This window comes from Hemiscyllium ocellatum, chromosome 10 (genome assembly GCF_020745735.1).
Source record: "Hemiscyllium ocellatum isolate sHemOce1 chromosome 10, sHemOce1.pat.X.cur, whole genome shotgun sequence".
In the NCBI taxonomy this organism is placed as follows: domain Eukaryota; kingdom Metazoa; phylum Chordata; class Chondrichthyes; order Orectolobiformes; family Hemiscylliidae; genus Hemiscyllium; species Hemiscyllium ocellatum.
In genome coordinates, this window is record NC_083410.1 from 21734213 (window position 1) to 21878391 (window position 144179).

Consider the following 144179-nt stretch of genomic DNA (forward strand, 5'->3'; position numbering starts at 1 on the left):
TTCAGCCATTAGCTGCTGCCCAAGTCCTTTCATGATGGCCACTCTTGCCCCGTTCCCTGGTGAATATCCTACATCTCCTCACGACCGCTTCCTTGATGTTTCGGTCTATCTCCCAGCAAGTCTAGCATGCTACCTCCACAAGCCTACACCATTTGCAAAGTCCAGCAGCACACAGTTAATGGGCAGTGAATCAGCCTTGTTGCCAGTTATGATGTTTGGGACTCATTATAAATTATAAAAAGACCACAACATATTCCTGTAGAAACTTCAATTGAAGAATGTGGTGCTGGAAAAGCACAGCTGGTCAGGCAGCATCTGAGAAGCAGGAAAATCAATGTTTCAAGCCTAAACCGTTCATCAAGAATGAGGTTTGTGCCCAAGGTGGTTGAGAGATAAATGGGAAGGGGGTGGGGCTGGGGAAAAGTAGCTAGGAATGCAATAGGTAGATGAAGGTGGGGATGAAGGTGATAGGTCAGAGAGTAGGGTGGAGTGGATAGGATGCCTTGGGACCATCCAACCATACAGATATGGATTTCACCAGCTTCCTCATTTCCCCTCCCCCACCTTATCCCAGATCCAACCTTCCAACTCAACACTGCCCTCTTGAACTGTCCTACCTCTCCAGCTTCCTGCCCACCTATCCGTTCCAACCTATCACCTTCACCCCAGTTTCATCTACCTATCACACTCCCAGCTACCTTCCATACCTGCCCCACCCCAGTCCCACCCCCCTCCCATTTAAGACTCAGCCCCCTTAGGCTACAAGCCTCATGCCTGATGATGGGTTTATGCTCAAAATGTCGATTCTCCTGCTCCTCAGATGCTTCCTGACCGGATGTGCTTTTCCAACATGACATTCTTCAACTCTGATGTCCAGCATCTCTGGTCCTCACTTTCTCCTTGTAGAAACTTGAACCATGCAGAGTTTATTTCATATCTTTACAGTTGCACGATCTAATCTAGACTGTTCCCAGCTGCCCCGTCTGGTTTACCTGACCCACTGTCTTAAAGGAGAGAGTGAGGACTGCAGATCAGAGCTGAAAATGTGTTGCTGGAAAAGCGCAGCAGCTCAGGCAGCATCCAAACAGCAGGAGAATCGACGTTTCGGGCATGAGTCATTCCTGAAGAAGGGCTCATGCCGGAAACGTCGATTCTCCTGCTCTTTGGATGCTGCCTGACCTGCTGTGCTTTTCCAGCAACACATTTTCAGCTCCACTCTCTTAAAGGTGCAGCATACACCCCAATGACACACACAAATAATATTTGCCTCAATTACTCTGTGGTACTGAATTGTCCATTTTTTACCACTCTTTGGGTAACACAATTTCTTCAGAATTCTCTATTTGACTAAAAGGTAACTATCTTACATTGATGGCTTCCAGTTTTGGTTTTCCTCACAAGGTGGAATACACTCTGTTTCTAATTTTTAAAGATCCTGTTCCCAGAGAAAAAGGAACAGATATTCTGAAAATTTGAGATAAGATAAACAGAATAAGAGAGAGTCAAATCCATCATGTAAAATATCAACACAAACTTTCGGACTGAATGGCCTGTTTCTGTAATTATGTTATTCTATTAAAAGGCAATCTTTAAACCTATGGAATGGGGGCCTCCAGTGGTAATGTCTTAACTCTTGGGCAATGCACTGGATGGGTGTGTCATAAGATGTATGAACAAGTTGGATTTAAAATATTTTGACACCTCTAGAATTAAGGGATTGTTGCGTTATCGAATCGAACATGTTTTACATGAGAAGTTTAAACTCTGAACCTCATCTAACTGATAAAATGGAAAGAAGCGACGTACCACTAAAAGCAGCTGCCGTGCGCCCACATTTAATGCTCTCAACCAACAACATTTGCGATTTACAGTCATCGTCAAGTGTAAATTATCCTCCAGTGTTTGCTTAGATTTTTTTGACGTGAAAAATAAAGTTTCACGCAAGCAGAAAACTGACAGGGCGGGTGAGAAGACTTGCTCCTGGCCGGGAGATGGCGCCTTCGTCGGAGACCATCTCTGATTGCATCGCTAAGTTGATGCGTCTTCTTGGCTTTTGTTTTTAACGGTCGCTGTTTGAACAGTTGGAAGGTTCCCGCGACTTGGGCCGCGCGAGGAGACCGTTGTGACTCCACACGGCGGCGGGATGAAGAATGTATCATAACGTCCAGTCAGAGCTGCTGGTGTATTTGGGTTAGAGGTGGGTGTTCAAGTCAAGACATTTAAACAGGGGGGTGGGGTTTAATTAGTTTGAGGAACGGTGGACTAGCTGCGTCTGTCCTTGTGGAGACCTGGCTGTTGAATAGGTCCTTCTGAAGATAATTTCTTCTTTGGTTTTAATTTTCTCACTCTTGAATTACGACACTGATGCTAAAAGGAGGTTTTTATTTTGTCTCCAGCAATGGCAGGACTCGATTTTACAGACCAGGATATTCGTGAGCAATTGGATTTGTTGGGCTATCGCAATGTCCCAGAGCATCAACTTCGAGAGTTCAGAAAAGGTAAGAAGCTGCCCCACGACCAGCTGTAGACACAGGAAATAGCTTCTCATGTGGGTTTTTTGTTTTGTTTAATACTGTCATCAGAACTTAACTGATGAATGGAGATTTCATTTTATTCCTTTCGTTCGTAATGATTGGGATTTTGCCACCGTACTTTGATCAAATGGACACTTTGAAGTATTGATGGATTGTTTCGAACTGTGACCATTCCTGTTCTGACCAGGATGAAGATGTAGAGGAAAGGAGGAACATCGCCGTCTGATTGCAGGATCCTAACATTAAATAGAGTGAAGGGTTTTGTGAAGGGTAAAAAGGGAGAAAGAGAGAAGGGGGAGTGGCCTTTTTGATAAGGGCTAGCATTACACCTGTGCTGAGGGAGGATATTCCTGGAAATACATCCAGGGAAGTTATTTGGGTGGAACTGAGAAATAAGAAAGGGATAATAATCGTATTGGGATTGTATTATAGACCCCCCAATAGTCTGAGGGAAATTGAGAAACAAACTTGTAAGGAGATCTTGGCTATCTGTAAGAATAATAGGGTGGTTATGGTGGGGGATTTTAACTTTCCAAACATATACTGGGACTGCCAATGTGTTAAGGGTTTAGATGGAGAGAAATTTGTTAAATGTGTACAAGACAATTTGCTGATTCAGTGTGTGAATGTACCTACTAGAGAAGGTGCAACACTCGACCTACTCTTGGGAAATAAGGCAGGGCAGGTGACTGAGGTGTCAGTGGGGGAGCAGTTTGGACCAGCGACCATAGTTCTGTTAGATTAAAAATAATGATGGAAAAGGATAGACCAGATCTAAAAGTTGAAGTTCTAAATTGGAGAAAGGCCAATTTTGACAGTATTAGGCAAGAACTTTTGAAAGCTGATTGGAGGCAGATGTTCGCAGGTAAAGGGATGGCTGGAAAATGGGAAGCCTTCAGAAATGAGATAACGAGAATCCAGAGAAAGTATATTTCTGGTAGAGTGAAAAGAAAGACTGGTAAGTATAGGGAATGCTGGACGACTAAAGAAATTGAGAGTTTGGTTAAGAAAAAGAAGGTAGCATATGTAAGGTATATACAGGATAGATCGAGTGAATCTTAGAGTATAAAGGAAGTAGGAATATACTTAAGAGGGAAATCAGGAGGGCCAAAAGGAGACATTAGATTAGATTACTTACAGTGTGGAAACAGGCCCTTCAGCCCAACAAGTCCACACCGACGCACAACCCACCCATACCCCTGACCTAACACTACGGGCAATTTAGCATGGCCAATTCACCTGACCTGCACATCTTTGGACTGTGGGAGGAAACCGGAGCACCCGGAGGAAACCCATGCAGACACAGGGAGAACGTGCAAACTCCACACAGTCAGTCGCCTGAGGCGGGAATTGAACCCAGGTCCCTGGCGCTGTGAGGCAATGTGATGGCTTTGGCAAACAGAATTAAGGAGAATCCAAAGAGCTTTTACAAATACATTAAGGACAAAAGGGAAACTAGGGAGGGAATAGAGCCCCTCAAAGATCAGCAAAGCGGCCTTTGTGTGGAGCCACAGAAAATGGGGAGATACTAAATGAGTATTTTGCATCAGTATTTACTGTGGAAAAGGAAAGGAAGATGTAGACTGTAGTGAAATAGATGGTGACATCTTGCAAAATGTCCAGATTACAGAGGAGGAAGTGCTGGATGTCTTGAAATGGGTAAAGGTGGATAAATCCCCAGGACCTGATCAGGTGTACCCAAGAACTCTATGGGAAACTGGCGAAGTGATTGCTGGGCCTCTTGCTAAGATATTTGTATCATTGATAGTCACAGGTGAGGTGCCGGAGGACTGGAGGTTGGCAAATGTGGTGCCACTGTTTAAGAAGGGTGGTAAGGACAGGCCAGGGAACTATAGACTGGTGAGCCTGACCTCGGTGGTGGGCAAGTTGTTGGAGGGAATCCTGAGGGACAGGATATACATGTATTTGGAAAGGCAAGGACTGATTAGGGATAGTCAGCATGGCTTTGTGTGTGGGAAATCATGTCTCACAAACTTGATTGAGTTTTTTGAAGAAGTAACAGAGTATTGATGAGGGCAGAGCAGTAGATGATCTATATGGGCTTCAGTAAGGCGTTCGACAAGGTTCCCATGGGAGACAGATTAGCAAGGTTAGACCTCACGAAATACAGGGAGAACTAGCTATTTGAATTCAGAACTGGCTCAAAAGGTAGAAGACAGAGGGTGGTGGTGGAGGGTTGTTTTTCAGACTGGAAACTTGTGACCAGTGGATTGCCACATGGCTTGGTGCTGGGTCCCTTACGTTTTGTCATTTACATAAATGATTTGGATGCGAGCATAAGAGGTACAGTTAGTAAGTTTGCAGATGACACCAAAATTGGAGGTGTAGTGGACAGCGAAGAGGATTACCTCAGATTACAACAGGATCTTGACCAGATGGACCAATGGGCTGAGAAGTGGCAGATGGAGTTTAATTCCGATAAATGCGAGGTGCTGCATTTGGGAAAGCAAATCTTAGCAGGGCTTATACACTTAATGGTAAGATCTGAGTGTTGCTGAACAGAGAGACTTTGGAATGCAGGTTCATAGCTCCTTGAAAGTGGAGTTGCAGATAGATAGGATAGTGAAGAAGGCGCTTGGTATGCTTTCCTTTATTGGTCAGAGTATTGAATACAGGAGTTGGGAGGTCATGTTGCGGCTGTACAGGACATTGGTTAGGCCACTGTTGGAATATTGCGTGCAATTCTGGTCTCCTTCCTGTCGGAAAGATGTTGTGAGACTTGAAAGGGTTCAGAAAAGATTTACAAGGCTGTTGCCAGGGTTGGAGGATTTGAGCTATAGGGAGAGGCTGAACAGGCTGGGGTTGTTTTCCCTGAAGCATTGGAGGCTGAGGGGTGACCTTATAGAAGTTTACAAAATTATGTGGGACATGGATAGGGTAAATAGGTAAAGTCTTTTCCCTGTGGTCGGGGAGTCCAGAACTGATGTTTAGGGTGAAAGGGGAAAGATATGAAAGAGTTCTAAGGGGCAACATTTTCACACACAGGATGGTATGTGTATGGAATGAGCTCCCAGAGGAAGTGGTGGAGGCTGGTACAATTGCAACATTTAAGAGGCATTTGGATGGGCATATGAATAGGAAGGGTTTGGAGGGATATGAGCTGGGTGCTGGCAGGTGGGACTAGATTGGGTTGGGATATCTGGTCGCCATGGATGGGTTAACTGAAGGGTCTGTTTCCGTGCTGTACATCCCTATGACTCTATAAGTTTTAATAGTTATGATTCAATGAAAAACTGAGTTGAGCACAAATTGATTGTTTCTCAATTTTCCTACATCACCCAACACTGGATCATCATCATCTATAATGCTGCGACATATCTTTTGTGAGCAGGGGTGCCCTGAGAAAAAAGCCTGCAATGCAAAGATGTGCCGGTTAGGTGAATTGGCAATGCCAAATTGCCCAGTGTTCAGGGATGTGTAGGTTAGGTGCATTAGTCAGAGGTAAATATAAGGTAGCGGCATGGATCTGGGTAGGTTTCTCTTCAGAGGGTCATTGTGGATTTGTTGGGCTAAATGGCCTGTTTCCACACTGTAGGGATTCCCTGGTCTAGTTTGAAAGTCAAGATTGTAATAATAATGATTTGGAGATGCCGGTGTTAGACTAGGCTGTACAAAGTTAAAAATCACTTAACACCAGGTTATAGTCCAACAGGATAATTTAGAAGCACTAGCTCTCGGAGCACTGCTCCTTCATCAGATGATAGTGAAGATTTGCCGCAATCACCTGATGAAGGAGCAGCGCTCTGTAAGCTAGTGCTTCCAAATAAACCCATTGGATAACCTAGTGTTGTGTGATTTTTAACATTGTACCCACAAAGTATTTGCTATTATTACAATCTGGTCTGCGTTGTTGCCACTCTCTAATTAAAATTTGTGCTAGATCTATATATGCATGCTGTGGTTCAGTTGATAGCATTCTTCTTTAAGTCATAAGGTTCTTGGTTCAAGATCCAGTCCAGACCTGTTGCACAAAACCCAGCTGACACTCCAGTGCACTATTGAGGAATTTGATTTGATTTATTGTCATGTGTACCTAAGTACAGTGAAAAGCTTTGTTTATGAGCAGTGCAGGCAGATTGTAGTAAGCAAGGACATACAGATCATAGGGTGAAAAAACTTGGACAGAGTAAGGCATATAGGTTACACTGCACAGGACATGCACAAGACAAGATCAACATTACAAGATCAGCGTTATTTGAAGTTAGTCCATTCACCAATTTAATAATGACAGAGAAGAAGCTGTTCTTGAACCTGCTGGTATGTGTGTGTAAGCTTCTGTATCTTCCCTCTGACAGAAGAGGTTGTAGGGCAGCGTTACAAGGATGGGATGGGTCTTTGATGTTGACAGCCTTTCTGTGGCCAGGAGACACTTAAATGGAGGTATGGGTGGGAGGTTGGCTTCCGTTATGGTCTGGGCTGTGCATGCAGCCTTCTGTAGCTTCTTACGGTGCTGGGCAGACCAGTTGCAGTACCAAGCCATTATGCACCCGGACAGTATGCTGTGTATAATGCATCTGTAAAAGTTTATGAGGGTCCATATGGACATGCCAAATTCCTGAGTCACCTGAGGAAGAAGAGGTAGTTGCATCTGCATGGGAAGTCTAGGACAGATTGTCAGTTATCATCTCTCTTAGAAATCTGATGCTCTCAACCTGCTCAACCTCCGCTCCATTAATGTAGATGGGGGCATGTTCCCCTCCTTTCTTTCTGAAGTCAGTGTTCAGTTCTTCAGTTTTGCTGACATTGAGACTGAGTTTATTACCTTGCAACATATCATCAAGCCCTCTATCTTCTTTCTGTATTCTGACTCATTATTGTTTGATGTCCGTCCTACCATGGTGGGGTCGTCAGCAAGTCTGTAAATGGAGTTTATTCAGAATTTGGCAACACATTTGTGGGTATACCAGGAGTACAGTATGGGAGCTGAGAATGCATCTTTGGAGGGGCTCCAGTGTGAAATATTATCACGGAGGAAGTGCAGTTGTCTATCTTCACTGATTGCACTCTATGGATCCAGTTACAAAGGGTGGAGCCGATAACTAGGTCTTGGATAGTCATTAAGGCACATGGCATGTGCTTTCTTGGGTACTGGGATAATGGTGGTCGTCTTGAAACAGGTGGGGACTTTGGCTTGTAGGATGGAGAGGTTGACCCATAGATTGCAATCAGCTGGTCTGCACAGGAATGTTGTCTTTCAGAAGACCCTGTAAACTGAAGCCTTCATCTGTCTGCTGAATTTAAAAGATTCTCAGTTCAAAAAGTAAGGGATTTATACTAGTGTCTGGGCCAATATTTATCTTTTTAATTAACCACATAAAACAGATTATCTAGTATTATCACATGGTTGTTTAAGGCAGTTTGCTGAGTGCACATTGTTTGCTGTCTTTCCTGTAGTGAAGTGGTGACTATACTTCAAAATGTCCATCTTGGATGTGGGTTTGTTGAGGCATTCAGTAATTGTGAAATATGCTACATAAATATAATTCCAACCTTTCTTGTTTCGCTAGGACTAAGTGCAATGACATGTTCCTTATGTTTTCAGATCTGGAGGAACTGATCAGACATGAGCGTTCAAAGAGTCAAAGCTCCGGTAAAGCCAGTGATACTGTGGAGTCATGTAGTACAACATCACCAAACTATGGTATTACTATTTATTTTCTGGACTTTTGTGATTAAACAGCCTGTCTTATTTATAGGTAATAAAAACAATTAAATTGTAAAGTTGAAAGTTTAAAGAGACAGAAACTGTTGTCACAGTGTGATTTATTAAACCTGAATTGATTTTTTCTATAGACCATCAAAAAATAGAAGGATTCTTTGAATTGTCAGATTCGATGGCTGAGGAAGTATGTAATTTAAAAAGTTTATTGCAAGAATTAGACTTCGTCTCGAAACGTTTGAAGGCACACGAGATATATTATATTTGGGCAGGATAGGTAAAAATGAAAAAGTGATGTTGCACAGATGATAAGGGATGGAATCAGGGAGGATCTCTAATCTGAAGAACAAGATATGGGATCTGTTTGGTAGAACTAAGAAACAAAAAGGGGCAGCAAACACTGAAGTTCTTTACGGGTCACCAAACAGTTGTGGTATTGTGGGGCATAGTATTAACTTGAGAGTAGAGAAGCATGCAGTGTGGGTGATACAGTAATTGGTGACTTCAATCTGCACATGGACTGGGTAAACTAATTAGCACATTGTCTTGGGAGGATGAGTTTCTGGGGTATGTTAGGGATAGTTTTCTAGACAAGTATGTTGAGGAATTGACTAGAGAACAGGTTATATTGCATTTAGGATTGTATAACAATCGAGGACTAATTTAATAATCTTCTGGTAAAGTAACCTTTTAATGGATGAGCGAATGTAATATGATAGAATTTTTACTTCCTTGTAAATTATCTAAATAAATCTGACGCCAGGATGTTAAATTTGAGCGCAGGAAACCATGTGAAGGGCAAAGTGCCAGTGATTGGGGCAAATCTATTAAAACGGTATGATAGTACACAGGAAATATCACATAGTTTGCAAGATTCCTTCAAGGCACAAGAAAAAACTAACCGTGGCTAACAAAAGAAAGTAAGGATTGTAACAGATCAAAAGAAAAAGTACATAAAGTTATCAGAAACAGTGGTAAACCTGAGGGTTGAGAGGATTTTAGAGTGCAGCAAAGCAGGGTCAATAAACTGAAAGGAAATGGAGAATAGAGTATTAATATGAACAAGCAAAAAAGATAGTGGAATGTTAAAACTTTTGTTTTTTTTTAAAAAATGAACATTTGGCTCAGGCGGATCAAGTCCTTTGCAGGCAGTGTCAGGAGAATTTAAATTGGGAATAGAGGCACGGTGGCACAGTGGTTAGCACTGCTGCCTCACAGCGCCTGAGACCCGGGTTCAATTCCCGACTCAGGCGACTGACTGTGTGGAGTTTGCACATTCTCCCCGTGTCTGCGTGGGTTTCCTCCGGGTGCTCCGGTTTCCTCCCACAGTCCAAAGATGTGCAGGTCAGGTGAATTGGCCATGCTAAATTGCCTGTAGTGTTAATGTAGGGGTATGGGTAGGTTGCGCTTGTTGGGCCGAAGGGCCTGTTTCCACACTGTAATTAATCTAATCTAATCTAATAGAGACACCACAGAAGCTAAATGATTACTTTGTCAACCTTCTCTTGAATAAGGTACAAGTAAGCTCCCACAAAAAGAGATCAAAGGGGCTAGAGATAATGAAGAATTAAAATATTCATAAATGATTTTGGAGAAATTAATGTGACAGAAGATCAATAAGTCAACAGAACCTGATATTGAACATCTTAGATATTGAAAGAGGTAGCTTTTGAGATGGTGGGTGCTTTGGTGATTATTTTACAAACTTCTATAGATTCTTAAATGGTTCCTACAGATTGCAAGGTAGTGAATATCGCCTAACAATTTGAGAGAAAGTGGGAACTACAGACCTTTTCAAAGTTGCACCAAAATAGGTAAAAAGCTAGAATCTGTGATAAAGAAAATAATAAATAATACTTTGATTTACTAACAAATGATAAAAGGAAGACTGCTATCAATTCTCTTCACTGAGGCTCTTTTGTTTTTGGTGTACCCACTGCCATCTGTTCAAAGTTGAATTGAAATTTGTCTGCAGGCCTGCATTTCTTTATTGCAGAAAGTGTGTTTCTGTTTTTTATTCTTATGATCCTAGAGAGGTGGTATAGGAATTAGGAAGTTATGTTGAGATTGTACAGGACAGTGGTGAGGCATTTTCTGGAGTGCTGTGTCCTGTTCTGGTTGCTCAGTTATAGGACGGATATTATTATGCTAAAAAGGGTTCAGAGGACACATACCAAGATGTTGCTGGGTATGGAAGGTTTGAGCTATAAAGAAAGGCTGGATAGGTTGGGACATTTTTAATTGGAGTTTAGGGTGTTGAGAGGTGACCTTCTAGATAGAGTTAATGGTAGGTGTCTTTTCCTGAGGATGGGAGAATTCGGATGAGGGGCTTATGCCTGAAAAGCTGATTCTCCTACTCCTCAGATGCTGCCTGACCTTTGCTTTTCCAGCACCACACTTGACTGCGGATGCTGGAAATCAGAGTCCTCACTTTCTCCTACTGATAAAGTACATATTGAGATAGCCCAGGGAATTCCTTGTGAATTCAACCTGTAAGCCTCTTTTGGTTCGTCCCGGAGATCGTACCTTTGGTAGTCTGGAATTAAAAAAAACTCTTACAGACATTTTAGTTTAATTTTAATCATTCCCTTCTTTTACTAATATCATTACTGTTACAACACAACACTGATACATATAAATCAGGCAAACTGGATTCTAATAACCCAGGAGAGTATGGCATCGTTCTTCCTTCAAGAGCTCTGGCAGGCTACCCTGTTGTACTATCACAAACAAACTATCTTTATACACAAGTTTACAAAGGCTGTACTGTCGCAAACACAAAAAGTTAACAGAAGTGCTGCCTGTATGGATTTTGCACATTCTCCCCATGTCTGCATGGGTTTTCTCCGGGTGCTCGGGTTTCCTCCCACAGTCCAAAAATGTGCAGGTTAGGTGAATTGGCCATACTAAATTGCCCCGAGTGTTAGCTGAAGGGGTAAATGTAGGGGAATGGGTCTGGGTGGGTTGCTCTTCAGAGGGTCGGTATGGACTTGTTGGGCTGAACGGCAAGTTTCCACATTGTAAGTAATCTTAAAAAAAATTTCTGAACTAGACAAATAATATGCAAAGACAATAATTCGGGACAGAGGTTAATTGATACAGAGTTTTGTTTCAAGTTCAGAATCAAACTTGGTTATTAATTTCACAAAGGAACAGCTGTGAATGTTATCACTCGGTGTTCTGTTTATACAGATTCACTGATATTAAGGCAAACATTCTTAATTGTCTTACCCTCCCTGCCTGTCAATTTTTTTTACTGTGCAGCAAATGTGTTCTATAATTCAAAATTATGCTTTAGTCTAAATGTTTAAGGACAAGTTTTAAGGCTTTAAACTTTCTCACTACCAAATCAAATACTTCTAAGTTGATGGATAACATAAAACTAAGTTGTAATGAGTGCTGTGAGGAAAATACAAAGAGGTTTCAAGAGGATTTGGACATACCTAATGAGTGGGCAAGAGCATGGCAGATGGAATGTAACATGGAAAATGTGAAACTATCCATTTTTTTCGTTCTTTAGGCACCTATTCCTTCTACAATTTCCTACCAATTAAAAAATACATCTGTGCTGTCCAAAGAGCCTGGGGTGTCCTTGTCAATTAGCCATTGAAAGCTAACGTGCATATCAGAAAATAACTAGGAAGGTTAATGGTATGTTAGCCTTTATTGAAAGAGTGTTTTGAGTACAGGAGTAGTGAAGTCTTTGTATAGGAATTTGGTTATACCATACCTGGAGTGCTGTGCGCAGTCTTGGTCTCCTTATCTCAGGAAGAATATTATTGCCATAGGGAGTGCAACAAAGATGTATTAGATTCATTTCTGGGGTGGTGGAACTGTCTTTTGCGGAAAGATTGATAAACTAGTCCTGTGTGGAGGAGAAAATGACATGGAAGTGAGCAGCCGTGATTGTATTGAATTGTAGAGGAGGTTTGATAGACTAAATGACCTGTTTCTCCTTCTATGTTCCTAAGAGATGAGAGCATGAAAAATCACCTTTGAAATTTTACATTTTTAATTATACTTTTGATTACTTTGGATTTTTATGAAAGTGATAGCTTTCCCAGATGAGAAATTTCTGGAAAAACTCAACAGGTCTGGCAGCAGAACCGAAGAAGGGTCTCTGGACTCAAAATGTTAAGTCTGCTTTCTCTCTACAGATGCTGGCAGACCTGCTGAGTTTTTCTGGCAATATCTCATTTAAGCGATTTCCAGTATCCAAAGTTCTTTGGATTTTGTTGCACATGACCTGAAGGACAATTCTGTTGGTCGGCTAGTTTTATTGCATGCCATATTTGCGGAGAGGATTACTGGATGTCGGATTTATTTACAAATTATTGTTATGGTGCTAGGTGATGGTACTATTGGACAAGCTAGATCCCAGTTGTTATGATCTCATAGGAAACCAGTAATATTTTAAATAAAAGCTCCCAGTTATTAACTGAGTTACGCCACAAGTTTTCATGCTTTAGACAAAATCTTCTGGTACAAAGTTACACAAAGCAGTAAGTACTACTAATTCTACACTATGTTCATGAATACATATTCTTTAAGCCTCAAAGTCTCACCAGGAAACTACTTGTTCACTTTTTTATTTTAACAATGGTTCCCCTATATTGTATGGGATACTGGGGGTTCTTTCACTTCTCTTGGGCCTAAACCAAGATATATGATAGCTCTCAGGAATGTCTGATTCCTTCTGAGTATTTCCACTTAAGGGGCAATGTTTCACGCAGAGGGTGGTGATTGTATGCGATGAGGAATTGGTGGAAGTTAGTACAATTACAACAGCTTTTCTTCTGAGTCAATATTAGTTTAAATTAACCAATAGAAAAATATATTAGTAAGTGAAATATCAATCAGTAATTTTGAGTATCATGGATTCTGGGATATGTAGCATCTGCAGCTGACATTATCAAATCAATGTAAAAGGTATGCTGAGATATAAGGATAAAGGTTCCTGAGAAAAGACCAAAACCAGTGGTGGATTTAGTTAATTATCTGTATGTTTTGTATCAATAAGTTGTTTTTTAATTGTATGTTAAATAACTTAATTTTTGTATTTCACAAACTATGAAAATTCTGTTATATCCCTGTGTACAAAATTGAATGAATTCATTTAAAATCCCTGTCAGAATAAGTTCTTGGAATCTATTCAAAAGCATTAAATAGTGAAGATTGATATAGTGCAGGATTCTGATTTAAAATATTTTTGATCTCAGTTTCATTTCAGTTTCACAGGTGAGAAATAGTTCCTTGCATCAAAATCTTGCAGCACCACAAAATCCAATTCGACATGAGTTCAGCTCAGAAAAAGAGAATCAGGTTGGTTGCTTTTTGTTTGCTAGTGCCACAATAGAGAGAACTGTACAGATGCAGAATGTAGCTCAATGTTTACAACAAAATTTAGGCTGATTTATGCATTGATCAGGCTATTTGAATATTAAGTTTATTAGAATACATTAAAAAATAAAAATTATAAATACAATCATGAGAGTAAATATAAGGCAATCTCTTGAGTAGTGACTGTGAACGTACCATTTTAATTTTCCTGAAAATGTAGCGTGATTAATTTTAAAAGATAATAAGTTGAAGACTTTCTGAATAGATGCTTGGCAATACAGTTCTTAAGAATTGGTGAAAATATTTAGAATCAAAAAGGGTGGTGCTGGAACACCACAGCAGGTTAGACAGCATCCGAGGAGTAGGAGAGTCGACGTTTCAGATATCAGGAATGAGATGCAATCAAATTTTTCATCTTGCATTTATCCGAACAGAATCACAAGAATAAAAAAATTTAAAGGGAGTAGCAAATTTTATATCACACAAGAAAGGGTGCTGAATGGTTGGTAAGTAGATTCTCAGTGGTTGAAGCGTTACCATGGAAAAAGCACTAGGGAACAATTATTTCCCATGTTTTTCTTAAATTATTTTAAAATTTATTTAAAACTAATAATTTGTAATTGTGTATTTCCCTAAGGCAAGCTCTCAATCAATGAGAGATTACTTGCCTAGTTTGTATTTGAACAAATGCTTGAGGAATAATTGTTCCTTGGTACATTCTCCATGGTAATTTCAACCATTCAAACCATTGCCAATGAGTCAGCATCCTTTTCTGTTTCATGCATTTTAATTTGTCATTCCCTTTCAATATTTGGTACTCTTTCAATTCTGTCCTAATTAGTGCAAGACAAAATGCTTTGACAGCATGTCCCGCTTTGTTTTCATCAATACTCAAGACTTCTACACCTATATTAAAAAATTTTCCAAACAAAAAGCACATGTATAAAGGGTACATGACAATGCAGCATTGACTTGTGAGGAAAGAACAGAGAAGCTAAACCAGATGGTCTGGATGGAACCCTGTTAAGCAACATTTTCATTGATGTATTTCCAACATTATGTATAATTATAGAATCCCTAAAGTGTGGAAACGGGCCATTCGGCTCATCAAGTCCACACCAAGTCCAGAGTAACCTACTCCGATCCATTCCCCTACCCTATTACTCTACATTTACCCCTGACTAATGCACCTAAGCTACACATCTCCGAAGACTATGGACAATTTTTAGCATGGCAAATTCACCTAACCTGCACATCTTTGGATTGTGGGAGAAAACCCATGCAGATAAGGGGAGAATGTGCAAATCCCACACAAACGGCAGAGCTAAACAACTCTATGACCAACCGATCAGAACAAAGCTTTTCAGTTCTGCCACATTCACAATTAAACAACTTACAGGAGGAGCAGGTTCCACAAATGGGGAAACCCAGAACATCTGTTCTTTTCAGAAAACAAAATCACAGCGGAATTTTGCTTCCATCTTCACCCAGAAGTGCTGAGTGGAGTATCCATTTCTGGCTTCTCATCATTACTGATACTATTCTTCTAATTCGATTAACTTTACTTGTTATCAAGATTTGGCTTGAGATGCTGGACGGTTTTTAAAAAATTTGTTCACGGAATGTGAATGTCACTTACTAGGCCAGCATTTATTCCCCATCTCTAATTACCCAATAGACAATTAAGCAGTGGATTTGGATTTGATGTCTCATGCAGGTCAGACCAAGTAAACGTGGCGGATTGCTTTGCCTTTTGAGGCATTAATGAACCACTTGGATTTTTGCATCAATTAAAGTGGTTGCCATTGGCTTATTTTTTTATTCTAGATTGTTATTGAATTCCAATCTTACCATCTGCCCTAGTTGATTCAAAACCATGTCTCTAGAACTTTAGCCTAGGGTCCTGATTTACTAATCTAATGACATTATCGCTGTGCTGCTGCCTCCCTTGCGATGAGCAGTAATAATGAACACTTGTGTTCCATGATTAGCCACAGTTCCAGCTAAGCTGTTGCAATGCAGTTATAAAGTTAGTATCTACTTGAAAATGTGGAAAATTACTAAGGTATGTCCAGCCACAAAAAGCATATAAAAATCCAATCTGGCCTGTCATTACTCCATTAGCTGACCCTTGATTATCAGAAAAATAATGAAAAGGTTTTTTAGTGACAGAGCTATGAAGTGACACTTCCTAAGTAATAACTTCTTCCCAGCTTAGGGTTCTGCGAATGCCATTCCGCACCTGATTGAGCTTTGGTCCAAATATAGAAGGAAAAACTGAATTCTATCAGATGCTGCCTTGATGTCTAGGGCAGTCATTCTCCTCTTATGTATGGAATGAAGGACCACTGCAAACTTAGACCATGGTTAACAAGGGGAAAATTCACACGAATCAAGAATTGGCTTGAGGTATTGGATGTTACCAAGGCTCTTCAAAAAATTTGTCCATGCAATGTGCATGTCACTTGTTAGAACAGCATTTAGTCCCCATTGTAAATTTCCCAGCAGAGTCATGCCTATTTGGAGTCATGTCTAGCAAAATGGATGATTGCACAATGTTCAGCACCTTTCACGACTCCTAAGATACTGAAGCAGTCCATGTTCAAATGCAGCAAGATCTGGACAATATCCACATGTGGGCTAACATTCATACCACACAAAAACCAGGCTGTGACCATCACGAGTAACAATCTAACTATTGCCTCGTGGCATTCAATGGTGTTACCATCACTGAATTCCCCAGTATCAACATCCTGGAAGTTTTCATTGACCAAAAATTCAATTGGACTCCCCATATAAGAGCAGGTCCGAGGCTGGGAATACTACAGTGAATGACTGCTCCTGACTCCTCAAAGCCTGTCCACCATCTACAAGGAACAAGTCAGGAGTGTGATGGAATATTCCCCATTTGCTTGAATGAATGCAGCCCCCAAAACACTCAAGAAGTTTGACACCATCTAGGACAAAGCAGCCCACTTTATTGGCAGTACATTCACAAGCATTCACTCCCTTCTCCACTTACGCACAGTAGTAGCAATGTGTACTATCTACAAAATGCACTGGAAAAATTCCCCAAAGATCCTCAGGTGGCACCTTCCAAACCCACAAACACTTCCACCTAAAAGGACAAGGGAAGCAAGTGGGCGGCACGGTGGCACAGTGGTTAGCACTGCTGTCTCACAGTGCCTGAGACCCGGGTTCAATTCCCGACTCAGGCGACTGACTATGTGGAGTTTGCACGTTCTCCCCGTGTCTGCGTGGGTTTCCTCCGGGTGCTCCGGTTTCCTCCCACAGTCCAAAGATGTGCGGGTCAGGTGAATTGGCCATGCTAAATTGCCTGTAGTGTTAGGTAAGGGGTAAATGTAGGGGTATGGGTGGGTTGCGCTTCGGTGGGTCAGTGTGGACTTGTTGGGCTGAAGGGCCTGTTTCCACACTGTATGTAATCTAATCTAATATGTGGGAACATCACCAACTTCAAGTTCCCCTCCAAGCCACTCACTGTCCTGACTTGGAAATATTTTGCTGTTCTTTCACTGTTGCTGGGTCAAAATCCTGTATTTCCCTCCCTATTGGCATTGTGGGTCAACCCAAAGCAGGTGGACAGCAGCGGTTCAAGAAGGCAGCTTACCACCATCTTCTAAAGGACAACTTGGCACAGGCAATAAATGCTGTCCAGCCAACAAAATTCCACATCCCAGAAATGATTTTTTTTTAGAAACTGGAAGATAATTATTAGAGGCCAATCAGTGAGTGCAAGATTGTTACTGCAGGGGTCTTAGGCATATCCAACTGCTTTATCAATGAGCTGAACTGGACCAAACATTCAAATACTGTGATTACAAAAGCAGTTCCGAGATTGGAAATTCTGAGAAGAGTAAATCCTTACCTGACTGGGAAATTCTTAGAAAAGTAACTCACCGGCTGACTCCCCAAAGCCTGTCTGACATCTACAAGGCACAAGCCAGGAATGTTACAGAATACACTCAAATTGCCTGGGTTAGTGTGTATAAAACAACATTCAAAACTATACTCCATATAAACAAATGGATGACTTGTTTGGCACTCCATCCACTGTATTAAACATTCCCAAGGATGCGTTGACATCAATATGTATTATATACTAGATGCACCACAAATAATTCAACAAGGCTTCCTTGGCAATACCTTCCAAATCAGCAGTGTCTACTGCTTAGAAGGCCTGTCACCTGCAAATTCTCCAACCTTGACTTGGAACTGTATTGCTGTCTCTTCAATGTTGCTGGATCAAAATCTTGAACACCTTCCTAACAGCACTTTGAAAGTACTTGCACCAGACTGTAACAGTTCAAGATGGAACCTCCTCACTAGCTTAAGAACAATTTGGTATGGGTAACAAATGTTGATCTTGCCACTGACGGCTACTTCCAGTGAAAGAATAAAAAAAAGTCTTACAGATGAGGGAATCCGTGATCAATGCTTCAAAATGTCTAGAAAGCAGGCAGAAGGTAGTCAAACTTAAAATTTAAATGGATATTATGAAGCAGTTATTAATTCAATGATAAATACTTCGAACATTCTACCAGGCAAATTACTAAAAATTAGAACATTGGGCCTGTAAAAATGCAATTCAATGAATAAAGTAGCCATGTATTTTTCCTGATTTCTGTTCTTAACTGTGGAAGTGTTTGAATTCTAATCATGAAAATAGTAAGTAACTGTCCTTCATGAAGTGGCAAACCTTTATTTTGTTCATCAATAATTTTGTTATATGGGAAAAGTTCAATAGTGGAAGAACAGCTATGAACCTTCCAACATCATCAAGAAGATTCAGGTTACATTCTGAGCCCTAGACTAATACTCCAGAGTTGCATATCTTGTAAATGAACTGGTGTATAAACAACCCTTTTTCATTGGAGTATTCTTCTTTTTCAATTGCAGTCATCACACAGGCGTGGGATTGGCACTTTTTATGGTTATCCTAAAGAATTTCATCCCTGTGATGCATATAGCAGATTCTCAGTAGCCGCAAATCCATTTAGATGTACGTCAGCGCCAACTAGGCTGATTCTTCAGAACATTCCAGATCAGGAGAGTTATGACAGTCAAGTGCAGTCTGAGATCAGCAGCACAAGCAGCCCTGAAGCACCCACTGAAAGCAAGAGAAAACCAGTTATCAGGAGAAAAGTTTTACGGTATGTTAAATGAAAACTAGCTTTTAACTGAATTGAAAATATGCTATTGATGAGATCAGATTAATGAAACCTGAATGTTTTGTTACCTTTGAGTCATAGAGATGAACAGCATGGAAACAGACCCTTCGGTCCAACCCATCCATGCCGACCAGATATCCCAACCCAATCTAGTCCCACCTGTCAGCACCCAGCCCATATCCCTCCAAACCCTTCCTATTCATATAACCATCCAAATGCCTTTTGAATGTTGCAATTATACCAGCCTCCTACACTTTCTCTGGCAGCTCATTCCATACACGTACCACCCTCTGTGTGAAAAAGTTGCCCCCTAGGTCTCTTTTATATCTTTTCCTCTCTCACCCTAAACCTATGCCCTCTAGTTCTGGATTCCCCAACCCCAGGGAATAGACCTTGCCTATTTATCCTATCCATGCCCCTCATAATTTTGTAAACCTCTATAAGGTCACCCCTCAGCCTCCGATGCTCCAGGGAAAACAGCCCCAGCCTGTTCAGCCTCTCCCTGTAGCTCAGCTCCTCCAACCCTGGCAACATCCTTGTAAATCTTTTCTGAATCCTTTCAAGTTTCACAACATCTTTCCGATAGGAAGGAGACCAGAATTGCACGCAATATTCCAACAGTGGCCTAACCAATGTCCTGTACAGCCGCAACATGACCTCCCAACTCCTGTACTCAATACTCTGACCAATAAAGGAAAGCATACCAAATGCCTTCTTCACTACCCTATCTACCTGCGACTCCACTTTCAAGGAGCTATGAACCTGCACTCCAAGGTCTCTTTGTTCAGCAACACTCTCTAGGACCTTACCATTAAGTGTATAAGCCCTGCTAAGATTTGCTTTCCCAAAATGCAGCACCTCGCATTTATCTGAATTAAACTCCATCTGCCACTTCTCAGCCCATTGGTCCATCTGGTCAAGATCCTGTTGTAATCTGAGGTAACCCTCTTCACTGTCCACTACACCTCCAATTTTGGTGGTCATCTGCAAACTTACTAACTGCGTATCTCTTATGCTCGCATCCAAATCATTTATGTAAATGACAAAAAGAAGAGGGCCCAGCACCGATCCTTGTGGCACTTCACTGGTCTCAGGCCTCCAGTCTGAAAAACAACCCTCCTCCACCACCCTCTGTCTTCTACCTTTTGAGCCTATTCTGTATCCAAATGGCTAGTTCTCACTGTATTCCATGAGATCTAACCCTGCTAATCAGTCTCCCATGGGGAACCTTGTCGAACGCCTTACTGAAATCTATATAGATCACATCTACTGCTCTGCCCTCATCAATCTTCTTTGTTACTTCATCAAAAAACTCAATCAAGTTTGTGAGACATGATTTCCCACGCACAAAGCCATGTTGACTATCCAGAATCAGTCCTTGCCTTTCCAAATACATTTACATCCTGTCCTTCAGGATTTTCTTTAACAGCTTGCCCATCACCGAGGTCAGGATCACTGGTCTATAGTTCCCTGGCTTGACCTTACCACCCTTCTTAAACAGTGGCACCACGTTTGCCAACCTCCAGTCTTCCGGCACCTCACCTGTGACTATTGATGATACAAATATCTCGGCAAGACGCCCAACAATCACTTCTCTAGCTTCCCACAGAGTTCTCAGGTACACCTGATCAGGTCCTGGGGATTTATCCACCTTTAACCGTTTCAAGACATCCAGCACCTCCTCCGCTGTAATCTGGACATTTTGCAAGATGTCACCATTTATTTCCCGACATTCTATATCTTCCATATCCTTTTCCACAGTAATTACTGATGCAAAATATTCATTTAATATCTCCCCCATTTTCTGTGACTCCACACAAAGGCCACCTTGCTGATCTTTGAGGGGCCCTATTCTCTCCCTCATTACCCTTTTGTCCTTAATATATTTGTAAAACCCCTTTGGATTCTCCTTAATTCTATTTGCCAAAGCTATCTCATGTCCCCGTTTTGCCCTCCTGATTTCCCTCTTAAGTATACTCCTACTTTCTTTATACTCTTCTAAGGATTCACTCGATCTATCCTATCTGTACCTAACAAATGCATCCTTCTTTTTCTAATCAAACCTTCAATTTCTTTAGTCATCCAGCATTCCCTATAGTTACCAGCCTTCCCTTTCACCCTGACAGGAATATACTTTCTCTGGATTCTTGTTATCTCATTTCTGAAGGCTTCCCATTTTCCAACCGTCCCTTTACCTGCGAACATCTGCCTCTAATCAGCTTTTGAAAGTTCTTGCCTAATACCGTCAAAACTGGCCTTTCTCAAATTTTAGATCTAGTCTATCCTTTTCCATCACTATTTTAAAACGAATAGAATTATGGTCACTGGCCCCAAAATGATCCCCCACTGACACCTCAGTCACCTGCCCTGCCTTATTTCCCAAGAGTAGGTCAAGTGTTGCACCTTCTCTAGTAGGTACATCCACATACTGAATCAGAAAATTGTCTTGTACACACTTAACAAATTCCTCTCCACCTATATCTTTAACACTATGGCAGTTCCAGTTGGTGTTTGGAAAGTTAAAATCCCCTACCATAACTACCCTATTATTCTTACAGATAGCTGAGATCTCCTTACAAGCTTGTTTCTCAATTTCCCTCTGACTATTGGGGGATCTATAATACACTCCCAATAAGGTGATCATCCCTTTCTTATTTCTCAGTTCCACCCAAGTAACTTCCCTGGATGTATTTCCGGGAATATCCTCCCTTGGCACAGCTGTAATGCTATCCCTTATCAAAAATGCCTCTCCCCCTCCTTTTTTGCCTCCCTTTCCATCCTTCCTGTAGCATTTGTATCCTGGAACATTCAGCTGCCAGTCCTGCTCATCCCTGAACCATGTTTCCGTGATTGCTACGATATCCCAGTCCCATGTTCCTAACCATGCCCTGAGTTCATCTGCCTTCCCTGTTTAGGCCCCTTGCATTAAAATAAATGCAGTTTAATTTATTAGTCCTACCTTGTCCCTGCCTGCCCTGACTGTTTGACTCACTTCTGTTCTCAGCTGTACACATCTCGGATTGATCTCTTTCCTCGCTATCTCCCTGGGACGGACGGACACACACACACACACACACACACACACACACACACACACACACACACTTAAATCCCCCCAAGCAGTTCTAGCGAATTACCCTGCCAGTATATTAGTCCCCTTCCAATGTAGGTGCAATCTGGCCTTCTTGTACAAGTCACGTCTACCCCAAAATAGATTCCAATGATCCAAAAATGTGAATCCTTCTCCCATACACCAGCTCCTCAGCCATGCATTCATCTGCTCTATCCTCCTATTCCTGCCCTCATTAGCTCATAGCACTGGGAGTAATCCAGATATTACTACCCTTGAGGACCACCTTTTTAAAATTCTCCCTTCAGAGTCTCAACCTTCTTTCTTCCAATGTCGTTGGTTCCAATGTGGACATTGACCTCCTGCTGGCCCCTCTCCCCTGTGAGAACATTCTGCACCCTCTCTGAGACATCCTTGATCCTGGCACCAGGGAAACAACACACCATTCTGCTTTTTCTCTGCTGGCCACAGAAACATCTGTCTGTACCTCGGACTACTGAATCCCCTAACACAATTGATGTCTTGGAAGCCGACGTACCCCTCGTTGCATTACAGCCAGTCTCAATAAACTTGGCTGTCTGTGCTATGTTCCCCTGAGAATGCAACACCCCCTATATTTTCCAAAACAGCATACCTGTTTGGAATGGGTATATCCACAAAAGACTCCTGCTCTAGCTGCCTACCTCTCTTGCCCTTCCTGGAGTTAACCCATCTATGTGACTGTATCTGAGACTTTCCCCCCTTTCTATAACTGCTATCCATCAATACTGTAGCTGTTGCAAATTTCTCATCACTCCTATTTGTCTCCAACCGATCCACTCGATCTGATAAGATCTGCATCCAACAGCAATTATGGCAGATATAATCCGCAGTAACCCTTAAACTCTCTTTAAACTCCCACATCTGACAAGAAGTACGTATCACTGCAAAGGCCATTTTTGCTCCTTCACAATCTACAGACCCAGGAAACAACACCGTCTTATTCCTCTACAAACACTGCCCCAGGTTAAATTAATAGCTATGGCTTATATTTTAAGTTTAATCAAGAGACTTATATCCAAAAATATATAATCAAGAAAGAATCCACTGTACCCACTACTGCAGCCTTTGTATTGGACAGACTTAAAACAACAATTAACTTATCTGATTCTGTGCTGTGAACTTCGCCCAACAGTTCCTCCAAGATTATTTGTGACTTTCACTGTTTGTTAATTTTCCCAGATGCACTCTGATGTCCAGCGATACACATTCAAACAGCAAAGGCGGTAACTGTGCAGACTTTCTCTCTCTTTCCTGCACTGTCCTCACCATGTGCTTCCTTTGTCTGCCCTTCTCCCTTTTAAACTGCTGTTGTTTTGACTTTTTTTTTGCAAGTTCCAAAACAATGCAACAGCATATAAAACAGTAATTGCTGTTCTGGAATTTGAGGAAGTCACCTTCAACACCTAAAATACCCCAAAAAAAGGAGCAGCTCTTACAGCCAGAAATTTTTCCCGTCCTCGATCTTAGATTATACAGAATTTGTCCTTAAGTGATTTCTTTTTTAATCACTAAATTAAATATTAGCTGTATTCCAGTAAAATTCAGGGTTCAGGGATTGGCAGTTTTAAAAATACATGTTTGTAGTAATAAAAGAAATTGAACAAAAGCATACCTTATTGGATACTGCAATCTGTGGAACTTTAGAACATCTCTACCTTTTAACTCTCCTCTCTATAAACACAAGGAAAAATTTTACTTAAGCCTTCAGCCAGTTATTTGACAATCGTTTCAGACTAGTGACATTGGTATCCTAGCTGGAGACAGCACCTGGGAATTAGACATCAGAAATTTCAATAGTGGAGCACCTGGAATGTGGGTTTGTGGATAGTACAAACTTTACCGTAGTTAGACTAGCTAGTTTGAGAGTAGAAATTATTTTGTTCAGAAATAGATTGTATCCAATTACCAGCTGTTTCAACTAAGATGAGGTGTTGAAATAATTTTTAGAATCCTGAATTTCTATGGTAACTTTGAAATGATCTTAAGTAGACCAATTTCATTTGTAGAATTTGAGTGCTAAACAATGTAGCATGTAGAATCTATTGAAACTACTGTGCATTTCTATGTCACAATATTCTGAATAAAATTAGAAGTTTCTAATGTTTTGTTTCTAGAGCGGAAATGTTTTAAACTCAGATTAAATAGCTGTGATAAAACTGTGAAAATTGTCAGGATGTTGATTTTATAAGCTGCAGATGAAATGGTCAAATGTGTTTTGTTAACATGGTTATGTATTTACCATAGTTTGACTTTAGCATTATTCTTATTTGAGGGGGAGGGATTTCTCCTCTTTGACTCTGTCCATGACCTTGGACTTGCAATAATTTGCAGGGTAGTAAGGCTTTTTCTGTATGGCTTGCTACAATCAACAAGCAGCCAGTGACTCTTCACAACTATACTACTGGAGTTGATTACAGAAACTCTTTTTGAAATCACATCAGTCACAACTGGAGCTGCTTAGAATTTCCAATATATCAGCATGCTTCAACTGTAGCAATAATTTATTTTTGCCACAGCCTGTTCAATATGACGTTACCACTGTGTTTTGGGCTTCAACTGTTTCCATAATTTGATTTAGATTTTGGGACAGTAAGCCACATAGTCCAATCTGCTGATGGACAAAGATGGGTAGCATTGTAAGCAGAATAGACGGAGCACAACATTGTAAAAAGATGCTGATACATTAACTAAATGAGCAAAGTGGTCATGTTTTTCAATCTGAGATCGTGTTCAGACTGTAACAGTGTACCCTCTAAATGAAGGCAAGGTAGAAACTGGAGGTCCACAGAGATTTGAGGAAGAGAAAGAGGTCTCCAACTATAAAAACCATTCAATTTTTATGACTAGGTGCAGAAAATGACTCCATTCTAATGGAATGCTGGCCTTTAAATCTAAAGGATTAAAATGCAAGAGAGTACAGGTTGTTCTGCTATAATGTGCATTTCATTAATGTGAATTCACTATAATGCAGTTGATGAATTGGGGTCACTGTACCTAAAGTCTGAACTTTTAAAGCATGTATTGGTTATCATGCGATTCCAGCCCCATTAGTTTATTTGGTGCTGCTATTACATGATTTTCTTAAACACCTGTTTGCACAAGAATGGAACTACCACATTCTAGCAGAACTGACTGTGCAAATCAATGCAGTAGCTGTACAAAGTCCCTGGTTACCACACCTGGAGTACTGTGAGCAGTTTTTAATGCCACACCTTAGGTAGGATATAATGGCATTTGAGAGAGTGCATTGAACATTTACCCGAATAATATCTGGACTCTAAGACATGTCCAGAATTTAAAAGGTAAGTGGTGATTTGATCAATATTGTTCAAGATAATAAGAGGAACGAAGAGTTTCTATCTGTACAATTTCCATTGGTTATGAGAATCTAGGACTAAGGACCATAACCAAAAATCAAAACCATACATTTTAAGTGTAAATTAGGCAGAAGTTTAGAACACTGATCTGTAAATGACAATTGATTTGTAATTGTAAGTTATGAAACTGAGATTGATTTAATACTCCTGTTATCAAGAATAATTGGGGATACGGGACAAAGGTGTGTATATATAGGGAGTAGGATGGCAGAGCAGCTGTGATCCTGTTGGATGCCTAAACAGGCTTGTATTTCTTCTGTAAATTTAAGCTATCTCAACTCCACTGTATAGCTCTTTATCATATGTGACTCTGGTCAAAAGCAAACATCATGCTCGACCAGACTGACTGTTTGGAATTCTGCTCCCCAGAAAGCAGTGGGGGCCAGTATTTGAGGCTGAGCTTGATTACAAATCAAGCAGTAACTAATTTCCCACTGGATTTAGTGAATTGGGTTTAGTGAATAGTTGACATACACACTCAAGAAAACCTCCACATCAAACTCTGTATATGACTACAGTATTTCAAATTATTCATTTATAGTTTAAATGAATGTAAAAGTTCTAAATATTGCTATGTCAAGATCCTTTAAACTGAATTTTCCTAGTATTTACTGTTTAGCAAGATATTTCACTGAAAAGCTATTATGGCAGTACTTTCCAAATTCTAGCATATCAAAATAGGTTACAATGCCTATTGGATTAGCATCAACAATTGTTTGGCAACAAACTCACCCTATTATCGGTCTATTGTTTTCAAAAATAAGTATTTCTTCTTAAAAGGAATTAAAACTGACCCTCAGATGAAGGCAGACAAGGGATCAGTGATCAACAAACAGCATGAGTAGCTGTCCCATAGCCACTGACCTAAAGAGTTCGGAAAATTGACACACACAAAAATAATTTGACTCAAGAAATATGATATAACAATAAGTGCTCAGGGCAGAGGAAGATTTTTCTTTAGTTCTGATCAAGCAGACTTGGTAAGCAGCAGTTCTTACTATGCAACTGGAACAGACTAGAATGTGAGGAGGACGATAAAGAGAAGAGTTCCCCAACAGCTTGACTAGAGAGTAGGATGCTGCTCTCACTGCTTCAATGAGACTGAAACATTCTGTCCTGACAATCTGTTAGTCCTTTGATATTAGTGAACCATCCCCACTTGTCACTGTAATTTCTTTAACTAACATATCACATTGAAACTGCTATTGTTTAACAAAATTAATAAACTATCAGAAAATTATTTGCAGATTGTCGACTGTCTATATTAGGTAACTGTGAGCATGAACTTCTAAAATCATCAATACCACATTACAGAAATGCTTAATGGTATTAAATTATATCTGCTGTTCTTCCCTTCTGTGCACAATGCCAGATTTGTGAATGATGCATCAATACATTGTACAACATGGAATTCAACTTCTTTCTCCCAGTTACTGCTAATTTGCCTAACCGTAAAAAAATGTTATTGCAAATCTGAAAAGTAGAAGAAATAAAACTGTAAATTTCTAGCTATTAACAGTAAATGCATCTAAATTTAAATATTTTAATTTGATATGAAGTTTACATTTCAAAAGGAAACAATGTAATGTTTTGGGGCTAATTTTCATTTCTTATTTTTGTATCCAGTAGTGCCAGTTTGTATTGCATTGCTTAGGTATGAAGATCACTGTGCTTTCATAAAATATTTGAAAAGTTTACTTCTCTATGTATTGCAGGAAGAAGAATGGACAAACGCATGTTTGTGATGAATCCGTCATCAGTGAGACTGACTCTGGTAAGTATAATGCACTAGTTATTTGTCACTTGTTGCGGTGCATTTTATAACCTCTTTCTTGTTTCTGAAGTATGGCACACTTCATTAGGAAGATTGGCTGAAATGAGATTTGTTTCTGTTCAGGCATTGGCTCTGCAGTGATTAAATATTGCTTAAAATCATTGTCTCCTAAGCCTCTTACCTTTATTCCCTTCCTGAAAGAGTTATTAAGCTTCTCCATCTGCTGACCAATAGACAGTGTTGTTCTTAAATTGTTAGTTGTTAAAGATGAGTGTAGAAAACTAGCAATCATGCATAAATCAATGAATGGTCACTCACTGATAAATGGCAGTGATTGAAAAAAGGAAACCATTTTCTTTTGGTTTGAAGCATCAGATCAAGACGACTGTAAAATCCACTTTGGATCAGAATGTTCCAGATTTTGGATGATGTTGAAGAAAAGAGCTTGTTAGACCATCTGACTGATACTGATATTTTGAATCAAAGAAAGGAGAATTCACAGGATCAGACCATTGATGATTTAACCAGTTCTTTCAACCAGAATCTTCTGTTTGCAATGGATAATGTAAGAAGTGATGGGTCATCTAATGCAGATATTGTCGGCCAGTATAGCAGTCTCAACAGAAACCAATCTTCTAACTATACATTAACAATGGATTTCAACAAACCACAAGATCTCTTGGTAAGAACTAAAGTTTAGAATAGGGCTTGCTCATTTGTTTGTTTTTTTTTCTGTTGATTTTTAATTTTCATTGAGTATACAGGAAAATTTATATGTTTGGTGATTTAGAATAATGTGTGCTTGCTTTGATTATTTTTAATGGAAAATTTTAACTGAGACAGGAATCTATGTTTCACAATCACACAGTCACTGGTTTGAACAATAATATATTCTTGCCCACTGTTTCATTTGAGATCATGTAACTTGGATGTTGGACCTGTGGTTTTTTATTCCCCCAAGTCAATGAAATAAATACTGTGTATTAATTATTGACAGTGAAGTCATATAGCATAATTATTGGGCCTAATAGGCTCAAAACATATAAGCATAAAGAAAGAACAGAATACTGTGTTGAATGATCAGCCATGACCATATTGAATAGTGCAGTAGGTTTGAAAGGCAGAATAGTCTATTCCTACTTCCATTTTCTATATTTCCATGACTGCTTCCAATTTTAGCTACCTAGTATCAGCGCCCCCCAGGTCACACATGAAGTGTTTAGACGCAGCGCTTTGCACACTCTACCACAGCTCCAATTTTCCAGGAATTAGTACATCTCTAAAAGTTAAAATTGCAAGGATAAAACATTGGCCATACTATAACTTGTTGAGTAACAAGTACTGCTGTTTAACATTTGTGATGATAACTGTGTATGTGCATAAGTTCTGTAAATGAGTTGGTATTGCCAAAGGACTGGCAGTTGAGATTCCTTTATTACAAAGAAAGAAAACAAAAACCTGGAATTGGCTTTAACATTAATGAAACAAAGCATATCAGAATTTGAACTAAAGGAAATGAAAGCCGACACCGGAAAGAGTAGGCATGTAGTCATATTTTCAAAAGGCCTTTGATAATGTCCCTCCCAATATTCTTAAAACAAAGTGGAGTCTGAGTGGACATTTGTAGTGGTTGAGAAATAACAAATTTGGGAGTAAAAGACTGTGTGTTTCTTCAAATTGAAGAAAGCAGTATTCCGCAAGAATCATTGCTTAGATCTGAGTTATTCATTATTTGTAATAAATTTTCACCAAGGAAGTCTGCTATCCTTACCTGGTCTGGGCCCATGTACGATTTCAGGTTCATAGTAATGTGGTTTCTTTTAACTGCACCAAATGGCTTTGGAAGCTACTCGATTCAAAGGCAATTACAGATAGGCAATGAATGTCAGCCAACAGTGCTCACATCAGTTTAAAAAAAACATTGAAAATAATTATACTTATTTTGGAATTAGGAATGAGTAATTCAATCAAATTTTGCAGATGATATCAAACTGAAGGAATAATAAGACTTAGAAGGAATACAATCATAAAATTGCAATAGTAAACTTTCAGACTGTTTAGTTATGTCCCAAATGTACATTCAACATTCATAACTGAAAGGCAGTGTAACTTAGCAGGAAAAGCAGAAACATTCCCCATACCTTTAGAAATTGAATTCAGCTGAATAGTAAAGGGATCCAGCACACGAATGATGAACAGCAGGACCCTGGGGAGCAAGGACGATCGTGGAGACCTTTGTATGTGTGTACACTGCTTCTTTAAGATATCAGGAGAAGTGGATAAAATGGTTAAGAAGGCATATGGGATAGTTTCTTGTGTTTGCCTAAACATAGAGTTTAACTGCAGGAAGGTTATACTGAATTTGTATAAAACATTGGTGAAATCGTAGCTAGAGTATCATGTGTAGTTCTAGAATTCACATTTATAGGACAGATATGATACCACTGGAAAGGCTGCTGAGGAAATTTACCAGTGTTGCCTGCGCTGGAGATTGAGGAGCATAGATAGTTTAGACAGGAAGAGATTTCTATCCTTGATGGAGTGATCAGTGACCAAGGTGCATAGATTTAAGGTAAGGGGATGTGAGGAAAACCTTTTTCGTCCAGAGGGTATTCGGAATCTGGAATTCACTGTCTATAAAGGTGGTAGAGGCAGATACTCTCATAACACTTAAGAATTGAAGTTTGTGAGAAGATTTGTAGCTCGGGTGCAAACGGATACCCACGCAATTTCATCAACAGATGCCTAAGGGAAAGACAACGGAACGAGGACATGCTGCAACCCAAAGGACTAGCCACACTACCATACATCAAGAGCATTTCTGAACTGACAGCCAGACTACTGCAACCATTAGGACTCCTAATAGCACACAACAACTCACCAGAATGAAGGACCCGATACCCAGCATGAGCAAAACCAATGTAGTGTACAAAATCCCATGCAAGGACTGCACAAAACACTACACAGGACAAACAGGAAGACAGCTAACGATCCGCATCCATGAACACCAACTAGCCACGAAACGACACGACCAGCTATCCTTCGTAGCCACACACGCAGATGACAAGCAACATGAGTTCAACTGGGACAACACTACTATTATAGGACAAGCCAAACAGAGAACAGCCAGGGAATTCCTAGAGGCATGGCACTCATCCACAGATTCAATCAATAAGCACATCGACCTGGACCCAATATACCAACCACTGCAACGGACAGCTGGAACGGACAACCAGAAGCGGCAGAGACAAACCATATAAATGCCGGTGGAAACAATATAGAAGTGCTTCACAGGAGGCTTCCAAGCACTGAGGATGTCACCTAGACAGGGGACGAAACATCTGCAAGACAAATTCCCAGCTCGGCGAACAGAACCACAACATTTAAGAATTGAGATGCCAAGACAAACAAGGCTATGGCCAAGTGCTAGAAAATATTTGTGACCATCTTTGACTTGAACAGACGTGATGGGCAAACAGATTTTTTTTCTGTGCTGTAAATTTCCATGACTCTGACATTTAAAAGCAGGGTCACAGGTCAGCAAACTAATTGAAATGCTAACAAAAATATAGGATTTATTTCTAAGGGAGTCGAATTCAGATTTTTTTTTTTCACATCTGTATAGGATCTTGGTCAAGCCATACTTAGCATTGTGCACCATTCTGGCCTCCATAAAAAGGACATAGAAGCAACAGACATTTCAGAAAGGGTTTACAAGATGGTGTCAGAACTAAGATTAAAGCTGTTGGAAACGATTGAAGGGGACTTTTATGTTCTTTAGTAAAAAGAAGTCTTGGAGGTGACTTGAGAGTGGTCTTTACATGAAGAATGAGTTGGATAGGGTAGAAATGGAGAGAATCCAAAACTAGGAGCCATCAATTCAACATTGAAGACCCCAGACAAAATCATAAACTCTCTTGAAATGAAAACTTCTGAATGGACAGTAGTCTTTTTGAGTATTAGTCTTGTATATAACTGCCTTTTGTTTCTGACATGCCAATGCATTTCTTCATGTCTGTTGATGTATAATAAAATATCATGATGTAAAAAGACATGCTGCAAATTTTCCTTTTTAAACATAACAGTGGAACAATGAGGCTCTATACGAAGGGTGAGAAGGGGAGGAAGTCAATTTGCTGCTTTGAGGAATTCATCAATTTATTTATTTTTAGGATGTAGACTGCCACTGAATTGAGTGACTTGATAAGCCATTTCAGAGGCAGCTAAGATTCAACTTCAATGTTGTGGTTTGCAGATAAAGTAGCAGATTTCCTTCTGAAAATCCCCTTCCTGAGCGATTTACTTCTAAGATTTGTTTATGGAATCTGGTTGTATATTGCTTAACCAGTAATTATTGCTAATCCCTATTTGTCCTAGTAAAGGTGCTGGTGAGCTGGAGCCTTGAATTGTTGCAATCCTTGTGGTGTAGAGACAACCACAGTGCTGCTTGGAAGGGAATTCCAGGATTTCTATCCAGGAACGGCAATACTGTTCCAATTCTGGATGGTGTATAACTTGGAATTAAACTTGCAGGTGGTGGTGTTAATATGCATTTGCTCCCTTTGTCCTAAGTTGGTAGAGGTCACTGGCTTGGAAGGTGCTATTGGAAGTATTGTAGGTGAAGCAGATATTAACTAACATAGAGTCGTAGTCATAGTGTCATACAGGATGGAAATAGACCCTTCAGAAAAGCCCTTCCGTACTGACCAGATTTCCCAAATTAAAGTAGTCCCATTTATGCATATTCCTATAAACTTTCCCTCAGACGCTGCCTGACTGGCTGTGCTTTTCCAGCACCACAATTTTTGACTTTGATCTTCAGCATCTGCAGTCCTCACTTTCTCCTATTCATGTGCCTGTCCAAATGCCTTTTAAATACTGTAACTATAACCATCTCTACCACCACCTCTGACAATTCATTCCACAGACCCAGCAGCCTCTGTGTGGAAAATGTTGTCCCTCCGGTCCCTTTTAAATCTTTACCGTCTCACCTTAAACCTCTGCCCTATAGCTTCAATTTCTCCTACCAAGGGGAAAATATCTATGCTGTTCACCTTATCTATGCCTCTCATGACCTTAAATCTCTATAAGGTCACTCCTAAACCTCCTACACTCCAGGGTGGTTAAAAAGTCTCTGCCTATCCAGCCTCTCCTAACTCAACCCTCCAAGTCTCGGTAACATTCTTGTGAATCTTTTCTGCACCCTTTCCAATTTAATACTATCCTTCATAAAGCGTGGCAATGAGAACTGTTTGCAGTACTTCAAAAGTGACGTATCCATTGTCCTATACAGCCACAACAGGACATACCAACTTTTTTTTTACTCAATGCTCTGATCAATGAAGGCAAGTGTGCAAAATGCTTCTTTGACCACCCTGTCTACCTATGACATCACTTTCAAGGAGCTATGTACTTGAAGTCCTAGGTGTCTCTGTTTGACAACACTCCTTAGGGCCCGATCATTAACTGTGTAACTCTTGCCCTGGTTTATCTTAACAAAATGCAATATCTCACATTTATCTAAATTAAAATCTCTCTGTCACTCAGCCCATTAGCCCAGCTAATCAAGATCCCTTTGTAGTTTTAGATAACCTTCGCTGTCCTCTATACTATTAATTTTGATCTTATCTGCATACTTACTAACCATGCTTCCTATATTCTTGTCCAGATTGTTTATATAAATGAGAACCGTGGACATAGCTCCGATCCTCGTGGAACATACAGTTGATTCTAATCATGAACTGAAGTACTGGAGAACATTTGCATTGCTATTTAATGTAACATCTTTATCAATGGTTTTGTAATCTTTTGTTAAACCTTTTTAAAAAGATGAAGTCAGTGAATTGGGACACAGATTCAGCAAATTTCAAACTTTCTGCAACGAAGCAGAGTCTGATACACAAACTGAAGAATTGGACAACAGACCTGATGCTGGAAGCATAACTGGAAGACGACCAAATTCTGCCCAGCCATTCTTCACAAGAGATCTGGTAACTAATCTGAACCATGTCCTGCCTTTGCTTGTTTTTTTGTACTAATTTGGGTCAGGGATGTTTCTTACTCTAGTATCTTTGTGCTTAACTTGTAGGTTGAAAACTACAGATTGAAATATTCAAATAGAATGAACAAGTGATCTCCAGTTGGGAAACATTCATGGAATTAAAGTTATGCATAACTGTTCTGTATAAAACGATTTGCTTTTTGGGATTTGGGTAACACTGGTCAGGGTATTGACCAATTTTGGTTGCCCTTGGGTGCATCGAGTCAAACTACAGATTGTACAGGAATTGTGATCCACAGCAGGCAACTTACCTAAAGGATTATTCCAATTGTATAAACAAGGGATTATATTAATTCCAAAATTTATTTCTGTCTCTGCAGTGGAACTGTAGGCTCAAAGGAAGGGAGGGTTATGATTGTGTTTCAAACCCACCAAAGTCATGTAAGTGTTAATGTTTTGTCATTGCTGTATCTTTTCCATAATTTAAGAAGCCATGAAATATTTTGTACAAGGATCTAATGTCCAGGGAAACTATGCTAATCACTATTTTAAAGTAAAGCATTACTAAAATAAAGAGGCCACATTAGATTTTGTTAAATTAAGTCATATAGTGCCATTTTCTTGATTCAGACTAAGACACAATGCACACTAAATTTGGCCCTATCATCCTATTGTAAATCTATGACCTATTAAGATAGTGCACAAGTTGTCGTAGCACTGTGTTTGTGTTTGTATTTGTATGCAAACAGAAGCATATAGGTTCACACCACACTCCAAGACTGAATATGGACTACAGCTGTTTCTGTTCAAACTGTCACAAAAGTCACATTTATATGAAATACAGAACATTCAACTAGAGAAAAACATGCCTGTTAGATTGAACCCAAAAGAAAAAGAATAGGAGAAAAACGATTTAGCCTCCTCGGGTCTGCCCTGCTGTACAATAAGCTCTGACTGTGACTTTGGCTCCACTTTTCTGTCTGTCGCACCGCACAATACCACCATAATGTTTTAGATCGAAATCTGTTTTGACTCAGCCTGAATGTAATCAACAATTTGTAATCAACAATCAACATTGTTCTCCGATGAAGAACATTCCAAATACTAACAATACTGAGAAAAGAAATTTCTGCTGATCCATCGTATTTTGAAACTGTGCTCCCATAGTTATACATTGCCTAAAATATTCTCTTTACCTACTGTAAAGTTTTCTTGTAATCTCATTTTAATAACATCAGCTCTCATTCTCCTGAATTCAAATGAGTATCATTCCAACCTTCTTAAGACTGTCTCTTCATCTCAGGAATTAGCCTACTTGAACCTTCTGTGAACCATCTTCAATGCAAATATATTCATAATTTAAAAGAAGACTAAAACTGTATACAGCACTCCAGATGTGCAACACCACTGTCCTGTACAGTTGTAACCAGGGTTCATTACTTTTATACTCTATTCCCCTTGCAAAGCCATGGAATGGGCACAAATGAGTAGATAACACTACTCAAATTGGAGGAGGATTTTCCAGTTCCTGGCCAAAATTATTCTGCTAAAGCCAGCTTAGCTTGCCATTGTTTACTGCCTTCATAAGCGACTACTTTTTAAAATGGATTATAAGTATAGGAGTATGATAGAGACATGACTTTATTCAATCTTAACTGTGCAGAATATACACTCTATGCTTTTTAAATGCTTGTCATTGCAGTTATTAGGCCAGTAATGGATCATCCTCACACAAGAAACATAAAGAAAAGTGACCCTGTAGCAAAGTAAGTGTGTTGGACTTCGTTAGTTATTTCCTTTTCTTTTAAAGCCTGCAATATAATTTGTACAAAAGATTCAAATGTACTTAACCTTGATACTTGTTATGTTTGACTTCGTCTGCCTTTCCACTATTCTCTGCAATTTTAGACTAACTTCCAGGACACATGATTTTCCTTTCTTTTTCATTCCCCTTCCCCACTCCACCCTTATGCTAGAGGTACCATTCCCTCTTGGATATTTTTGTTCTGCGTTTTTTTTTCTGTTCTTTCCTGACACTTCCCCTTGCATTGAAAGCATCTGTTCAGATTTTCTCAACTCATGCCTACGATTTCATATTGTTTTGTATATGAGCAAGGCAGTCTTCCAATTCCATGTTCAACAGACCAAGTGGCTACTTTTCTACATCCATTTAATTCACGTGTGATCCTGATCTGACTTATTTTGGTTTTCTCAACTTCTCCTCTACTCTTCTAAACTCTTGTTATTCAAACTTATGTCAGAATTTGGAACAGTAATGTCTTGATGGACACAGTGCTGCCATCTGGCCTGAGTTTTGTTTAACCTTTAACTATGATTTTTTAAAAGTTGATTTATTGCAGATGTGGGATGGAAGAGATCTTTCCAAGAATAGTTAGGTAAAAGAAATGTTGGCAAATATTTGCATTGACCAGACTTTTCAATTTTCTGCTGTTACTCATATTAGATTTAATTTCATTTTCACATTCTGCTTTTTGTTTTCACTTGGGATTTTTGTGCATCTTCACTATCGATTTCACGCTTTTGTTGTGTTAATGTCCTTCCATTTTCACATTAGTGCTTTCAATTTTGATTGAAAGAATGGCAATGTTTTCCTTTTCCACATGTTGACATGCCTACCATGTTCAGCATTTATCTGTTCCAAACATCCGGTGCCATTTAAATAGTAATCACGGCAAAATATTTCTGAAAACTGATAATCTTTATTTCCTGTCCCATATTTTATTGACTATTTCCAGTTTTCATCATGAACCCCAAACTCTATCCCTTTAGTTTTTCCTAAAATATACCTTAAAACGTGTCCTGATGAAATTAATTAAGCGGACTTGCTGTATTATAGCAAAATTTGAGCTTGTGAAGCTATTCGATGTAAATATTATTATTGATACTAACTTTAGAATCCTTTTGTGAAAAGAGACAAATTTTATCCCATCACACTTTAGATATTTTTACTTTATTGGAATTCCCTTGCCAACAGGACTTTTTAATTATCGTCAAAATTCAGCTACACTTTAGGTGTGTGTTTCAGCAAAGATTTAATTACATTAAAGTGCATCTTAACATTGACTCACTTGTTTCACTTCAACATCGTTAGGCAACACGTTTGCCACAAACTTCCTGTTGCGGTCTGCCTGTGCAAGTGTCCTTTCCTACAACACCTACACTGTCTCTTCTAGTGTTGTATTCCTGACTTTTCTCTCTACCCTCCCTTGGCATTGTTTCCAAACCTTACTTACCATGTTTTTTATTGTGGGGAGGGTACACCGGGTTACTACTTAAATGCTCTTATTTTGAATTTTTCTCAACCTATGCTCCATCCAGTGGTCGATATTGTTCAGCGCAAGTAGTCCTAGAGTCCGCACAACTTTTGCCCCCAGATGGAGCTAGTCAGTCTACAACAGTTTTTTTTAAAATGTCATATCTACATTATATTTTGTTTATATTTAGTGATGTTATTTCAGCTAAGAATGCATAGTACTACACATGTACAGTATGGTATTCTAGCTTGTGCATTTTATTTGGAGTGGGAAATATCTGAAGTCGTCAGTTCGGACTGACTTAACACTAATTTCTACTGTAACTGTATACTTACAAAGTCACAATTGTAAGGAACACAAACAACTAAATGAAATTGTATTTTCAATTTAAGGTATTTTGAATATAAGCAAAACTGGGAGACTTTCAAAGCTCCTGGAGAAAAAGATAGGAAAGAACTGCGATGGGGGATAAGGGTATGTACCTCTAATCCTTTACTGTCACACAGTCAAATTTAAAGGGACATTGTCAGGACTGAGTTGTTTCAAGTATATTTTGTTCTTCCCTAGGAGCAAATGCTTTATAATCACCAACTACGTCTGGTGAGTGGTCTCTTTTCTAGTTTCCCATTGATTCTCATTATCCCCTATCCCCAAACAGTAATATTAGCCGGGTTCTCTGAACCATTTTTGTAACACTTAATCTGAATTTACATTATTTTAAACTTCGTGGAAGCAGGTCATTCAGCCCATCAAGACCACACCAACCCTCCAAAGAGCATCACACCCAGACCCAATCCCTGTAACCCTACAATCCCCATGGCTAATGCGCTTAGCCTGTAGATCCCTGCTCACTGTGGGCAATTTAGCATGGCCAATCAACCTAATCTGCATATCTTTGGACTGTGGGAGGAAATACATCTGGAGGAAACCCACACAGACACTGGGAGAATGTGCAAACTCCCCATAATTGCCTGAGGATGGAATCGAACCTGGGTCCCTGGTGCTATGAGGCAGAAATTCTAGCCACAGTATCTCTTTTAAACATCAAGAAATTTTTAATATCTTGCAATTACAATGTAGTAAATGAATACCTTTTGTAGTTTATCTATTGTATCTTCACTAATTAGTGCCAAAAATTCCAATATGTTCTTTCCAGACATTTGTAACTCTTCAACTCCTTCACTGTTTTAATTGTAAATGTGAATTTGTTTGCTAAGATGCTCAAGTTTGGAAGTAGCTTGTGGCTTATCAATAGAATAACTATTTTCTCTGAATTCACCCACTGCAGAAACCTCGGCACAATTATGTTCCAAATGATTACATAATACCAACAGAGAAGAAACGGTCTGCATTGCGATGGCAAATTAGACATGAACTAGCAACTGGAACCATTCCACAGAAGTTTTTCTGTCCGTTATAGCTAGATTAACTTGGTACAATGTTTACATAAATCACGTTCTTTTGTAATTGACTAACAACATGAGTTGTGCAATGAAGTCATAGATTTTATTGGATCATAAAAATAAATGTCCTCTTTTTCTAAATTTGTTTTCTGCATCATTCCTAAGGGAAGTCTTTGTAAGGTAGTTTGAATGGATAGAGGGGTGTGAATCTGGTATTGTGCCATAGCAGCTTCTTCTCGAGAAAACTGACTGCATCCAGTGTAAGAACCAAGGTCTCGTACTTCAGCATACTGTGAACATTCAGGCCTGGAAAACAAAATTGGGCAGAGTTTCAGGAAGCCAATAAACAGTAAAATCCCAATATGGAACCAGCTTTCCATCAATCCTCAACACTGCTTCAATTATGTTTGTGATGGAAGATTAAAAACTACTATAAACTTTGCACAGTTGTCATTCATTCCAACAAATTTTATCACTATCCCTGTAGTCACTATACACTTTTCTTTCCAAGGAATCATTATTTATGTGCAAGTCTTGAAAAGCTATTTGATAGCAGGATTGCAGGAACCAACTGTAATTCACGGATTCAGACTGTGTCGATATGACTTAGCTACAAATTAGATAAATGAATTGGTCCAACAGAAGAACTTGCGACAATACTTTTATTTCTTTAGTCTATTGCTACTACAGAAATCTATCTTGTAGTCTAGCCAATCATGTATCTAATCACTGTGTGAGATAATGTTCAAATTAGTTGTTAGATGAACTGCCATTTCTAAACAGTTTCTTTGATTCAGTTTGATGTGATGTCATTTTGTATAAATGTTCTTGTGAAGCATCTCAGGACACTTAAACACTATTTACATAATGAAGCATTGTTAAATTCTGACTGCTACAGGTAGCTTTCCACTAACTCTGCCATCAATTCTAACTAGCATTTTATAGCTTTCCGTACAGGAGCACCCTTAAAAATGCAACTTAAAATGAACTATACAGCTGGCCGACTTTAAAATAATGAAATGTACATGCAAATGAGGAGCAGGAGTAGACCATTCAGCTCCTCAAGCCTGCTGTGCTAGTCAGTAATACCATGACTGACTGGAATGTGTCCTGAGTTCCACATTCCTAACTACCCCCATAACCTCCAATTCCCTTGATGTCAAGAATCTACCTCTCTCAGACTTTGAAAGTGTTAAATTCCTAATCTCTTAAGTTCTAAAACTCACTACCCTCTGAATGCATTTCTCAGCATCTGTCTTGAAATAGAAGCCTTATTTATTATAACTCTGTCTCCTGTTTCTAGCCTCTCTAACAAGGGGAACAGCTAATCTGTCACATTCTGTTGGAATCATCTTAAAGTCACCTCATTCTTTTTAAATTTCAATTTATGCATATCTAGCTTTTCCTAACAAGATAACCCACCACCCCTCCATGTCAGATATCATCAAGTGAATCTTCTCTGAATTGCCTCTAACATACATGTCTTAGATAAAAAGACCAAACTGTACACAGTACCCCAGTACCTAAATAGATAACCACCCCACTTTGCCAATAACCACCCTTGTGACAAATATTTAAGGATGGATTTTTAAGAGTCTTTGGAAATGGGTAGTTGTGAAGTTTTGAAGGCTTATAATCCTGGAGTAAGAATGAGTGGATGGAATGATAAAGAAATGTCATGTGATCATTCGACTGTTTGGGAAGTCAAGTAGCAAATGTGAATGCACCGATCAGCCTCCTGCTGGACTAGTTTGATTCCTTCACTTTCCAGCCTTCTGATTTCTGCCTCTAATTTTGCCCATAACAAAATAATACTGGGCAGGCCTTGCAGAATTGTTTCCTAGTCAACATGCAAGGTGACCTCTGCTCCCTTGACAGCCCCTAGACTTACCAGAAAAACTTCAGGTTTTTAACTTCACTCAAAAAGCCAATCTCTGAAATTTTCTCAACCGATTTTTCCCATCAGTAGTAATTGAGCCAGCTGCTGCTCGTCAAAGACGGAAATTGAGGTTGTACCCTTCATCTGTAAAAGGTTGCCTGGTACAAGTTCTCAACCTGAGGTCTTGCAAAAACTTAAGGGTTGAAGTTTGCTGTGCTGGTATTGGCCTCCTTGAGAGCCAGGTGACCATTTAGCCACACATTTGACTGGTTCTGATTTGGATGTTGCTAAGCAATTTAACTGTTCTAAACTAGATGCAAGTTGACTTTCCAGATTGTACACTCTCTGGGATACCAGCTTATGAGTTCTCTTACTCCCTTTACACCTAGTGAGACTCTCTTATCTCAAGTCTACATACAGTCAGCAACTACAATTGTTTGCTGATCCGGATTCTAAAGGAAGTTTTAACCATTCTTCCAAAGGAATACCCTATAACTCTTATGCTCCACTTGCCACATTTTCCAATGATAAAACTTGTTGTAGTTTCTGTTTCAAGTCCAGTTGGGCTTGCCACTCATCTTCACCTAGTCAAAAATCCTGATCTGGATTCCCATGGTTCTCGAATTGCTAAATAAAACCGATACAATCTCAATTACAGGCAGTTTGGGGGTTGTAATATTTCTTAACTTTTCAAACGTTTACACATTTAGTTTTCATATCTGGTGCCTCAGGGAGCATTAGGCTCCGAAAACAAAATCGGGTTGTCAGGAGAATTGCTTTTCATCTGCCCAATGTCATTATCCCAGGAAAGAATGACACATTTTTTTCCATGTACAGGGCCCAGTCTTCAATCACTGGATTAAACGAGTTAAACTTCCCAAATAACGGTATGATGCCAGAAATGCTTATGCCAACTTAAAGAAGACTGCTGTGAGCAAGTTTCTTCAGAACAGTGCTTTTCTCTTGTTGCCATGAAATAACTCTACAGAGGTTGGTGTCCTGTCACCAAATCATCCTTTATTCACATGAGGACAGTCCTTGACATCTATGCATCTCCCTTGCAGCCAACTCAGAGTGAACAGGATGTCTGACATTCTTATTCTGTTTTTTTTTGCCACACAGCAATTGTGCTTATTTTCCCCACAACACCCATATTGTGTCTGTATAAGTGCAGGAGTCATTAAAGACACCATGTGCAAAATAATATCATTCAACATTTCCACCACTAGGAAAAACACCCATGTGTGAGGGGCCAGGGATCCAGTAGAAAGCAAAGCCTGGTAGAAGCAATGCTTACGTGAAAGAAAAAGTGAAGGGAAGGATAGCATCAAATCAAAATAGAATTGAAGGGGGAAATTAAGCACTCCAACTTCACACATACACCCTCCCCGTGCCTATCTCTCCCTAAAGGCATTGAGAGTGTTGATGGACACTGCATGCTCTCTCTCCAAAGACACCTGGGCTCGATCATAACCATGAAGAGGGGCAAGCAGTTAGCTGAAATTATCCCTGCCTGGACCTGTTAATAGCCACATTGGCCAGGCCCAGGAGCAGACCCACAAGGAGATCCTCCAGCCTGCCCATTCCCTTCTTAAGGTAGACGTTCCTGGTCTTATCTGTCAGTCAGGGCTCCCTGATTGGACCAGATTAACAGCCCCAATCAGGGAACTCATATTCTATGAGGCCCAGCTGTCTGACTTCAATACATTTATTATAGATAGGTTAACTGAAAGGTGAGAATATATTCCTTATTCTAATAAATAATTGTTTAAGTGACAGACACATCTAATATTAATGTATAGACAGTTGCAATCTATTTGAAGGAATAAGATGGTGAAGGTGGTTGTTAATAGATGACGTTTGCTGATGTGAAATTATTTTTCTTTCACACTCTTTTAAACAATTCACACTGTGCAGGTTGAGAGGTTCCATGCACATCAAATTCTCTGATTTAAAAATGATCAATAGTCATTGAGGGAACCTGGAATAAAACATCACAGTCCAGCTCTATCTTGCCTACATCCGGATTCTACAGCTACTTTCTAATAAAGAAAGAGTCAGTGGCCAATGTTTGGGAATGAGAACTCCGGCTGATAATTTTTCTCCTCTCCCTAACCCAGAACTATAGAAATTAATTATGCTTTTGCTGAAGAGTTATTAAACCTGGAGCAGCTTGGATTTTGTTAAACAAAATGTGTACTAAGGTTTGGATATACATTCATCCAGCAGCTCAGTTGGCAAGTTGCACTTTGAAGGTTACATCACTGTGGCAAATGAATTTGAAGTTATTTGATACATTTAGATTTTTGATGTTTTCCTAATTTCAGATAAATAAGAAATGTAAATGAAAATCTTACCTATAACAGGCATTACAGTTATGGTTTTACAGTGTTTTGTTGCTGCTAAAATATTTTCTGGCATATCTTCGTTGCTGAAGAAGTGAATAAGAAATAAATCAATTTCACAATCTAAATATTCAAAGTATTCATACTTGGTAACCTAAATTACATTGGCATTAGTTAACACTTTCTCTCAGCAAAGTAATGTTTTCTCAATAATTAACATCCGCCCAATGAATGTGCAGAGTACCTGAATTCAAACATTCTTTTGAAAGATTCATGAACCTGTTTGGCTCATTAATCTTATAACCTAGTTACTTATAAATGAATAGCTTTATTGAACTCCATTTCACAACTTGTCATGGGTAGAATTGAAACTGAATCTTTATGGTAACAAGACAAGTACACTGCTACACTATCCAATACATAATCTAAATAGCATGATTCAAATAAAATGCATTTTAACTGGATTTGAAATTATTTACTTGGAAAACTGTTCTGAATTTTCTCGAGTTAAAAATATGTCATGATTTGCAATTAACCTGAACTAATTTGCCCAGAATGAGGCTAAAACTGGATCAAATTCCCATAATTGCACAATAAAACAATCTGATTCAGATCACTGGTGTATTTTAAATACAAAGTCTGCAAATGCAATATTGCATTTAAATAATCTATATTTCACAGTGGATTGAAAAGCTTGTACTATTTCTTTTTCAAACAGTCACCCTATGTTTACAAAAAATTTACAAATTACAGCACAGAACAAATACTTACACATCTACAATAAGAACAGAATCTCCCCAGTGTCGATAACGTGCCAAGTCAAGAAGATATTGAGGATCTGGGCTAGGCATCTCAAGGGAATCAATAATGTGAAGGTAATCCTAAAAGAAGGCATGAAAAGATGATACCAATAAGTTCAATACACAGGTGGTGTGAAAAACTAAGTGATTAGAATAATTAAACTCAATTTATATTCCATCAAGACATACCTTTACAATCAAACAGGGTGTCAAATAATTGTTTTAGTTTTCATAATTTAAGTGCCTCGCTTGGTTTGGGAAAAAAAAGCTGGAAAACAACATAATTTGCAGAATTCCTCACTATGATTATTGTTATAAGTCACCTTAGAGGCATATTTAGACTGAGGACACTGAAATGGAACATAAGTACCGATATGGTGAGTTCTGACAAAAGGTCACTGGACTCAATATAAATTCTGTTTTGCTCTCTATGATGCCATGTTGCTAGAGAAACCCACTGAGTTTCTCCATTACTTTATTTTTGCTTTCAATTCCCAGCATTCCCAGTTCTTTGGTTTAAGCTATGGCAATAGGGGCTAAGATTATGTTTGTTAGAAATTAATTTTTCTTTAAAACATAATTGCAAAACATTAATGGTCAAAGGAAATACATGCACCATGATCACAATACTATAAAAACACTTCTAACAGTACTGTGCTATCTTCACATTACAACACCGCATTTAGGTTCAGTAGCTCTGGAGTATGCTGCCTTCTTAATTAACCCAGCGATCTCAGCATACTCAATCTAGTCCCAATCTAACCCAATCTAGTCCCACCTGCTAAAATCTGGCCCATATCCCTCCAAACCCTTCCTATTCATATGTTTAGATCAGAGTGGTGCTGGAAAAGCACAACATGTTCATATACCCATCCAAATGCAGTTAGAAGAAAACTTCTAAGTCTTATACACCTGGCAATTATGAACACTGAAATAGAATCAAAATGCTGGAAATTCTTGGCCATGTGAATATTTCAAGTCACTGACAGTAACTCTTCAGTAGAACTAAAACATTAACTGTATTTCTCTCCACAAATGCCTTTGTATACTCCCAGCCTATTTTTTTCTCATTTTCAACACGTATTTTGCTTTCTTTTAAAAATTAATAATTTGGGGGATTCACGATGGCAGCAATCCAGTAGGTCTGCCCTGCTGAGCTCTGCACCAGAACCCAGTCAAAGTGGTGTACTCATCCTCTCTTTATTATCCATTGTGGTAGAAATTGTTAGTTTTTGACCCCCAGAATTGCTGTGTGTTGGTTTAAAATAGTTAGAAAAATGATTAAAGGGAAGGGAAAGCGAGGATTGCAGGGCAGTCCCATGCAACACTGGACATGCCCGCGGCCACAGCGTCAGCCTCTGTGAGCACTCCTAGAGACTTACCTATTGAGCACTGCCTGATCTTGGAGTTTGTGAAACTCCGAGAGAAGATCGATTCAGCGATGGAGGAGACCTGGACCAAGCTGGAACCAAAGTCAGTCACGCTGCAGAAGCATGACCAGGAGATCCAGCATCTCAGACAGCGAGTCATGGAGATTGAGCAACGGACTGCGGTGTCTGAAACCGCGGTAGAATCCTTGGCGGGTTGGGTTCAGGCCCTGGAACGGCAGGTATAGGCTTTGGAAGAGCAGGTCAACGACCTCAAAAATCAAAGCCGTTGGAAGAATGCCTGCCTGGTAGCACTGCCAGAACGGGAGGAAGAAGGTCAGCTTATCAGCTTCTTGGAGTTATGGCTCCGGCAGTTTTTGAAGTTGGAAGTCAAGGCAGGCCAAGTAGGCCCACCGCAGTGCGCAGGCCCGAATCAGACCAGTGCCCCGTCTGATCCTAATGCAACTCTTGCACCACAGAGATAAGCAAATGGTGCTGGAAGCGTCTAGAGCACTGGGGAAGGATCCACAGACTCTGATATACAAAGGATCGCGAATTATGCTTTTCCAGGACTTTACTGCGGTCGTGATTTGCAAGAGGAAGGCCTTTGATGAGGTTAAAAGGCGGCTGAGGGACTTGTATATCCAGTACTTCGTAAGATATCTGGCAATATTATGTTTCAGTCACAAAGAGTGTGTTTAATTTTGACTCACCGGAAAGGCAAAGGACCTCCTGGATACCTTAAAATAGACTGGCTGGCTCGAATAATATAGACAATAATATTTACTTTGTTTTTCTCTGTAGTTTGCCTGGTTCACCTGGTTGTCGTTTTTTAAAAATATATCTGGGGGTCCTCACTGTTTTTTTCTTTTTCTCTGTCTTCTCCCTTCTCTCTCCCCTCCTGTTATTCTTTGTTTTATTTTTTATCATCATTTCCTTTATGTTTCTCTCCCTTGATATGGGATTGGGGGCAGAGAGTATTATTAATTTTATTTCTTACAAGGTGTGCCTAGGGTTAAAGTATGGATAGGACAGGTTGATTACCCACTTTCAATCTTCTTGTTATAAGATTTTCTTATAACTTTTTCTTACTTTGTGTTGTCTGGGGCTGGGAATGGCTTCAGCTAGAAAGAGCCATGGAGGGGTTAGTGGGTAGTGTATGTACCCCCTGTGGGCAAGGGGGAAAGTCTTTTCATTTGTGTTATATGTTGGGCTGTAGAAGTTGTTGTTAGAAGTTTTGATTTGGTAGATTTAGATTGGATTAGATTATATTCCCTTACAGTGTGGAAACAGGCCCTTCAGCCCAGCAAGTCCACACCAACCCTCCGAAGAGTATTCCACCCAGACCCATTTCCCTCTGACTAATGCGCGTACCACTATGGGCAATTTAGCATGGCTAATTCACCTAACCTGCACATCTTTGGACTGTGGGAGGAAACCAGAGCATCCAGAGGAAACCCACAGTTGTGTTTTTAAATTTACACGAACTTTTTGCTGTTTTCACTCGGCGTGCTATGAGTGGGGTTCTTCATCCGGGAGGGTCACAGACTGTTTAGGATGGCTATAGCTAACTGTTTGTTTAAATGGTGCACCTGGAATGTTAAGGGGAGTCATTCACCAATTAAGAGAAAAAAAATACTTTCAAGCCTTAGAAAAGAGAGGATCGATGTAGCCTTGCTGCAATAAACACATCTAACCAATAAGGAGCACTTGAAATTACAGCAGGGAGGGGTCAGATGGGTGTTTTTCTCATCCTTTAATTCAAAAAAGTAGAGGAGTTGCTATACTCTTCCAGAAGAATCTCCCATTTCAACTGTTAGACCAAATTAAGGATGAATCTGGGTGGTTTATGGTTCTTAAAGCTTTAATACATGGAGAGAAGTATGGGACTTTGAGTGTATACTGCCCCCCAGCACATCCCCTCAAATTTTTAATGGTTGCGCTTCCCAGGTTGATGGCCCTTGGGACACATCATACAATTATTGGGGGAGACTTTAACCGACTTATTGACCCTGAAGTGGACAGGCTGCCCAGGGTTCTCGCGGGTATGTCCCTGCAATCCAGGCAGTTGGTGGACCTGAACAGGGAGTTGGGGTTGATGGATGTGTAGAAATGTTTTCACCCTGAGGGTAGATATTTCACCTTTTTCTCTAACTTGCATAAGTGCCATACTAGGATTGACATGTTTTATGCCCCATCAACCATTTTGAATTCAGTGCTGTCTTCCAGAATCGGGAACATAGCCATTTCTGATCATGCGGCAGTGTACATGGCAGTCAAGGCCGGTCGTAACAGGACAGGCTCATGGCACTGGCAATGGCACATGGATCCTTTCCTCTTGAAGGGTAGCAAGTTTATATAGCATTTTTCACGGGAACCTAAAATTTTTTGAGACATTAATTTGGGTACGACCAGTAATCCGTCGGTGCTCTGGGAGACTGCCAAGGCCTATGCAAGGGGTTTAATTATTTCTTACTCGGCGAACCAGAAGCAGCAGAGGGGAGAGCAGCAGCATTTGTTCGAGACTCGCCTGAAGGCAGCTGAGACAGCATACTTTGATAGACCAAGTTGCAGAAGATTACTGCCCTCAGGGCTACTTTGAATGCTGTACTCATCCAGACAGTAAAGAGGGAAATCTTTGTGAAACAGAGGTAATTCGTGTCTAGTGATAAACTGGGTAGATATCTAGCATATCTGGTCAGAAAGAAGAATGTCCCCAATCTGTCACATCCATTAAAACAGAGTGCTGGTACTCTTACTTGCGATGCCAAATTGATTAATGCAGCATTTAGCAAGTTCTACTCTGAGCTGTACCGGTTGGAGGGCTGTGAGGACAGATTGGCGAAGATGGGGCTCTTTTTTAAGACTTTGGACCTTCCAGGTGTAACTTCAGCGCAGGCATCTTTTTTGAATGCCCCTCTGACAATCTAAAGAGATAAAGGAGGTGGTGAGGCAGCTCCAGAGTAGTAAAGTATCCAGCCCAGAAAGACTTCAAAGTGAGTTTTACAAGGAGTTTATACACATGCTGGCCGGGCACTGTTGGATTTGTAACTACTAGTACAGTCAGGACCGTCTCCCATCCTCTCTGAGAGAAGCAAATACTTCTCTTATTCTCAAGAAAGGGAAAGCCCAGAAGACTATATTTTGTACAGGCCCATATTGTTACTGAACGTGGATTTTAAATTTCTGTCGAAAATGCTGGCATTGAGATTGGAGAGGGTTCTGCCCTTCATCGTAAAGGAGGACCAGACAGGTTTTATTAAGCATCGTAGGTCTACTAATAATATTATAAAAGTATTAAACATGATTCAGGTATGCCAGCAAGGGTCGATTCCAGGCTTGGTAGTTTCCTTAGATGCAGAGAAAACGTTTGACCGGGTGGAGTGGCTGTACCTCTTTCATGTACTGGAGCGTTTTTTTTTGCCAGCTGGGTGGCAGTGCTATATAGTGACCCGAAAGCAGTTCTCACTAATGGCATAAGGTCAATTTTAGTATGGGTAGAGGCAGCAGATAAGGGTACCCTCTCTCACCGCTATTATTTAGATCAGTGATTAAGCCGTTGGCAGAGTTCATCCGGAGGGACCCCAATATAATTGCCCTGGAGGTAGGATCAGACAGGCATAAGATCACCCTTTATACGAATGACATTCTTTTGTTTTTAACTGATCTAATAATATGTGTCCCGTTTAATACAAGTGAGTCATCTATTTGATTCGTTTTCAGGGTATAAAATTAATTTTATGCAGTCGGAGATCATGCCTGTGGGGGGCCTTACTAGAATATCCGATCTTGGGGATGGAACCCAATTCCCTTGCAGGTGATCACATAGAGGTTTCTTGTATTTAGACATTTTTATCACCCAACCCTTCAATCAATTATATAAAGCTAACTTTGTGCATAGCTAGAGAAGACAGGAACTTCGGTGCTGGGACAATCTTCCGATATCCTGGTTGGGGAGAGTTGCTCTGGTCAAAATGAATGTTCTTCCTCGTTTATTATATCCCATGTGAGTGCTCCCTTTGATGCTGCTTAGGCAAGTGCTATGGAAGCTTTACAGTTGGCTTGGATCTTTCATCTGCATCATAGGTGGCTTTTTATTAAGCTTGCCAAATTGCAGTTTCTGCAGGAGATGGAAGGTTCGGATTTCACAGATTTTAAGAACTATCAATTGAGTTCCCTACTATCCAAGTGATTGATTGGGCTTGCCAGGAACCGCGGTCAATCTGGCTGGACATCGAGGCCTCCCAGGGTAAATGCTCCCTCATCAATTTGTTGTTTATGGACAAGATGAGGACTATTATGGACCAGTGCAGGAATCTGATTGTCCTTAACAAGGTTAAAGCATGGAGAATGATGAGACAAGGTGAAGACAATTTACAAAAAAACTTCCCCTTTCACCCCCATAGTTAGGATTCCGGTTGGGATCAATGGACTCTGGCTTTAAACTCTGGGAATCTAGAGGAGTCTCCTGTTTGGGAGATTTATTTGACAGGGAGGTCATGATGTCTTTCAAGCAGTTGAGCCAGAATTATGAGTTACCTAAGAGGGATTTTGCTGCTTTCAGGTTAGGGACTTTATACAGAAAAAGACTACATTGATGGTTAGTCCCTATAAGTCGGATATAGAGAGGAGTGCACTTCGGTCCATGGTCGCTCTCTCAGTCAGTACCCTCTATCAAGTGTTAGGAGGTAATGTCTCGAAGGACATTGAGCAACTATGCGGGATCGGGACTCAAGAATTGGGGGTGAAGATCTTGGTAGGGGCGTGGGAGGATATTTGGGAGATCGCAAGGAAGATTTTGATTTGTAATAGGACGCAGGCTATGCAATTGAAGGTACTCCACAGGGCTCACTTAGCACGGAGTGGCTTGCGAAGTTTAAGACAGGTCAGTCCCAATGTGCCCCAAACATAAAACAGATGTTGGCACTCTTACTCACTGCTTGTGGTTATGCCACGAGCTCCGTAGGTACTGGGGTGCCAAAGCACGTGTTTTGGAAGGGGTTTTGGGAACTGAAGTCAAGATGGATCTGGTGTCCCCCTCTTGGGTTTGCCAAATCTCTCTTCTTTGGACACGCATGGAAAGAAACTGTTTAATATTCTTTCATTCTATACGAGGAAGAACATTGTAATGAGTTGGGTGTCAGAGAATCCCCCGGGACCCTCGGGGTCATGTAGATCAGTTATGGAGCACATCCCCCCGGACTTCCTTATGAGTATGGTGCACCAGAAAACTGAACTGTGTTATAGGATCTCGAGGCCCTTTCTGAATTATATAGACACAGACTTGTCGACTATATTGGTTAGGGCCTCTGTGTAGTCATGAGGGCTATGTCTGACAGTCGAGTGGCCCCGGGAAGAAGAATTCTGAACAAATACGGGTTTGCGTGCTGATGCTCCTGGTGATGGAGAGCTTTGATGGGATTGTGCCAAGTGCAGTAACTTAACTGAATGTAATTTAATTTACCTTGGTTCAACTTGGTTTAATTTAGTTTTTTAGTTATTTATTAAATTGTAGTTTTCTTACTTTTTTTCTCTCTCCTCAGTGATTTGTTGAGTAGAGTAGTAGTTTGTTTACTGTTATTGTCGTTATATTATAAGATTCTTATACTGTTTTGTAGTGATTTTGTAAAAAATTTAATTTTTTTCTCAATAAAAATATTTACAAAAAAAGAATAAATTGCCTTGGCTAGTTAGCCACCTAGTTGTCACAGCAAGAAAAAAAACCTAAGGTTTAGTTACACCAAAGAGTGAAATAAAGCAGATAAAAAGTTCACAACTGGTTTGGAAAGGGCAGACTAGTCCTTACCTGAGTTAACTTCATAGTGAGAGCCACTTTCAGTCCCATAACACGCACTTTCATGGGCAACATGTAATAGTAACTAGTTGGCCCTCGAGGACCATGGGCAACACCACCTGTTAAACAAAACAAATTTTCTGATACTCAATAATTTTTTTTAAAATCCAGATCTGTCCAGTTAATATGCGGCGTGTTCTCTTTCTAAACTGGTTTGCATAGATTATTTCACTGTAAATAGTTAGAAGTGGAAACCTTTCCCCATTGTTATTCCAAAGAACAGTGATTGTTTGCATTTTCTCTTGAACTGAAAATATCCTTACTGTGTTGTAAGAAGCACTAATCTTAATGTAGATATGGTCCATGATCATTGTTCATGTTCCCTAAATATAACAAAGGACTATCCCAACTTTTGTGAACAGTTTATTATCACACGTTTCAGAACTAGGCTTTTCCTAATCAATCAAAACAATTCCTATAACAATGGATTAGATGCCGCAGCAAGTTATTAAATTAAAAGGGTTATTGAAAAGATTTAAAGCAGTGCATCTATTGCAAAAGATTACGAATGTGGTCAGCTAGTCCAAATTCTTCATTGTCCCAGCCTGACTTTTGGAATACAAATTCATTTTGTTTTTAATCAAACAACGTTAGATTAAAATGTGCACTATTATAATGCAGAACATGTGGAGGATGGGCAAAGGAGAAAGAGTTTTACACTGCTGTTACATAGAATGAAAAAAAGGCCTACTTTATACATGGTTCTAACATAATTACACATAGAGAAACAGCAGAAATATGCCTCTAAAGAGAACCTGAAAATGTGTAATTAACAGAATTAATTAAATAAATATAAATGCTTTGATCAATAAATGATTACCTCCCCTCCATATTGGTGATCGGATACTGCCATGACGTGCCCTGCCACTTCCCTTCTGTCGCCACGGTTTCCTACCTCCACCTCGTACTTCAGCTCGAGACTTCACCTTGGCATAGCTCTACAAATTTAACAAAAGAATGGAATTAAAATGGATTTTCTATCAGTATTTTTGCAGACGTGATCAATGTGTTAAATTATGAGGACAGTTTCCCTAAAGCTAGCTTGCATTCCCTTGAGTTTAGAACCTACGTTCTTAAAATTATACAATGGTATGGAATGAATGGGAACAAGGAATCAATTCCCTTCAGGATGGTGAAAATACCCTATCAGCATCACCACCTAAAAGCCTGTAGATTTTAAGTCTCTAGAAATTTAAGACCATGACATATTTTTCTTAAATAATGGTATCAATAGATATAAAGCAAAGCAGTTAGTTACATTAAAATGCAGATAAGCTTTGATCTATTCAAAAGGCAGACAGCTTCAAGGGCTAAAATGGCCTACACCTGTTCCAAAAACACGGTCTTGAAAATGAAAATATTTGTGAAGTGAATGGCATGCATTTCAACAATAAATCAAATGTACTTACTATTCTTTTAAAGTTTTTCTGCCAAATTGCAACTTCATGTAGAATATCAATTCTGTTTAAAATAAAATAGTCAATTGATGGCATTTGCTTTCTGAAACAACTGTACGTATAATATTTTAAATCAATCATTATGATAGAGGAGGATCCCATTCAGCCCAATGTGTCTGTGCTGGCTTTTTAAATGGGCATCTGACCAAGTTACATTCTCCTGTCTACTTCCCGTAATCCTGTACACCGTTCCTTTTCAAATATCATTTCATTCCCTTTTGAGTGCCTTGCTTGAACCTGCTTCGACCACATTATCAAGGAATACATTACAGACCATAACCACGTGCTGCATGAAGACACTTTTCTCATCTCAATATTGCTTCTTTTATTACTACTTTAAATCGGACCCTCCATTCTGAATTCTTTCTTGATTAGGAATATTTTTACTTTGGCCAAACCTCTAATGATTTTGAACACTTCAATCAGATCTCCTTTCAGCCTTTTCTTCATGCCAAGCAGTCCAAATTTCTCCAGTGGGTCTTCATGACTGAAAGTCCTCCCGGGAAACATTCTCAAAAGCCCATACTCTCTCCAAAGCCATCAAAACATTCCTAAAGTGCAGCACCGAGAATTGGAAGCAATATTCCAGTGAGGCCAAAGTCGTGCTTCATGGAAGTTCAATGTAACTTTCTTGTTCTATGCTTCTATTAACCAAGTCAATTGGTCAACATTAAGTCAAATAATACAGTATCAATGTAGATAAATGTAAAAATTTAAGAAATGAACTTGAATGCACTACTTTGCATACAGCTAACAAGTGCAATGAAATCTTGGTCCATTTTTGATCCAGAGGGCAAAACAGACTATCTGACTGGTATATCAATTAGTCCAGACCATTACACCTTCCACTACCATGCCTACATTGTTTTCTAAAAACTGCACTGCAAAACTTTAAATAAAGATTTCTCTCGGGGCACCTCCCAAAGTTTAAATTTATATCACTAAGAAAGGTAACAGCTGCAGATGCATTGGTGTAGCATTACTTTGCAAATTCTCAAGTCACACATCATCTGAACTAGAACATATCATGTCACTGTTGTTCAAGGAGATACACTATCATCACCAAAGACCACTAGAGATGAGGAATAAATGCCTTTCTTGCCAGTAACATTCTTTTTCATTTTTTTCTGCAGCACAAGGCCTTTTCCATTCTATGGTCCCTTTAAGATTGCCACACATGCACACATCTTTAAGGGAAAACTAGGTGTGTAGTCTTTTAGTTTTTTCTGTGGTACATTCTGACTTGCTGCATGTATAGTAAAATCTAGATAAGATGAAGCATGAGACAAATCCTGCAAAATTCAAGTCAAACAGAGCTTTGTGTTATAAGTTGACAGCATTGTGATTTCACAGCTGACAACAAGTGGAGAGTTACAGTATCAGAGTCTCATATGGGAATGCTCGGAGTCTCTCTTTTCAACAGGGGATAAGTTGAAAAGAAAAGGTAAAGATACAAAAAGCATTTCTCAGTAAGGCTGATACTATACATTCCCCAATCGCAATCTATCTTTTCTTTTCTTTTAACCTTGAAATTTGTCTATTTTTTTCCCCTTTTAGGCACAATGTTCACACCAAGCAGGTTTCCCTTTTTAACAAAGCAGCAAATTGTCATTGCCAGTTTCCAACTTCAGTTAAACCACAGTAGCACAGATGAGGAGTGTGATGCAATGCTCCATTTTTGCCAGGTGAATGCAGCTCCAACAACTGTCAAGAGGTTTGACACCATCGGTAAAAAAACAGCACACTGATTAGCACCACATCCACAAACATCCACTTCCTTCACCACCGATGCTTGGCAGCAGCAGTGTGAATTATCTGCAAGATGCACTGCAGAAATTCGCCAAGGCTCCTAAGGCAATACCTACCAAACAAACAACCATTAACATCTAAAAGGACAATGGCAGCAGATACATGGGTACACCACAACCTCCAAGTGCCCCCAAGCCGCTCACCATCCTGCCTTGAAAATATATCACCATTCCTTCACTGTCATTGGGTCAAAATGATCAAACTCCTTCCCTATCAGCATCTATCTCCAGCATATGGACTACAGCAGTTCAAGAAAACACCTAACCATGAACTTCTATGGGGCAACTAGGGCCAAGCAATAAAATGCTAGCTCAGCCAGTGCCATCCATGTATCACAAGCAAATTTTTAAAAGTTAATATATACAAGAAAGGACTAATTTATGATCATAGGGCAACATGTTACAATCAAGTTTACTTTCAACATTCTAACTGTTCTACGGTGACCATATTCAGTACACTTATATTTTCACATTTATATATATACTTTTGCACACAGCCGAATATCATAGGGAAAGAAACACATGACACTGTTCCAAACTAATACATTGACAATTAATTTTTTCAGACGAAAACTGTAAAGGTAGTGGAACAATAGGAAACCAATTTTAAATTATCAAGTTATATAATATTTCAGTTCTGTTGTAATCTCAAAATGAAGTAATTGATTTATTTCTGTCACATGTACTGAGACACAGTGAAATGTGTTGTTTTGTGTGCTATACAGGCAGATCATAACATACAAAGTGCAACAGGTTTGCACAACAGAGTGCAGAATACAGTGTTACAGCCATAGAGTAAGTGCAGAGAGACAGAGATCAGAATGCATTACCTTGGAGGTACTGCAAAAACATCAGGGTGTAAATCAACGAAGCCTAGCTTGTCATCAGTATAGCCCCGCAGAGATTCCAGCCATGCCTGTCTGGGCTTCAGATGTGTAGGAACTGCTATCTCACACCTTCGGAAAACAGGCAATTCAGATTCAATTGATGGTGGTGGTCCTGAAATATATTAAACAGATTATGAATGCTGTCATCAAATAATGAATGAATCTTACTCATCCATTAATACAATGGTGGCAGTTAAAACAAAGATTCCATTGTCTAGCATCCATTCAAAATGTACATGTAAAAACACTCTACCTCAGATTGAACACAATGTAAATAAAGCTTATTATGTCTTTTAATCTTTGGCTGCAACCGATAACTGACCACTGAACTACTGACATCAAAATTCCTTAAAAATAAATGAATGGCTCCTGGTTTTGGTTAGTTTATCTCTTCAATTAGCCAACTTTCTTGGTCCTTTAGGATTAATAATTAAAATAATTTCTCCCTCACCTTTTGCTTTCAGTAGATCCGATTCTTTACCTTCATGAATCGTAACCTATAAATAATAGCTGTATTTACACCTTCCTGCTCAATCGAAAACAGGAGTGACAATTAAATTATAGATAGCAAAATATAATTTTTAGATGCTAAACAGTAACTATCAGCAGGAAATATCACAGGAAATGATCAAAACTTTGGCAGTTAATAACTTGTCTTTACAGAATACTGTCTAATTTCTTTAGCAGAGGATTGCTACAATGGAGGCAGTGTGACAACACAATAATGCACTGTATCGAACTAGGATAAATAGATGCAATGCCATTCCATTACATGTTTTCAACCTTCTGCCAACAAATTAAAAGGAGAAACTGGTGTTAGTATCTTTTCTTAGAAACCGAAGGTTAGATAAGGCCTTGTGCTTAAATACAAACAGAAATTGCTAGAAGAATTCAGCAAGTCTGACAGCATCTGTGGAGAGAAAGCAGTTAACATTTTGGGTTCTGTGACTCTTCTTCAGAATTCAACTTTGTTTTTTTTCTCTCGTGTTTAAATACTTAGAATCATAGAATCCTACAGTATGGAAGCAGGCCAGTCAGCCCTTTGAAACTCACTGACTCTCCAAACAACATCCAACCCAGACCTAGCCTTCCACCGAATCCCCATAAGCCCGTATTTCCCATGGCTAATCCACCTAACCTGCACATCTCTAGAATGTGGGGGGCAACTGAAGAACCTGTTGGAAATCTATGCAGACACAAAAGAAAGTACAAACCTGGCACAGACAGTCACCCAAAGTTGGAATCCAACCCTGGAACTGAGAGACAACAATGCTAACCACTGAGCCACCGTGTCACCCTGTAAACAAAATAATGCTGAATAGAGTACCTTTTTTCTCTACGTCAATAAAGTTTGCTTGGAGATTAGATGGCAATTCATATCCTCCAGATAGAGTTGAGACAAACTATTGCAAGAAGAAAAGAAAGCATTTTAATTAAAGCAAAAGTAGCACATAAAATATTGTCCTACTGGGCTCTGAAACATACAATTGATTAAAAATGTTTTGTTTCTTTTGGCTCATAAGATGTGAGATAAACAACAATCAAAACCTGAAACAATGTGACTGTAATTTTATTCATTTTTTTGATGCACTTTTCAACAGTCGTACTTCATAGACGTGCATAAAAGTAATAAAATTTAAGAGATTACCATATTTATCACATAGAAACATGAAGTCATACAGATTTATTTATAAACGTACACGCCCTATTTTAATTGTAACATCTGAAATTATTTTTGCCCTTAATGTATTTGTAGAATGCCTTTGGATTCTCCTTAACTCTATATGCCAAGCTACCTCATGTTCTTTTTTTGTTCTACTGATTTCATAAGAGGTACAGTTAGTAAGTTTGCAGATGACACCAAAATTGAAGGTGTAGTGGACAGTGAAGAGGGTTACCTCAGATTACAACAGGATCTGGACCAGATGGGTCAAAATGGGCTGAGAAGTGGCAGATGGAGTTTAATTCAGATAAATGCGAGGTGCTACATTTTGAGAAAGCAAATCTTAGCAGGAATTATACCCTTAATGGTAAGGTCCTAGGGAGTGTTGCTGAACAAAGAGACCTTGGAGTGCAGGTTCATAGCTCCTTGAAAGTGGAGTCGCAGGTAGATACGATAGTGAAGAAGGCGTTTGGTATGCTTTCCTTTATTGGTCAGAGAATTGAGTACAGGAGTTGGGAGGTCATGTGGCAGCTGTACAGGACATTGGTTCGGCCACTGTTGGAATATTGCGTGCAATTCTGGTCTCCTTCCTATCGGAAAGATGTTGTGAAACTTGAAAGGGTTCAGAAAAGATTTACAAGAATGTTGCCAGGGTTGGAGGATTTGAGCTATAGGAAGAGTCTGTACAGGCTAGGACTGTTTTCCCTGGAGCATTGGAGGCTAAGGAGACCTTATAGAGGTTTACAAAATTATGAGAGGCATGGATAGGATAAATAGACAAAGTTTTTTCCCTGGGGTTGAGGAGTCCAGAACTCGAGGGCATAGGTTTAGAGTGAGAGGGGAAAGATATAAAAGAGACCTAAGTGGGAAATTTTTTCACGCAGAGGGTAGTACGTGTATGGAATGAGCTGCCAGAGGATGTGGTGGAGGCTGGTACAATTGCAACATTTAAGAGGCATTTGGATGGGGATATGAATAGGAAGGGTTTGGAGGGATATGGGCCGGGTGCTGGCAGGTGGGACTAGATTGGGTTGGGATATCTGGTTGGCATGGACATGTTGGACATGCTGTACATCTCTATGACTCTAAGTATACTCCTACTGTCTTTAAGCTCTTCGAGGGATTCACCCATTCTCTGCTGTCTGTATGATGTGGAGGTGCAGGTGTTGGACTGGGATGACAAGGTTAAAACTCACACAGCACCAGGTTATAGTCCAACAGGTTTATTTGGAAGTACAAGTTTTTGGAGCGTTGCTCTTTCATCAAGACCTGGTTGGGCATGATCATAGGACACAAAATTTATAGCAAAAGATCATAATGATAACTTAATGCACTAAAGTCTGAGCTAAGAAGTCACTTCTTTTTAATATAATACCTTAAGTTATCCTGGGAATGTGACTTGAAAGAAGTTCTGGGACTGAGATATTAATAAATCAAAACCTGCAACCCATTTTAAAAGATGGAAGACTGTCATTTTTTATAAATGACCTGGATGAGGGCTTAGAAGGATGGGTTAGTAAATTTGCGGATGACACTAAGGTCGGTACAATGTCGATAGTGCCAAAGGATGTTGTAGGTTACAGAGGGACAGAGATAAGCTGCAGAGCTGGCAAATGGAGTTTAAAACAGAAAGGTGTGAGGTGATTCACTTTGGAAGGAGTAACAGGAAGGCAGAGTATTGGATGAATGATAAGACTCTTGGTAGTGTAGTTGAGCAGAGAGATCTCTGTGACCATGTACATAGATCCCTCAAAGTTGCCACCCAGGTTGATAGGACTGTTAAGAAGTAATACGGTGTGTTAGCTTTTATTAGTAGAGGGATCGAGTTTTGGAATCAGGAGATCATGCCGCAGCTGTACAAAACTCTGGTGCAGCCGCACTTGGAGTATCTGGTCAGAGAGTCATAGAGATGTACAGCTCAGAAATAGACCCTTCAGTCCAACTCATCCATGCCGACCAAATATCCCAACCCAATCTAGTCACACCTGCCAGCATTCGGCCCATATCCCTCGAAACCCTTCCTATTCATATACGCATCCAGATGCCTCTTAAATACTGCAGTTGTACTAGCCTCCACCACAGACCATTCCACACAAGCACAATCCTCTGTGTGAAAATGTTGACCCCCCCTCCAGTCTCTTTTATCGCTTTTCTGTCTCACCTTAAACCTATGCCTTCTAGTTCTGTACTTCCCCACCTCAGGGAAAAGACTTTGTCTATTTACCCTATCCACGCTCCTCATGATTTTATAAACATCTATAAGGTCACCCCTCAGCCTCCGACGCTCCAGGGAAAACATCCTTGGCCTATTCAACCTCTCCCTACAGCTCAAATCCTCCAACCTTGGCAACACCCTTGTCAATCTTTTCTGAACCCTTATAAGTTTCACAACATCCTTCCGATAGGAAGGAGACCAAAACTGCATGCAATATTCCAAAAGTGGCTCGACCAATGTCCTGTACAGCCGCAACATGACCTCCCAACTCCTGTACTCAATACTCTGACCAATAAATGAAAGCATATCAACTGCCTTCTTCACTATCCTATCTACCTGTGACTCCACTTTCAATGAGCTATGAACCTACACTCCAATGTCTCTTTGTTCAGCAACACTCCCTAGGACCTTAACATTAAGTGTATAAGTCCTGCTAAGATTTGCTTTCCCAAAATACAGCACCTCGCATTTATCAAAATTAAACTCCATCTGCCACTCTTCAGCCCATTGGCTCATCCGATCAAGATCCCACTGTAATCCAAGTTAACCTTCTTCGCTGTCCACTACATCTGCAATTTTGGTGTCATCTGCAAACTGACTAACTATACCTCTTATGCTCACATCCAAATCATTTATATAAAATGATGAAAAGTAGTGGACCCAGCACCAATTTTTGAGGCACTCCACTTGTCACAGGGCATCCATCTGAAAAACAACTCTCCACCATCAGCTTCTGTCTCCTACCTTTGAGCCAGTTCTGTATCCAAATGGCTAGTTCTCCCTGTATTCTATGAGATCTAACCTTGCTAACCAGTTTCCCATGGGGAACCTTGTCGAACACTTTACTGAAGTCCATATAGATCACATCCATCACTCTGCCCTCAATCCTCTTTGTTATTTCTTCAAAAAATCTCAATCACGTTCATGAGATATAATTTCCCACACGTACAAAGCCATGCTGACTATCTCTAATCAGTCCTTGCCTTTCCAAATACATTTACTTCCTGTCCCTCAAGATTCCCTCCAACAACTTGCCCACCTCCAAAGTCAGGCTCACTGGTCTGTAGTTCCCAGGCTTGTCCTTACCATCTTTCTGTCACTGCATTATAGGAAGGGATCTGGAAGCTTTAGAAAGGGTTCAGAGGAGATTTACTGACATGTTGCCTGGTATGGAGGGAAAGCCTTATGAGGAAAGGCTGAGAGACCTGAGGCTGTTTTCATTAAGAGAAGGTTGAGAAACGACTTAACTGAGACATATCAGAGGATTCGATCAGGTGGACAGTGAGAGCCATTTTCCTCGGATGGTGACGGCTAGCACGAGGTAGCATAGTTTCAAATTGAGGGGTGATAGATATAGGACAGATGTCAGAGGTAATTTATTTATTAAGACAGTGTAGGGTCATGGAATGCACTGCCTGCAACAGTTGTAGATTCGCCAAATTTATGTGCATTTAAATGATCATTGGATAGGCATATGGACAAGAATGGAATAGTGTAGGTTGGATTGGCTTCACAGGGCAGCACAACATCAAGGGCCAAAGGGTCTGTACTGTAACGTTCTATGTTCAACTTAACAGCAATCTAGGTTTTTTCAATAAATTGCATCAGTTGCATGTCACTATGATCTTTTGCAATAAATTCTGTGTACTATGATCATGCCCCACTAGCTACCTGATGAAGGAGTAGCGCTCTGAAAGTTTGTACTTCCAAATAAACCTGTAGGACTATAACCTTGTGTAATGTGATTTTTAACTTTAATCTTGACACATGCTTCCTTAGTCTAAACCATACCTCAATTTCTCTAGTCATCCAGTATTCCCTATACCTATCAGCCTTGCCCTTCACCCGAAGAAGCACATACTGCAATAGGATCGTGGCTGATCCAATATTTTTCCCATCTATTTTCCTGCCCTTTCCCACTAAACTTTGATTTCCCTACTGAAAGAATCAATCTCAATCTTAAATATACAACCAGACTCTGCCCCACGACTCTCTGTGGCAAGGAGTTCCAAAGACCCTCAACTGTCTAAGAAGAAATCCTCCTCATCCTCAGTCTTAAATTGACACCTCTTTATTCTGAAACTATGTCTGTAATTGCACTGATTTTCTTTCACAGTTCTAGTATTTTCTTTTCACATGTATGTATTGTGTGTATATATCTATGGATTGTACGTCTGACTTTTCTTTTCCCTGTCATCCAGACAGACTCCCATAACTACCCGGACTACACCATCTCCCACCCAATATTCTGCAAGAACTCCATCCCATTCTCCCAGTTCCTCCTCCGCGCAGCTGTTCGGATGAGGAGACATATCTCAGATGACCACCTACTTCGAACAAGCTTTTCCTCCCTCTGTCATCCAGACAGTCCCCCACTGCATCACCTCCATTCCCCGTTCCATTGCTCTAAACACCCCACCAACACAATAAAGACAGAGCCCCCCCCCCCTTGTCCTCATCTACTACCCCACCAGTCTCCACATCAAACGCATTAAACACTTCTGCCAACTCCAGCTAGACCCCACCACCAAGAACATCTTCCATTCCCCACTCCTCTTGACTTTCCGCAAGGACCATTCCCTTCGACAGTCCTTGGTTTGTACCACTCTCCCCACCAGTCCCCCCGAATCCATAGTTACCTTCCCCTTCAACTGGAAAAGATGCAAAACCTGCCGGTACACCACCCCTCCTCACCTCTATCATAGGGCCTCAAACAGTCCTTGCAGGTGAGAGTGAGTCACCTGCCTCTCTTCCAACCTAGTTTACTGCATCAGATGCTCCTGATGTGGTCTTCTCCACATCAGGGAGACTGAACATAAACTTAGGGAACAGTTCACAGGTCCTGCAAGGGCCAACTGGTCACTGTCAATTTTAATTCCCCTTACCACTTCCTTTCCAACATGACCATTCTTGGCCTCTTCCACTGCTACAAAGAATCACACCACAAATTGGAGGAACAACACCTCATCTTCCTCTTGGGCAGCCTACAGCCCGTAGGACTCAATATTGAGTTCTCCAATTTCAAGTAACCTCCCTTTCCATTCCCAACCCTTTCCCCTCTTCCTTGCCACCAACAGGATCATTCCGTCATTAACCAACCAGGTCGTACCGTCTGCCTGTCTTCACCTATCCACCCAGCCCACTTTATCTGCAGCCTCCCCTGCACCCACCCCAGTCCTGAAGAAGGGCTAACACCGGAAACGTCGACTTCTCCACCTCCTGGTGCTACCTGGCTTGCTGTATTCTTCCAGCCTCCGGCTTGTCTACCTTGGATTCCAGCATCTGCACTTTTTTTTGGTCTCTGACATTTCAATAGGCCGCCGTTGCAACCATCCAACCAAAGATGGTAAATTGAGAGGTCGACCTATTAAAAATAAAATCACCTAACTGGGTGGGATCTGGTTCATTCATTTTATTTAATGCAAAATACGGAGTAAGTTAAATGGATGAAGTGTCATTTAAAACAAAGCAGCAATCATTTAGACCTGCTTAAGATACTGCAGGCACGTTGGGGTTGGAATCAGGGGCAGGGCTGGCCGGGAGCTGTCTCCTTACCTTTTTCCGAAGATCCTTGCAACAAACGCGGGTAACCCGTGCGATCATCATCGTCCCATGTGCCAGCCCCTCTCGATCTCTTCAATGTCCGCCCATCACGGTGCTCACAAACTGGCCACTTGCACCGATCAGCTTTGACCGGAGGACAGCACACTTTTTGGGAGGGGGGGGAGGGAAAGGGCACCAAACCTCGCGAGATTGAGTGGACGAAATCCCATACTGGCAAATAGGCTCAGCGGACCCGGGCCTGAAGTCACCGCCGCCATTTTGGTAACGGGCAACACTGGCGTCACAGCGCTCGAGCAAGGACGACGGTTATGTTGGTAGCGCGTGCTTCCTCGCCAACCCAGATGGCAGCAGTTGCAGGGATCATGTGAAACGCGGTGATCTCTCAGGATAAAAAAAAGGAACTGTGTATAAATTTGAAGACGCTCAGCTGGTTAGAGTAGCACTTTTGGACAAAATACTGTACTACAGTTAAATAAAAGCAAATTTCTGCGGATGCTGGAATCTGAAACCCTTTGTCAAAGAGTAAGTTAGACTCGAAACGTCAGCTCTTTTCTCTCCTTACAGATGCTGTCAGACCTGCTGAGATTTTCCAGCATTTTCTCTTTTGGTTACTGTACTACAGTTTTCGTGTCGGTGACTTATGATCAGAACTGCGATTTTGCAGAATAAAAGACAAAAGCGTTTGTTGAGTTCCAATCCTTGAGTTCTCCTGACGTTTAGAATGAAAATATAAGATGAAATATTAATCTCCTGGGCCAATCCGATAGTAAATTTGTGGGCATTGGAAAATATTTAAGCGAGCATTAATATTTGATTGGTTATAGCTCAGAAGCAGAACATTCAGCCCATTGTTTCTGTGCCAGTTTCAAACGGTCGCCCTGTAATCCTGCATTTTTTCTCTTTAGATAATTGTTCGATTCTCTTTTGAAAACCACAAATGAATCGGACACTTACCATTTTCAAGTGCATCTTAAATCCTAACCACTCACTGCGTAGAAGCATTTTTTCCTCCTGTTACCGTTGCATCATCTTTGCTAGTACCTTAAATAACCTTAAACCTTCGTTTTCAACCATTCTGCCAACAGGAACAGTTTAACCCAATTTCTGTTCAGACACTTCATGATTTTGAACACATCAGTCATCGCTTTTCTTAATCTCTATTCTCCTCTAAGGAGAAGAGTCTGAACTTTTCCAATCTTCCCATGTGAGCGAAGCCTCCTCATTCTTGCAACCGTTCTCATTCTGAATTATCGAGGAGAAAGTGAGGTCTGCAGATGCTGGAGATCAGAGCTGAAAATGTGTTGCTGGAAAAGTGCAGCAGGTCAGGCAGCATCCAAGGAACAGGAAATTTGACGTTTCGGGCATAAGCCCTTCTTCAGAATTCCTGAAACGTCAAATTTCCAGATCCCTTTACTCCCTTTGGAAGTGTCCTTTATTTTAGGTGACTTCTCCTTGTTCTTTCTGCCACACTTTATTAAATTTGATCTGTCATGTTCTGTTAGGCTGCCTATGTGAATTAGTTATAAAAATATTAGAAGTAGGTTAAAAAGGCTATCTGAAAGGATGAGGTGTTTGGAGGAGGGAGGTCATCTGTTGATACTCTGGCAAAATGTTCATCCAGAGATGGTAACCCTGCTGTGACCGAGTGGAGTAAGTGATTAAATGATGGTGCACGGCAAAAATGGTGGGAATGGGGCATTGAAGAACCAAATAAGAGCATAAGACTTAAGAGTAGAAATTAGGCCATTCAACCCATTGAGTCTACTCCACCATTCAATCATGGCTGATAAGTTTCTCAACCCCATTCTCCCACTTTCTCCCTTTAAAAAAAAATGATCCTCTCGATGCTCAAGAACATATCTATCTCAATCTTAAACATACTCGATGACCTGGCCTCCACAGCCGTCTGTGACAATGAATTCCCAAGATTCACCACTCTGGCTGAAGACATTTCTCCTTATCTCCGTTCTAAAAGGTTTTCCCTTTACTCTAAGACTGTGCCCTCAGGTCTTAGTCTCTCCTACCAATGGAAACATCTTCCCAACATCTACTATGTCCATGCTATTCCGCATTCTGTAAGTTTCAATTAGATCCACCCTCATTGTTCTAGACTTGAAAGATTATAGACCCAGAGTCCTCAAACGTTCCTCATATGTTAAGCTTTCCTGGGACCATTCTCGTGAACCTACTCTGAATACACTCCAGGGCCAGTACACCCTTCCTGAGATATGGGACCCACAACTGCACACAATACTCCAAATGTGGTCTGATCAAAGCCTTATAGAACCTCAGAAGTACAACCCTACTTTTATTTGAATCTTCTGAAAATAAATGCCATTACTGCATTTGCCTCCCTAACTACTGACTCACCCTGCAAGTTTACATTGAGACAATCCTGGACTAGATCTCCCAAGTCTCTTTGCACTTCAGTCTTCTGAATTTTCTCCCCATTTAGAAAATAGTCCATGCTTCTATTCTGAAGAAATTGCATGACCTCACACTTTCCCATGTTGTACTCCAACTGCCACTTCTTTGCCCACTCTCCTTACCTGTCCAAATCCTTTTGCAGCCTCCCGGCTTCCTCAATGCTATCTGCCCTGCTACCTATCTTTGTATCATCTGCAAACCTAGCCAGAGTGCCCGCAGTTCTTCATCTAGATTGTTAAATGTGTAAAGTGAAAAGTTGTGGTTCCAACATAGCCTTGCCACCACTTCGAGAAGTGCCAGACAATGAGGTTTCTATCCATGCCAAAACCTTGTCTCTAACACCATGGGCCCTTACTTTACTCAGGAGCTTCCTTGTCAAAGGCCTTCTTGAAGTCCAGGTAGGTAACATGCACTGCTCTCCTTCATTTCACCTGCTTGTTACTTCCTCAAAGAATTCTAGCAAATTTGTCAGGCATGACATCCTCTTGATGAAACCATGTTGACCATACCCTATTCTACCATATACTTCCAAGTATTCAAAAATCATCCTTCACAATGGATTCTGAAATCTTACCCTTCACAATGATTTTCCAGTCCTCTGGGACCTTCTTTGATTCTAGCGATTCCTGAAAGATCACCATGAATGCCTCCACTATCTCTCCAGCTATCTCCCTTAGAACCCTGGGGTGTAGTCCATCTGTCCAAGTGATTTATCCACCTTCAGGCCATTCAGGCTTTCTAGCACCTTCTCCTTGGTGATGGCCACCATACTCAGCTCTGTCCCCTCACTTTCTTGAATTTTTGAGATTTTACTTGTGTCTTCCACCATGAAGACTGACATGAAGTAATTATTCAATTCCTCAGCCATTTCATTGTTCCCACTATTCTCTCCAATGTCATTTTCCAGCAGCCTAATGTCCACTTTTGCCTCTCTTTTGCCCATTATATATCAAAAGAAATTCTTACAGTATTCCTTTATATAACTGGCTAGCTTACCCTCATATTTAATCTTCTCCCTCCTTATTTTTTGTTGCCCTCTGTTGCTCTTTGTAAGGTTCCCAATCCTCTGGTTTCCCACTGCCCTTTGATACATTATATGTTTTTCTCTTTTGCTCTTTCCATGACTTCCCTACTCAGCCATGGTTGCATCATCCTCCCTCTACCATGCTGCTTCTTTTTCCTCAGGAGGAGTCTCTGCTGTGTATCCAGAATTACTCCCAGAAACTCCTGCTATTGCTATTCCACTGTCTTTACTGCTAGGCTCTTCTCCCAATCAATTCTACTCAGCTTCTCCTTTATGCCTCTATAGTTGCCTTTATTCAGCTGTAGTACCATTATGTCTGATTCTACCTCCTCCCACTCAAATTGCAGAGTAAATTCAATCATATTATGATCACTGCCTCCTAAGGGTTCCTTCACTTAAGCTCCATTATCAAGTCTGCCTCATTGCACAACAGTAAATCCAATATTGCCTGTTCTCAGTGGACTCCACCAAAAGATGCTCCAAAAAGCCATCTTGTAAACATTCCACTAATTCCTTTTCCTACATTCCCAATCCATCTGTTTATTGAAATTCCCCATGATCACTGTAACTTTGCCTTTCCTACACATCTTTTCTATCTTCTGACTACTGTTTGGAGGCCTGTACATATTTTTTGTTTATTCTTGCGGTTCCTCAATTCTACCCACAGAGATTCTACACTATCTAACCCTACTTTGTTTCTTATTATTGATTTAATTTCATTTCTTACTAATAAGGTAACACCACTCTCTATGCCCACCTGACTATTTTTGTGATAGGATGTATATCCTTAAATATTCAGCTGTCAATGCTGATCCCCTTGCAGCTACGTCTCGGTGATGCCCTCCACATCATACCTGCCAACTTTGATATGCGCCACAAGCTCATTTACTTTATTCCTTATATTGCATGCATTCAGATATAAAGCCTTCAGTCTTGTATTAACCATTCCTCATCTCATTGTCATTCGTTTGTCCAGTGCGCTTTAAGGTTTGATTGCTAACATTTTCCACACATTATGTCGTATTTGTGTCTGTGCTGGAGATTTTAATAACTTGTCCTGAGTTCTGTATTCTTATCTCTACCTTTAATTCAGTTTTCTAATTCCTTCTAAAACTGAATCCTTCCCCACCCCCATTTAGCGTAAAGTCCTGTTTACAGTCCTAGTTATGCAATTTGCTACGACTCTGGTCCCAGCACGGTTCAGCTGAAGACTGCTGTCCCATGAATTCAAACCCATTTCTCTCACACCAATTTTTGAGCCACAAGTTTACCTGCTTAATCTTAATGATAACATGCTTTGAGCACACTTCTGCCCTCTCTGTCCAGGCAACTCTTGGTTTTAAGCAGCTCTCCTAAATCTCCTCTCAACTTTGTCCACAGTTTCTCCAAACTATCTTCAAAACAACAGTCCTTCATTCCTGGAAATTATTCTCCTAATTCTGTTCTGCATCCTCACGGGAATTTACATGTCCCTTGTAAAATGTAACGTCCACAATTGAAAGCAGTACACTATAAAACAGTGGCTCGGCGTCAACTAAAAGATTAATCATAAATTACTTTGCATTTTGAAAGATATTTATAAAGCTTTTTATTTACTTCATATATCTCTAACTAATTTCTCAACTTGCCCAATCACATTTAATGATTCATGTTGTCTCAGGAAATAAGAATAATGTGGGGATTTAATTGTTAACCTTAATTGTTTTCACCTGACTGATTTTCCTACAAATTAGCTCCGCTGTGTAGTGCCTTGTAGAATGCATCCATTAATGTAACAGTACCTCTATTGTTTCTTAATTCCAACCAAATAGATCTGTTCCTAATCCCTCTAGAATGTCATTTTCTGAACCTACAGCTTTCTCCCAGTTAATTTCTGTTCTTTGTATTGTCTGAAGTCCTTGTGTACAGAAATGTTTAGTGCTCAGTCCTGCCTTTTTTCTTGAACCAAGTCTATTATTGCCACAACATGATAACTTCTGTATGGCTGTCTGCATCTGCAGCTCACCAATTTGTCATGATTTGGGTGCTTATATATATGCACTGTAATGTAATTCAACTATATTACAATCTTTTCTATTCTCATCCTACCTAGTACCTTACTATGTCTTATTCGACTGCTCTCTGTCTCTCACAATCCATTGCACCACTTGTTTTCCTTTTCTAATGCAGCATCCTAGTTTCCATCTAGCAAAGTTTGTTTAAATCTTCGTAAGCAGCACATGCAAACTGTTCCACGAGGACATTGACCCAGGTTCTGTTGAGGTGAATCTATTGGGACAGTATAGTTCCCATCACCCAATTTAACGTCCCTCTGCTTTCAGGTGACAGATGAATGCATGAATGAAAGGACATAGCAAAGGTTTTGTATAGACAGTACAGCAAGCTGCATGATTCACCATAAAACAAAGAATATGTAAATGATGGATCCTCAATTCAAATAATTGAATCTCTAGTATCAACATGTATAATGCAAAATGTAAACAATGAGAGAGAGGTGGGCCAAGGTTGCTCTTACTGATCAACTAACACAGGAAAATATATTGCAAAAAGATCATAAGAATATAGGAGATAAGAACAGGAGTACGCTGTTCAGCCCTCTCTGCCTTTCGACAAGGTTATGGCTGATCCAGCACTCCTTATCACCACTATCCTGCCTTTTCCTGATAACCCCAGATTCCTCTACAGATCAAACATGTACCTATCTCAGCCTTACTCTGTCCACACAGCTCTCTGGAGTGAGGAGTTCCAAGGACACTCAACTTTCTTAGAGAAAAGTTTCTCCTTATCTCAGTCCTAAATGGACATCCCTTTATTCTGAGACAATGCCCTCTTATCCAAGAGTCCGCCATGAGGGGAAGCATCCTTTCAACATTTACTCTGTCGAGCCCTTGAGGAATTCTAAATGCCTTCAATGAGATCACGTCTAGTTCTTCTAAACTCCAGCGAGTAGAGTCCCAACCTGTTTAGCCTTTGCTAACTCTTTCCATACAAAGGATCTGTCTGCAATGAAATTATATCCTTCCTTAAAGAAGGGGGCCAAAATTGCTCACAGTACTCCAAATGTGGTCTCCTTTAAAGATTCATTGTTAAGCTATGTGGAACTTAGCATTATTGCTAGAAAGAAACTGCAAAGTCCATTTATTATTTTCTAAATTGCACAGAACAACAACTTTGCATGATAATACATTTTGTCAATAATGTAAAACACAGTGAATTGATAGTAGGAAGCAACACCCCTCCAGTTTAATTTGTGTTGATCCGAGGTGAGGGAAAGGAGACAATATGTACCAGAATTTAATTACTCAGTTGCTTAACTTTTTGAATAAGAAAGGATTGGAAATATATTTTTCCACATGAACTGTTTAATCTAAGTCCAATGTTTGAATTAGGAGATTCACTAGAAAAATACAAGAGAAAATTTGCACGCTTAAATTTTCTTTTGAATAAAAGCAAGACCCAGAGAAACTCAATAGTTCTGACAAATCTGTGGAGAAAGGAATAGTTACCATTTTGAATCAAAGAGTTAGATTTTAAAGGACTGTCTTCAAGACAGAAACAGGGATGGAAAAGTTATAGGAAGATTGTTTCAGAACTTGGGGCTAGTTGACTGAAGGCATGACCATCAGTGATGGAGAAATTAAAATCCTTAACTCTCATAAGTCAGTAGGATGTACAATTTATCTTGTTGTTTACACACTGCCTTTCAAGTGTTATTAACTATACACTTCCAACAATTTTGTGGAAAAAACATCTGAAAATAAACATTTCTAAGCATGGCAAAAGCAAGTCCAACACAGCATGTCACAAAGTGCCAACATTAACTTTTAACTAAATCATTAACATTTTATTCTTTATTCAAATACTTAGTTTCTAGAATTTGCAAACTGTGTTTGACAGCTTATTGAGCAGCATAGCTGTTCCTTTCATTGTTGAAATTCAGAAGAATTCATGTAGAAATACAATAATTAATTTATAACACTGAAGATCTTAAAAACTTAAATTTTCATATGAATCTATATCATTCCTCGCACAAGTTTATAGGTAAGGAATGAAAGGAAGAAAAGCAGAAGACTAGTGGACAGAAGACGTGGAACTATTGTTTTGAAGCTTCTGAAGTTGCAGCATTTGAAATAGCTGGACAAAATAGTATTGGGAGATAATTTCAAAAGTCGAAGCAGAATATCTGAAATAATAACTTCTACTGCAATAATAGATAGAGCATGAATCAAGCAGTGGAGTCACTTGGGCAGAATGAGTGAGCAAGGATAAATCTGGAATAGGATTCTGATGAAGGTATTTAAAGTCTAGGATTTTGAATTCAATTTGGAGAAGGATTTTTCTCAAAGCTTAGCAAATGAGGGAATTTATATTTTGGATATTTGTCTGTTTGTTTTAGGTATGGAACCATAGCAGTTTTGCAACTGTGGTGTGGGAGTGACTTTTGGTTAAACAAATGTATCATTTAAACAACTGAATGTACCTAGCTTTGACAGATTAAATCCTGCCTTGGGATAGGCATGGATGTTAGCATGTCACACAGCAGTTTGATCACAGTGAACAGCAACCTGTCCAGAGAGGATGAAACAGCAAACCATTGCAACCTTTGTGCTGTTGGGAAGATCACGGTCAGAGAAGCCCATGGGGAAGCAGTGTTGGCACTGCAAAGCTGAAAAACACTGGGCTCCAGCAGCATGAAACTGGCATTGGCAAAGAAATGGCTATGTGGAATGGGATTCTGCTCAGGGCAGTTAGGAATTTGGGATCATGCCAGTGAATAGATGTTAGGTGCTAAAATGCTTCCTTGTGAGTCCTGTAGGCTGCACTCTCGGCTGAAGAGAGCAGGCAGTTATTTCGGCATTCTAAGTTGAGTCCTGTTACCTGACAATTATTTGCAGGCGAAGGAAGCAAGGCGGCCTCCAGGCAGCCTTTGAGGGAATCAGACTAGATCCTCAAAAGATAAAAGCTGAAATCCATTGTGTAGAAGTCAAAATTCGAAAAATATTTGAGACACATCTGGGAGGGTTACTGAGGAAATTCATGGAATTTTGGTATCTTGTTTTATTTTCAGTAATTAACCAGGATTTCTAATTTTGGCAACTTAAAAATAAAAACTAACCAGATCTTAACAAAATTTAGGGGTGATGTATGTTGAAAACGGATATGACTGCAGAGCATTAAGTAAGTTAAAATTTATGAAGGGAAGAGATAGAAGAACAGTGAGGAAATCATTGAGATTGTGAAGGCAATGATTATGGTTTTGGTTATGTTGAAAGGAAAACAGAACATAGTCAAACAGTATTCTGAAGGAAGAAGAATGTGAATTTGTTGACAGTGTGCATGCAGGTTAAAAACTACACTTCAGAGTTGAACAAAGTGCTGAGAACATGCACTACTACCAGAACGGACTAAAACAAAAACCGGCAACAAAACAGTAAACAGACAGTTTAAGGGTAGCTACTCTGAGTTGCAAAGAGTCAACAATGCTTTGTAAATAAATAGTTACTATACCACCATTGTTCTCAGAATACATTATTGATTTGGACTTGGGTATCAGAAGTACACTAAAATGTGCAGAGAAGACTAATTGAGAAGTATAGTTAAGAGGAAAATGTGACAAAGTACAAGATTTTAATAAACTTGCAAAATTGACATGTAACTGGCAAATCAATCTCAATATTGATAAATATAGGAAGATTGAAGAGAACCCATACTGATTGAATAATGAGTTGAAATGAGAAGCATCGTGGTCTTGGATCCTGACACGCCAATCACAATCCATGTTTTTAAAAATGCACACCAAACACAGATCAAGCAGGACTAAAAAGCAGAAAAGTTATATTAAACTTGTACTGACACTTGGTTAGACCTCACTTGGAGTACTTTATAAAATGAAGACTATAATTATTGAGTTACTCGGTAAGATCCAGAGAAAATTAACTAGGATGATACCACAGAGAAGATATACTTATCAAGACAGGGTGGACTCCTCTACAGAAAATAGAAGTTACCTGATAAAGGTCTGAGATTATGAAAGATTTTGATAAGATGGATTTAGAGAAAATGTTTCCATTTGTCAGGGAGTCCAGAACTCTAGAAGATAGTCATGTATAAATCTAATGAGGAACTCAGGAGATTTTCTTATAGATCCAGAGTGGAAAGAATGCAGAACACTCTACCTCAAGTTGAGGTGGAACTGAATAGCGTGTGTGCACTTAAAGTTAGAGAAACACACGAGGGAGAAAAGAATAGAATAATATTGCTGAAAAGGTTAAATGTAAAAAAAAGGACTGAAGGCAGCTGTATGAAGCATAGATAGCGTCATCAATCAGTTGGGCCAAAATGACAAGTTTCTGTACTGGTGACTTGATATAAATCAACATCAACAGATTCCATGTGATAAAGTAACAAGGGAAATGGAGTTGGAGCCAGTGCATGTTGCAGCTGTTGAGAGTTGATATTAATTCATCCAGGACACTACGCCAAACAATCAAAAAACTTAACAGTAATATAAAATTATAAATCCTTTATAAAATATAGTGCTATTATTTCATCCGAAGTTTAAAAGATATGACATAATTTCAAATTTTCTCTTTGGAAATTAAAACGATTCATGAAGCTACAAAATTGAGATATTTCAGAAGGTAAATGTTTAAAGCCGTTACACTTCTATCGAAAATGATTGTGGAATCATATTGTCAAATAACCAAGTGCTTTCAAGATAATATCTCGACCAGAATTAACAGTAGATGTAATTTCTTCTTCAGTTTTTCCTAAAGATGGATTAACTTCCACTAAATCAATGGCTGACAGCAGGCCTGTAAGTATAAATATATTGTATGCATTATGTTTGGAAACACCGTCTAACATTTAATACACTAACAAAGAGCCAAAACTTATTTACAGTCAAACCAGTATCTTTGTTACAATGGCGTTTTTAAATGCATGATATCTAGTTATTCTTTCACCAAAGACTAACAGAATTTAAAAAAATCATTTTGGACAAACTACATAAAACTGCCCACCTGTAAACAGATCTAGGAATTTAAACACAAATTCTGTCAAGTGTCTGGATTTGTAAGTTATTTCAAGTTGTGTAATATAAATGTCTAATCAGTGACTGCAATTATGCCCCACATAAGCTTCCTCAGATCTCTTTTCATTTAACATTATCAGCATATCATTCTGTTCCTTTCTCCCTCAAGTGTTTCTCCAACTTTCACTTAAATGCATATGTGCTATTCACTTCAACCACCACACGTTTTCTTAGTTTAAAAAGGCAAGATTATATCTGATGGGCCCAATATTCTTTGAAAATAAACAGACTGTGAAATTTCCACCTGGATCATCCAACACAGCAGAATTGATTTTCAGATACAAACAAATAAAAACAAACAAATTGCTGTGTTACGATTTCCACTGTCAAGTGAGTGCTTGCTATTGGCTGGCCATAAAACTGCAGCTTGAGATTTGAGTAGGATTAAAGGGCAGAAGCGCACAAATATCGGGTGCTGTTTTACTGAAGGCTTTGTCCTGGACTAGAGGTTATGCTAGGGCAGAGTGGAGGGAGAGGAGACCAAGACAATAGCATCTCCAATGGTAAGGATAATTATAATAATTTTGTATAGCTTGTCATCAGTTCCCCATGATAGCCCTCAGATGTGGTGGTGGCACAGGCAGATGACACGGGGGAAATGCAGTAGGGACCGAGACATACCATTTCTGCCATCCACCAGTAGTGTAAAGAATGGAGCTCCAGCAGCAATCTGGGTGAGGTGGGTGATGTTAATGAATGCAGGTCAGGTCCAGTTGTGAGGCACCCATAAGACTCACCACCCAACTTCTCCCTCATGGACTGCAGTGATTACACACAATTTAGAATAGTAAAGCATTCAGTTTAATTGCTGTAGACTTGAATTCTTTCCTGAAGTTAAACATGACTTGTGCCCTTTTCAGTTTACATTTAAGTACCCTGAACTATCCAGCATGAACCAAAGATAACGTTTCTTTGTTTCCTTTTTTGAACAGCTATCTCAGCTATCCAAATTCTGGTATACTTGTACCCACTAAACTGGTAATATACAAAATGTCACTGTTTCCCAGGTTTCTAAACTTGCACATTTCCCCAGTGTAGCCTGTACCACTGACAATATAAACATCTTACTTTTTGTTCCTTCCCCCCCCCCATACCTGTTTTATGGATTTCATTTGCCACGTAGATACCTTGTTCGTATGTGAGACCACCTTCTGCAGGGGTTCCTGTCGCAGGTGCCAAAACAGGATCGAATCCATCAATGTCAAAACTAAGATGGATTGGTTTCTTTACTCTAAAAAAGTTAAATAGTATGCCAGAGTGAGAACTTATTATAAGTGGGTTGAGACACAGTTAAAAACAAAAAGGACAAAATAATTATCGTAACAGCTATGAAGCACCTTAAGAATTGTTTATATTAAAGACTCTAGAAAATGCAAATTGCTATTGTGAGTTTTATAGACAGCAAATGAACTCAACATTGCTAAAATCCATACCTTGAATACAGATAATCGTTGATCATCTCCATGACTTTTTGAATTCCCATGTGATTTACATCGGTCATTGAGAAGAATTTAATTCCTAACTTCTTTATAATATCCCTGAAAGGATCAAGTCATAGTTAAAGCAATAAAAAAAAGAAAGTAAAAGAGAATGTCTGTTCTCAACATGAGGTATCCATGCTTGCTCAGATCTGAGAATTCACTGAAGCACAGTACAGAAAGAGGGTGCAGCTTAATTCTTGGATTTTTTTTGGTGCAGACGACTAGAAGTTACAACAAAGCTGTATAATGGACAATGAAGTCTCTCATAGAAAAATTAGTACGTTCACAGGCAGGGGCATCACCTTTACTCTCCCATGGCACAACATCGTCAACAGCAGAAGTTAGACAGGATTTATTTAGCAACAGCTCTCATTGCTGTATTGATGCTATAGAGGTCAGTGTACCCTGTTTAATCCCAACTGCAAATACAGCTGACCGGTTTATTCTTTTGTAACTTTTATTAAATAGGGAAAGTAGAGATTACAACTGATGGATGCTTTCACAAACCATCTAATGATCCCTCATTCAGTCATGACAAGAGTTTCATGCTAGTATAGGAATTATGAAAATAGTAGCTATCCTTCAGTCAGGTTTAGAATATTGTGTGGTACTAAAAATATTTAGCCTCTCTACCTTCATTCTTGCAGCAACCACTGCAATGACAGTTAGTTACTTGGCTGATAGTGAAAAGTGCATATGTTTACAAATGAGTTAAAATAAATTTCACCCTTGCCACTTTGTCCCATCAGAAGATTGTCTTTTCCCTTTACCTCCCACTATAACTAGGTTTTGTCCCAGGGTCTGCAGCCATGGTAGAAGGAATCTGCTCTGTAGTATAGATTGTTGGCCTTGGAGTTTTGAGCAGGCAAGTCCAGGGCATTTGTGATTAGAGGATACAGACATTCTGAGAGAGGATTCAGACCAGATGCACATTCACCCATCTTGGTCTGAACTTTCACAGGGTTGAGGATCACATGCAGAGTGCAGGTTGAGAATCCAACACCACTGGAGTTTCCTGAGAGGAGACTTCTAGAAAAGACCTCTTCTGGCACTGGCGCCACCTATGAAGAAAGGGGCACCTAGAGTGATATCATAGACTCCCTACAGCGTGGAAACAGGCCATTAGGCCCAACAAGTCCACACTGACCCTCCAAAGAATATCCCACCAGACCCATTTCCCTACCCTATTACTTTTACATTTTCCCTGATTAATGCACCTAATCTACACATCTCTGAGCACTATGAGCAATTTAGCATGGCCAATTCACCTAATCTGCACATCTTTGGACTGTGGGAGGAAACTGGAACACACAGCGGAAACCCACACAGACAGAAGGAGAATGTCAGTGTGGAGTTTGCACAGTCACCTAAGGGTGGAATTGAACCTGGGTTCCTGGTGCTGTGAGGCAACAGTGCTAACCACTGAACCACTGTGCCACCCCGTGGTCCTTTGTCCTTGGTGCTGAGCATTAATGTTTACAGTGGTAAAGTACAAGTCAATGCCCAAATCAAAAGGAACCAAATGTGCTGGACTCCTCTCTCAAAGAAGGTGCCAGCTTACTCATGGCATCCCTTAGCACAGTTCAAATGGCGCTTTGTCAATCTGTTTAGCAAGTGTCTCTGACAAACCTACCTGCTAACAGCGTGTCAGCTTATGCATCTTGATGAAGTTATTAATGGTCAATGCAAAGGCCATTAATACAATACTTCTCCAACTGGAGCTGAGCAGGTGCCTGGTCATTGACAGTCCTTTCAATGCCAGGGGCCTGTGGCATTTCTTCCTTGGCCATCAGCAGAGATGGTTTCAATCTACAATGCAGGAGGGCATGCCAGAAGCAGCAACCAGCATTCCTAAAAATAGTGTCAACCTGTTGAAGCTACAAAGACCAAAATTATTTGCAAAATAGCAAAATAGCAAGTGATAGAACTAAGTGATCCCACAAACAATGGATCACAGTCAACCACGAACAACAGCTCTGACGTCCTGACACATGTGTTGGTGAATGGTGGCAGATAATTAGACAACTCACTGGGTGAGGAGTCTTCACAAATACATCCATCCTCAAATGATTCACATCCGTGCAAAAGATAAGGTTTGAGTGAACGAAGCAATTTGGCCTCAACCAGTAGTGCCTAGCATCACAGATGCCAGTCATCAACCTATTAGATTCACTCCACATGATATCAATAAATGGTTGAAAGCAACTATGTACTGCATAGGCTTTGGGTCTGATAGCATTTCAGCAAAGGGATTGAGCTCCAGAACCTGCTGAAATCATAGCCAAGCTGTTAATACGTCTATAACACTGGCATGTAGTGGAATGTGCAAAATTGCCCACGTGTGTCCTGGACTCAAAAAGCAGGAGAAATCCAATCCGGCCAGTTACTGCCTATTCACTCATAAGAACATAAGACATAGGAGTGGACGTAAGGCCATTCGGCCCATCGAGTTCATTCTGCCATTCAATCATGGCTGATGGGCATTTCAACTCACTTACCATCATTCTCCCCGTAGCCCTTAATTCCTTGTGACATCAAGAATTTATCAATATAAAGTCTTCTCCTGATTGTCAGTAAAGTGGTGGAAAGTGTCATCAACAGTGCTACCATGCACTACCTGCCCAATGACATCCAGTTTGGATTCCACCAGGGCCACTCAGCTCCTGACCTAATTATAGCCTTGGTTCAAACATCCACAAAAGAGTTAAATTCCAAATGTGGGGAGAGTGTGAGTAAGCTTTGTAGTGATTTTAATGAGGTCAGCCAGATGGACCTCAAAGAATATGGGTTTCCTGATTTGACCAGGTTAACAGCCCCAATGAGGTAGTCCTGACTGACAGATATAAACAGGAGTGTCAGAGGTTCTGTTCACTGACAGCTGGCTTTGAAGAAGCTGGACCAGTGTCAAGAACTGTGCACGTATAAATAAGGGTGACTTGGTGATGGGAGACTGGCCTCCGTGGAGTTATTTCAGTGGTGACGAAAGTAAAAATATACACTTCTGAAGTTCTCTTGCAACTGTTGTCTTTGAGTTGGAGTAAGCATATCTGGTATTATGCTATTATTTGGGAAGCTTGACTTATTCAAACCTGCTATCAAAGACTGGGTTCAGTATGTGGAATAAATGCAATATTTTTCTGGACAAGTGACATTGGAACAAACGAAAAGCAAAGAGTAATTCTCCCAACAGCTTGTGGATCCACAGGATTTTCAGTTATTAGAAGTTTAACATTTCCTGAGGGACCAGATTAAGAGCTGACAGATTTAGTTAAGAAATATTAGGACCCTAAGGCTCCTCTAATTCTGAGATGCTATCGGTTTTACTCAGCAGCTCGAGAACCATGGGAATCTGTGTCTGGATTTTTGAGGAGGTTAAGATGACTTGCAGAGGCATGTGACTTTAGTTTAATCCATAATGAGATGCTGGAGCACTGTTTGGTATGTGGAGTTAATGATGTAATCATGCAAAAGGGCCTACTTGCTGAAGCCCAACTGGACTTCAAACAGGTAGTACAACTGGCTTTGTCATTAGAAAATGCAGTAAGTGGAGCATTGGAGTTACAGGGTATGCCGATGAGAGTGGACACCCTCACCAGTCTGACTGAGTTTGGGAACACCACTTGAGTGAAGGCAATTGCATAGCTTTTCTCTGGTCATATCTTGAGCAGTGAGACTCTAGGTCAGGCCACAGCAAAACTCCAAAACAAAGTCAATCTTCAGCCAAACAGTTAAAATTTTCTTCAGAATCCAAGCTGGCAAGCCATTGCAGTTGCTGCCATTACACAGATTCGAGACCGCAAAGGAGTCCCAGTCAGCTTGAATGGAGTAAGAGAACTTTTAGGTTGGTATCCAGGAGTGCACACACCCTGGAAAGCCGATCGAGCAACATCCAAATCAGAACCAAAAATAAACAGCTGTTAAATGGTCACCCACCTCTGATGGAGATTGATACCAGCACAGCTGTATCAATATTGTAGAACCAGTGTTTAACAAAATTTGCTGTGGATTCCAGCCTTAGGTTTGTATTAGACCTTAGCTGGACTGAGAACCTATACCAGGGGACCTTTACAGATGAAGGGTACAACTTTGGTTCCGATTTCTTATGAGAAGGTTTAATTACTACTTATTGTAGAAAAAAGCTTGGGTCCAAGCTGATGGGGTGAAATTGGTTGAGAAAGATTCACCTCAACTGGCTTAACATTTTTCAGTTAGGAAATGGCTGCCTGAGTGAAGTCCTAATTAAATAAGCAGAAGTTTTTCAGGAAGGTCTCAGGACTATAAGGAGAGCCAAGTTCATCTTGCATGTTGACCAGGAATCAATTCCACGATTCTGCAAGGCTCTCCCAATGCCATTTGTCTTATGTAGAGGCAGAAATTAGGAGGCTGAAAAGCAATGGCATCATCAGAAAAAATGTTTGCAGAATGGGCAGCACTAGTCGTACCAACTGTGAAGCCTAACGGGTTGGTTCACCTTTGTGGGGATTTTGAACAAATGGCAAACAGCTTCTCGCAGCTGTGTAAATATCCAACCCCTCGCTTAGAGGACTTATACGTAATGTGGGTGGGGAGTGGGAGGTGGGGCTGTCATTCACGAGGCTGGACTTGAAATTGCAGTTAGATGAGGATTCCCAGAAATATTCAAGAATATACAAGACTGCCATATAGGGTATCAGCCTGTGCCATTTTTCAGCAGATGGGGAACATTTTACAAGGTCTTCTCCAGGTCACCATTTATCTGGATGATGTCCTAATAATAGGGATGACCATAAAGAGCACTAAGAGAACTTGGACATAGGGCTTAGATGTTTCTCTAAGGCAGGCATAAGCCTTAGAATGGACAAATGTGTTCCAGGCATCCCAAGAGACTTACTTGGGCTACAGAGTTGACAAAACCAGGTTGCACCCATTGGAAAATAAGTGAGGACGATCAAAGTTACCAAAGCTCTCACGTGTACTGGAGTTTATGTATTTCCTTGGTTTGGTTCATACATAACCTGCCCTCTATCCTGACAACCTTATATCTACTATTGAAAAAGGGTCAGCCATGGAAATGGTCTTGAAGCCAAGAGGTAGCCTTTAGGGAAGTGAAGAAGTAGCTATCATCGTCTAAGGTATTGGCACACTATGATCCCAAGTAAGATCTGATGCTGACATGCGATGTCTTCCCATACAGTATCAGGGTAGCATTGGCTCTCAGATGGCCAAATGAAGAGGAATGTCTAATAACGTATGCTTCCCCAACTTTGACTGTTAGAGTGCAAATAAACCCAGATAGAGAAGGAAGGTTTAGCAGTCATTTTTGGCATGAGAATGTTCCATCAATACCTTTACGAACATAAACTTGTAATTATAATGGACCTCAAACCCCTGCTAAGGATATTCAAGGAGCACAAGGTTGAATTCAGCAGTGGACTCTCATTCTAAGTACATACAATTACAAGTTGGAACACTGTCTGGGTAGCCATTTAGCAAATGCGATTGTTTTGAGCCATGTCCCAGTTCCAGATCCAGTGGCGGTACCACCAGTGGTGTCAGAGTCTGTTCTGGTTTGAAACCTTCTGGGCTTCCTGCTGGTCACCACTGACAATCTCAGACTATGGACACAAAAAGATCCAGTCCTGGCAAAACTAAAACAGGTGGTGATGGAGGAAAAAAAATGGCCATCAAACCAGAACCAAAGCATTTCTGGACACGGCAAGACCAGATCACCATAGAGGACGGCATTTTATTCTGGGGAGCAAGTGATTATTCAGAGCAAAGGTGCTGCCAGATACTAACTGAACTCCACTAAAGTCATCCAGGGTTTCCAAAATGAAAATGTTGGTGAGACTTTGTCTGGTGGCCAGGATTGGATGGAGACATAGCCAATTTGGTGGGACAGTGGTCAGAGTGCCAATGAGGACAGCTTCCCCACATTCGTATAAATGGCCAGGTAAATCCTATACTCAGTTACATGTCAATTATGCCAGCTCCTTTATGGACTCAACATTCTTAGTCATTGTGGACACCCATTCAAAGTGGTTGGACATGCTCAGGTCATTTGTCAAAACTAGGATGATGATAGAAAAGCTGCAAGCATCATTTGCAACGCATAGGCTCCCAGAAGTCTTGGTCACAGACAATGAACAATTTACCAGCAGGGAATGAGAGTATTTTCAAAAGCCGAATGGAATTTGGCATACAAGGACAGCTCCATACCATCTATGGTCCAGCGGTCTGGTGGAAAGAGCAATCCAAAATTTGAAGGCAGGCTCAAAGAAACAGCCTACAGCCTCATTTGATTCCAAACTGTCCCGGTTCCTATTTAATTATCAAATCTCCTTTCATGGAACTACAGGGTTGGTTCCAGCAGTGTTGGTATTGGGGAAAAGGTTCCTGACCTAGTGAGTACTGTGAAACGGCATCAGGAATGCCAATACCGGATAGAAGAATCCTCTAAGCAAGAGACAGTGAACTTCAGTGGATGAAGTTTGGTGCTGAAACTACAGAAATAGCCCTGCCTTGGTAAGAAGCATAGTCAACGCAAGGTCAGGTCCCATAATTACAATGTTTGGGTAGGTGAGGCAGACTTGAACAAGGATATACGAAGGCTGCAAACTCCCGAATGAGGCAGCAGCAAAACATACCTGGTCCCTCAGAACAGCTGGAAAGGAAGTCAGAACCCATGCGTTTTCCCCCTCCATCTAGCAGTGAAGAAACCTCTAAGTCTGAGATGGATACAGTGAGTGCCATAGTTTCAATGTCTTTACCTCTTGAGGAACAGGATGAATTTCTTCCAAAATGCACTGAGCACAAGAGGAAGGCTATGGCCTGGTTGCCCATATCTGCGGCTGAACCAGAGGAACCAGACCTGTTGTGAAAACGGCCCAGGAGAGGCTACAAAAAAAAATGTTTACGTCCTTGGATTTTAGAATAGAAGGGATGTAGTGATCACAATGAGGTCAGACAGGTGGACCTCATAGAATATGAGTTCCCTGATTGAGGCAATTAACCTGGTCCAGTCAGGGAGTCCTGACAGACTGAAATAAACAGGAGGGTCAGAGATGCTGCCTGGCCTGCTGTGCTTTGACCAGCAACACATTTGCAGCACAGGTCAGAAGTTCTGTTCACTCAAAACTGGTTCTGAGGAAGCCAGACCAGTGTCAAGTACTATACAAGTGTAAATAAAAGGTGACTTGGTGATAGGATACCAGATTTTGTGGAGTTATTTTACTCTTGAAATCAAGGCCACAACTGACTTTGTGGACCATCAATAATCCCTAGAAAAATTGGAGTCAGTCGGAATTGGGAAAACTCTTCATTTACAGTTTAGAATTAGAGTCATACCTTGCACAAAAGAAGATGGTTGTGACTGTTGGGGGTCAGTTGTTCTCAGATTCAGGACATCTCTGCAGAAATTCCTCAGGGTAGTGTCACAGGCCTAACCATCTTCACTGTTTCACCAAAAACTTCCCCTTCAACATAGGGTCAGAAGTGGAGATGTTCACTGTTGATTGCACAACTTTCAGTACTCATTTACTTCATTCATGACTCCTCAGATACTGAGGCAGTGCATGTCCAAATGAAGCAAGACAAGGAGAATATCCAAGCTTAAGTTGGCAAGTGCCATTTTCACCAGACAGTGTCAGGCAATGATCATCTCTAATAAGATGAAATCTAACTATTTCCCCTTCCCATTCCTGGCATTACCACTGTTGAAACCTCCTTTTGGCAAGGGAACAACCTTGTGGTATTATGAATAGACTATTAATCCCAGGGCCCAGGTTCAAATCCAGGTCATGATGACCATGAAACCATTGCCGGTTGTCAGGAAAATTTATCTGGTTCACTAATGCTCCTGAAGGAAGGTAACTGCCGTACTAACAGTCTAGCATATATGTGACTCCAGACCCTAAGCAAATTGTTTGTCTCTTAACTGCCCTTTGGACAATGTGGTCAGGCAATAAATGCTGACCTAGCCAGCAACATCTATTTCTCGTGAATGAATCCCCTATCAACATCCTGGAGGGATGGTTTATCATTGACCAGAAACTGAATTAAGCTAGCCATGTAAAGTACTGTGGCTACAAGAAAGTCAGAGGAAGGAATTCTGCAAAAAGTAATTCACTTTCTCATTCATCAATGCCTCTTCACCATCTACAAAGGTCTGGTTGGATTATCTTCAGAGTGTTGGTGTGGACTTGATGGGCCGAATGGCCTGTTTCCAAACTTTAGGGATTCTGTGATTCTAAGTCAGGAGTGTGATGAAATGCCTGGATGAATGCAGCTCCAACGACAATCAGGAGGTTTGACACTATCCAGAACAAAGCAGCTTGCTTGATTGACACATCTCGCTTGATTGGCACCACATCCACAAACACTCCCTTCATCACAAACCCGCATCACCAATAGTGGATATAATCTATAAGATGCACAGCAGAAATGCACCAAAGCTATTTTTGCAGCATCTCCACACCTTCAACCACGACTGTCTAGAAGGACCAAAGGAGCAGATGCATGGGAACACCACTACCTATAAATTCCTTTGCAAGCCACTTACCATCCTGACTTGGACAAAAATGCTGCAGAGGTGAAATGAGAGGTACGATCCATAACAGCGATATATTTCCATGTTTGAACCAAGGCTTGAGTTGTAATGTAGATTGGCAAAGTCAAATTGGCAGAAGTACTTGTAATTCAAAGCATACTCATCAGGTTTCTAGAAGAATATTTTGTGGATCCATCCAATGATCAGGCTGATTTGAATCTGATGGTGTGTAATGAGACAAGTTTAATAAACGACCTCCAAGTAAATGAGCCCAGAGGAAACTGACCATAACATGGTAGAACTTAGCATTAAGTTTGAGAAACGTGAATCAGAAACAAACTGGACATATTTTTTAGGATAATTACAAAGGAATGAGGGCTGAATTGGCTGGGGTGGACTGGGAAAGTAGTTGATGAATAATGTTCAATTTTACAATGAACGTAAGATTCAGCAAGGACTTGACAGGACAGGTATATAGAGGTTGTTTCGCTTGTGGGGAAGTCTATAACCAGAAGGCATAATCTCAGAGAAAGGGGTCACCCAATTAGGACAGAGGTGAGGAGAAATTTCTTCTCTTGGAGTGTAGTGAAACTATGGAATTATTTACTGCAAGGCTGAGTTGTTCAGTATATTTAAAGCTGACATAAACAGATTTTTAATCGTAAGGAAATCAAGGGTTATGGAGAAAAGGTGGGAAAGTGGACTTGAGGATTATCCAATCAGCCATGATCTCTTTCCAATGGCTTCTTTCTGCTCCTTCAGCTTAGATTAGTGAACCCAGAAACTGAGTAGCCCTGGTAGCTACTCAGTGACCATTAAAGTAGTTAAACAATGCTTCAACTATGTGCACTGCTCTAAGTAATAGGTAGAACACATGTCAAAATTTGTCACTGGTTGCTATTTACATACAACTCTGCACAGTTGTTTCCACCAGAGATACGCCAAACAACTGAGGGGAAGCAAGGGGACAAACTAGCCAAAAGAGAAGCCTACATTTTCAGGAGGCACAGTGGTAGAAACAATCCTTGTCAAATGAATTATACAAGTGAGGGGCTGAGAGTTGGTCTGTAAGACCATAAGACATAGGAGCAGAAATTAGGCCATTCAACCCATTGAGTCTGTACTCCCATTCAATCATGGTTAATAAGTTTCTCAATTCCATTCTCCCACTTTCTCCCCATAAGCCTTGATACTCAAGAACGGGCAGCACAGTGGTTAGCACTGCTGCCTCACAGCGCCAGAGACCCAGATTCAATTCCCACCTCAGACAACTGTCTGTGTGGAGTTTGCACATTCTTCCAGTGTCTGCGTGGGTTTCCTCCGGGTGCTCCACTTTCCTCCCACAGTCCAAAAACAAAATGTGCAGGTTAGGTGAATTGGCCATGCTAAATTTCCCGTGTTGTTAGATGAGGGGTAAATGTAGCATAATGGGTTTGGGTGGGTTGCTCTTCCGAGGGTCGGTGTGGACTTGCTGGGCCGAAGGACCTGTTTCTACACTAAAGTAATCTATCTATCTCAGTCTTAAATGTACTCAGCTACCTGGCCTCCACAGCTTTCTGTGGCAATGAATTCCATAGATTCACCACTCTCTGGCTGAAGACATTTCTCCTTATCTCCAGTCTAAAAGGTCTTCCCTTTTACTCTAAGGCTGCACCTTCAGGTCCTAGTCTCTTCTACCAATGGAAGCATCTTTCCAACATCTGCTCTGTCCAGGCCATTCAGTATTCTGTATGTTTCAATTAGATTCCCCCTCATCCTTCTAAACACTATCGAGTCCTCAAACGTTCCTCATATGTTAAGTTATCCTGGGACCATTCTTGTGAACTTGCTTTGTTTATTCTGCAGAGCCGGTATGTTCTTCCTGAGATATGGGGCCCAACTGTGCCCAGTACTCCAAATGTGGTCTGACCAGAGCCTCAGAAGGACATCCCTGTTTTTATATTCAAGTCCTCTCAAAATAAATGCCATTATTGCATTTGCCTTCCTAACTACTGACTCAAGCTACAAGCTTACCTTGAGACAATCCTGATCTAGAAGTCCCAAGTCTCTTTGCGCTTCAGATTTCTAAATTTTATCCCCCATTTAGAAAATAGTCCATGCCTGTGTTCTTCCAAAATGCATGACCTCACACTTTCCTATGTTGTACTCTATCTGCCACTTCTTTGCCCACTCTCCTAAACTGTGGAAGTCCTTGCAACCGCTTCACTTCAATGCTACCTGTCCCTCTAACAAACTTTGTGCTGTCTGCAAACTTAGCCAGCCTGCCCTCAGTTCCTTCAGCTAGATCATTAATCCATAAAGTGAAAAGTTGTGGTCTCAGCACGAAGCCTTGCGAAACACTAAGCTGCCATTCTGAGAATGACTATTATCGCCACTCTCTGCTTTCTGCCAGACAGCCAAGCTTCTATCTATGCTAGCATCTTGCCTCTAACACCATGGACCCTTACCTCTCTCAGTAGCCTCCTGTGTGGCACCTTGTGAAAGGCCTTCTTGAAGACCAGGTAGATAACATTCATTGGCTCTCCTTAGTCTAACCCGTTTGCTACTTCCTCAGTCAGGCATGACTTCCCCTTGATGAAATCATGCTGACTTTGCTCTATTTTATCATACGCTTCCAACTATTCAAAAAATCTCATCCTTCACAATGGACTCCAGGATCTTACCCGCAACAGGTCTATAATTTTCTGTCTTTTTCTTACTCCCTTTTTAAAACTGGGACATCACATTAGCAATTTTCCAATCCGCTGGGACCGTCCTGGATTCTAGCAATTCCTGAAAGATCACCACTAATGTGTCCACTATCTCTTCAGCTAAGTCCCTTAGAATTCTGGGGTGTAGTCCATCTGGTCCAGTTTATTTATCTACCTTTAGGCCATTCAGTTTTGAAGCCTCTTCAGTTGCAGCAGAATAATCCATAGTAGGAGTTCAATCTATTTCCAGGAAACTTGACCTTGCTTTAGGAGGTGCATTTCTGCTTTAAAATAGATCTCAAAAGCGGAATGAATAATGACTTTGTCAATATAATTAACTTATTGATTCCAACTTCTAGCCTCATTTCAACATAATTGATAGGTAAACCTGCCCTGATGTCTTTTGAAAAAGTGACATATTGCTTACAATACCTTTTAAATGCAAAGTCATGGGCACTTCTGAAATAAATTTGTAACAATTCTCCAGAATCACCAGAAATTAATCCATTATATAAATTAAGGAAAATTATACTCATAGAAATTAAGATTTACTAAATGACAATTGCTTCTGTTGTTTGAATGAGAACATAAATTGGACAGATCTAAATTTTCAGCACGCCCCTCAATTAAAAAAAAAACTCACTTCTCACCAGGATCCACATCTCTCAGACCAACATAAACAATATCTTTCGCAGTTAAACATGGTTCCAGCCAACTGAATCCTGGGACACCTGCAATCTGAAGTGGAAGAGGTGGAGAGTGACATGAAGTGAGTTTAAGTAAAGTGACACTAGAAAACAGTAAGATAATTTGTTTAAAATGAGGTAACCTGAAGGTGTAAGAGGGTTGCATTTCAATTTTACCTCCTACTTGGCACATTGCAAACAATGAATGTGGAGCAAATTTGTTGAAACTATTCTTATATATTGAAGATGTTGTTTATTAATTCATCCTCAAGAGTTCCCAGCTCACATTCAAGAGCCAGATTAATATATTGGTCAATGTGGCCTATGCTTAGAGATAATTAAATATGGGGCTTCAGTTGAAACTGAAACACAATAAAACAGCAGCAGCCACATGAAGTGTTAATATTCTATGGCCCTATTTCATCTTGTAATTTTACTTCATTTTAGTCCTGATTTTAACATTTCTTGCCTGGCAGGAAAGGTGCCTAGACACATTGATCAAATCTACAAAATAACGTACTAAATATCTTGAACCTGTGCACATTTTTGACAGTTAGAGATGTCCTATTAGGTTTTTGTCAAATTTTTATGCTAGCTATTTACATCAGAAGAAATTATGTCCAGATTTATAATGGCGATTGCCTCATATTAATAACCCAATCTTTCTGTACTTACCAGTTATTTTATCAGCTAATCAATTTGTATTGCAAAAAAAATTACATGGAAATTTCTTCCTTCTCTGTACAATTAACTAGTCAAAAATGAGGACTGCAGATGCTGGAGATCAGTGTCAAGAGTGTGGTGCTGGAAAAGCACAGCAGGTCAGGCAGCATCCGAGGAGCAGGAGAATTAACGTTTTGGGCTGAAAACATCAATTCTCTTGCTCCTCAGATGCTGCCTGACCTCCAATGCTTTTCCAGCACCATACTCTTGACTCTGTACAATTAATTGCCTGACAGTGCATTAGCACATTTCTTGAAATTTCTAATATTAGACTGTCACAACTGAGTTTTTAGTGAGTAGAATGAAGATTACATTTTAATATTTAACAGTAATTGCCAATCAGATAGCATAGATGAATCATACACACAAATTGCCTGTTTCACAAGGGGAGATTCAAAATCCACAAAAATTCAAAATCCACAAAAATCCAAAATCCAGCACTGACTTTGTCCCAAGGGTGCCTGAGTTTTGACGCCAGACCTGCAATTAAATGAAAATGATAGAGGAATTCAGCAGATCTGGCAGCATCTGTAGATAGGGAGAAACGACATTAACATTTTGAGTCTGATATGAGCCTCTTCTCCTATATATTTATTTCAGATTACCAGCATCTGCTGTACTCCGCTTTTATTACTGTAATTAAATCTCCCTTGTTCCAGTTACTCTTGTCCTCAAACCCTGCTTCATCTGAAGCGTCCATTGGTCTCACGTCTCCATGAGTAAAGTTAAAGATTAATAGTCATTTCTGACACGTGGTAGTCTTTCAGTTCATGGAGTTCATTCCGATTTCCCTCAGAAATCCAGTCATCAGTCCTACTCCAGTACATATCCCTGCAGCCCTGTAAATGTATTATTTTTAAATGTCTTTTTCAAATCATTGATCGTTTCTGCCTTCACCACCCTTATAAGATCCAATTATTACTCACTGCAGATAAAAAAATCCTCTTTGTATTCTTTCTGTATCTCTTTCCCATAATCCTAAATATGTTTTCTTGTCCTTCTACCATGAGCAAAAGGGAAGAGTTATTTTCTTTGTTTCTCTTATCTAAACTTGCTACTGTAGAATAAAAGGTATTGTTCTGAAAAAGGCTCACTGGATACCAAACATTAACTCTGTATTCCCTTCATATATGCTGCCTGGTCCTTATCATTTCATAGAAGAGTACCCACCCCAGACCCATTCCACCTACTCTATATTTACCCCAGACTAATGCACCTAGCCTACAACTTCCTGAATACTATGGGCAATTTAGCACAGCCAATTCATCTTACCTGCACATCTTTGAATTGTGGGAGAAATCAAAGCACCCGAAAGAAACCCACACAGACACAGGAACTATGTGCAAACTCCACACAGACAGTCACCAGAGGCTGGAATTGAATCCAGGTCCCTGACTCTGTGAGGCAGCAGTGGTAACCGCTGAGCTACCATGCTGTCCATTTACCTTAAAATGTGGTGGCCAGACTGGACACAGTTTAGTTGGAGTCTAGCCAGAAATTTACAAGGGTTCAGCATAACTTTCCCACTTTTGCACTTAATGCTTCTACTTATGAATCCCAAGATCCCATCTGCTTTTTTAATAGACCTTTTTCTTTCTTTCTGACTATAAATTAAAATAGACATTGGACTGCTGTTGTGAAGATGTAGGTGTACTGTACCTTTAAGAAAGTTAAAGGCAGGTAAAGCTACCTGACAGCACCATGTGTTCTCAATAACAGTGTAACACTTAGTTGAAAGCTAGATTAGCTGGTTGCCTGAAAACTACAAAACAGATTTGAATTAGGCCAAATCAATTCAAATTATACCCCAAAAAAATACCAAACTCCAATCCAGTTTGAATTTAATATATTGACAATCTTAAAAGCCAGTGACACAATCCAATGCTTTGGGTGTTTCAGACTGGGGAAAATTGAACAGTTGGGAGGAGAAATGCCAAGTCACCAGCATGTAAAGACTGTCTGAAAAATAGTTCTCTTAAAAAGGTACCTTTATCGATCAGTAACCTGTAAAGCAGAATCCTCAAGAAAAAAAAGACAGGAATACAGAGAATAACTGAAAGCTGGCTGGTTTTGAGATAAGAAATTTTGTTTTGTAAATCCTAATTGGGGATTTTATTGGACCAGTATTGTAGAGGGGAAAAGTAAAAGATAGGTTAGAGGAAGGAGTTGTAAATAGTTGTAATCAATTATTTTCCATTAAACTTGAAGAAATAATGTTGTTAATTTTCACTTTAAAAATTTTAAAAATCTCTTTACTTTACTTTGGCCTCTTGAATTTTCACAGATTACTGCACAAATCTTTTATGTGTAGCTGCTTTAAATTAAGCAGAAGGGTTTGCCCCATGTTGTAACAGTTTGGGGGCTTGTTGTTAGGATTTGAACTGGTTTAGACAGGTTTGAATAGATTTGGGCATATGAAAAATCCCAGCAGATTTAAACATTTGCAGGTTAGTGTCCTAGATCTTTAAATAAAATGTATGTGAGATAATTGGTTTAATTTTGGTGATTTGTGGTTGATTAAATTAAAAGAGAAAGTATTGGCTCTTAAAATTGCTGAAGATGTTCTGGGATTTGAAGACGATTCTCAAATTTGCCAAGAACATTTAGAAGGAAAGAAAAAGGCCATACTTTTAGAATTAGCAAATAAGTTAGCTTTAGGTTTAACCGAGGACAAAAGTAAAGCTGAAATTGTAAGGGAAATACTCAAACACTTAGGTGTATCATAGAAATAGGCAAGTGCAGTAGAGATAGAAGGGTCCCAAGGCAGAAGATGAGGTGTTCTTCTTCCAGGCGTTGGGTTGTGAGGGAGTGGTGATGGAGGCAGACAGGACTAGCATGTCCTCAGCAAAGTGGGAGGGGAAATTGAAATGTTTGGCCATGGGACGGTGGGTTGATTGGTGTGGGTGTCCCAGAGTGTTCTCTGAAACGTTCTGCGAGAAGGCATCCAGTCTCCCCAATGTAGAGGAGACCGAATCGGCAGCAACCAATACAATGTGGAAGTGCAGATGGAATTTTGTGTGGATGTGGAAGGCTCCTTTGGGGCAGTGGATGGAGGTGAGGGGGGAAGATTCTTGCGGTGGTAAGGGTAAGGTGCCAGAGGGAAGGGTGGGTTGTTGGGGGTGCGTGGACTTGATCAGGTAGTCGCGGAGGGAACAGTCTTTGCGGAAAATGGATAGGGGTGGGGAGGGAAATATATCCCTGGTGGTGGGGTCCGTTTGAAGGTGGCAGAAATGTCAGTGGATGATGCAATTTATGCGGAAGTTGGTGGGGTGGAAGGTAAGGACCGGCAGTGGGGGTTGGAGAGGAATTCTGTCCTCCTACCTATCACCTTTAGCCCCACCCCATCCACCAATTGCACTCTCAGCTACTTTTTCCCTAGCCCCACACCCCTCCTAGTTATCTCTCCACCTCAGAGGCTCCAGTCTCATTCCTGATGAAGGGCTTTTGCCCGAAACATCGGTTTTCCTGTTCCTTGGATGCTGCCTGACCTGCTGTGCTTTTCCAGCACCACTCTAATCTTGGCTCTAATCTCCAGCATCTGCAATACCCACTTCCACCAGAGCTAGTGAGGTATTTGCCACTCTGTCAGATGAGGAGTCGAGAGATTAAGAAGAGGTTAAACAGACTATTTTAAATGCTTATGAATGGTACCAAAAGCATCTAGACAGCGATTCAAAACCACAAAAAAAGGAACCAGGTCAGACTTACGTTATGTTCGAAAGAATTAAAAACAGGTCATTTTGATAGATGGGTCCATGCTTTGAACACAGGTAGGACCTTTCAGGCTCTAAAACAGATTATTCTGCTAGAGGATCATAGAGATGGTAAGAATTCATGTGGAGAAATAGAAAGTTCAAGAAATGAGAAGGGCAGCAGAGTTATGTGGAGTACGTGTTGGTGCATAAGACAAGCTTCCAGCCAGAACTTTATCCTGTCAGGGATAGAAGTTGGGAGGAGAGATCCTACACTACAAAACCAAGAGTAGAGAGCACTAGTAAGAATTTACCATGAGATAAAAAAGCCAAAGAGAATGGGCAGAAGGAGAAAGGCCTCCGGTATTTTCACTGTAATGGAGTGGGACACAGTGAATTACAGTGCCAGTGGTTTCAGAAGGGCACTGGGAAAGAAAGTGTTTTCACTGCCAGAAGGTGAGACACGTAAAGACACAATGCTGGTCATTAAAGAAAGGCGCTGTGAGAAAAAGATGTGGTAAAAGCAGCTAAGCCAGTGGCATTAGTGAAGGTAATAAAAGGAGACTCCAAGAAGGGCCAAGGAGCTGCAAGAGAATGCACAGCGTAGGCCAGGGCAGGGTATGGAGTTAGTACCTGATCTCTACAAAGAACTTGCCTCTGTGGGTAACGTTTACTCAGAAAAACCAGATGGAGAAAGACAAGAAGTTATAATTTTGAGAGATACAGAATCTAACCATTCACTGATAGTAAGGCATGAGCGAATATGCACTCTTTCTGATCGGTAACCCGAGAGTGTGGTAACTTGTGGGATAGATGGACAAAAGATTAGCTTTCCTCTGTGTGAGATCAGGTTGGAGTGCCAACTCAAGACTGGGGAGTTTACAGTGGGAGTGATTGACAGAGCATCAATTCCAGGAATTCAGTTTGTTCTTGGGAGTGATTTGGCAAGATCCAAGGTGGGAGTGACACCCTTTGTTGTAGAGAAGCCCAAAGAAGACCAAGAAACTGAGGAGTTAAAACAGAAATATCCTGGTATTTGTTGTGGTTTTGTTTGCCGAGCTGGGAATTTATGTTGCACACGTTTCGTCCCCTGTCTGGGAGCCTCCTGTGAAGCGCTTCTGTGTTGTTTCCTCCAACATTTATAGTGGTTTGTCTCTGCCACTTCTGGTTGTCAGTTCCAGCTGTCTGCTGCAGTGGCGGTATATTGGGTCCAGGTCGATGTGTTTGTTGATAGAATCTGTGGAGGAGTGCCATGCCTCTAGGAATTCCCTGGCTGTTCTGTGTTTGGCTTGTCCTATAATAGTAGTGTTGTCCCAGTCGAACTCATGTTGCCTGTCATCTGCGTGTATGGCTACTAAGGATAGCTGGTCGTGTCGTTTCATGGCTAGTTGGTGTTCATGGATACGCATCGTTAGCTGTCTTCCTGTTTGTCCTGTGTAGTGATTTGTGCAGTCCTTGCATGGGATTTTGTACACTACGTACACTTGTATACACAAAAGAAGTTGCATCAAGACACTGTTCAAAAGGGTCACTTCACACTGCAACACACCAGAACTGCAAAAAGAAGAACACCACCACTATAATGCATTCGACAAAAACGGATACCCCTGCAATTTCATCAACAGATGCCTAAGGGAAAGCCAACGGAATGAAGACATGCCACAACCCAAAGGACTAGCCACGTTACCATACACCAAGAACATTTCAGAACTGACAGCCAGACTACTATGACCAGTAGGATTCATAATAGCACACAAACTAACAGCCACTCTCAGACAACAACTCACCAGGACAAAGGACCCAATACCCAGCATGAGCAAAACCAGAGTGGCATGGTGGCACAATGGTTAGCACTGCTGCCTCATGGTGCCGGAGACCTGGGTTCAATTCCCACCTCAGGCAACTTTCCCCTTGCACATTCTCCCCGTGTCTGTGTGGGTTTCCTCCAGGTGCTCCAGTTTCCTCCCACAGTCCAAAAATGCGCAAGTTAGGTGAATTGTACATGCTAAATTGCCCGTAGTGTTAAGTGAAAGGGTAAATTTAGGGGAATGGGTCTGGGTGGGTTGCCCTTTGGAGGGTTCGGTGTGGACTTGTTGGGCCGAAGAGCCTGTTTCCACACTGTAAGTAATCTAATCTAAACATCGACCTGGACCCAATATACCGGCCACTGCAGCGGACAGCTGGAACTGACAACCGGAAGCGGCAGAGACAAACCACTACAAATGCTGGAGGAAACAACACAGAAGCGCTTCACAGGAGGCTCCCAAGCACTGAGGGGACGAAACGTCTGCAACACAAATTTCCAACTTGGCAAACTGAACCACAGTGAGCACCCGAGCTACAAATCTTCTCACAAACTCTGAAATACTGGTCTTTTCCCAGATCGTGTGGTAACCAGATCCCACTCTCAGGAGTCATAGCATGAAGTGAAAAGTAAAGCGAAAAGTAAAAGCGAAGAGTTGAGGTTCAGTTAGCGGATACTCCGTTTGACATAATAGTGCAGGAAAATCCTGAACAGGCAGAGGGTCAGACAGAAGAACTGTTTACTCCTGAAAAACTAAGAAACTTGTAACAGCAAAACAAGACGATAAAAGATATATGGATGCGTACTCCAAAAAGTAGGCAAAGAATATTTCAGAGGGCTATTATCTGAAAAATAGAATCCTAAGACAGAAATGGAGACCATGGCAGGTTAGTGCAGAGGAGAAATGGGCAGAAGTGCACCACATTGTGTTGCCGGTAGTATATAGACAGGAGGTGTTATGGGTAGCACATGAACTACCTGTAGAAGGTCACCTATGAGTTTGAAAGATTCAGGCTAAGGTACAGAAACATTTTTATTGGCCTGGAATGCACAAGGATGTGGTTACCTTTTGCCGTACATGTCATACATGCCAAACGGTAGATAAGCAACAGGCAGAAATAAAACCAGTATCTACGTTACCAATTCCCGCATTTGAAGAACCTTTCACACACGTTACAATTGATTAAGCGGATCCCCTCCCAAAAACTAAAAGTGGGAACCAGTACTTGTTAACCATAATGGATTTGTCTACCAGATTTCTGGAGGCAATTCCATTATGGATTATCGAGACAAAAAAGGTGGTAGAGGAGTTGGTAGCTTTGTTCACATGGTATGGGTTACCCAGAGAGATTCAGTCGGACCAAGGGTCAAATTTTACTGCGAAGTTGTTGAAGGAGGTCATGGATAGCTTCAGTATACAGCACTTTGAATCCAGTGCATATCATCCTGAATCCCAGAGAGCTTTAGAAAGGTGGCATCAGACCTTGAAGACTGTGTTGAGACCATACTGTCAGGATTACCCGAATGGTTGGGATAAAGGTATCTCATTCATATTGTTTGCTATTAGAGGTGCCCCAAACGATTCTGCTCAGTTCATTCCCTTTGAGCTAATATTCGGTCATGAAGTGAAAGGCCCTTTGAAATTAATTAAAAATAAATTGACAGGACCAAAGCCTGAGATCTCACACTTAGATTATGTATCGGAGGTGAGGGAGAAATTAAATATAGAGTAGGTGTATTAGCTAACAGTACCTAAAGCGGGCACAGTGTAGAATGAAGCAGGTGGCAGATAAAAGCTCTAAGACTTGGATATTTTCCCAAGGGGATAACACGTTAGTACTGTTACCAGTGATATGAGATCCCTTCAAAACCAGATTTAGTTGTCCCTATCAAATTGAGAAAACGGTGAGTCAAGTGAACATGTTGAAACCGTATTATAGTAGAGAGAAAGAACTGGAGAAACAGGTATTAGTTACTGCCCCGCAGGTAAGGAATCAAATCCAGATGATGTGGATTTTGAGGTGCCTCAAAATAGTTTAAAAAATGAAGATGTCCTTGAGGAGTGGGATAGGTTAGTAAGCTATCTATTTCAGGAGCATATAATGCAGTTGAAAGATTTATTACTGTAGTCTAAGGACATATGTAAGAATCAGATGGGGAGGCTGAATATTATTATACATGAAGTAGACATAGGGAATACTGCACTGATAAAACAACATGCTTATTGGCTTAATCATTTCCAAGCCGGACAGGTCCACATGGAGGTGGAGGCCATGCTCGATGAGGACATCATCTAACCACGCCAGAGTGAGTGGAGTTTGCCGATCGTCTTCGTTCCCAAACCGGATGGACTTAATGATTCTGTGTAGATTATCAGAATGTCAACGCCATTCCAAAATCTGATTCATATCCAATTCCTAGCTTGGAAGACTCTATCGAGAAAGTCAGACAAGCCAGTTACATCACCAATGGAAGGTTTCTGGCAGGTACTTTTATCAGAGACAGCGAAAGAAATTTCTGCGTTTGTAACCCAAAAGGGGTTAGACTAGTTTGAAGTGATGCCATTGGAATGAAGAACGCACCTGTCACATTCCAAAGACTCATGAACAGAGTTGTGTCTGGGTTAACAAACTGTGCAGTCTATTTGGACAATGTAGTGATCTTTACTAAATCCTGGAAAGATCACATGGTACAGTTGGCAGAGCTCTTTGAACAACTACAAGAAGCAAAACTGGTGATAAACTTAAATAAAATGGAATTTGCGAAAGCAGAGGTGATGTTCTTGGGACATAACATCAGTCATGGAAGGCTGACCCTTCAGAATGCAAAGATGAAGGCCATCGAGGAATTTCCTTGACCAACCTTGGGGAAAAAAAAGGGAGGTGCTTCCATTCTTAGTACTCAACGGATTCTATCCGAACTTTGTTCCAAACGTTAGCAGTGTTGTGGCACCATTAACAGATTTGCTGCAGAACACAAAATTTCGATGGACAGAACCACGCCAGGAGGCACTCAACCATTTGAAAGCCATTTTAACCACCAAACCAGTTTTAGCTGCACCAAACGTTTAAACACCTTTTAATGTTGCCATCAATGCTAGTGACATAGGAGATGGGGCTGTACACCTACAGGAGTACGAGGATGGGATTGAACTGCCAGTTGGTTACATTTCAAAGAAAATCAACATCCACCAGTGAAATACTCCATAAACGAAAAAGAACTATCGAGTTTGGTACTGGCCTTACAACACTTTAATGTTTATGTCACAAACAATGTATCGGAGATGGTTGTGTACATTGATCACAATCTGCTTACATTCTTAGACTGCTTTATTGACAAGAATATGAGGCTATTTCATTGGAGTCTTATGTTACAGACTTTTAATTTAAAAATCATGCATGTTGTGGGTCGTAGGAATGTAATCGCAGATGCATTATTGCAGATTTAACGGATAAAATTTAGATGAGATTCACATATATATGGGAAGTAGTTATGGTGAACTTATCTTAAAGTTATCTGTATGTTAGGGTAATGTGTTTTAAAAAAAAAGAAATGAAGCCATCTTTTCATTATGATGGTTCATTTTTTCTTTTGGGGGGAGGTTGATATGAAGTTGTGGGCGTACTGTACCTTTAAAGAGAGTTAGAAGCTGGTTGAACTATCTGACAGCACCAAGTGTTCTCAATAAGGTAGCAATGTAGCACTTCGTTGAAAGCTAGATTAGCTGGTTGCCTGGAAACAACAAACCAGATTCGAATTAGGCCAATCAATTTAAAATATACCCCCAAAAATCAAACTCCAATCCAGTTTGAATTTCGTATGTTGACAATCTTTAAAGCTAATAATACTTTGGTGGTATAGGACTGGGGAAAATTGAACAGGTGGGACGAAAAATACCAAGCCACCTTGTAAAGACTACCCAAAAAAAGGTAGTCTCTTAAAGGTACCTTTATCAATCAGTAACCTGTGAAGCAGAATCCCCAAGAAGGTGGCAGGAATACAGAGAAGAACCAAAAGCTGCCTGGTTTTGAGATTAGAAGTTTTGTTTTGTAAATCTTAATTGGGGATTTTATCGGACCAGTATTGTAGAGGGGAAAGTAAAAGATAGGTTAAAGGAAGGAGTTGTTAATTAATTATTCTCTGCTATACTTTATTTAAAGTTGTTAATTTTTACTTTAAATAGTTCTTGTCCTTTCAAATTTTCACAGATGACTGCACTAGATAAATATTTTCTGTGTTGCTGGTTTAAATTAAGCAGGAGGGCTTACCCTGCGAAAAATGTGTTGCTGGAAAAGCGCAGCAGGTCAGGCAGCATCCAAGGAGCAGGAGAATCGATGTTTCGGGCATGAGCCCTTCTTCAGGAATGAGGAAAGTGTGCTGAGCAGGCTAAAATAAAAAGGTAGGGAGGAGGGACTTGGGGGAGGGGTGTTGGAAATGCGATAGGTGAGGGAGGAAGAGAGCTTCTTCAAGGAAGGCATCCTTGCAAGAGGATTCGCAGTAGGTTAAAATCTTCTAGGAGAAAGTGAGGACTGCAGATGCTGGAGATCAGACCTGAAAATGGGTTGCTGGAAAAGTGCAGCAGGTCAGGCAGCATCCAAGAAGCAGGATGCCTTCCTTGAAGAAGCTGTCTTCCTCCCTCACCTATCGCATTTCCAACGCCCCTCCCCCCTACCTTTTATTTTAGCCTGCTTGGCACACTTTCCCCATCCCTGAAGAAGGGCTCATGCCCGAAACATCGATTCTCCTGCTCCTTGGATGCTGCCTTACCTGCTGCGCTTTTCCAGCAACACATTTTCAGCTCTGATCTCCAGCATCTGCAGTCCTCACTTTCTCCTAGGTCATAACACTGCTATAAAACTGAAATACCAAGAAAGTTGTAACTTGAAAATCAAGTGTATTTATGAACTCTGCATCATAATGTCATTTTTTGAAGCAGTGAATGAGAAAATTCAAGTCTGAGTTGCACCAAGATTCTTTTGAGTCCTGCAAATTCTGACTAACAACAGCTGTTTGAGTTGTAGAGTATTAAAAAGCTATTCATGCTATGATGATGAAAAAATATCCAAAACCTGCAAGCTTAAATCATCCTTCTCTCGGTGTGGGTAAAAGATAGAAAACCTAGGAAGCATGAAAGAATAACAAAAAATCTAGACTAATCAAAAATCTGGACTTGTAATCTTCAGAATTTGTTTATCAATATTCTTTTTCAACCCATAGTACCTATATCAAATTATTTGCCTTTTATTGTCTTAATTATAAAGATGAAAATGTGTTGCAGGAAAGGCGCAGCAGGTCAGGCAACATCCAAGGAGCAGGAGAATCGACGTTTTGGGCATGAGCCGTCCTTCAGGAATTCCTGAAGGACGGCTCATGCCCGAAACGTCGATTCTCCTGCTCCTTGGATGCTGCCTGACCTACTGCGCCTTTCCACCAACACATTTTCAACTCTGACCTCCAGCATCTGCAGTCCTCACTTTCTCCTTAATTATAAAGATGTATTGTTGAGATTTTAGAAAGGGTATAGTTTAAAATTGTATAGTAATACATTAGAAATCCTTTCTTTTCTGCTTTTTTGAAAAAAAAGTGTTGCAATGAATAGTTCTTTACTTGTGACAAAACCTAGAATGAATTAGACTAGATTGATTTTGTCCAAAATAACTGTTAGTCGGACAAAACTGGTCATCTCATACGACCATTAACAAAAGAGCATAAGTAAACCATTCAGCCCATTGATCTGGTCAGATCTGATAATCCTCAACACTTGGTAGGCCAACTGACATTTTATATATTTTTAAATGGCTTGTGGAACAGTAGGGTATGATTTTGTTGCACTCCCCAGTTAAAATGTAACCCAAGATCTTTGAAGACAATGCAGGATTAAACGTAGAGTTAGTGTAAGTTGTAAAGGATAAAAGATACCAGATTTCTCATACAAATATATGATGGCATTGGAAATGGTTAAAATCATCCTGTAGTTGGAACAGATATCCCTGATGGTTTAACAGGAAATAACAATCAGATTGCTGGAATTGGCAAAATAAATGTTGCAAGCAAATAATTACCTGCTGAAAGTACCTAATAAGACACAGTAGTTGAAATATTGGCCAAGCATCTAGAACTGTAATACAGGAAACACAAAGGATGAGGTACAGAGAGTGACAAGTCATTTGAATTAGTAAGGATTTGATTACAGTTTCAGAAAAATAGTTTGAACATGAAAAAAATAATTGGGACAACTAGAGATAGAAAAAGAATTTTAAAGATAGGAGTGAGATTTTAAAATTGAACTTTTATTTCAAAAAGAAGACAAGAAGAAAGGAAAGTATTTCAGGAAAGAGAAAGAGAACAAAAGGAAAAAAGAGGAGACAGAGGTAGAGAATCCACTTAAAGTTATGTAGTTTAAAAATTCAGATGCCAATAAAAATCATAATGGGGAAAATCCTAGTCATAACCTAAAATCCAGTACAGCAACCTTTCACATTTGTACAGGCCCTACCAAACATTGAGGAAAAGAATATGGAAACATTATGTCATTCGACGAAACACTGAAACAGATGAAGTGGCCAAATGAAACCTGGATACTTTCATGCAAAGTGAATTGGCAGATAAAGTGCAGGAAATTTATGCTTTACTGTTTGAAGGTTTTATAGAGAGTATGACTAAAACTGCTTTTCTGGATCCGTATGAGTTAGTTACTGAAGCACGCAGACAAAATTTTTGAAATTTCACAAAATCGCCAGACAAACCTCCTAATTCAGAAGGATAAAGTAGAATAATTTTAATAAGTGGCAATGGGTTTATGAGTAAATAAAATGTGAAATTCTTAGAAATCATTGCCTTGGAAGAATTGTAAAACTCACTACCCTTTAGAATTAGAATCCATGTTGAAGACCAGAAAGTTGCAACTGTTGGTCAAGCAGTAGAAATGGCTGATAATTATGAACTCATCCATAAAATGAAAGTAAAACAAATAACTGTAGATGCAGGGTCCCCAAGTGGAAAATGAGATATTGTTCTTTCAGCTTGCACTGTGGTTCGCTGAAAATTGTAGCAGGCCTATGGGAGAAGTGTATGTATAGGAACACAGTGGCAGCCAACTGGAAGTTCAGGGTCATTTTAGCGAGAGAACATCGGCATTCTGCAAAGCAGTCACCTAGCCTATGTTTATTCTCCTCAATGTAGAGAAGACTACATTGTGAATTCAGTAGACTAGATTCAGTGAGATACAGAAGAATCACTTTCACCTGGAAGGTATTTCTGGGGCATTGGATGGTATTATTACACCTTCTACAATTGCATGGGAAGGTGTCCTCCTGGGAGGGTGAGAAGATGTTGCAAAAAGAGGAGTGTACCAGAGTGTCCGGAGGGAATGATCCTATTGGAATGCAAACAAGGGAGGGGAAGGGAATTTTTTTTCTCTCCTTGTCCAATCCCTCCCCACTTTATATCCATGATTCTTCTGACACTTTACGCTAGTTTCATAGTTTCCAGTTTGCAGGCAGCAACCACTTCCTCACCACCATAAACTTCTGTCCTGCCCTGCTATCCATAAATCTCTCTCCGGGGTCCATCTCCATCTATCCACTCACCTCTTTTCTGTTAGCCCCATAAACTCAGGAAGGAAAGAGACAGTAGGAGCATGAACGAAAGTCAACTAGCCACAGTAAAGAAAAGGCACCCGAGAATATCCCAAGAACCCCATTTCAAATCAGAAAACCCTGAGTGGAGATGAAAATTGAAGATAAGTCTTTCAATTGCAATAAAGTGGTTTCTCTCGGTTTAGTATGCTGGAAGTGGCATGGGAAGCCCACGGATTTTGTTAGGGCTCATAAAAGCAAGTGTTGTGAGAACCCAAAAAGAGCAAACTCATGAGAGTTCATAAATGGAAATCAAAGGAAAATACCACAGATCAAATTATGGCTTTAACTCATCCAGGAAACTGAAAGTTCAGAAGAGGAGAATAGAGATATATAAAGGAGAGAGAGATATATATATAAAACTCCTTTTTCTTCAAATGATCTATGTTATTAGACACAGAAGCTACTCAATCTCTTATACTGGAAAAGAAGAGTTTTCCTTCCAGAAAGTGCAAAACCAAGGTGTTAATAAATGGAGAATCTATTCCAATTCAATCATACAAAGTATAATTGGAGTGTGACTTTTCAGATCAGTGGGTGGATTCATTTGACTTAGTCCTAGATAATGATTTGACAGGAGTAAAAATTACAGCTTTACCTATAATCACAGAAATCCCAAATGAAGTTAAAGAAGTGGAACAGTTATAGGAACAAGTTCCAAATATTTTCCATTGTTTATGGCAGCCAAATCAATGGCTAAGCAAAGTCCTCATCAGGAAGTTAAAGTAATACCACAAGTAGATGTTGAAGAGCCAAAACCTTCTTTAAGGATGGGGATGATAAAGAAGAATTGAACATATCTTTTTTCATTTGAGGCTCAAAGTCAATCCAGAGTAAAATAGATTAATTCAAGAAGCTCACAGTGAAGTTGAAGCTGAAGGATTTTCAAACTGTTATTATTTCATAAATGGAACTCTGATGAGGAAGTAGAAATCCTTATAAATCTGCAGATATTGAATAAACACTTTGTTGCTAAATTGTGCTACCACCCAAATATCATAAGATATTGAGTAGTTGTGAGAATGAAATTCGTATGTCAGGTCATGTAGAAATGCAGAAACTCAAGCTTCATTAATCAGATACTTTACCTCAATGTCTCAGCAATTCTGTGAAATATGTTATACATGTCAGGATGTGGGAAAACCAATATGTAATCAAATCAACACCTTCAATACCCATACCAACTTTTTTGAAAAACCATCCATACAGTCGTTAGTGGATTGTGTAGGAGCAATACCAAAAACAAAAACTTGATTGAGTTTTCTGAGAATGTAGGAGAAAGTGAGGACTGCAAATGCTGGAGATCAGAGCTGAAAATATCCGCTGCACCTGATGTGGCCTCCTCTATATTGGGGAGACAGGCTGCCTATTGGGGAGAACACCTCTGGGACACCCGGACCAACCAACTCAACCACCCCGTGGCTCAACACTTCAACTCCCCCTCCCACTCCACCAAGGACATGCAGGTCCTTGGACTCCTCCATCGCCACTCCTCCAACATGACGGCTGGAAGAAGAGCACCTCATCTTCCACCTAGGAACCCTCCAACCACAAGGGATGAACTCAGATTTCTCCAGTTTCCTCATTTCCCCTGCCCCCACCTTGTCTCAGTCTAATCCCTCAAACTCAGCACCGCCTTCCTAACCTGCAATCTTCTTCCTGATCTCTCCGCCCCCACCCCCACTCCGGCCTATCACCCTCACCTTGACCTCCTTCCACCTATCTCATTTCCAACGCCCCTCCCCCAAGTCCCTCCTCCCTACCTTTTATCTTAGACTGCTGGACACACTTTCCTCATTCCTGAAGAAGGGCTTATGCCCGAAACGTCGACTCTCCTGCTCCTTGGATGCTGTCTGACCTGCGGCGCTTTTCCAGCAACACATTTTCAGCTTTTTTGAGAATGTAATGAAGTAGATAGAGGGCAGAGCGGTAGACATTGTCCAAATGGACTTTAGTAAAACCTTTGACAAGGTTCCGCATGATAGACTAATTGGTAACATTAGGTCACATGGAATTTAGGGACAGCTTGTAAATTGGATACAAAATTAGCTTGATGGTAGGAGACAGAGGATGATGTTGGAGGGTTGTTTTTCAGACTGGAGGCCTGTGACTAACAGTGTTCCGCAGGAATTGGTGCTGGGTCCACTGGTTGTTTGTCATTTATATATAATCAATTTGGATGAGATTTTAGGAGACATGGTTAGTAAGTTTGCAGATGACACCAAAAATTGGTAATATAGTGTTGTATTTTGATAAAACGATAAAGGGCAGGACTTATACAGTTAATGGTAATGTTGTCGAACCAAGAGACCTAGGCATTTAGGTACATAATTCTTTGAAAGTTGCGTCACAGGTAGACAGGGTGGTTAAGATTATATTCAGCATGCCTGCCTTCAGTGCTTAGACCATTGAGTTTACAGGTTGGGGCAGCATGTTGCAGTTATACAGGATGGTGGTGAGGCCATTGCTAGAATACTATGTAAAGATCTAGTTGTCATTCTCTCGGAATGGTATTATTAAATTGGAGAGAGTTCAGAAAAGACTTATCAGCATGTTGTCAGGACTGGAGGAGTTGAGTTATAAGGAGAGGCTGGGACTGTTTTCACTGAAGTGTAGGAGGTTGAGGGGTGACCTTATAGAGGTTTATAAGGCGCATAGATAAGGTGAATAACAAAGGTCGTTTAGCTAGGGTAGGAGTATTTAAAAGTAGGGGACATATTTTTAAGGTGAGAGGTGAAAGATTTAAAAAGGACCCGAGGGGCAAATTTTTTTTTAAAAAACACCAAGGGTGAATTGTGCGTGGAATGAACTGCCAGAGGAAGTGATCGTGCAGGTACAGTTACAACATTTAAAAGTCTTCGGACAGGTACATGAATAGGAAAGGTTTAGAGGTATATGGGCCAAACGGAGGTAAGTGGGACTAGTTTAGTTTGGGAAACTTGGTCAGCGGAGATGAGTTGGACTGAAGGATGCGTTTCCCTGATGTTTGACTCTATGACCCTGTAAAAACAAAATACCAGTATATCTTTGCAGTTATAGCTGTGACAAGCTAATTTCCAGAAGTGTAATTACAGCTAAGGTAATAGTGGGAAAATTAAATTCAAGTTTTCACTCATTGCGGACTACCAATTTAAACACAAGGAAACCAACTTTCTAGCTTTATGTCCTTGAAAGTTTTAGGACATAATAACTGATCAGTGTTGAAATACTGGAATATCTGTAAAAATATTTTCATATTTAGAGGAATGGGAAGCTCTAGTAAGTTATTTAACAAATTAAAGAAAATATTAAAGATACATTGTAATGTATTACGCTAGACAGAATTGTTGTGGATATAGGGGAATTTGTGCTGATAAAACAGCATTCTTATTAGTTAAGATCTGAACAATAAAGTTCTGGTGAAACAGAAAATAAGATCAAGAATAGACCATTTAGTACTTTGAACCTGCTCTGCCATTCAGAGAGATGGCTTATCATCCAACTCAGTATCCTGTTCCCACTTTTCCTCCATATTTTTTGATATCTTTCGCTCTAAGAACAATATTTTAACCTCAACCTCTTTCTGTGGCACAGGCTGACCACCACAAAGAAACTTCTCCTCGTCTCAAACCTGAATGGCCTTCTCAATGACCCCGAGTTCTGGAAGGTTCAGTACAGGCTAGAAAAACATGCTGCTGATACTGCTCAATGAGATTAGAGACAAAAAAAAAACTGCCGATGCTGGAATCCAAAATAGACAGGCAAGAGGCTGGAAGAACACAACAAGCCAGGCAGCATCAGGAGGTGGAGAAGTCAACATTTCGGGTGTAACCCTTCTTCAGGGCAAGTCTGTGCTTGCTGATCTCAGAACAGTACATCCAACATTGGATGTGATTCTGCTATTTGAAATCATTTGTTAAAATCACTGTGCGCTAAGAATTACACAGGAAACCGATGAAGATCATCAGTTGGGTTTGCAGTTCGATGCATTTGTGTGTGCTAGAAGCTACACGTAAATACACAGGATCCTGTTGTAAGTAAGTAAAAGGAATTTGTACACTTTTTCAAATATAAGGCAAGAGGCAATAAAAATGGAAACAAGCACTCTCTGCTGCACTCCCATGGCAACATCCTGACCAATTAGAATCTACCTAGTTGGTCTGAGAACTAAGATTGGCACGTCACAGTTCTTGCTGTAAACCCCATGCCAATGATTGGCCCACCCATTCAGCACCATCTTTTTATGCTGTATAAAATTATGTCCTTTTGTTCAAGTTGTTTTCCTGTGTCTGAGCTCTGAGTGCAAGACAAAAATCTTCAACTTCTTGTCTCCTCTTTAGCAATGCTGAAGTTCTGTTCTACCATGCAATCAATTAGATTTGACAAGTTTACTCAATTAGGCTTGTGCTAATTTACTTTAATTATATCAGACAACTGATTATGAAGTCCAAACCTTTACCCATCATCGATGTTAAACTAACCAGCCCATAAGTTGCCAGGATTGTGTTTTTACACCATTTTTTGAATAAGGGTGTCACATTTGCCCTTCTCCAGTCCTCTGGCACTTTCTCCATATGTTTTGTATAAGAAAAGCATTTTAAAGTTAATTTTAAATAAGAGCAAATTAAATCTGTGAAGGGAGATTAACCATCAACAAGGTTCAGAAATAGTGAACCTAAGAGCCAAAGATTACTCTGCTTATTCATGCATGTTTTACTGTCACAAAACTTTTACTATTGCTCTTGTATTCTGTTAAGTATAAAGTAAAAGTAACTATTTGTTGATGGTGTGTCAAGTGTGCTTTGTCAACTGAATTAGAATGTAATCTATTCATTGCCTTTAATCACAAAGCAATCAGCTAAAGGGATAATCAGGAAATATTGAGGTGGTATCAGAGAGCACCAGGCTCAGAAAGATAGTTTATCATATAGCATGAAAAATATACCAGTGTTTGGGGCCATTACTTGCAACTAAAGTTTTTAATACACAAATAATTAATTTCTGAGCAAGGATTGCATAAATTTAAACTAGATCATTATATGGATTTGAAACGTTTTCTTAAATAACCCATTTGTTACTATCAATTTTATTAACTACTGTAATGAGGAGAATTAATCATATCTATTGACACTAGTTGCAATTCATCAATACTTACTTTGGGTTATTTCCAGAAATAATAACATCGAAGCACAGGAGTATATAAGCAGACAATGGGAATAGCCATCAGTTACTAATATTCAGCATAATGGTAATAGATAGGAAAATCCAACACCAAATCATTAGATAGGACACACTGCATACGCACACACAAAAACAGGAGTAAGAAATCCCATGAGTTCACGTGCCCGCCAATTACTGACCATCATCCTGATAACCTTGGTCACGTTTTTTTAAAAATGAGGACTTAAGTGAGTTCATGCTAATTTCTCTTCCATAATGCAGTATCAAAGCCTGTGAAAAACATACAAATTATTGGCTGTTTTCTCAATACGTTCATCTCAATATTTAGTGGTTAAATTTGCTGCCATTTTTAAACAAAGTGCACAAAATCAAATGAAACACTTCTATCATGTTTTGCTAACACTGAGGGAATTGGTTTGTTGGTTGGATTGTTTGTTTACACAGCAGTGTGATGCTGACAGTGCGGGTTCAATTCCCATCACTGATTTGAGGCTACCACAAAGGACTTTCCTTCTCAACCTCTTCCCTCAGGTTAAATCACCACCAGTTGCTTCTTTGTCTAAAGAGAGAGCAGCCCCAATGGTCCATTAAAACTATGGCGACACAACACAACAACTAATATTGAACATGCATGAAGTTTAGTTTGATCAACGGGTGCTATCCCCCAAATATATTCATTGTTTTATTTATACATTTTCACACGTCGGAAAACTAGGTTATAAATAGTCTGCTGCATCGTGTTAGTGTGTAACATGCACACTGAATTATAAAAGTTTAATTACAGACAATCAAAAATGGTTTAATAAAAGCTTGATAATTACTTCAAATGTTTCCTCGTTGTATATAGTGATAGCTCCAGCATCTGCAGTCCTCACTTTCTCATTCTGGTAGAATAGTCAATTTGAGTTTCTACCCTGATTATGTTATTTGTTTTTGTTGACCATGGGAGACTGTAAAGCTTATGTCTATGCTAATTGTGACATTAAAGTACATGGTATATAAATTAGACAATAAGTCTTTCCCCTGATATGAATGCTTTGAATTCTATTACAAGGAATACTGTATGTAATTGTATTTGTGAAGATGACTCATATGGGCTCAAAACATTAACTCTTTCTCTCTAATTTGCTGCCATATCTGCTGAGTTTCTTCAGCTTTTTCTATTTTATTTCAGATTTCTAGTGTTCAGTGTTTTAGTTTTATTGATATAACATAGCATTTCATTGAATTTTAACTTCCAGCTTTCTCAGTGCAGTGATTCAGTATCAAGCCTAGCACCTTCCATAATATGCAATGTAGACATTTACACATGAAAGCCTGATATTATGCTTCTACAGAATTATTTTGAATCTTTAGCATGGCAGGATCCACACATTTGCTACACATGCATTTACATTATTTCAATAATGTGTAGAGGAGGACAAAGCATTTGACAATCTACTTGGATTTCAGTAAGACTCTTGATAGCTTCCTGGATGGAAGACTGATAATGAAGATAAGTACTTATGGAATCCAAGAAAACTTGGCAAATTTGATCCAGTATTGGCTGAGTGGCAGGGAGCAGAACATGATTGTCATGGTGTTTTTGTGACTAGAAATCTGTGTCCAGTAGGTTTCTGCAGGCATCAGTGTTGGGATCTTGCTGTTTGTGGTATGTACAGGGTACCCCGTATCCGCGGATGATACATTCCAAGATCTATCACAGATGCCCGATAGTAGCGAATCCTATCATACAAATGAGAAAGTTACCTCTCCAGCAGCCCCCGGAATTATTTCTGGAATGTTCCATGTAATATTTTCCAGCCGGGGTATGCCACGGATAACTGAAACCACGGAAACAGGGGTTCTACTGTATAAACTATTTAGACTTGATGTCAGATGATTAATCAGTATGTTTGTGAATGATATGAAAATTGATGGGGTGGTAAATAGTGAGGAGGATAGCATCAGATTACAGGATGGCATGGGCAGGCTGGTCAGATGAGTTGATCAATAGCAAGTGAAATTCAAATTGTGAGGTCATGTACTTGAATAGGACAAACAAGGCAAGGGAGTACATGATGAACGGTAGGACCCTTGGGAGCAAAGATCAGACTGGTGTGCATGTCCATTGGTCCCATACAATAATAGGGCAGATAGATAAAGTATTTACGAAAGCTTATGCAATACTTGCCTTTATTAGTCATGGCATGTGTTAAGCAGGAACGTGTAAATATTGGTTAGGCCACATCTAGAGTATTGTAGATCTGGAATCCACATTATAGGAGAGAATAATTAAATTTCAGAGTATCAGAGGAGATTTACTAGGATGTTGCCAATTTACATTAGCGTTCTGGTTATAAGAAGTGAATGAAGAGACTAGGGTTTTTTCCTTGGAGCAGAGGACACTGAAGAGGAGGCATGTTGGAGAAGTATAAAATTATGAGGGGCATAGATAGGAAGGAAATTTCCTTCCTGATGGAGGGATCAGTGATCAGAGGGCAGGTGGTTTAGGAGAAGATGGGAAGCAATTTTCTTTTCACTTAGAGGATGGTGGGAATTTGGAATCACTGCCTGTGTGGGTGGAAGAGGCAGAAACGCTCATACCATTGAAGTATTATTTAGATATACACTTGCGATTCCAAGACCATGAGCCAAGTGCTCAAAAATGGGACTAGAATAGTTAGGTGATTGTTTTTGATGGAGCAGTGCTGAAGGGATGAAGGGCCTTTTCCCATGGTGTGGATATCTATGTCTCCATGACATTTCACATGAACCTGAATAACTGATACACAACAGCCTATGTACAAAGATTTTCTCCTGTTGGTAGAATATTTTCTCCTTGACAGTTTTTTGATGCTGGAGGTTTGTAACGATATATGAATAGAACAAATCCTTTTATGTAACACAAAAAATAAATAAGATGTACTAAAACAAGACAGAAATCAACATTTAAGAAAATGAACAAATTCAGCTAACTAACCTATTGTTTCACATCCTTACTTGGGAAAGAAAACATTAAAAATAAGCACAACATTGTCTGAATTATGATAACAACAGCTGTAACTCTAGTATACTCCATACTTAATGGGATGGATTTTCAACTTCACCACTTCAGCATTAATCGGGTGAGAGTATCACTAATCTTAATTGAATCAAATATAAGGAAATATAAAAACTAGGCATAAAAACTGTAGCCACCAGTGTATGTGAGAGGCAAGTAAGTCTCTGATTCGTCAAAGTCTTTAGAAGACCCAGTTAGAAGTGTAAAGGAATGCTTTCCACTTGCCTGCCTGAGTGCAGGAACAACAGCACTCAATAATTCAACGCTATACTGCATAATTAGCCTGCTTGATTGGCACCTCATCCAATTTAACAGTAACTGCCTTCATGACTAACAGACAGTAGCTGTACTTATGCCATCTAAAAGATGCATATTATAATTTTCCAATGTTTCCGTGACAGTACCTCCCAAACCACCTAGAAGAACAAAAAGGTAATAGTGACATAAGAACCCCATGACAACCTTTCTAATTTGGAAATATATTTAATATTCCTTCATTATCTGTGTCAAAATCTTGTAACACTCTATCCAATAACCCTTGGAAGTACTTTCACATCTCTGAATACAACAATTAAAAAAAAAGTACTTCACCACTGCCTTCTCAAAATATAATTTGGAATGAGCAATAAACACTAGCTTTGTCAGCCCAGTCCACCCAGAACAAAATTTTAAAAATCTATAATCAATATTCGATCTATTAGCAACTGTGGCTAATTGAGAAGCTAGGTGTAGAAAATTGTATTTTTGATTTTTAGATTAAGCACCGTTGGGCTTTCATCACAGCATTTTGAAACAAATGCATATGCTTCAAAGTTTTCAAAGATGGGGGGGGGGGAGGTGCGCAGAAGCTTTGCTTTGGATTTGAAATGCACTGCTTAAATCAATGGTGGACACAGATTTAGTAATACCTCCAAGAGGGAATCGATAAATATTGCAAAGAGAAAAAAAAATCTCAACATGTAGCAAAGAGCTCCAAAAGGAGTATACTGTATCTGGGATAAAGGATAGCAGCATCCAACAGTTTTGAGTATGAATAGGTCTTATTCTTTGTCAGAGTCAGAGTCAATACTCTTGGTCATCATTCAGGTGAGGTCAAAATACTGTTTGTAAATGTTCAACAAAACCTTAGAAGCTACATTAATATGTCCTGTTGCAGTTGTTGTGAGTATGTTCACCAAGCTGGGAAGTTGAGTTTGAAATGTTTCGTCCCCATTCTAGGTGGTATCCTCAGTGCTGTGGAGCCTCTTGTGAAACGTTGCTGTACTGTGTCAGTTGGAATTTATTTCGTTTCGTTCCTGCTGCTTTCGGTTGTTTGTTGCAGTGGTTGGCATGTTGGGTCGAGGTCTGTACTTCTGATTGTTCATTGCAGTGATCAGTATATTGGGTCGAGTGATTAGTTAATGTTCATGCATGCGGATTGCTAGATGTTTGCCCGATACAGTGTTTTGCGCAGTCCCTGATGATCTTGTACACTATGTTTGTCCTGAACGTGGATTTTTATAGCACCTAAACTGACAGCCATGCTCAGACAACTCACCAGAACAAAAGACCGAATACCTATCATGTGCAGGACAATTGATTGGATGCAGAGACTGCACAAAACAATATAAGACAAACAGGCAGACAACTAGTGATCCGCTTAAGTGAACATCAACTAACCACTAAACACCATGACCAGGTGTCCCTAGTAGCTATACACTCAGATGACAAAGACCACAAATTTGACTGGGACCAGACAACAACAATAGGATAAGCCAAACAGTGCACAGCCAGAAAATTTCTAGAAGTATAGCACTCATCCACTGACTCAAATCAATAAACACACAGACCTCGAATCAACATGCCAACTACTGAAACAAACAACCGGAACTGGTAACCAGATGCAGCTGGAACGAAACCAAATAAATTCCAAGCAACACAGTAGAATAGCACTTCGCAGGACACTCCACAGCACTGAGGATGTCACCTAGAAAAGGGATGAAACATCTACAAATCAACTTCCCAGATCGGCGAGCATACCCACAAGTGCAACCAGCACCTGAGTTGCAAATGTTTACACAAACCTTTAATATGTCCTGTATCTGATCATTCATTCTAGACTTAAAATTTTCACCTGACTTAGTGTATATGATAGTTAGATCAGTAACACATACAGCATATTTATCTTCATTGTCTTTAAAGCATTTTCAAAATTAATGCTGTGACTAAAATAGTTGAAAGGGTGGCAGTCACTTTGCCAGATTACTGCTCAGACAGTGAAATGGAAAATCCAGCCCAATTTATCTGTTTGTATGATGTAGATAATTTTTGCATCTCATTTAACATTTACCTCAGTTTTGAGTTCCTTGAGGAGAAACGACATTGGTTGGCCATGCAGATTACCTGATGGTGTTGTATTAGGAGTGTTAATGTCAGCATGGGCATCTACCCACACCACAGACAGGTTTGAGTGACATGCTGCATCCCCAGAAATCGACCCAATTGCTAAACTGTAATGAGAAAATGCTTTTACGTTATTACATATTTCAATTTGTTTCCCTTGTATTATGAAGTCTCCATTTTATGTTTCAGTAATGGATTTTTAGTTTGTCTCCATGAGACTTTGTGGCAAGAAAACATCTTACAGGCTGTTCGCAGCAAATCCTAAATCGAACAAATCTATTGCACAATGCATTTGACAAGTAACACCACTTTAGTCCATGGAGATTGTTAACCACCACTTTAATACTATCAGTCTATTAAAAATTAATGGTCCTCTTGTGTTTCCTATCATAACCAATTTCTAGTCATTTTGGTTTTGGGATATGAACAGCACGAAAAGGCCAGCATTAATTGCCCGAGTTGATTGGAGTGTTTGGCCATTCCAGAATGCAACTAAGAGTCAACCATGTTACCTTGGGTCTGGAGTTTTGTGTAGATTAGACCGAGTAAGAATGGCAATTCCCTCCCTGAAGGACATTGGTAAAGCAAGTCAATTTTGATGACAGCCTCTAGTTTTATGATTATTTTTAGTGAATCTTGTAGATTATTCCAGATTTATTCATTAACTGAATTTAATCTCACCTAGCAGATGTGGTGGAATTTGAACAGTTCCCTTTCAAGCATTAGACCAGTTGTGTAGATTACTAGGTCATTATGCTGCCATCTCAATGCTGTTGTTACTTTGACAAAACATTACACTGCCCCACCCATCTTATAAATATGTTCTGTTAGCAGATGTCACTGATGAGACATTGGTGAGACCATACACATGAAAGTCATCAGGGAACAAAAATCAAAATATATATCCCTAAGTCTATAACAATGATTTAGTAGACACATCTGTGCAGTAAAACAGGGATTTGAGACTAGACAATAAGAGGGTGTGCAGAATCAAACTAAAATGTCCCATTGTCAATAAGAATTGCATGGTTAGACTGGAATCTGTATAACATTTTAACAAGCTTTCGTTCAACATCAGAGATAAATGTAGTGGATGAGAGAAGTCCAGAAGCTATTTGAAATAAAGTAATCTGGGAATACAACAAAACTTTCAGTCTTGAATTCCATGACTGTTTACCTTTTTGAGATTCGGAGGATTATAATGGACTGTGTGTTTTATTACAATGAAACAAAGTTTGATTATGTTAAAGGTGCTATATAAATGTGGTTTTCGGAGTAAGTGTGGTGTTGATAAAAATGAGATCACTTTAGTAATAGAGAAAATTAAACAAATTGAAAATTAATAAATTTAATTGAATAATAAATAAAATACATTGTTTCACACACAGTCCACTTGCATTTGTAGGATTAGCAAGAATACATCTGATTTAGTTGAGGCCTGCAGATAGATATTCTTATGAACAGATCTTCAGCACCTGTCACCCTATAATTTGGAATATCTAGAGCCTGCTTATCAGAGGTGTGTGCAGCCACCTCACCTACACTATCCACACAACGAAAAATCTTGCCTGCCCCCATTGGCACTCAGTTTGAGCTTTGGAATATTTGAGCTATAAGCAGGGATTGTTTTTGGCACATTGGAGGCTGAGGGGTGACATTATGGAGGTTTATAAAATCATGAGGGGCATGGATAGGGTGAATAGACAAGATCTTTTCCCTGGGGGAGTTCAGAACTAGAGGGCATAGGTGAGAGGGGAAGGATTTAAAAGGATCTAAGGGGCAACTTTTTATGCAGAGGGTGGTGCATGTATGGAAAGAGATGCCAGAGGAAGTGAAGGCTGATACAACTACAACATTTAAAAGGCATCTGGATGGGTATGTAAATGGGAAGGGTTTAAGAATGGCAGTTTAGATCAGAGTGGTGCTGGAAAGGCACAGCAGGTCAGGCAGCATGCAAGGAGTAGGAAAATTGACGTTTTGGGCAAAAGCCCTTCATCAGGAATAGAGGCAGAAAACCTCCAGAGTGGGGAGATAAATCGGGGCGCTGGGGAGAAGGTAGCAAAGAGGACAATAGGTGAATGGGGTTGGGGATGGAGATGATAGGTCAGAGGGGAGGGTGGAGCAAATAGGGGAGGAAGGGAGATTGACAGGTAGGACAGGTCATGAGGACAGTGCTGAGCTGGAAGGTTGGAACTGGGGTAAAGTAGGGGGAGGGGAAATGAGGAAACTGGTGAAGTCCACATTGATGCCCTGGGGTTGAAGTGTTCCAAGGCGGAAGATGAGGCGTTCTTCCCCCAGGCGCTGGGTGGTGAGGGAACGGCGATGGAGGAGGCCCAGGATGTGCATGTCCTCGGCAGAGTGGGAGCGGGAGTTGAAATGTTGGGCCACGGGGCAGTGGGGTTGATTGATGCGGGTATCCCAGAGATGTTCCCTGAAGCACTCTGCGAGGAGGCGTCCAGTTTCCTCAACGTAAAGGAGACCGCATCGGGAGCAACGGATACAATAAATGACATTGGTGGATGTGCAGGTGAAACATTGATGGATGTGGAAGCCTCCTTTGGGGCCTTGGATGGTGGTGAGGGAAGAGGTGTGGGTGAGGTTTTGCAATTCCTGTGGTGGCAGGGAGGGTGCCAGGATGGGAGGGTGGTTTGTTGGGGGCGTAGATCTGACCAGATAATCACGCAGGGAACGGTCTTTGCGGATAGCGGAATGGGGTGGAGAGGGAAATATATCTCTGGTGGTGGGGTCCCTTTGGAGGTGGCGGAAATGTCAGCAGATGATGCGGTCAATGCGAAGGTTGGTAGGGAGGAAAGTGGGATGGTGAGGGGGCGGGGGGGGTCTGTCCTTGTTATGGTTGGAGGGGTGGGATTTGAGCGCAGAGGTGCGGGAAGTGGATGAGATATGTTGGAGGGCATCTTCAACCATGTGAGAAGGGAAATTGCGATCTCTAAAGAAGGAGGCCATCTGATGTGTTCTGTAGTGGAACTGGTCCTCCTGGGAGCAGATATGGCGGAGGTGGAGGAATTGGGAATATGGGATGGCATTTTTACAGGAGGTAGGGTGGGAAAAGGTGTAATCCAGGTAGCTGAGGGAGTCGGTGGGTTTGTAAAAACATGTCAATGTCAAGTCGGTCGTCATTAATGGAGATGGAGAGGTCCAGGAAGGCAAGGAGGATATCCGAGATGGTCCAGGTGAATTTAAGGTCAGGGTGGAATGTGTTGGTGAAGTTGATAAACTGCTCAACCTCCTCGCAGTCAATGTAGCAGAGGAAGAGTGGGGAGTGGTGCCGATGTAACTATGGGAGATGGACTGTTCTACATAGCCGTCAAAGAGACAGGCATAGCTGGGGCCCATACGGGTGCCCATGGCTACCCCTTTGGTTTGGAGGAAGTGGGAGGATTCGAAGGAGAAGTTGTTAAGGATGAGGACCAGTTCAGCCAAACGAAGGAGTTTCAGTGGAAGGGTACTGTTGGGGACATCAGGAGAGAAAGAAATGGAGGGCTTGGAGGCCCTGGTCATGGCGGATGGACGTGTAGAGGGATTGGTTGTCCATGGTGAAGAGGAGGCATTGGGAGCCAGGGAAACAGAAGTCTTGGAAGAGGTGGAGGGTGTGGGTAGTGTCTTGAACATATGTGGGGAATACCTGACTAGGGAGGTTATGTGGAGATGTGTCCTGGGTGTGTGTGGGAGTGGGGGAGGTGTGTGGAGTGGCAGGAGCAGGCTGAGACAATGGGGTGGGATGGTCAGGCTTGTTGATCTCTGTGACTACCTGGTCAGGTCCATGCCCCCCAACAAGCTATCCTCCCATCCTGGCACCCTCCCCTACTACCGCAGGAATTGCAAAACGTGGGCCCACACCTCCTCCCTCACCACCATCCAAGGCCCCAAAGGAGCCTTCCATATCCAAAGTTTCACCTGCACTTCCACCAGTCATTTATTGTATCCATTGCTATCTGATACAATCTCCTCTACATTAGATTAGATTACTTACAGTGTGGAAACAGGCCCGTCGGCCCAACAAGTCCACACCGACCCGCCGAAGCGCAACCCACCCATACCCCTACATTTACCCCTTACCTAACAATACGGGCAATTTAACATGGCCAATTCACCTGACCCGCACATCTTTGGACTGTGGGAGGAAACCGGAGCAAACCCACGCAGACACGGGGAGAACGTGCAAACTCCACACAGTCAGTCGCCTGAGTCAGGAATTGAACCACTGTGTCACCGTGCCGCCCAAAATTGGGGAGACTGGACGCCTCCTCGCAGAGCGCTTCAGGGAACATCTTCGGGTTACCCGCACCAATCAACTCCACTGCCCCGTGGCCCAACATTTCAACTCCCGCTCCAACTCTGCCAAGGACATGCAGGTCCTGGAGCCCCTTCACAGCCGCTCCCTCACCACTGGACACTTAGAGGAAGAACACCTCACCTTCTGCCTCAGAACACTTCAACCCCAGGGCATCAATGTGGATTTCAACAGTTTCCTCATTTCCCCTCCCCCCACTTTACCCCAGTTCCAACCTTCCAGCTCAGCACTGTCCTCATGACCTGTCCTACCTGCCAATCTCCCTTCCCACCTATCCACTCCACCCTCCCCCTGACTCATCACCTCCATCCCCAACCCCCATTCACCTATTCTACTCTTTGCTACCTTCTCCCCAGCCACCACCACCCCAATTTATCTCTCCACCCTGGAGGCTTCCTGCCTCTATTCCTGATGAATGGCTTTTCCTGCTCCTCAGATGCTTCCTGACCTGCTGTGCTTTTCCAGCACCACTCTGATCTAAACTCTGGTTTCCAGCATCTGCAGTCCTCACTTTTGCCTTAGAGAGAAACAGTCCAAGTGCTGGCAAATGGGGCTAGATTGTTTTCGGACATCTAGTCAGCATGGACAGAATGGTCCGTTTCCATGCTGTACATCTCTTTGCCTCTATGACTCTCAAATTCTGGAATAATGGGTTACACTATCAAACTCCTCATTAGGAGAAAGTGAGGACTGCAGATGCTGGAGAGTCATAGAGTTAAAAGGGTGGTGCTGAAAAAGCACAGCAGGTCAGGCAGCATCCAAGGAGCAGGAGAATCAGCATTTCAGGCATAAGCCCTTCATCAGGAACGTGGAGGGGGAAGAGAAGGTAGGTGAGAAGGCGATAGGTGGATGCAGACAGGGGGGGGTAATCGTGATGGGTCGGGTGGAGCAGATGGGTGGGAAGGAAGATAGATGGGTAGAACAGGTCAAGAGGACGGTATCGAGTTGGAGGGTTAAATCTGGGAGAAGGTGGGGTGGGGGGAGGGGGTGGTGGAGATTTGGAAACTGGTGAAGTCGATGTTGATACTGTGAGTTGAAGGGTTCCAAGGCAGAAGATGAGGTGTTCTTTCTCCACTTGACGGGTGGCTTTAATTTGGCAGTGGAGGAGGCCTAGACTTGCATTAGTTTAATGCTTGGTCAAATAATTTTAATTTGTTCAGATCCCATTTGGAGCAGTGTATTCAATTCAACATGATTTACCAGCATAATTATGGGTGATCCAGGAATAAAAGTAAGGACTGATTGCCTCGCACAAACCAAGTGGTTCTCAAACTGGGGTCTTTTGATCTTGGGCTTCATAGAGACTTCCCGCAAAGTTCACAAAATAATAGTGTGTCAGAGGAGAAAGGTTTAGTGCCAAAAGACAGCAGCAGAGTGGTCATGCTTCATGTGCAATGTCAAATGGGCTTCATTGTTTCACCGTGGAAGGAAGCGGCGAGTGTGGCATGACGATCCCCTGGTAGACCCAGTAACAAGTCTGGTGGTGGATGCCTGGTGCGTTAACCTTTTCAAGAAAGACGCGTTTTTTAAAAAAATTGTGCTCTATTTCTGTGAACTGAGAAGCAGACAAACCCATCTCATTGTTATCTGCAAGTAGATAGATATTTTCTTAGAAGCAATTTCAGAACATTTTATATCAGTACTTCCATATTAAGTATTATAGAGTGTTGTGTAGTGTTAGAATTTAAAATGAGGATTGTGTGATTTCTAATCCATTTGAAAGGAAGACTTTCTAATCTAGTCTGGGAATCATTATTTTAGAATATCATAACCTAGTCTCAGCAAAAATACTGTCAGGGATGGCACAGTTGCTCAGTGGTTAGCACTGCTGCCTCACATCGCCAGAGATTCTGTTTTGATTCCAGCCTCGGGCAACTGTCTGTGTGGAGTTTGCAGATTCTCCCCGTGTCTGCGTGGGTTTCCTCTGGGTGCTTTGGTTTCTTCCCACAATCCAAAGATGTGCAAGTTAGTTGAATTGGCAATGCTAAATTGCCCATAGTGTTCAGGGGTGGGTAGGTTAAGCGCATTAGTCAAGGGAAATGTAGGGGAAATGGGTCTGGGTGAGTTACTCTTCAGAGGGTCAGTGTGGACTTGTTGGTCCCAGTGGCCTATTTCCACACTAGAGATTCTGTGAGATGCAAGCCTTCCCTTTCTCTCACTATGTATGAATACCAGAACTACTTACATAGCTACTGATTAATGATCCAATAAGTCCAATGTGCACTTACAGAAATCAGCAGACTTCAATTTCAGGTTATAGTTGACTGCACTCATGTGATTATTTATACACCTCCCAATGTGCCCGCTACCTTCATGAACAGAAAAAGGCTTCTATTGTTGAGTGATTGTTACTGACGCACTGTAAAATCCACACTTGCCAAGAGAACAAAGATACATCCAGAACCTTGGAACCATTAAATCCATCACGGACCACACATTAGACTGGCCAACTAATGTGTTTGCTGCTTTGATATATCTGAAGGTTTTCCAGTAATGGACAGATTCTCAGTATTGTGCTTTATGACTTAGCAAATAATTAATTGTACAGACTTATTTCAGAGTCCTGTGAACATTACATTAACATCTGTCAGCACAATCCCTTTATGCACTGGAGTTCAGCAACCACTCCAATTACTTCCCCAAGCTAACTAACTAACCTTTAATTCCTGTCCATTGGAACCTTTGATATTTCTGCAGGAGTGAAATCCCTGACTGGGGACAATGGCTCAGAAGGCAGACAGAATTCAGACACATGGCAGTTTTCATTCAAGCATTCACCAGATCATGCAAGGAGAGGGCCAAAGACTCCCCCTGAATCTGATCTCAATGTAAAGATGCAGTTATCCCCTTAATTTTTGGCTCAGATCAGAAAAGAGGTTAATGATGTTCTGATTTTCACACTGAGATACAGTATTTTTATATCTTGTGTTACAATAATCACATACAATGTGGTCACTCTGCACTCCCTTATTCTATACATCCAATCCTGTGAAATACCTAATCAATGATGGACACTCCTATGGAAAGCCCTAGGTTCCCTATGATCTCATTATGTTTAATAGACATTGTAATCATTAACAGACATTCAATGCATCTGATTAATTTGTATTACAAGGTTACTGGCTATACTTCTTCAGAGGGGTCCCAGACTTGCTTCTTTTTAAAGACTGTTTGAATTTTGTTGTTCATTGTATTCATTTACTATCTCTATCAAATTCTGTTCTCCTCATATTTCCCACTGTCCTAATTATAAAACATACAAGACAGTTGTTTTTTTAAACTAACTGCTATAAGATTCATAATGTTAATTCTATTCTGTAGTTATAAAAATACCTTTACATATATCTACCCCTACTTTTAGCATTCTTTAGCTAATGAGTTGTGATCAATATTGTTTCTCAATACAATTTAAATCTGACCCTCTTTCCATTTGATCAAACATTGCCTGATTTCCCTATTTTTCTATAGGAATAGGAAATATGGGATATATTTTAATGACCTTCTAATGTTTTCAGTAGTTGCATGTCAGGCTGATGAACATTTTGGATAACATCCTTGTAGATGTCTTTGAAGTTAACAATTTGGATAAAAGAAAAAGGAAATACCTGTGATCACCCCCAAGAATGACACAGAGTCGGCCATCTGCTTTTACTTTTTTTACAGCTTCAAATAATTTTGCATTTGCTTTCCCCACTGTCCGAGGCATTTTGACAATTCCAAATGGTTCATCTTTTGGCTCATCTTCAAATGTCAAATTCCCGTAGTCCTTCAGATTACAGCCTTGAAAAATGAAAATAGGAGGATATTCTGGGTGGTGGGTGAGGTAAATTCAAGTCTACTCAATCAAGTGTAAATTTATGAATTAGTAAGTAATCTTTAAAGGCCTTCAGTGTACCTGGTAAAGTGCATCTATAGGTGTTGTGAGCAGATTTTAGAAACTTAGAAAGTACCAAATTAAATGCTGTTCTCTGCTGGACCGACTAATCTAGAATGTGAATACTGACTTCAAAATCCTGTGTCACAGGTGGGAAAATTAACAGTCATCCTTCTAATATCTGGTCCTCTCATTGTCACACGAGCAGAAATTACTGTCACGTAAGGAAATAAATTTACTTAACTCTGATAGCTTTGTAATTAAAGTATTTTCATTATGTCATCTGGTCCCACATGTGAAATATGATCATGATATGTTTTTATGTGCTTTATGAATATGACATGATGCAGTATTTAATAAATTTCAGCAGTAACATCCAGCAGCAGGACACCTTACATAATACCCCTTTATAATAGCGAGACAGCATAACTTGGCCTTCTGAATCATTACAATTTACTACCTACTCAAAGCTTAAAATATTCAGTTTTACACCGTAAGTTAGCCAATAATTTCAATCCCAATTAACAGTCTCAGTTTAAACAAATTTGAAAGTGAATTCACCCAAGGCCCCTTCAACAGCATCTTCCAAACCCACGACATCCATCATCTTGGCATGGGTGGCATGGTGCGCTGAAATGTGTTGCTGGAAAAGCGCAGCAGGTCAGCCAGCATCCAAAAAGCAGAAGAATCAACATTTCGGACATGAGCTCTTCTTCAGCTCTGATCTCCAGCATCTGCAGTCCTCACTCCTGCTCCTTGGATGTTGTCTGACCTGCTGCGCTTTTCCAGCAACACATTTTCAGCTCTGATCTCCAGCATCTGCAGTCCTCACTTTCTCCTTGTAGGTGGCATGGTGGCTCAGTGCTTACTCCACAGATGTGCAGGTTAGGTGGATTAGCTGTGAAATGTCAGATTAAAAGGTTAAAATGGGGATTGAGTCTAGACGGGATACCCTTGAGGGGGTCCTTGTGGATTCAGTGGCCGAATAGCAAGCTTCCACATTGTTGGGATTCTATGATGTCAAAAGAGGACAAAAACAAATACATAATCACCTGCAAATTTAGCTCCATGCCATAACCATCCTAAACTATATCACTATTCCTTTACTGTCGCTGGGTAGCAATCCTTTGACTTTTAGCAACATGAACTTCAACGGTTCAGGAAGGCAGCGTTCTACCACCATTTGATGAACAATTCTGAATGGACAATAAATGCTGGCTAGCCAGTGACATCCACACTCCACGAGTTAATAAATAAAAGTACAATTAAACTTCATGTAAACTCAACATACTAGTTTCGATTTGACACTTCAAATTGAAGTGGGTGAGGGAAATTCAAATCTACTCAATTAAGTGTAGGTTAACTGCCTAAATGGCGGCCAGACAGCATCAAACAGCATCTTTCCAGACGGCAGCTATTAATAATGATTTCCATGTACACCTCCTTTAGAACAATATTGTTTCCTATCCTTTCGCCGAGCACTATCATCCATTTTGTTACTTAATCTCCTCTGCCTTCCACTTCGCCAGAGGCCAACCTTTTCCTTTCTTCTCTTTACATACCTTTTTGCTTGTTTAATAAACCTATTACCTCTAAGTTTTAGCAGTTCTGACAGGGCACCACCCCTTTTTGATTTGGAGGTGCCGGTGTTGGACGGGGGTGTATAAATTTAAAAATCACATAACACCAGGTTATTGTCAAACAGGTTTAATTGGAAGCACACTAGCTTTCGGAGGTGAAGAAGAAGCGGCGCTGGCGCTCCGAAAGCTAGTGTGCTTCCAATTAAACCTGTTTGACAATAACCTGGCGTTGTGATTTTTAAACTTTGTACACTCCAGTCCAACACCGGCATCTCCAAATCAACACAACACCAGGCTATAGTCCAACAGGTTTATTTGGAAGCTCGGAAAGCTAGTGCTTCCAAATAAACCTGTTGGACTATAACCTGGTGTTGTGTGATTTTTAACTTTATACATCCTTTTTTGAGTTTTCCAGAATCATGTGCCATATCTATTCACCGACAGTTTGAAAGTTTTATTTTTGTCTTGTTTTCACACTGACGAGGTAATGCCTGTTTGAATATGATTCAGGCACTCTGCTCGTTGAAAGGCAATGAAAAGGCTTTCAGAGTATTTTTAACTTGTGACTTTTTTGGAACGTGAGTGCTCGAGCCGATTTCAACCCCCACTCCCCAAGTTTGTCGGTACGGCGGATCGATCGCAAATGCGTAAGTGCGCGTGTTGTAGGTCACACACGAACATATATTCCCAGCGCAAAATGAAAATGGAAAAGTTTTCGATCATTAACCTTTTTAAGAGGTGATTCAGTATTTACATTCTAACGACTCTGCGAACTATTACCTCCAGTCTGAAGCACTGTCAGCAGCCCGGATTTTCTTAAAGCATCTGGTCCCATTTTTACACCCTCCTTTTCCTATAGGCATGCAAAGGGAGCTTATATTAAATAAGAAAATAAAAGAGCCTTTTAAAGAGTACGGTTTTTCCGAATCCTAGCTACCAGATTCGTAGAGCATACCTGTCCCCTTGATAACGGTGCTCCAAGGATTCCGATTTTGTGATGAAATCTTCTACAGATTATGCTGACACCGCGGCTCAAAAGAATCATTCCCTTTCTGGGCAACATCTTGGTTTCTAATAGAAAAACTTCAAACTAACAATAGTTTCTCGCAGCGAGTAATTTACAATTTGCAGATTATATTTTAATTAACTCAGATATCCTCTAGCCGAGAGGAAAACAAACTTAATCGTTGGTGGGTATAACTGAGGCAAAAACACACAAAACCGGAATTGTTACAGACTAATCTGCACACGATGCAGGGATCAATTACATGGATCATGTGTCACAGCAACGCTCGGGATATAGCCTCTAAACTCCGCCCTCCCTAAATAACACAATTATATTGTTGCCATTCACCTTGATAACTGTCAGAAAGAGCTACAAAACCAAAATCTTGTACAAATACTGAACAGGTCTGATAAAGTTTATTAGAGAGGAGTTGATATGAGGGCAAGGATCCTTTGTCAAAACGTGACATGAAATTATGTCATACTAATGTGTTGTATGTATGACAAATGGTCGCCAACCAATCAACACACTCCACTAAAACCCAAGCAAAATAATTTGAACAATGGAAATCCGAAATAAAAACAGCAAACGTAGTCAGGCAGCATCTGTGGAGAGAGGAACAGACTTAATATTTCAGATCAATGCCGTTTCGTTAAAGATCTAACACTTTTTTAATGGCCATTCAACCTGTTGGATCTGCTCTTTGTTCAACGAGATCACAGCTGATCTGATAATACTGAACACCTTTCCAGCCTTTTCTCCATAACCGTAGGTTCGCTGATAGTTTATAAAGCTGTCTATTTCAGCTTTGAATACATTTAATGAACCTTGCTATTACATCCTTTATAAAGGACTCTTAACATTTTCCCAATAACAGATGTTCATCTAATTGGCCTATAGTTACCCACTTTTTGTCTCCCACTTTGAGTAAGACTGATAGATTGGCAGCTGTGAATTTGCAGCTTTTTAGGTTATCAGGAATGTAGTTTTCCCTGAGGCACAAGATACTAAAACCTTACAAGAATTGACAGGTTTAGTTAAGGAATATTTATGACACCAAACCTCCCTTAATTTTGAGACACTGACCAGACATCCTAATCTGACCTAGTCCCATTTGCCAGCATTTAGCCCATATCCCCCAAACCCTTCCTATTCATATATCCATCCTGATGCCTTTTAAATGTTATAATTCTACCTACCTCCACTCCTTCCTCTTGCAGCTCATTCCATATACGCACCACCCTCTGCATGAAAAATTTACTGCATGAAATATTTCTGCTCTCACTTCAAACTCATGTCCTCTAGTTTTGGACTCCCCCCACCCTAAGACAAAAAGACTTGGCTATTCACCCTACCCATGCCCCTCATGATTTATAAACCTCCATAAGGTCACCTTTCAGCCTCCGATTTTGAAAGTTTCTGTGGTGCATGTTCTGCCAAGCCCAAAAGAAAAACATCTGTTGAAAGGAGATGTTATTACAATCAGAAAGAGTGTAGCAAAGGAAGAAATGTCAGCAGCAATCAAGGTAGATGTTAGCAATTAGGAGGAATATACCGTGTGGGCGGCACGATGGCACAGTGGTTAGCACTGCTGCCTCACAGTGCCAGACACCCGGGTTCAATTCCCGACTCAGGCGACTGACTGTGTGGAGTTTGCACGTTCTTCCCGTGTCTGCATGGGTTTCCTCCGGGTGCTCCGGTTTCCTCCCACAATCCAAAGATGTGCGGGTCAGGTGAATTGGCCATGCATTAGGCAATGCATGCATTGCCCGTAGTATTAGGCAAGGGGTAAATGTAGGGGTACGGGTGGGTTGCGCTTCGGCGGGTCGGTGTGGACTTGTTGGGCCGTAGGGCCTGTTTCCACACTGTAGGTAATCTATCAACAGCATTAATTTGTAATTATTAGCATTCCCTAGTTCAAGATGAGCAGTAAGAGAATTGTGTAGTAGTTAAGAAAGCCCAAAGCAATCATATCACAGAAGATTTTTACTCCAAAGATAAAGTAGACAAACTAGAAACAATCAAAAGGGAGTGGAAAAGATATGGTCAATTTCATAAAGGTGTGGTGTGACACCTACTTAATATGATGTATGAAGCAGAGTGTGAGGCAGGTACATTGTTAAATTTAGTATTCAGTGGTCCACTCGAACTTATTTGTAACTGATAAATGGGTGAATATTTTACATCTAGTTTACTTAAACTCAATATGGTCATAAAAACCAAAACCAAAGTAATAATACAGACATGCAAAGTATTAGATGAGTAACTACTAGAATTATGAGAGGGTTTGAAGGAATAATTAATTAGGAAAGTGAACCAAAACATAACATTTGATTTGATTAGATTTATTGTAACCACATCTACCTAAATATCATGAACAGCTTTGTTTTGTGAGCAGAATAGAATAGAATATCCTTAATTGTCACATGTACTCCAGTACAGAAGTACAGTATACAGTGAAAAACTTTTACAATGGCTGAATCTAATGGCACCAACTTAAGTACAAGTACCTAGGTATAAATCTTGGATACAAAACAGGAATAAAATTTAGAGTAGGAGCATTGCTTACAGTGTTTAAAAAGTAAGTTAGAAGTAAGATAGTTATAACATAGTTAAAGGATTGATGTTACCATCTGGTAAAGAATTTCAGATTGACATTATATTGCAGCAGCTTTGCAACAGCTCAGTAAGCACGTGGTTTGACTGCCTGCACCAGGCCCCAGTCCAACAACAGTCTCACTCTACTCCAAGCTGCCAGTCCTCTCTGCAGTGGCATTTTGCTGCACTAAGGTAGGTTGCACAGCTCCAGGCCTCGCTTTTCCTCTCACGGATCTCCAGGACTTGTTTCCCCGCTGCTCTGGGAAAGTTCCTCTTGCACTCTTCCAGGACTAACTTTCCCTCGCGCTGCTCTGGGGCTTGTTTCCATTCACGCGTTCAGGGACTGCTTCCCTGAATGCTGCTCCAGGACTGGAAAGAAAAGAGAGAAAAAAAGGAAAGAAAGAGAAAGAACATATGGAGCAAAGGAGTCTGGGTAGAGAGTCCTACTCTGCTGCCATCATGCTGGTTGATACTTGTTTATAGGGTGCTTAGACCAAGCGAGGCATACAGGTTACACTGCATGGGCGGTGCAAGCAAGGTTAACATAATTTGAAATTAGAGAGTCCATTCATCAGTCTGATAATGTCAGGGAAGAAGCTGTTCTTGAACTTGTTGGTGCATGTGTTCAAGCTTCTATATCTTCTGCCTTACAAAAGAGGTCGTAAGAGAATATTATGTAAAATCAAGGAAATACTGAATGGCCCAAATACTGCTGCCAAAATAGCAGTGAGGTTGTCAAAATTCTAGATGGTTTATGTGCAGATGCCGCAACAACTTCAGGTGAGGCCAGATTTTTGGGTACATTTTTTTAAATAACCCTTCTTCCTTTTGACGAAAATTAGCCTTGGCACTGGCCTGAAATTGTAATGTTTAGTAACATACATTAGCAATTGAGATTCATCTGCTATTTTAAACCAATCATGTTTTTACTGAGTTAGCTTTCTCTAAAATTGTAGAGAAAATAATTCATTGTAATTAGCTTGCTGCTGACACATGTGACAAAACCTCACTCCACAAGATTGAATTTCCAGAAAAGGAGGGCACTAGTAAGTTGAAGGTGGTTAAAGATATTTACAAGTTATAAGGAAGCATAATGAGTAGGCTTAGAAAAGTAAAACTAGTAAAACTGCAAGGCATAAGAACAGTAGAAAGGTGTCCAGCAGATAGCAACACAAAACATTTTGAAGAAACGCCTCCACTGTATGAATAATGGCTGGGGATGTTGAAAACCAGAAATGTGTTAAGAAACGCATTGGTTAGAAACATTATGGGATTGGCTCCCCCTAATGGCAGTATGTGATGTGGTACTAGGCCAGACACAGAAAATGTTGCTATGTCTCGCTTGTCTTCATTTTACTTGGGCAGCAATTGGATAGCGAAGGAAATATTAATCATGGTATGTGAGTTATCTGTGCCAAGTTCTGTTGTCAGAGGGAAAGCAAACAGAGATATTGAATGGAGACAAAATCAGGTGTTGACAGTAATGAACTTGTCCAGATTTATTATTCTGTCCTTCTCCAATTCCCTTACTGTGAATTATGTGCATTAAATCATGATGCATCAGAAAGCTGGTCTCATCTGAAACTATTTGCAATTAGAAAACCAGATGGTATTTGGTTTTTTTGGTGTTTGGTACAGTTAATATGATGAAACTGTTAGCAAAAGAAACAGAAGAAAAACTTCAAGAAATGGAAGGAAGCCATGCATTCTGTCATGTACATGCTGGTGCAATGAAAGAGAATTCAGTAGTCCCACTCCTCTGCTCTTTCCCTGTAATTCTACAATTTTTTCACTTCAGGTGCTTATCCAGTTCCATTTTTATTTTCACTCACAGAATATGGATGTTGTTGGATTGGTCAGATTTATTAGCTACCTCTAATTATCCTCAAGAAGGTTGTTGAGTTATCTTCTTGACCCGCTGCAATCCATGTAGTGTAGGTACACTCACAATGCCATTAGGGAAGGAGTTCCAGGATTTTGGCCCAGTAAAGCTGTTAGAATGTGATATACTTCCATGTCAGGACTGTAATTACCTTGGGGGAAACTTTGAAAGTGGTTGTATTCCCATGTATCTGCTGCACTTGTCCTTCTAGATGGTAGTTGTTGTGGGTTTGGAGGATGCTGCCAAGAGAGCCTTGGTGAATTTCTGCAGTGCATTTTGAAGACTGTACAAACATCTGCTACTGAGCATTGGTGATAGAGAGGCTGAATGTGGATGTGAGTCAAGCGAGCTGCTTTGTCCTAGATGGTGTCAAGCTTCATGAGTGTTGTTGGAACTGCATTCAATCAGACAAGTGAGAAGTACCCTTGTGCCTCATTGATAGGACACAGGCTTTGGGCAGTCAAGGGGTGAGTTACATGCTGCAATATTCCTAGCCTCTGATCTATTCTAGTAACCACATCTTTATATGACAGTGTCAGTTCAATTTATAGTCAATGGGAACCCCCAGGATGTTTATAGTGGGGCATTAAGTGATAGTAATGCCATTGAATGCCTTGGTGCGATGGTTGGATTCCCTTTTGTTAGAGATGTTCATTGCCTGCCATCTGTGCGGTGCAAATATTACTTGCCACTTTTCAAGATAAGCATGGATATTGCACTGATCTAACTGCATTTGAACATGGACTTTTTCAGTTTCTGAAGAGTGGCAAATGATGTTGAACACCATGCAATCATCAATGATAATCTCCACTTTTGATCTTATGATGATGGAAAAGTGATGGATGAGGCAGTTGAAGATTGTTGGGCAGAGGACACTGACTTAAGGAATTCCTGCAGCAATGTCAAGGAGCTGAGTTGACCTCCAACCATCACAGCCATCTTCCTTTGAAAACCGCAATAACATCAATCTCCAGCATTTTTATGAAACAAAATGAATGAATTGTTTGCACAGATAGAAATAAGTATGTATGACCTTGTAGCTGTTACAGAGAAATGGTTATCAGGTTATTATGGACCTAAATATTAAGAGAAAATTGACGTTTTGAAAACACAGGAAACTAGGAAAACCTGGAATGACATCTCTCTTAATTAGTAATAAAAGTCTTAGTTAATGAGAACAAGATATAGAATCAGTTTAAGTGGAAATTAGGGGGAGATAATGGCCTAGAGATATTACTGCTGGAATGTTAATGTGGAGACCCAGGTAATATTCAGGGTATCTGGGTTCAAATTGCCATAGCAGATGGTGGAATTTGAACTGGAAAAGTGAGCCCCAGCAACAGTGATATGGCACCTGAAGAATGGTGACTCTGATTTTGGGGGTCTGTCACAGGCAATGGAGAGTGGTTGCGCAGGTGTCATTGGTCAGCTGGGTCAGGACTCATAGTGGAGGCAATGGAACAAAGATGGACTTTCTTTCAGTTTTATCTTTTTATTCTTTTTATTCCTAAAATATTCAAATGGTGCTGGATTGTGATGAGAATTGAAGGCGTTCACTGTGTTTTACTGTGTTGTTCATTGTAGAATACCAGTGGAAAGAAATCATCATTCATTCTTTCTTATCCCAGTGAGAGCATTCAGAGCTAACATTTTAAGAATGATATCAAATTGAAATGAACATTGTATAATTCTGTACTTATCCAGTAATTGGACAGATTTCAAGGACCAGCAAAGAATTACTAAATTATAATAAAGAGAGAGAAAGTAGAGTATGAGAGAAAGTCAGAAGTCACTCGACACCAGGCTATAGTCAAACATGTTTATTTGAAATCACAAGCTTTTGGAGCGCTACTCCTTCATCAAGTGAAATGAGAGAAAGCTAACTAGTAATATAAACAATAAAAAAGAATTTCTACAAGAGTTTAAATAGGAAAATAGAACTATAGTATCTAAAGAGTGAGTTTGCGGAATTAATAATGGGATTAAGGAGATAGTACATTGAACAAATATTTTGAATTTGTCTACACTTTAGAAGTTCTATAAAATTTCCCACCAACATTTGAAAATCAAGAGCTAAAACGGAGGGAGGAGCTTAAAATAATATCTATCGTGAGGGAAGAAGTATTAGGAAAATGTTGAACCTAAAGTGTGACTAGTCCCCAGAGACATTGGTTATCATTTTCCAAAAGTCAATAGATTGGAAGAGTCCCGGTGAATTAGAAATTTGCTAATTTAACACCATTTTGGAACAAAGAATATAGTGAAACAGTATACAATAAAGAATGCTGTACAAAAAAGTTTGCAGGGCAGAGAGACCTGGATCTATATGTGCATAAGTCATTAAAGGTGGCAGAACAGGTAGAGAGAACTGTTGATAAAGCATACAGTATTCTCAGCTTCATAATCGGGATTTAGAGAACAAGAGAAAATAAATTATGTTGAACCTACATAAAACACTAATGTTATGATCCCAGTTTAAAGTTATGATCCAAGTTGATACTATTCCTGGAGAAGTCAGATCCCAGACTGAAATCTGGCTTGACAAATCATGTTTTTTTTGGTTTTAACAATAAAAGAGTTTATCATACAAAGAAATGATAATAAGATCAAATAACCAAGCCATTTGCATAGGTTTAAGGATTTCCAAACATATAACACCTCATTACAATACTCAAATAACAGAAAGAGAATTCTTCTCTTTATCACACATCAGATTTGACTTGGACGTGGCTTCAATTCCCAAGTTTTGAAAATCTGATTGCCTCTTCCTTGAATGTTCATGCAACTGATGAACTTTCTCAGCTTCAAACAATACCTTCAGGGTTTTAACCAAATACTTCTGGTCTAGAACTTGAAACCTAAACTCCTTTCCTGAGGCAACCTATATTTGAACAGTTCAATATCATTTCCTTTCATCAAGGGAGCTGTTTTACAAATCCAGCTACAGAAATATTCACAAATGAATCATGAAACCTCTTCAGACACAAAGACCAAAACCCATACACCACTATCACAAATCCAAACTCTCAAATAAACTATGAATAAGATATATATAAATCTTATACATCACCTCCCAAAAGAGAAGAATGAAAATGTATGTTTAAGAAGCATTTTCATTACTCATCAAACATCATCTTAACACAATAATTATATCACATCAGTGGTAACAATGACTTAAATAAGTCCATGGACATCGCATCATTTGGTGTCCTTGATACGTTCTTTCATTAAAGCATCCACTATACAATGTTATGTTCCAGTCACATGAGCAATATTTAAATTATCTGGTTGATGACAAAGCTCTATTGAAATAATCATGAGGTCATGTCTTGAAATTTTTCCAAAAGAAATCAATGTATTGCTATTCAGATAAATAATAGTATCTTGGTGATATATATTTCAAAGTGCTGTAGAAGACTCAATGTTTCTTTTTCAATTGTTGAATGGTTTTATTGTAAAGTAAAAGATAAAGTCAACATAGTCTTACCAGACCAAATTATTAAAGAAAAACAACTGCTGATGGTTTAACCTGGAGGTCACCATGCTTCAGGTGAGGGAACATGTTGAGAAGGAGAATCCTATGTGTTAACTTCAGCAGGAATTGGACCCTTACAGTTGGCATCACTCGACGTTACAAATTAGCTGGCGTGTTATTTTTGACATGCAATAAGTTAGTTTGAAAAATAACTGATGGGCCTTTGGATTCCCATCTAACCATCAAGCAGAAAAAATGTTTTTTTTGAGAAATGGTCTTAATGCAGTCCTTTAATCTTGGACCAGGATATGAGTCTGCTTTCATCACCATGTTGACTTCAAGAATCAATACAATATCTTTGTCACCTGTCCAATTTTGGCACTGTCACAACTGAGCTCCAGCTACTACAATTCTGTTCAATAATATAATTGCCCATTATGAACTTAATCTCTTCCCTCACTTGAACCAATCATGCTAGTTAAAGTCTGTAAGGGTGTTGTTCACAGGTAACACATCCCCTACATTAATATCATGAATAGCCAAAACTTTGTTCATCATTTATTCCAAAAAATAGATTTAGAATTTTGTAATACCCTTCATAAATTACTTCAATAACTTTCTGTAAAAAAATCATGATTCTATCTAACTTCTTAAGTATTTCCACGTTTTCCAGTCTGATTGTTGTAGGATCAACTTTTGAATTTTCAACAGCAGATTCATTCTCAAATCATTCTGCCATGACCTGTTGAGGTAGCACACCAGAATTTGAATCCTGGTATTCACATAGATTTCACAAACGTCAAGGATTTTATCAAGATTTTATCAATTTACCCTACTTTCAGACTTAGGTTGATGGAAAGCACAGATTAGAGTTCTCTATCAAACAAGAATTAGAATTTATTACACTAATTAAACTGTAGCTACAGGTAAGCTGATATAAACTAATAATATAATATATAATACTACTTCAAAACTCTAATTCCTTTATAAACTCCTTTGCACACACTCACAGGCAGATAAACAGATTGGTAAAATAGATTTAAGAGAATAAAAACTGGAAGGACAATTCAGTAATTTTTTGTTCCCAGGTTCTGTTGTTGAGATCATCCGTACGACTATTCTGCTGTTGACCAGCATGTTGTTTCATTCTCATTTCTCCAGATGCTCCACTTATTGGCAACAGACACAATGTAGCTATTTAAGTCAGAGACTTTTTAATGACTGATCAGTTAAAAGCAACTGTTGCAGAAAAGATGAACTGGTTTTCTTCAGGTTTACAGTGAATTTTGACTTTAGAGAATAGAGAGACCACTGCTGAGTTAGGGAAGGCTGAACACTTCTTTCTAAAGTTTGTTCCCAGCTCCAAGCTATTCAAATACTGAGAATCTATCATGGGGTTGTTGGTAGGATGAAGCTCTCTATTTTCGACAGCTGATCATCAGTTACCTTTACAGCATGTTAACGTGACACACTCACTGCTTATTTCTCCTGTGTGAAGTACTCACGACATAATTTATATGACTGATTTGATAAAATCCAGTGAAGCTTGCACGTCCAGATTCCCGAGAGACAGATAACAAACAATACCAACACCTTGCCTCCAGCAACAAAATTTGAACTTAAGTTTTTTTTTGTTGAGCACTTTTCAAATGCTTTTTAGTCAACTCACAAGTTTTGGTCAGTTTTTCCCCTGAAATTCAAAACATAGGCTGGAATTGTAGTTTCTGAGTTTTTTTTTGGTTTATCAATTTCTCTTCAATCAATTCAAGTGGTCTTTTCACATCATGTCCATACAGTAGTTCAAAGAGATTCAATCCTGTGGGGGCATTAGGAGCATCCCTAATGGCAATAGAAACAACGTAATTCCTGTATCATTGATTATGACACAGTTGACAATAAGTTCTAGTCATAGTCTACAAAGTTTGATGCCATCTTTCCCACGTACCTTGAGATTATGGGTGATAAACAGAAGACACAAATTGTTTTCTTCCCAAATTAGTTATACTTTCTTTGAATATTTGCGACATAAAAATTGAAACTTGATCGGTTTATTTATTTGAGTAATGCGTATCTTGTAAAATATTAAACTAACTTTTCTGCTGTCAACTGCAGTAAATTTTCTTATAGGCATTGATTTAGGAGACCTTTTGGAAATGTATATACTCATTCAAAGATACTGATTTCCATTCTTGATTTTACATAGTAGTCCTGTATAATCTACTCATGGGGTCCTGTTAAACGGTTCTTCAAAAGCCAATATTGGAACTAAAGACACATGTTGATTTGAGGGTTGGGATTTCCCTACCACCTGACATGTATGGCTTATCTGGCTGAATTTGACTACACTTTTATATGGTTCTGGCCATTAAAAATGGTTTAACATTTTAGCCTGTGTTTCCTGATATCTAAGTTAACTCCCATTACAATTTTGTGAAAAATTATAAAATTCATTTATAAAATTTATAATTTATTAAATTTATGCTACTCAGTTGAAACTACCAGGTGATCACTGCCCATGAGAACTTGTAACTATTGTGTTCTGCTTTTATATCGCTCGATCAACATCATATCTGACACTTTCCCTTTAGTTTCATGTCCTTCAACTTTGTTAGCAAGTCTATTGTGAGGTAATTTATCTAATGTCTCTTGGTCTACGTACACCACGTCAATCTCACTATCCTTTTCAACCATGTTTGGTATCTTAATCATAATTCTGGTTTCCCTTCTAGAGGAAGGATGTTGTTAAACTTGAGAGAGTGCAGCAAAGATTTACAAGGCTGTTGTCAGGACTGGAGGGTTGAGCTATAGGGAGTAGCTGAATAGGTTGGAGTGTTGGAGGCAGAGGAATGGCCTTCTAGAGATTTATAAAATTGTAAAGGGCACAAATAGAGTGAGCAGGCAAGGCCTTCTTCCCAGGGTAGGAAGTCCAAAACTAGAGCGAATAGACTCAATGTTAGAGGGGAAAGATTGAAAAGAGACCTGAGGGGCAAACGTTTCACGCAAATGGTGATGTATGCATGGAACAAGTTGTCAGAGGAAGTAGTGGAAGTGGGTACAATTATATGTAAAAGGCATCTAGTCTAGGATGGATTAAGCAGGTTATAGGCCAAATGCTGGCAAATGCTGACTAGTTCAGGATCTGGTTGGCAAGGACATGGTGGATTGAAGATCGTTTTGTGCTGTATAACTCTACAACTCTATGACTCCACCTTGGTTGCAGATGCTCATGAGTCGTGCAAAAACAACAGATCCAAGCAGAAAACTGCGATGTCATCCATGTACAGAGAGGCTTTACCCTGCAGGCCTCTGCTGCCTGGAATAGTCATCCTTCACAGGCTCGCATCCTTCCAGATGGACTCAAGAAAAGTTTCTATATAACACACAAGCAAGGCAGGAGAGTGTGGACTCCAGATCTGATTCCCATCTGTTGATTGAGACTGCATTACTGATGTCGTTGTGGTGCAGTATGATTCAATTGTGGATTCCCTCCCAAAAGCACATCCCACATGTGCATGCATAATACCCTATTAAAGGTCTTCTTCTGGTCTAAGCTGATTAGGCAGGCAGATTATCCCTTGTCGTGTATGTAGGCGATCATATCCCTGAGGAGTGTGAGGTTGTCAAAAATTGCCCTGCCTGGTACAACAAAGGTTTGGTCAGGGTGAATCACTGATCCCAGAGAAGACCTGACCTGGTTGGCGATGATCTTGCACAGGATTTTGAAGTCTGCATTCAGCAGTGAAATTGGTCACCAATTTCTAGTTTCTTCCCTCTTCCCCTTTCCGCTTATATATAAGGGTGATGTTACCTTTCCTCATGGATTTTCACATGCTATCTGGCAGAAGCATAGTGTCATACACCTTCAGCAGGTCCTGGCCAATCAAATCCAATAGAGCTGAATACAACTCAGCTAGTAAGCTGTTGTTTCTGGGAGTTTTAATTTAACAGTCTACATACATCATATCAATCTCATCTTTAGTACTTCATCATAATTCTGGTTATCCTTCTATATGAAGGATGTTGTTAAACTTGAGAAGATGTAGGAAAAAATGTACAAGGATGTTGTTAGGACTCAAGGGTTTAGGTAGAGGGAATTGCTGAATAGGCTGGGGTTATTTTCCCTGGAGCATCAGAGGCTGAGGGGTGATCTTATAGAGGTTTATAAAATCATGAGGGACATGGGTAGGGTGAATAAGCAAGGTCTTCTTCCCGGTATAGGAGAGTCCAAAACTAGAGGGCATAGGTTTAAGGTGAGAGGGCCAAGACTTAAAAAGAATCTGAGGGTGTTATGCTACCAGAAGAAGTAGTGAAGGCTGGGACAATTACAGTATTTGCAAAGCATATTGATGGGTATATGAATCAGTGGGGTTTACAGGGTATGTGCCAAATGCTGGCAAATGGGATTAGGTCAGATTGAGATATTTGGAATGTGCGGATGAGTTGGACTGAAGGATCTAATTCTGTGCTGTATGACTCTATGACAGTATAAAAAATATTCAAATTAGTTCAAACATGATTTGCCTTTAAAATGGTTTGGGCTTTCCATGGTTAAATCAGCATTTATTTTTGCAACAATTAATTGATGCCATGATTATCATTTTTAACAGCTTTCCTATTACCAAGGGGTTAAACTAAGTGGTTTGCTGTTGCTGGATTTATCCATATGTCCTTTTAGAACTTAGAATCACAGAAAAGTTCAGTTCAGAAAGAAGCAATTCAGCATACTTGTCCGAGCTAACTGTATAAACTAGCAACCTCAATCATTAAAATCAGCAGCAGATTCCAGTCACAAACCACTGAGTGAAAAACATTTCCTTATGTCCCTTCTAATCTTTCAGCAGTCACCTTAAACCTGAACTCTCTCAATGGAGGGAAGCCCATGTGATATAATTGCACCTTATTTGGAAAAAATGACATTTATTGATTGACAACTGTTACTACAAGCCTGCATTACATAATGGAACAGCCTGAAAGTCATTGAAAGTCAGTAAGTGGCTGAAACACTGAACAAAGTAAAAGAAGCAATGAAGCTAAAGATGCATTGATACAAGGCGCAAATCAGGAGTATGATAGAATATTCCCCACTTGCCTGGATGAGTTCAGTTCCAACAAAACTCAAGAAGCTTGACATAATCCGGCACAAAGGAGCCTGCTTGATTGGTACCACATCTGCAAACATTCACTCCTTCCACTACTGATACTTATTTACAGCAGTCTGTATCATCTATAAGATGCATTGCAAAAATTCACCTAGGCTTATCAGACAGCACCTTCCATAACCACAAACACTGCCATCTACTAGGACAAGGGCAGCAGGTACATGGGAATACCACCACCTGCAATTTCCAAGCCACTCACCATCCTGTCTTGGACACGTGTTGCTAGGTCAAAATCCTGGAACTCCCTTGCTAAAAGCATAATGAATCAAACTCAACCAAATGAACTGCAGTGGATAAATTAGTGATGGAAAATAAATGCTGTTAAGGCAGCAATGGTTACGTCCCATGAATGGATAAAAAAAGTTAATGAAAAACCAAGAAAAACAAATAAAAGAAGCAAACAATCCTTATTATTTTTCATAGAATCCCTACAGTGCAGAAAGAGGCTATTTGGCTCATAGAGTTTGCACCAATCCTCCAGAGAACATTCCACCTGAACCACATTCCACCCTATCCTCATAACCCCACATTTTCCATGGCTAATCAATCGAGCCTGCACATTTCTGAACATTACAGGGCAATTTAGCATGATGAATCTACCTAACCTCCACATCTTTGGACAATGGGAGAAAACTGGAGCACCCAGCAGAAACCTAAGCAGGGACAACATGCAAACTCCACATAGTCACTCAAGGTTAGTATTGAAACTTTGTCCCTGGAACTGTGAGACAACAGTGCTAACTACTGTGCCACTGTGCTGCCATTGATTTCATAATAAATTATTTATAACAAGAAATAGAAGGTAAATAATTACTTATAGGTTGAGAGCTTTCAAGGTGAGAGGTGGAACGTTTAAGGGGGATACACACAGCAAGTATTTCACACAGAGGATGGTGGGTGTTTGGAATGGTAGATTCATTTAAGATGCATCTGGACAGATGCATGAGAAGGTGGGTAGCAGAAGGATACAGATGCTTAGGAATTGACTGACAGGTTTAGACAGTACATTTGGATCAACTCAGGCTTGGAGGGCCTGTAAATTTTCTTTGTTCTTTGTTCTTTGTATAATGCTCTGGCCTGATGCTGAAGCATCTGCAGGACCTTTTGATCAAGAATGAACCTGCAATTAACTCTATGCCTGGCCTCATGTATGAACAAATACTTGTTTGGTCTGTCCTCTTTTTAACACAAGCTGTTACCCACAATTCAAAAGTCACCTTTAGCTCATAGCCCCCTATTCATTACTCCAAATCAAAATAGATAAAATAATAAAATTCTGAAAAATCAGCAATGATTCTAATAGTATCAAAATGCAAACCATTCACCAGTTGCTATTTTAGAATTAGATTCCCTACAGTGTGGAAACAGGCCCTTTGGCCCAACCAGTCCACATCAACCCTCTGAAGAGTAACCCACCCAGACCCATTTCCCCTACCCTATATTTACCCCTTACTAATAATCTACACGAAGGGCAATTTAACATGGCCAATTCACCTAACCTGCACATCTTTTGATTGTGGGAGTAAATCAACACAGACACAGACAGAACGTGCAAATGCTACACAGACAGTCGCCCAAGGCTGGAATTGAACCTAGGTCCCTGGTGCTGTGAGGCAGCAGTGCTAACCACTGTACCACCCATAACATTAGCTATTCTGCCTAGCCTCCCTGATACACAGTCTCAAAAGTACATTGATGGATAACCATAATGAATAGGAATAAACACAAATCCATAATAAATACCTGATACAGGTATTTAACAAATTGGCTGTTTGATGTCCATGGTTGTGACATTTGGTCCACAAAAAAGCATCCCAGTGAGAAGAGTCAACAGATATCACTGGATGTATTTACAGTACACAATTCACACTAGCTTCAGGTCATTTTTCAAATGTAGCTATCCATATATTGGCATGTAAACTGTCAGATCATGTGCAGCAACGCAAGTAGCTTTAGGGAAATACATTAAAACTAACATAGTTGTAATGTTGGTTTTCCAAATTGAAAACATGACCTAGTTACAAAACCACACTTGAAAAGGGTATCACATAACAATAGAAAGGAGTTTAGTATATTTTTCAAAAATAAACTATAATTACTTAGGAGAAAGACAATTTATAGAATACAAAGGTTTATAGTCTGTTACAACTGTAGTTGGAGGTGTGCACTGTTTTTCTCTAGCTCCACAGTTCCACAAAATATATTTAAACATTTTACTCATTTGTCAAGATAGCCAGTTATGTACTTGATCTACATTATTTTCAGGACAAATTATCTGTCAAGCAATTTTTTTTTATTAAATAATAAAAATATTGATTTATTGTTACAAGACTTGTTCAACAAAAGATGCAAAGGCTGTTTAATGCACAGTTTCAAATATGAAGGTATAAATATTAAAGATTCCAAATAACCTAATGCATACTCAGAGGTTCATGAAACACAAAAGAAACTTTCTTTGCATGGATCAACTTTTTTTTAAGAAGTACTTTGGCCAAGTAATTATTAATTCTTGAAGAAAAAGGATGGATTATGAAATATTTCAAATAGTGTTCGGTCTCTCATCTTAGTATATGTCTGAGTGTCACTGGACAAATATTGTAGTCAATGGGATTATTTAGAAGCAACTCATTCAGAAAATTGAAAATAAAATCTTCCAGAAGTTTCTCAGGAAAAGCATAGCATCAATTTTCCACGTCCCACACTGGACTCTGAACGGTTTTCCTAAAAAGATAGGAAAGGATAGGTTAGGTGATTTTCTTCTAAGGCTACATTTATATGCTTTTTCACACAATATCGAAAAGAAAAATCAAAATATCGGACAGCCATAAACCCAGAAAAATTACTCCTATTGGAAACATGTCCAAGAAGTTTCATAGTCTATCAGGCTCTAGCTGTTTATTTGTCTGTTCAAGCAAGTGTTGATTTTTAAAGGCCCATTAATCTTTTTTTGAAAAAAGCAAATTCATGGTCTGCGCAGTCTTTCAAAGTAATCAAATTTCACAATATTTAAAACAAGATCCTCAAACAAATATAATAAAAGCACCTTCATCATACTGATTTTCAAAAAATAGTTCAACACAGCAGAGGAAAAGGCCCCTCAGCCTATCATGTTTAATTGTGAAGTTGTTCCATTGGAAACTTCTGCTACAATGCTAGTATGGCTCAAATGCATGAGGTAAACTAATAGTCATGAGTTCTGTTTCATAAAATTGATAAATATTTATACATTCAGTGCCTCAATATTCTCTAGCAGCTCTATTACTTTAATTTTCTTTATCTTAGTATTTTGAGTTTGAGCATAGATTCCTATTTTGGATAGGTCATGCCATTTTTTATTCTAACAAATATTGAGGAGATGAAGAACAATTTTTCAACAGCTATAGATATGATAATCTATTATCTTAGAACCATACTTAGTTAACTATTGCTAAAATATGAAAAATCAATATTGAAATGTATCACAAGACATGCCCTGTACCCTTTCTGAATCTTTATAATGTAGAATTATGTACAAATCGGTTTATTAAATACCTAAATAAATCTATGTTGATAGTTGCCATCTATAGTTGTACACAAAGCCATTAGTTTAAACAATGTAAAGGAAAACCTTTGCCTTGCTAAGAACATGTCTGTAAAAAGCTGTGGTTGTCACAGCAATAAATTAAGTGATACAAAAATAATAAGAGGCAAGGAAAGCACAGAATCACAGAATTGTTATAGTGCAGATAAAGAATATTTGGCCCATTGTGTCTCCAACACTCTCTGAATGAGCAATTCACCTTATGTGGTTGTCCCCATAACCCAAAATTGTTCACTCTTTTCAGATACTATTCCAACTCTCTTTTGAATGCCTCAATTGAATGTCTCCATGCTCTGAGGGAGAACTCACTGTGAACATGTTTCTCCTCATACCTCTACTGCTTCTTTTCCTAATTACTTTAAATCTGTATTCACTCATCTCAATCCTTCCCATATGTAGAAATAGTTTTTCTGTATTTACTCTCTCTGGAATGTTTGAATTTTGAACAACTGTATCAAGTGGAAACCAGTCACAACTTTGTTAATTTAGCTACATAACTGAAGCTCCTTATACCTGACACCATTCTCATGAACCTTTTCTACACAGTCTCTAATGCCTTTACATTTTCTGTAAAGTGTACTGCCCAGGCAAGATGTAGAGCTATGGTGTTATGGAGAAATTTAACAAAACCTACTTGCTTATGTATTTTATGCCCTTATTTGTAAATCCAAGAATTTTGAATGCTTTATCAATTGCTCTCTCAACTTGTCCTAACACTTCAATGATTTATGCACACACAGAAGCAAATGATTGTAAAATGCACAGGCATATGAATTCATCTGGAACGGTGAAATGAATAGAATGGCTTTCTTGGGTAGTTTTCTTAATTTAACTCCTCTATCCCTGACTACTCTTTCTCACACTCGAGGGTTCTGACTTTTCAGATAATTCTATAGTTACAGCTACTCAACCCGAGGCAGTTAGTGAACAGTGCTGAAAATGTGTTGCTGGAAATGTGCAGCAGGTCAGGCAGCATCCAAGGAGCAGGAGAATCTTCAGCAAAGGCTCATGCCCGAAACGTCGATTCTCCTGCTCCTTGGATGCTGCCTGACCTGCTGCGCTTTTCCAGCAACACATTTTCAGCTCTGATCTCCAGCATCTGCAATCCTCACTTTCTCCTAGCAGTTAGTGAACAGCCTAAGATAGCAACCTTGAAATCCATTAAATGTTTAGAAGCACTCATAACATACATTTCTTTGTATTGGTGGCAGTTAATCTAGCCACGCCATCTCAGGTGACACTGGTGGGCACAGCCACATCATGTGCCAATAACAATTTTCACATTCCTGAAGTGAGCTGTTATTTCTCCTATGATTCTGGAAACTGAACTTCCAGTTGATAGATGAAAGGGTGGGATGACAATATTTCACAAATATATTTACCACAACAAACTAGAAGCACTATTGATTTAGCACTATTATTGTAGGCAACTTCTACTGCAAATGACAATCCAGAACATTCTCCTTTTACTTTTAACACAGTCGAAAAACTCACTTACAGTGGGCCCTAAGTAGTTATTTGATTTCCAATTTCCAGTCTGAAATGATTCATCTCTCAAAGATTAACCTCTGTTTTGTTTCTTTCCCTGTATTTAACTCTAGAACTGTCTCTCATGGTGAGGGCTTTGCCTGGTAATCGTGCAAGCTTGATGAATTTTCCTGTCTCATTTCAAATCCTCAGAAACTCTATCTTCTCAATTCAGAGAATGCTTACTAGACTGATAACTGGAATTGGTGAGTTGTATTGTGAGGAAAGGTTAGACAGGCTAGATTTGTATCCACTGAAGTTTAGAAGAATAAGAGACAACTTGCTCAAAGCAAATAAAATCCAGAGTGGTCTTAGTAGAATAGATATGGAAAAGTTTTCCCTCTTACGGGAAATTCTAGAATGAGGGGTCGCCATTTAAACTAAAGGTTGTCTATTTGAAACAGAAATTTGTTTTCTCACTGAGGGTCATGAGTGTTTGGAACTCTCTTCCTCAAAAGGCAATGGAAGCTGGGTCTTTAAATATTTTTAAGGCTGAAGTGAATAGATTTATGTTAAGCAAGGGGGTGAAAGGTCATTAAGAGTAGGCAGGAATGTAGAGTATCCAGAACAGCCATAATCTTATTGAATGGTAGAGCAAACTTCATAGGATATGTGGTCTCCTCCTGCTATTAATTCATATGTTTGTATATTGTACAACTATTTAGCAAGCTGTTAAAATAATGAATTATGAATTTCCTTGGGTGTGCTGCTACTCCACTGCTGAAACTTCACCAGAAGTGCAGAAATCCAGTTTAAATATATATGTGAACTACATAGTAACAGGATTTCTGTCATATTTCTAGTGAAATGACAGTGAAGAGCAGAAACCATTCTGTGGAAATTCCCATCTCCAAACTTCACTTCTTCTGTTTTCTGATGTAATCTAAGTAGAGCGTACAATATCTACAAAAATTAATGTAGGGGCCTGGCTGTATAGAAGGAGTTGAACTTGTTTATCAAGCTGATTTTTAAAAGAAGATTTCTCTTTAGTTTCTAACATCTCTGTTGCATGTACTGACAAATTACTGTGTAAGGACAAAATATGGAAACTCTTGTGTAGGCTAAATGAAGAAATATGATATGATTGAATGAAAAATGCACCTCCATCTGCCTGGAAACTCTGTACAAAGGCCTCATTGAAATCTAAGTTGCAAAGACATGTTGTTGCACCAGTTTGGGATATAAATCATTCAAATATAATTGGAAACAGCCATATTGATAAAGCTTTAAGCAATTTCTCTTTGTTCCAAACATGACAAGAACTGCAAATCAAAATACAAATACAATTAATTTCAAAAGTAAATTTTAAAAGTCTTTGTATCATATATCTTATAGGAGGTGGGTTCATTAAAGGCTGAGGCTTTTGTACACTTAGAAATGGTGACTTAAATGTATAGCAACAGTCACGTTATGCTGGTATAAGTAATATGACATATGAAATATTTTTCCACTATGTTTTTTTTTAAATTTACTTTTATTTAAGTCTCTGGTATTTAGGATTCAGCATTTAATAGAAATGGAAGCAGTTGCTTGACCCAATGTCCATGCTGAGTCTGCTCTGTAACTCTCCACAAAGAGGTGAATGAACAATTTTACTTGGCTCCGTATTTCCGATCCCAGTATATAATGTCGTATTCATACATTCTTATTACCCATAAGTTTCAAGGCACAACTACTTACAACTATTTGGACATATTTTATGATATAGTACCAAGGTATGAAAAATACAGATGCAATTTCAATTGAAGTGACAAACGTACCATGTCTGGAATGAAATCTGGAAGGAAAATAGAAAAGATATTTGCTCCTCATTTCTGTTCAGTGATCTTCAAAGAGAACAGACTCAGTTTTGTCATCAATGACTGAATAATCTGTTGAATCTCATTATCTAAGCTTATATTTTCAGTTCATTTCTCATTGGCCACCCACACCAAATTGCTGTTGCCAGTCAGTTAATAATGCATCACTTTATTACCTAGAAGTGAGAATATTTTCCTTATAGAGACGTTGCAATTGCAAACTATGAAAGAGGTATAAGTTTGTCTGCGGGTTTTGCCTGGATCATCAGTATGTGTAAAGTAACACATTTAGTCATGCATCATTGGCCCACATCTTCATGTCACTGCAACCAAAATCTTGAACCCCACCATACATCAAGTTCCTTGATACATGGCCACTGGTATGACACTGAAGTATTAAATAAGCTAATCACTCAGGATTGTGTAAAGTTCGCACATTTCTGCACAGGCAAATGACATGTGAAAGGAAGAGTGCACCCTCCTAAAAAATCTTGATGTGAGTTCTAAAATTACCAATGTGTAAGCTCTGTAAATGGCAAGAACATTTTTTTTAAAACCCGTTCATATATTAATTACGAGTGACAAATTATTCATATAAGCTTTATGGGTAGAATTCAATGTTCAAGGTGTCAGGCCCTGGTGAGCCAATGACAAATCAGTTGTGACCATTCCTGGTCATCCTTATCCAATATAATGTGAATCAGGCACTAGTCTGTTAGCATTGCATCTTCGTTGTCTTCAAGGTGGATGCCTTGCCTCCAGGCGCTGCTGACTAACCATAGAAAACCCCTCTGGGGGCAGAGGCCTCTGCTTGTACTCTAGTAGGGCTTTAAAGCTGAATCATTTGTGGACCCCTAGAGTAAAGTTAGCTGAGATAGGATTACAGAGACCAGTTGGGTGGTCCCATAAGTGGTCAGTTTAAAGAGTAGGCAGGGAACTTTAGCCTCTCCATGGGACATGGGCTTCTCAAGTATAAGGATTTACGACTTTCCACCCCAACTCACAAATATTGACAACCCATCTGCTAGCAAGTCGTGAATATATGCTAAAGCCCCCGCAGTACTACCAGCAGTGGCAGGATCAGAACTTTAAGTAGCCTCTGAATGGAAAGTTTGTCCTTGAACATTTGTGCTTCAAACTAAATCAGGGAAAGTTGGGAAAGTGACAGGGACTTCAAATTGGACATTCCTTTTGAAATATATGTCCCTCCAAATACCTTCCACCCTGACAGCGAGAAAACATTATCTAAATTAATAAATAATAATAAATTAATTAATAATAGATGACAAAGAATTGCATAGAGGGCAGATTGCATAGAAGGGAAATTGGCATCATGGTTCTCTAATAGGAACCATGTATACCTGATTGACAATGATGCAAAAGGAGGACCATCCTCTTCCCAGAGTACCACAGGAAGCAAGGCACCACAGCACACCATGGAGATGAACACCTGGGTTTGTGCCATCTCAAGGATATAGTTGCAGTGCCAGGATTCAGGATTTTGACCCAATGGCATTGTAGGAATGGCAATATACTTTCATGTCAGGATGCTGAGTGCCTTGGAGGGGAACTTGCAGGTGGTTGTATTCCTCATGTATCTGATGCACTTGTCCTTCTAGATGGCAGTGGTTTTAGAAGGTACTAAGTTTAGAAGGTATTGTCTCAGGCTTATTGGCTGTGTCACCTTGTAGTTGGTACACTCTGCTACTGATGTTGATAATTGGGTAACTGAGTGTTTGTGGATGTGGTGACAATGAATCAGGATGATGTCTAATTTGTTGTGTTGTTGGAGCTCCACTCATACAGGCAAGTGGAGAATATTCTATCACACTCCTGATGTGCCAAGTAGATGGTGCACAGGCTTTGGGGAGTCAGTGAATGATTTACTCACAGCAGTATTCCTAGCCTCTGACCTGCTGTTACAGCTATTATATTTACATGACAAGCCCAGTTCATTTTATGATCAATGGTAACTCCCAGAATCTTGATTGTGGGGCATTCAGTTTTGGCTATGCCCTTGAATGTCAAGGAGCGATGGTTGAATTCCCTCTTGTTGGAGATGTTCATTACCTGAGATTTGTGTGGTATGAATATTATTTGCCACTTTCCATCTCAAGCCTGAATATTGTCCAGGTTCTAGGACACAGCCCCAAGGAATTCTTGTTGGGATGTCCTGGAGCTGAGATGACTCACCTTCAAGACTCTTCAAGAGCCATTTACTTTAAACAGGCTTTTCACAGTACAAGTTGAAGTAATGTGTAATCATATTACCTTGCATTTTGAAATACATGCAGTGTCCAACTGTGTGTGATACAACTCCTGCTTCCAAGCAATCCTGACCAACTCATTGGTCATTGCAGATCATAATCCTCTTTCTGAAGCAAATGTTATTACAGAAGATCTTAAAAAGTGGTACCCATGGGTTGTAATTCACAAAGATAATTTGAGATCTCAAAAACTGCACAAGTGCATGAGGCACATTTCCCCTTGCCTTGTACATGTTCGCTAACATGCTCTTATATCGTGATGAGGGGATCGGGCTGGTAGAGATCAAGATATCATAAGTCATAAAGCGCTTACAGTCTCCAACAGTATTTCTGCAATGTGGCTTCTGCTGCATTAATCACAAAAAGGTCCCTACGTAAAAGATCTGTGTAGAAGCATTGCAGACCCTCCTTGTCAGAATCCTCTATGTCCCACTGTATGGAGAACTATGCTAAGCCATGATGCGGGTGATACAAATACTGACTGCTTATATTACGTAGAACCTGTTCTGTCTTTGACTTTCTGCAGACAGCTTCAGTGGAACTGTAGCCAATGGATCCAACCACAACAGGGGTTATTGTCACTGTTGCTGTAGTCCAATGAAGGCTCAGAGGATAGAGGAGGAACAGAAGCACCAGTCATTTCAGGACCAGCAGTAACTTCCAGCAGCTGCTGAACAGCCTCCATGTGAGGAAATCGCAGCTGAAGGTCCTCTTGTACAGGAAACACAGCAGAGGCTCAGACCCAATTGTCCTTGATGCCATTTTCTCCAGATGAGTGAGGCACAGCCTGTGAACATCCCAGGACACTGTCACAGAACTGTGCCTGGAGTGGGTCCTAGGACCTGAAGGGATGGGTGGCGATCTTATCCCAGTGGTTGTCAAGGTTACAGCTAAACTAAACTTTCATTTAACTGGCTGCTTGCAAGAATCCACTAGGAACTGGTGTGGAATCTCAGTTCTCAGTTCACAAATATATCAAAGCTGATACTGATGTAATTTTTGCCAGATCTAATTTCTTCATCATTGTTCCCCGTGATAATGTCAGTGCTGCAGCCTGGAAAGATGTGTTGGCTTCTCTCAGCTACAGGATATTACAGACGATACACAAATCATGTTGAGGGAACTATTTTGTAATGTGGCTGACTAGATCAACAGAAATGTTTCCATTCCATCAACTAACAAGTCAACTGTGATAATCGGTACCACATCTTAGAATTGTGTGGCAGG

At 40.0% G+C, this 144179-nt stretch overlaps 3 protein-coding genes across 3 annotated transcripts; 1 reads left to right on the forward strand and 2 right to left on the reverse strand.

Annotated features, from left to right (window-relative positions):
• Positions 1–2046: 2046 nt before the first annotated feature.
• On the forward strand, positions 2047–37813 carry hyls1 (HYLS1 centriolar and ciliogenesis associated). Its single transcript, XM_060831335.1, has 12 exons — positions 2047–2197; positions 2397–2498; positions 8098–8196; positions 13445–13536; positions 18472–18725; positions 26948–27006; positions 32836–32996; positions 33388–33448; positions 34710–34773; positions 36675–36756; positions 36850–36882; positions 37571–37813. Exons 2-12 carry the CDS (start codon positions 2399–2401, stop codon positions 37700–37702), a joined length of 1137 nt encoding a protein of 378 aa, XP_060687318.1. The 5' UTR covers positions 2047–2197; positions 2397–2398; the 3' UTR covers positions 37703–37813.
• mrpl4 (mitochondrial ribosomal protein L4) lies at positions 37767–61677 on the reverse strand. Its single transcript, XM_060831337.1, has 9 exons — positions 61516–61677; positions 55410–55485; positions 54026–54194; positions 51340–51391; positions 50751–50868; positions 49883–49989; positions 42681–42790; positions 41922–41995; positions 37767–37991 (listed from the first exon to the last, which is right to left on the reverse strand). Exons 1-9 carry the CDS (start codon positions 61564–61566, stop codon positions 37846–37848), a joined length of 903 nt encoding a protein of 300 aa, XP_060687320.1. The 5' UTR covers positions 61567–61677; the 3' UTR covers positions 37767–37845.
• Positions 61678–71662: 9985 nt separating this feature from the next.
• Positions 71663–120849, reverse strand: arg1 (arginase 1). Its single transcript, XM_060830772.1, has 8 exons — positions 120615–120849; positions 120440–120512; positions 117811–117985; positions 109841–110000; positions 85410–85504; positions 73502–73606; positions 73163–73299; positions 71663–71790 (listed from the first exon to the last, which is right to left on the reverse strand). Exons 1-8 carry the CDS (start codon positions 120720–120722, stop codon positions 71663–71665), a joined length of 981 nt encoding a protein of 326 aa, XP_060686755.1. The 5' UTR covers positions 120723–120849.
• Between the last annotated feature and the right edge of the window lie 23330 nt (positions 120850–144179).

Bases quoted from the DNA above. Each gene is read 5' to 3' on its own strand.
- hyls1 (XM_060831335.1), top strand. From the start codon at position 2,399: ATGGCAGGACTCGATTTTACAGACCAGGATATTCGTGAGCAATTGGAT. The intron at 8,197-13,444 runs GTATTACTATTT...GTTTCATTTCAG, and splicing joins TACAACATCACCAAACTATG to TTTCACAGGTGAGAAATAGT. The intron at 13,537-18,471 runs GTTGGTTGCTTT...TTTCAATTGCAG, and splicing joins GCTCAGAAAAAGAGAATCAG to TCATCACACAGGCGTGGGAT.
- mrpl4 (XM_060831337.1), bottom strand. From the start codon at position 61,566: ATGATGATCGCACGGGTTACCCGCGTTTGTTGCAAGGATCTTCGGAAA. The intron at 54,195-55,409 runs GTACTCTATTCA...AATATATTTCAG, and splicing joins TATTGACGTAGAGAAAAAAG to GACCACCACCATCAATTGAA. The intron at 50,869-51,339 runs GTAAGTACATTT...TTAAATTTGTAG, and splicing joins AGAAAAACTTTAAAAGAATA to AGCTATGCCAAGGTGAAGTC.
- arg1 (XM_060830772.1), bottom strand. From the start codon at position 120,722: ATGTTGCCCAGAAAGGGAATGATTCTTTTGAGCCGCGGTGTCAGCATA. The intron at 110,001-117,810 runs GTATTTCCTTTT...TTCTCATTACAG, and splicing joins ATTCTTGGGGGTGATCACAG to TTTAGCAATTGGGTCGATTT. The intron at 73,300-73,501 runs GTATGGATTTTA...TAACTTTTTTAG, and splicing joins AACGATTATCTGTATTCAAG to AGTAAAGAAACCAATCCATC.